Source organism: Barbus barbus, assembly GCF_936440315.1.
Source record: "Barbus barbus genome assembly, chromosome: 48".
Taxonomy (NCBI): domain Eukaryota; kingdom Metazoa; phylum Chordata; class Actinopteri; order Cypriniformes; family Cyprinidae; genus Barbus; species Barbus barbus.
The window spans coordinates 3,166,900-3,311,078 of record NC_136726.1 but is presented as its reverse complement, the minus strand read 5'-3'; the positions used below and the strand labels follow the sequence as shown (position 1 = coordinate 3,311,078).

General features: G+C 39.5%; 3 protein-coding genes and 1 pseudogene across 4 annotated transcripts; 2 read left to right on the top strand and 2 right to left on the bottom strand.

Moving 5' to 3' along the window:
* Positions 1-977: 977 nt before the first annotated feature.
* On the top strand, positions 978-6,354 carry LOC306866550 (transmembrane protein 178B-like). Its single transcript, XM_079411812.1, has 4 exons — positions 978-1,490; positions 2,786-2,899; positions 4,086-4,223; positions 4,470-6,354. The coding sequence occupies exons 1-4, from the start codon at positions 1,145-1,147 to the stop codon at positions 4,727-4,729; spliced, it is 858 nt and encodes a 285-aa protein (XP_079267938.1). The 5' UTR covers positions 978-1,144; the 3' UTR covers positions 4,730-6,354.
* A 21,519-nt stretch (positions 6,355-27,873) lies between these two features.
* On the bottom strand, positions 27,874-29,064 carry LOC306866464 (fin bud initiation factor-like). Its single transcript, XM_079411693.1, has one exon. The coding sequence runs from the start codon at positions 29,058-29,060 to the stop codon at positions 28,398-28,400; it is 663 nt and encodes a 220-aa protein (XP_079267819.1). The 5' UTR covers positions 29,061-29,064; the 3' UTR covers positions 27,874-28,397.
* Positions 29,065-32,231: 3,167 nt separating this feature from the next.
* On the top strand, positions 32,232-52,460 carry LOC306866574 (sodium-coupled monocarboxylate transporter 2-like; annotated as a pseudogene). The gene is made up of 13 exons: positions 32,232-32,645; positions 34,548-34,600; positions 38,830-38,984; positions 39,155-39,295; positions 43,872-44,001; positions 44,185-44,273; positions 45,162-45,289; positions 48,944-48,999; positions 49,086-49,172; positions 50,229-50,398; positions 50,699-50,802; positions 52,118-52,227; positions 52,300-52,460. The product of its transcript is annotated as a sodium-coupled monocarboxylate transporter 2-like (transcript).
* A 5,688-nt stretch (positions 52,461-58,148) lies between these two features.
* LOC306867119 (anoctamin-3-like) lies at positions 58,149-128,684 on the bottom strand (the record flags this gene model as incomplete). Its single annotated transcript, XM_079412650.1, has 25 exons — positions 58,149-59,479; positions 61,192-61,297; positions 61,400-61,486; positions 61,794-61,941; positions 62,194-62,346; positions 62,673-62,818; positions 71,112-71,209; positions 72,553-72,610; positions 72,828-72,939; positions 73,053-73,089; positions 73,901-74,065; positions 74,902-75,042; positions 79,210-79,292; positions 90,744-90,804; positions 95,729-95,825; positions 95,973-96,107; positions 109,694-109,815; positions 109,935-109,990; positions 118,691-118,797; positions 120,406-120,540; positions 120,929-120,973; positions 121,061-121,161; positions 122,767-122,922; positions 123,348-123,478; positions 128,489-128,684. 25 exons carry the CDS (start codon positions 128,682-128,684, stop codon positions 59,297-59,299), a joined length of 2,859 nt encoding a protein of 952 aa, XP_079268776.1. The 3' UTR covers positions 58,149-59,296.
* Between the last annotated feature and the right edge of the window lie 15,495 nt (positions 128,685-144,179).

Sequence of the window (144,179 nt, the reverse complement as noted above, 5' to 3'; positions counted from 1 at the left end):
ATATGGTGGGAATTAAGTTATATATTATCACTTTAAACAACAGAGAGTGAAAGTAAGATAGAGATTCAACAGAAAAGCGAAGCTACACCGAGCTACAATCACAAACCTCTCAGAAGCACGACAGACAGAAGCAATCGATCATCGATTCGAATCAACATTCAAGTTTCAAGTTTATTTGTATTGAATTCAAACGTAGTACTATAATAGGATGCCACATCTATATCATCTCAAAAACTGTGCTGCTGGAGCTTCAAATAATGGGTTCCAATAGCAGCTGCAGCCTTGTGCCAAGCATGGGATGGAGTGATTGGGGTCGCCCCCTTACTTCCAGTGAAGGGAAATCTTAATTCTTCAACATTTTACATTTTGGACAATTCTATACTTCCAACTTTGTGGGAATAGTTTGGGGAAGACCATTTTCAATTCCAGCATAACTGTTTACAAAGCAAGGTCCATAAGCACATTACTTTTGAGTTTGTAAATGTGTTTTATTTTTAAAATATCTTATATATATATATATATATATATATATATATATATATATTATTTTTTTATTATTATTATAATTTTTTATTATTATTAGTAAAACTGATTTTTTTTTATACTACGTACAACCACACCATCCATTAATAATAATAATAATAATAATAATAATATTAATAATAAAAACCTAGGTTTTTGAAAGCTTTAAACCAGAGATTACAAGCATTTATACCCCGGCAGGTATAAGATAATGTGACAACTTGTCTCCCACATCCCACATTATTTCCCATTACAATTAATTTTCACAAAAAAAAAGAAAAAACGTTTTAATGTCAAAAATCTCAAAGGTCCTACATTAGACTATCTTTTTGCATTTTTATGTATGAATGTATATATGTAAATTAGGTGTAATATCACCCGGACACGTTTATAAGATTCGACCGAATATCCTTTCTGGAAACAGCGGCATAACAGCTGCCTTCTGACGAATCAGCAGTCTCCAGTGTCGGCATTGGTCCTCCTTCATCCCGAGTCCAAGCGAGCAGCAGCAGACGCACAAACATGTCTGTCTAGAGCTCCAGCAGCATAATTATCGTCCTGTTATGTCGGGGTTAGGATGATATGGGCTCGGCGGAAGATGTGACAGTTGTCCGCGGGCATCATGAGGATATTAACAGCGTCCGGGCTCTTCCTGGCCTTCTGCTCCATCGGGCTCTTGACCATGGCCATCAGCACGGACTACTGGTACGAAACAGATGCGCGGAAACACCGGGACCGATGCAAAAAATACGCCAGCAAGAGAAATGACCCAGGATACATATACATCTCCAACCAGAACCTCCCACTCCGGATGCGACCTAAAGCGAGTCCTCTGCGGGAATCCCCGCACCCTGAGCCCGTCATGGAATCACGCTGCAGCCGCCGCTACAACTCAACCACGACCGGACTGTGGAGGAAATGCCACCGAGAAGGGTTCGATCTGGAGAACGAGGACCTGATTTTTAAAGGTGATGATGATGATGCTAAATGGAAGCTGAAGCTGATGGTGCACAGCTGTAGTTTGTTTATGTGTTTGTGAACATGTTTGAAGGAGTACTGAAGAGTGTTTGGCGCTATCCAGGGTGCTGATCTGTAACATCAACACCGACCACACGCTCAGGTTCACACATTCATCACATTTCAGCTCAAATACAGAAACAGATGGAGACTGTCAGGGCAATGCGATCCATTTGAGGTCTAAGAGACCATGAGGCCCTTTAATTAAGGGAAAACACACTTGACCCTCTCTGGTACAGTGTATTTGTTTCTTTTTTGAGTTCCTTTTGATCACTCTAATGACAAAAGCAGAAGTAGATTTTAAAAATGGTCCAAACATATTAATTTTCTTTGATGCACCGATGCATTTACAAGCTTCTAAAACATTTCTGCCCTTAATGTGATACATTATACAGTCTTTCAGGGCAATGAGATGCAGATTTAGGGTCTTAGCATAAGATAAATAGAGTTCATTAAAATTCAGTAGATTTTAAAGATTAATCCTCCTGTTCTGTTTGGGGTCTGAGAGAAAAATTATAATTATGTTTTAGAAAAATAATCAACTTGATGTCTAAGCTTTTCCACACATACAAAACATAAATCCAAATCAAATTTCTGACTGATGTAGTAGTACTCTCCTATCAGTGCAAAAGTATATATAAATTGTAAAAAATTATATATTTCTTCAGTGTGTTCCTGCTGGGATCAAATTGTAGCCAAATGGAAATATTTTCAAAATTTTTTTTAAATACAATAAAGATTCCAAAAGGTGATGGGTTCCCCAAAGAATATTTCTGTGAACAGCGAACATAATTTTTTCTTATTTTGGAGAAATTGATAATAATATAAAGAACCTTCTTCCATTATAAAGAAACTTTGTTTCCGTGGATTTTAAATGATCTTCATGGATACAAATCAAGAACCAAAAATTGAAATCATGAGAATCAAAATGATTATTATTCAGTTATAAATATTTTTACATATACACCACTGGGACCACAAACAGGAAGTGAAGTCAATCTCAGCAGGGCATGAGAATTGATCGACTTGTTTGATTGATTTTGTTTATGGTCCAGTTAGAACATTTAATGATCATAATTCAAATGAAAACATTGGAACCAAAGTTAAGGGCCTGAATATGTGTTTAGATTTTTATTTTGTGTGTGTGTGTGTGAAATGTGTCTAAATTGCTTCTCTACATAGATGTATCATCTGATCTTCACTATTATGGCTCAAGTTATCAGATTGTTTATGTGAATTTCTGCAGGTTTGCTTCAGCGTTGCACGCCGGTGAAGTATTACTATTCCTCAGTGAATATCCCACGGAATCTGCCAGTGAACATCACCAAGACTATAAAACAAGACGAATGGCACGCTCTCCGTAAGTCAGATTAACTGCGAGTGTATGTGTGTGTGGCTCAGTGTTTGGGCGGGTAACTGAACGTTTGTAGGTTTGCAAAAAGTTTTGGACATTCAAAAACTGAAATACTGAGCAGTAATGTCTAGCACACAACACACCTCCCTCTGCAATAACTAGTTTAGTGTATTCATTGTGATATTTATCCATTATTGCTTAAATATCTCATCATATTTGCTATTTTAAATGTACTACAATTCATGTATTGCCTGTTGTGGTAAATATACAGTGAATGCATGTATTTTCATTTAACTTTTCCCCATTTCTCCACAAATTAGGCATTGATATGTCATTATATAATCTGTCCAATATTATGTCATTCATTTGTTTGACTTATTTAAAAGAAATAAGTTTAATAATTTAATAGCTATGATGCTGTTTTTGAAATCAAATCTTTGCAAAAAACACCGCATCTAACAATGCTTTGGAAAAAACTGTTAATCTGTTCAACCCAAATACGAAATAATACAGTTATCATATAAGCATGTGTCTCCTTCTGTGTCCTAAACTCCTGAAACAGTGGTCTCTCATATTTTAGAGGCGTCAATGCAAAAGAAATCAATCAAATCTGTGTGTGTGTGTGAAAATATTCAGATATAACCCCATTTCATAAGTAACTGTAATTTAAATACAGTTTTATTATGTTATCATGTTTTTATTGTGTTAGTTAGCTGTATTTTTTAAAAGTTATTTATTAACCTAATCAAAATAACCCAACTGCCGATTGATTGAGATTAATTGGGATGCACAATGAAAAAACATGATTTTTGAAAATTGTTAAAAATTTAGTTTTTGGAAATTAACTCTTCATTTGTAGTTACACATTTGTGATAAAGACAATTCAATTTAGTAGATATACTATTGGTACTGTAAATGTAATGTTACATGCTTTACATGTGATTTACTAAAAAGTGTTTTTTTTTGTAAAGCACAAAAACAGATTATTAAAGCAATGATTCAACTAAAACCTAAAATCTGACATTCGTGCACTTTTAAAGAAACATAGACTGATATTTCACTAATTAAATATCATCTGCAAGTACATTTTTAAATAATATACTTTTAAGTACACAACAAGTGCACATTCAATACAATTAAGCGTGGTTCATTTTTGACGAGGGATCCTTCAGCGCTCTGTTTTCTCCTGCAGATTTGCAGCGGATGACGGCGGGGTTCATCGGCATGGCTGTGGCTATCATTCTGTTTGGCTGGATCGTTGGTGTGCTGGGCTGCTGGAAACACAATGAGCTGATGCAGTATGTGGCTGGACTGCTCTTCCTGATGGGAGGTGAGATGCACTCAGTACAAACGACCACTAGATGGCAGCTTATTACTGAGAAAAAAAAACAAAACAAAAACAGCATATTGCATATTTCTAAATAGCATATTGCTTTGAAAAAGTTTGTAACGGTATACTACTAGTGTGTACAGTGTTTCTGTATTTGTATTACCAATGCTTATCTTGACTTTCCGTTTAGTTCTTTTTGTGTTGTTATGAACTCACTGTTGTTTTGTTTGCGCTCGTGCTTCACAGGCACCTGCTGCATCATTTCCTTGTGCACATGTGTGGCTGGCATTAACTTCGAGCTCTCGCGGTACCCGCGCTACCTGTACGGCCTGCCGGAGGACATCGGTCACGGGTATGGCTGGTCCATGTTCAGTGCATGGGGCGGTCTGGGTCTGACGCTGCTGGCTGGGTTTCTGTGCACTCTGGCGCCGTCTCTGCACAGTCCCCAGATCAGCAGCAGCAGCGGCACACACAAACCGCGACGACAGGAGAACGGCATGGTGTGACTCTCGCACACTCCACACACCATACGCATAGATCCGCTAGCACAGACTCGTCACGCTGATATAGACAAGACCTTTACATGTCTGAGAGAAATGGCAAATAAACAGTCACACACACTGTGCAGATACACTGCTATAATACGATGGTGAGAACAAATCATGATCCAGAGTTCATCTGAGCTAAACATGCTGGAGCTGAAAAGAAACATGCACTGCGAAACATTGTCAATCAGCATGATTGCCTTGTTTTCCAGAAAAAAAGAACTATAATTATATGCAAGTACTGAATGTGCACTTGTAGTGTACTTCAAATCTTTAAAGTATATCAAAAACAACTGTACTCGCAGATAATGACATTAATATATAAAAAGACCACTTAAGTGTGTTGAACATAACTGTTCAACACACTTAAGCACTAAAAAGTGCACTTTCTAAAAATATCAGTTTAAAGGCTTTACTTTAAAGTTCATTTTAAATTATGTTTAAATAGTCTTTTGTCACGCAACACTTATTTTGTTGTGTTGACTAACATAAAACACATGTAAAGTATTTTTGATAATACACTGTAAATTAATCGATTTTAAATGACGGAAATAACAGATATATTTCCATGCATGCCGTACAAGTTTCAACAGAAATGGCATTAAAGTATATTTTAGTTTATCATAAATGCTTATCAGTACATTCGACAGCACACTTTAACCAAAGAGAATAAATTATATAAAGTAATTATGAAATTACATATAAATGTATACTTGAGACCTATAAGTGGCTCGGATGTACTGCATTGAATATAAATTTAAAGTATAATACATGTTCTTTTAATTATAATCATCATGCATTTGAGTATATTCTATATCATTTCCATTAAAAGTACTCTTTTTAAAAGTTTGCTAAACTGTACTTTCTTTTCACAAAGAATAGCTCCTCCATATGTGGACAACTAGCTCCGGTGTTACCTATTCTCGAAAATTTACACTAACTATATAGTGAACTCATATTGGTTTAAGTATATTTCGATATTTTTACTGGAAAACAAAACAAAAATGCTGATTAGACAAAACACAGACAGACAGAAAGACATGTTCTCTGGTTCTTAGCTGATATTTTACTGAAGATTTGCGTCTCTTATGGTGCTCTCTTTCTGTCTTTATCTTTGCCTGTCATTATGTTCATACCTTTTTCTGTCTTAATGACTGACCGTTTTTTTGCTTTTCTCTCCTCCTTTCTCCTGTTTATGTCTCTCAATGGATTTAATATGGAAATGTCTCCGAGAATGACAGATTAATCTTTCGTTCAATAAACTGTCCTGTGTTTTGGCTTTGCCTGCTACGTAGAAAAGAGAAAAAAAAAAAAAAAAAAACAGATCAAGGCACAACTATATAAATATTATTGCCTTCAGTGTCTTCCTATATATGTTTCCTTTCTTTTTTTTAGTTTTTACAATAAAACTGAACATGTCAAACAGCACAAGCAAAGTAAATTTGAAGGCAATATGTGAAAATGAACCTGTTGGTGCACAACCTCATTATCGAGGAATCTTCTGAATTGCAGTGTTATGAGAAATTAGACAGGACATTTGATTTATTGATTTATGATCTTTTCTAATAAAATGATCCTGATTCATCATTTTTGTTTCTGAATTTCTGAAACACTGTTCAGTCATTTTAGCAGTGAGGTTTGAGCGTTATGCTGATGGGTATTTTTATTCCAGCAGATTTTTGGCTGAGCTCATAAAACACTAAGAACTATTTAATGAGAGCACAAATGGAATATTACTTATTTCTGTATGTGGTTGTAATTTTCCACAGCCTTTAGACCTTTAAGAATGGTTTGTACTGAAATGTCATACTCATGAATGTTTCTAAAAATTTTCAAGAGGACCAGACATAAATATTCTGTAAAGAGCTGGACACACACACACACACACACATACACATGTTTCTAGCGTGGTAATGTATTTGGTCGTACAGACGCTGCTGCTGCTGTTATTGGTTATTGCTGTTGTTGTAGATTATTGCTGCTGCTGCAAATCAAGTACAGGAACCTGCTACTACCAATACATACACCCGATGCTTTGAGTATTTCAGACATACTGCTGCTGCACAAATAGCATATATAATAACCCGTAGCAGCAGATCTGTACAGGTGGAGCTGGGGAAGGTGGAGGGTTTCAGAGGAACTGAAACCCTGTTGTTGGCGCTAACAACGCTAAGGTCATGGGTTCGATTCCCAGGGAAAGCAAGAGCTGATAAAATGTAAAAACTGTAACTTGAATGCAATGTAAGTCGCTTTGGATAAAAGCCTCTGCTAAATGCAGAAATGGAGTTAATAAAGGACTTCTGAAGTGAATAAATTATTGAATTATATTTTCTGAATATGTCACCAAATGATTTAATGTTAATATACCAATCTACCTAAGCTACAAAAATATGTCTGGTGCTTTTAAATGTTCTGATTATTTTAACAGTATTTTACTCTGAATTAATAAATACAATATACACTCACCTAAAGGATTATTAGGAACACCTGTTCAATTTCTCATTAATGCAATTATCTAATCAACCAATCACATGGCAGTTGCTTCAATGCATTTAGGGGTGTGGTCCTGGTCAAGACAATCTCCTGAACTCCAAACTGAATGTCAGAATGGGAAAGAAAGGTGATTTAAGCAATTTTGAGCGTGGCATGGTTGTTGGTGCCAGACGGGCCGGTCTGAGTATTTCACAATCTGCTCAGTTACTGGGATTTTCACGCACAAGCATTTCTAGGGTTTACAAAGAATGGTGTGAAAAGGGAAAAACATCCAGTATGCGGCAGTCCTGTGGGCGAAAATGCCTTGTTGATGCTAGAGGTCAGAGGAGAATGGGCCGACTGATTCAAGCTGATAGAAGAACAACTTTGACTGAAATAACCACTCGTTACAACCGAGGTATGCAGCAAAGCATTTGTGAAGCCACAACACGCACAACCTTGAGGCGGATGGGCTACAACAGCAGAAGACCCCACCGGGTACCACTCATCTCCACTACAAATAGGAAAAAGAGGCTACAATTTGCACGAGATAACCAAAATTGGACGGTTGAAGACTGGAAAAATGTTGCCTGGTCTGATGAGTCTCGATTTCTGTTGAGACATTCAGATGGTAGAGTCAGAATGAGAACATGGATCCATCATGCCTTGTTACCACTGTGCAGGCTGGTGGTGGTGGTGTAATGGTGTGGGGGATGTTTTCTTGGCACACTTTAGGCCCCTTAGTGCCAATTGGGCATCGTTTAAATGCCACGGCCTACCTGAGCATTGTTTCTGACCATGTCCATCCCTTTATGACCACCATGTACCCATCCTCTGATGGCTACTTCCAGCAGGATAATGCACCATGTCACAAAGCTCGAATCATTTCAAATTGGTTTCTTGAACATGACAATGAGTTCACTGTACTAAAATGGCCCCCACAGTCACCAGATCTCAACCCAATAGAGCATCTTTGGGATGTGGTGGAACGGGAGCTTCGTGCCCTGGATGTGCATCCCACAAATCTCCATCAACTGCAAGATGCTATCCTATCAATATGGGCCAACATTTCTAAAGAATGCTTTCAGCACCTTGTTGAATCAATGCCACGTAGAATTAAGGCAGTTCTGAAGGCGAAAGGGGGTCAAACACAGTATTAGTATGGTGTTCCTAATAATCCTTTAGGTGAGTGTACATTTTTTACCAGAAATTATATGGCAATTCATAATTTATACTCCTATTTTGGTAAGACTTTAGGGACCAATTCTCACTTTTAACTAGTAGTTAGCATGCCTATTATTAACATATTGGCTGTTTATTAGTTCTTATAAAGCACATATTATACATGACCATATTCTACATCCCTAATCCTGCCCAATACCTAAAATTAACAACTACCTTAATGACTATTAATAAGCAGCAAATTAGGAGTTGATTGAAGCAAACGTCATAGTTAATGGTTGATTAATAGCAAGAATTGGACCTTAAAGTGTGAACTCTATTTTTTTATATATATAATTTACAGTAAGATTGTCTTTTAATTATAATATTTCCTATGTATAAGGTACAGTAACTTGTTTGCTAGTTTGCTTACAGTCTGAAGATTTCTGTACAAATTTTCAAAAACATTAGCCAAAGGGTTCCTGCAAGTATTGATAATGTTTATGATCGAATGCAAATCTATTTCGGGTGCCTGTGGGAACAGAAGTCATGAACTTTATTTTGGGCTCCTGAGATCTTCACTCGTCCAAACCACATCCACCATGATTTGGGCAGAAGATTTGCTTCATCCAAGCTAAGCATTCCTTGGATTCATACTAAACTAAAAACAGTTCATTCAAAGAATATTGTTTGACCAAGAACATTTTCAATATGTAGCGGTTCGGCAAAGTAAACCTGTGCAGTTTTCATGTGGCACAATAGTTCTCATTGAATGTTTTCAGTGTCAGAACCTCAGTATTTATTTTAATATATCAATGAAAGTGTTTATTTCACTTTTGCATATAGTGAATATATTTACAAAACATCTCCTTTATTTCAGTCGTCTGTGACTAAACTGTGGAAAATGTTGTCTGAAAAGTCATCTATGAGTCACTGTTTACATCTAGGTAGGCTAGATCTGTGCTTTTACTGTGCTAAACATTCAGATTTTCCAAATCAACTCTATCCGTATTTGTGTCAGAAACGTCATGAAACGACCATATTTTTAAGGAAAATCAGGACAATTTAGGAGTTTTCCTTTATTACCAGTGACAGAGTAATGGCTGTGAATGTTTTTTCAGGATCAGGAGGTGAGTATCTGTTTCAGTAAAACACAAGCATGCTTTGCGCTGGAATCTGAAACAGAAACAAGAGAGAATCCACATCTGTCTGTTTGCACAGATCTCTAACAATCTAACTTTATACGGATTTGAGAAACTCTATTTCTGCAGCTTTCTATAAATAGGTTATGAAATATTGCCTGAAGTACTTTTTGGTTGGTTTTTTTCAACAAAAATGTAGTAAAATGTTGTTTACTGTGGCCCACATGATGTTAAATTAAGCTATATTTGAGAAATATTTCCTTTTCTACTAATTTTTTATGTCATTTTTGCTGCCCTTTTACTAAAATGATTAGCTTGGAAAATATCTTGGCTTATATTATTTAACATTTATCTGCTTTGTTATTGAAACAGTTTGTTCGCTGTGTGCCGTATTTGTCCAATCACTGTTATTAACTTAAATATGCAAAGAAAAGTTAAGTCAAGTCTTTTTAGTTTTATTGTATTTAAGTCGAGGTCACTGGGGATATGTCCCCGGGGCTCATCCAGGTGTCCCGGCCTCCACCGACGATCAGGGAGATATCATCTCCCGGCGCCGATCCACCATCGGGAGAAACAGAATAAGCTGACTAACATGAATTAATTACTAATGCAGGATAATGTGTGAAATATGGTGTTAGGGTGTGAAATATGAAACAAAATAACTTATGTTTACACAGGGTAAAGAATGACCCTACCAACAATTTCAAGCATGAATTAATTCATTAGGATCCCAAAAAAGACTCCACTGATACTCAAAACTGAATGAGTCTGAAAGCACACGAGTGAAATCTCATTAAAGTGTTTGTTTATTCATAGCATTGGCAAGCAGTTCTTGTCAATGCTAAAGTTAATGGCATGACACTACATTGATTTGGGTGTTTGCCTGGGCATTGCTAGATGGTTTCTAGGGTACTCTAAGTGGTTGATAAGGTGTTGCTCACAGTCCCAATTCAAAAGAGCCTATTGTCAAGGTTCCTATATATACATTGAGGTATCATTCATGTCAGCATCACACACTGAAGAATTTCACACATTAAGACATTTTATAGTGAGCAGTGCTGCTCATAAAATTGCACTTATGCATTAAACTTTACATAAAAAGCTTCATTATCCATAAGCTGGATAATAAAGCTGTGGTGGCTGTGGTTTGGAGCTGGTGTGCAGAGCGGTTGGAGGCTGGATCAGACAGGGCCGGATGGGGAAGGCTTGTGTTTGGACTGGGGTCCCACAGGGGGAAAGGGACTCTGAGGCGAGACACACAGGATCAAATCTCTCTCAGCACGCCACACTTCAGACTGCTTTCTCTTTTTTCAGCCCTTCAAAGTCCTCACAGGAAATAAATATCACAAATGAGAATAATTGTTTCTGAGAATAAAATTGAGACTTTTGCTTAAAAAACAGTAATCAAAAGAAATCTCTTCAGTGCCTCAAAATGTGCTCAAATGTTACCACAGTCAGCAAGATCTCAGTATGAAGCCAAAAACTCACCTTTCTATTCTGATGCTTTATATAAAACTCTCAGAAACTGGGTGTCCGTGAAAAATGTGTTTAATCCCTATCAAAACACTCCGAAAATATCAGAGTAACTTTAGAGTTCAGCACTAAACACTACGCAGATGTGCTGTTTATATGATAATGACTGATGAAGATTATGAAAGAAAGAGAAACACACTTAACAGTTTAGCTAGAAATGGTTCTGTGTTGACATAGTGTGTGTGTGTGTGTGTGTGTGTGTGTAGTAGGTGTGGGGGTGCTATGATGAGCACCAGCTGCTGTTTGTTTACCGAGGGCAGATTCCAGGAAGGCACACACACACACACACACACACACAGGCCTTGAGAACTAATGATAGTCACTATATGCTAAAGCTAACGCTCACAAAAACCCGCTGACATCATTAGATTTATAGTAAAACATGATTTGGTTTTCAAATAGCAACAACCACATGACCTGGATGTTTTCAACAAGTTTCATCATTTTGAGCACATTTAGCCCTCACAAGCATAGCCAAATCTATAAACACGATATTAGTCATTACATGCACAAAATGAGTGAGATCATTTAAAACAAAAGGGTGTATAGCTATAGAGCTCCAGACATGTGATAAATTGAACTGAGTGAGAATGTAACAAATACAAACAAACTACACTGTTAAGAACCCAAACCATGGCTTTACTGAAAACCACACATGAACAAACTTTGACAAAACCTTTCATAAACTTTATAAACTTGTTATAGGAAACATTCAGTGCTCAACAACAGGTGAGGGAAATAGTTTATGAGAGTATTTATACAAAAATAACGAGTTGAGCTAGAAACACCTGCACTGCATTTAGAAAACGTGTTGAATTCAATGAACAACTTGTTGTATTCTGTTGGTATTTATGTGTGTCATGTAAATACCTTCACAGACATACTACTTCCATCCAAAACTACATGTTTTCCAACCAATAGCTCAGTCTTGCATATCTTCTTTAATCTGTTGACTCAACATTTGTGGTCTTATGGGGTAGCACATTGGCCACTGGTTACTCACTTCTGAATATGAGGTATTGTTCCTACTGTTTTCTGAATGCAGGGTTCATTAACATACGCTGGGTTCACACTGCATGATTTTCAAAGTCGTTGGATCGCTGCTCTTCTCACACTGCGAGATTGTCTGGGGTACAATCTAGTTGCTGTTGTGTGCACATTACGTGACAGAGTGTTGAGAAACTTTGGAGATGTAATAGGTTGCAGATTACAAGTTACCCTATTTAAAATGTAGTAAGTAGTGCAACTATTGCAATTACTTTATTAAAATGCAAAAAAAAAATTCTGTGTCCTAAACTCTTGAAACATTGGTGTCTCATATTTTAGAGCCGTCAATGCTATTTGGGAAAGAAATCAATTAAATCTGTTTGTGTTTGTGTTATATTCAGGTGCTTAACCGATAACTCTTATATTTCCTATATGGGTTTATGTATATGCTTTATTTTTTTTAAGATTAACTCTTTTTATCTAAGGCATTGTTAGATCCAGTGTTTCCTGTCATATGCAAAGATTTGATTTCATAGCTATTAAATAATTTCTTGTTATGATTTTAAATCTGTATTTAACCTCAGCATGATTTTAAAGTAGTGCTGTCAACTGCTTAAACAATTTAAACGCGTTAATCACAGTCATGGACTGTGATTAATCACGATTAATCGCAAATTAAAAATACTAGGATTTACCAGTAAATGTGTTGAAATAAAGAAAAGCATGACAAACTAGTTTAAGGAAAGAAAACCTTACTCCTCAAAGTATGAGACATAATCCTTATTATTCTTTTTTCAGCCATTATCAGCCTTTATGCTGGTAATAAAACGTTTACCAAGCCACATCGCTTCAATCCCAGTATACATTTACCCAACTATTATCAAAACTATTTCTAAATAAATACATCAAAACATTTTCTTGCGACCTTACATGAAGTATTATGAAAAAATGCATTATGAAGAAGAATTGGACATTAGAGCTAACATTAGCGTCATGCTACATAAGACATGCTACATAAGTTTATGAGATTGATAGTACACTTTTACTCAGAACTCACTTTAAACCACCATTGAGTGTTTGTAATAACTTCCTTTTGCGATCACATGTGAATACACTTTGGGCGGCCGTGGTACATTATAAAAGTAGCCCAAAAAAATCGCAACCCACAGCGCTGTCATTTTTCCCGCGACTGTATTTTCAAAATAGCCCAATAGTGCGGGAAAACCGCGACCCTGGCAACACTGGTTCGCTGTACCCTTATCACATATGAGTATACATATCTCCCGCGCACTGTCGCTCTCTCTCTCACTCTCTCGGACGGACACACTTGCTCTCTCTCTCCGCGTTTGCTTCACTTTTGTCTAGCCCAGCGGCTCATGATCACACAATCCCTGTGTCCCAATGTGCATACTATCCACCCTATCTGCCCTAAATAGTATTGAAAATTACTAATATCACATAGAATATAGGATGGATAGTGTGCACACTGGCACGCAGGCAATGATGACCTTCCGCGCTGCGATGACGGCAAGAAGTTGGGGTCAAACCTTATCAAACGATTAATTTGTGTTAAAAAAAATATTAACACGTTAAAATGTTTAGATTAATCGCATGCATTAACTCGTTAAAGTTGACAGCCCTATTTTAAAGTAAGTCTGATATTGTGGTGGCTGTGCTTCAAAGGGGACATCGGATGCCCATCTTCCACAAGTTGGTATGATTAATTAGGGTCTTCTTGAAATTGTCTCAGTGGTCGAGTAAAACAACACCCTTTTTACTTTGTCAAAAACAGCTCTGTTCACTGTGACTCGTTTCGGTGCATATCTCTTTACATGCTAATGAGCACTGCTCACCTTGCCCCTCTCTTCTGTGGAAGTGATCCATCCTTGAGTTTGAACTTTTTAACAAAACCTGCCTTGAATTGTCCCTCATTCAGAAAACAGTCTGGAGTAAAATGATTTGCGTGGCCAGGCATAAATTAATTTAGTGAAATGGAAGTGATGTGTGGCCAAGTATGGTAACCCATACTCGGAATTTGTGCTCTGCATTTAACCCATCCAAGTGTACACACACTGTGAACACACACCCGGAGCAGTGGGTATTGTGGTATTGAAGGTTGAAGAGAGCGCTGGTTATTCGCTCCAAAATCAAAATGGCTTGAAAATTGAGACTGTTGAGGTTTTGGGGGAATTAAAAAAGGAGTGAATTTTTATCATTGTAGCGTGGTTGTGTCCACAAACTGCAAACTGCTCATTTATATGCAAATGAAGGTATTTTTCATCCAATGTCTCATTTAAAACTAAAATATTATAATCTTAACTCAAGTGATGAAAGATTTCAAAAGTCTGACAGTAATCAGTGTTGAGTACTACTGTAAGGTTAAGCCTGCCTGGTTAACATGTTTGGAAATTATTAACAGTTGAAAACATTAGAAAATTTAGAAAAGTAATCAAAAAGTAATCAAATGTAATCAGTTACATTATTTTAATAAAGTAATTGAAAAGTTACACTACTTATTACATTTTAAGTAGGGTAACTTGTAATCTGTAACCTATTACATTTTCAAAGTAACCTTGCCAACACTGGATAAGAGCTCACTCAAATACTGAGGTGCCAAACCATTTAGGGCCTTATAGGTAATTAGCAAGATCTTAAAATGTATACAATGTTTAATAGGGAGCCAGTGCAGTGTTGACAGAACCGGGATAATGTGATCATACTTCCTGGTAAGAACTCTAGCTGCTGCATTTTGAACCAGCTGGAGTTTGTTTATTAAACGTGCAGAGCAACCAACCAATAAAGCATTACAATAATCAAGCCTTGATGTCATGAACGCGTGAATTAATGTTTCTGTATTTGACATTGAGAGCATAGGTCGTAATTTAGATATATTTTTAAGATGGAAAAATGCAGTTTTACAAATACCAGAAACATGTTTTTCGAAGGAAAGATTGCTATCAAAAAGTACGCCTAGGTTCCTAACTGATGACGAAGAATTTACAGAACAGCCATCAAGTATTAGACAGTGATTTAGGTTATTACATGAAAGTGAAAGTGAAAGTGAAGTGACATTCAGCCAAGTATGGTGACCCATACTCGGAATTCGTGCTCTGCATTTAACCCATCCAACGTGCACACACACAGCAGTGAACACACACACACACCGTGAACATACACCCGGAGCAGTGGGCAGCCATTTATGCTGCGGCGCCCGGGGAGCAGTTGGGGGTTCGGTGCCTTGCTCAAGGGCACCTCAGTCGTGGTATTGAGGGTGGAGAGAGCGCTGGACATTCACTCCCCCCACCTACAATTCCTGCCGGCCGGAGACTCGAACCCGCAACCTTCGGATTACAAGTCCGACTCTCTAACCATTAGGCCACGACTTCCCCACATGCAAAGGTTTTTGGTCCAATAATTAACATCTCTGCTTTTTCAGAGTTTAGCAGTAAGAAATTGCTAGTCATCCAGTTTTTGATATCAACTATACATTTGCAAATTGGTAAGTTTCATCAGGTCACGAAGAAATATAGAGCTGAGTATCATCAGCATAACAATGAAAGCTAACGCCATGTTTCCTAATGATATCTCACAAGGGTAACATGTAAAGCATGAAAAGTAAGGGGTCAAGTACTGAGCCTTGAGGTACTCCATAGTGCACTTGTGATTGGTATGATACCTCTTCATTTACTGCCACAAATTGATGGAGGACAGATAAGTACGATTTGAACCATGCCAGTACACTTCCTCTATTGGCAACATAATTCTCTAGTCTATTTAAAAGAATGTTGTGGTCGATGGTGTCAAACGCGGCGCTAAGATCCAGTAACACTAATAGAGAGATACAACCATGATCAGATGATATGAGCAGGTCATTTGTAACTCTAATGAGAGCAGTCTCAGTACTATGATATGGTCTAAAACCTGACTGAAAATCCTCACATTTATCACTTTTCTCTAAGAAGGAACATAGTTGTGATGATACTACCTTTTCTAATATCTTTGACAGAAAAGGGAGATTTGAGATCGGTCTGTAATTAATTCATTTTTTGGGGTCAAGTTTTTTTTTTTTTTTTTTTTTTTAATGAGAGGCTTAACAGCCAGTTTGAAGGTTTTTGGGACATATCCTAATGACAATGATGAGTTAATAATATTCAGAACAGGATCTATTACTTCTGGAAGCACCTCTTTTAGGAGCTTAGATGGAACAGGGTCTAACATACAGGTTGTTGGTTTAAATGATTTAACAAGTTTATACTATTCGTCATTTATAATAGAAGAGAATGAGTGGAATTGTTATTCAGGGGATCTATAGTCCACTATCTGATGTGATACTGTGGCTGACAGCTGCAAGGTTACAATTTTATCTCTAATAGTTTCGATCTTGGAAGTAAAGTAGTTCATAAAGTCATTACTACTGTGCTGCTGGGTAATGTCTGCACCTGCTGATGTAAATGTTTTGTTATTTCAGCCACTGTATTGAATAAATACTTGGGGTTGTCTTTGTATACAACGCTTTCCTGTAGGAGAGAGTATTTTCCCACCAAGCAATACGAAATACCTCTAATTTAGTTTTTCTCCAGCTACGCTCCATTTTTCGGGCTGCTCTCTTTAGGGCCTGAGTGTGCTCATTATACCACGGTGTTTGACTCTTTTACTTAATCTTCCTTAAGCATAAATTACAATTTGTAATTCCATTACATGTAACTAGTTATTCCCCAACACTGACGGCGGATTGGTGGCAGGTGGTCACATTACACTTTGAATCTCTGTCTTACTTTCACTCTCTGTTGTTTAAGTGGTAAAATATAACTTAATTCCCACCATATTTCTAATATTATCTATCAAACTAACCTGACTAATTTGATCATTCGCTTTTAATCTAAAACCACGAGTGCAGAGCGTGTTAGCATTTGTTAGCCGGTTAGCTTGTCATAAGTGTTTCTACTCGCGTCTATTACTGTTTTATTTTTTCTCGCTCCGTTTTATTTCTGTCTTGCTCCGTTTTTCACGAGTTCATCAAACAACAGTGGTAAGGGGTAAGTTAAGTCGGTATCATTCATCAATCACGGTGAGTAATGGCTTCTTCTCCTGCTATTGTTGTTTGCACTGTTTGCCACATGTATAGTTTATCTCTCTCTGTCGGCAACGAGGGATTCACATGTGATAAATGCAGGGAAATAGTTAGGCTGACAGAGAAGATTTCAGAATCAGAGACACACATCCAAGCTTTAGTTGAGGACAGTAAGAATGTGAGAGCTGTAGATACTGCTTTGGATGCGACTAGCTCAGGGAGTCCTGTACATTGTTCGGTTACGGTTGAGCCCGTGCAGCAGGGCAACTGGGTGACTGTGAGGTGGCCTAGTCGCGGGTCAAAACACCGCTCTTCTGTACCGATCAATACATCAAACAGGTTCTCCCCACTCAGTGATGCACCCACTGAGAAACATGATGAAAGTGCTCTAGTTATTGGCGATTCTATTGTACGGAATGTGAAAATAGAGACACCAGCCACCATAGTCCAATGTTTACCGGGAGCCAGAGCGCCTGACATCTTGACAAATTTAAAAGTGCTGGCTAATGCTAAATGTAAATTCAGTAAGATTGTTAACCATGTCGGCGCTAATGATGTTAAAAAGAGGTGTGTGAACTTGCAAGTACGATGTCAGACACTGTAATATGCTCTGGTCTCCTCCCTGCTTACCGGGGTGATAAGATTCATAACAGACTGTCGTCACTCAATGGCTGGATGTCTAAGTGGTGCCTGCAGAATAACATAGGTTTTATAGACAATTGGATGAGTTTTTGAGGCAGACCTGACCTGTTGAAAAGAGATGGTATTCATCCCTCCTGGGGTGGTGCCGCTCTTCTCTCTAGAAATATGGCACATAGTCTTAGAGTTCATACTTGACTAACTGGGGCCCAGGTCAGGAAGCAGACAGACTGGCTAAACCGACCGTCTTCTAGCTGCCTCGCGTCACATAAGTCAGTTCATTTTCAGCACATAGAGACTCTTTCACCTAGATATCACACCATAGAGACTGTGTCTGTTCCCCGAACTAGAAAATAATAAAAACGTCTAAAGCAATTTATGAGTAACAATTTAATTGATGTTCAACAAATGAATAAATGTATATAACACAGAGAAACAAATAAACAAATAAAGCTTGGCTTATTGAATATCAGGTCCCTTTCTACTAAAGCGCTTTTTGTAAATGATATGATCACTGATCATAAACTAGATGTGCTCTGTTTGACAGAAACCTGGCTAAAACCAGATGAATACATTATTTTAAACCAGTCTACCCCCAAGGTTACTGTTATAAAAATGAGCCGCGTCCAAAAGGCATAGGGGGAGGTGTTGCTACAATTTATGGCAATATTTTCAGTATTTCACAGAAGACAGGCTTTAAGTATAACTCCTTTGAAGTAATGGTGCTTCATATAACATTATTTAGAGAAAAAAGTATTGATGATAATTCCCCCGTGATGTTTGTACTGGCTACTGTATAAAGGCCACCAGGGCACCATAAAGACTTTATTAAAGAATTTGGTGATTTTCTATTGTCTGTTATTATCCGGTCAAAACCACAACTTGACCCCAAAGATCTAGTTAAGTTACAGACCGATCTCAAATCTCCCTATTCTGTCAAAGATACTATAAAAGGTAGTATCCTCACAATTATATTCCTTCTTACAGAAAAATTATATCTGTGAGGATTCAGGATTTAGAACATCCCATAGTACTGAGACTGCTCTCATTAGAGTTACAAATGACCTGCTCTTATCATCTGATCGTGGTTGCATCTCTGTATTAGTGCTACTGGATCTTAGTGCTGCGTTCGACACTATCGAGCACAACATTCTTTTGAATAGACTAGAAAACTTTGTTGGCATTAGTCAAAGTGCATTAGCATGGTTCAAATTGTACTTATCTGACCGCAACCAATTCGTAGCAGTGAATGAAGAGGTATCATATCGATCACAATTGCAGTATGGAGTACCTCAAGACTCAGTACTAGGGCCGCTACTTTTCATGATTTACATGTTACCCTTGGGAAATATCATCAGGAAACTCGGGGTTAGCTTTCGCTGTTATGCTGATGATACTCAGCTCTATATTTCTTCGCGGCCCGGTGAAACACACCAATTTGAGAAACTTATGGAATGCATAGTGGATATAAAAAACTGGATGACGAGTAATTTCTTGCGGCTAAATTCTGAAAAAATAGAGGTGTTAATTATCAGACCTAAAACCCCAAAATTGAATAACCTAGAACACTGTCTAACACTTGATGGCTGCTCTGTAAATTCTTCGTCATCAGCCAGGAACCTATGTGTGCTATTTGTTAACAATCTCTCCTTTGACAGCCACATTTCTAGCCTTTCTAAAACTGCTTTTTTTCATCTTAAAAATATATCTAAACTGAGACCTATGCTCTCAATGTCAAATGCAGAAATGTTAATTCATGTGTTTATGACCTCAAGGTTAGATTAATGTAATGCTTTATTGGGTGGTTGTTCTGCACACTTAATAAACAAACTACAGATGGTTCAAAATGCAGCAGCTAGAGTTCTTACTAGAACCAGAAAGTATGACCACATTAGCCTGGTTCTGTCAACACTGCACTGGCTCCCTATTAAACATCGTATAGATTTTAAAATCTTGTTAATTACTTATAAAGCCCTGAATGGTTTAGCTCCTCAGTACTTGAGCGAGCTCTTATCGCATTATAGTCCTCCACGTTTATTACGTTCTCAAAACTCTGGCCATTTGATAATACCTAGAATATCCAAATCAACTTCGGGGGGCAGATCCTTTTTCTATTTAGCACCCAAACTCTGGAACAATCTACCTAACACTCTTTGGGAGGTAGACACACTCTGTCAGTTTAAATCTAGATTAAAGACTCATCTATTTAATCTGGTGTACACATAACACACTAATACACTTCTAATATTCAAATCCGTTAAAGGATTGTTACGCTGCATTAACTAGGTCAACCGGAACCGGGAACACTTCCCATAACATACGATGTACTTGCTACATCATATGAAGATTGACATCTACGCTAATATTAGTCTGTTTCTCTCTTATTCCGAGGTCACTGTAGCCACTCGATCCGGTCCATATCAGCCCAGATGGTCACTGCAGTCACCAGATCCAGTTCAGATGGTGGATCAGCACCCAGAGACGACCTCTACAGTCCTGAACGTCAGCGGAGACCACGAGACCTAGATGAGCCCCAGAGACAGATCCCCGGTGAGGACCACTCCACTTAGACAGCCATCGGGAAAAGACCACTGGAACCAGTTGAGCCCTTACAATCTGACTTTACTGCAGCATGGAACAAACTGCTGGTTCGTTTGGCCAGAGGAGAACTGGCCCCCCGACTGAGTCTGGTTTCTCCCAATTTTTTTTTCTCCATTCTGTCACCGATGGAGTTTTGGTTCCTTGCCGCTGTCGCCTCTGGCTTGCTTAGTTGGGGACAATTAATTCCCAGCGATTTCGTCGACCTGATTGCACAGACACTATTTAAACTGAACTGAGCTGGATGATGACATCACTGAATTCAATAATGAAATGCCTTTAACTGATAATTGAGTGTTTAATCTTGTAATTTTACATTATTGACACATTATTTTCCTATTGTGATATTGTGCAGTTGCTTTGACACAATTTGCATTGTTAAAAGCGCTATATAAATAAAGGTGACTTGACTTGAATTTTCAGTTGGAAGAAACACAGACATATTTGTCTGGTCTACAAACTACATTTTACAACCAAACACACACAAGAATATATAGGGGAAATAAGAGGCGTGAGAATGGATTTATTCCTGTCAAAAACGGTGGCCCACAAAAAGCTTGAAATCCAAATTGTCTGTTCACTCATGTGCTGTGAAAAAATGAAAAATAAATAAAGAAGTATATGAAGGAGAGATTGGTTGCTTGCTGATGTTCTGTTGCAGATATGACTCCTCCCACTGAACTTTCCCTTGCCCTGTGTCGTGTTCTCTCATTGGCTGTAGGTCGTCGCAGATGCCATCTCCAGTCAAAACACATTTCACTCTGCAGGACTATGAGTCGCTGACAGGTCCACATATTTAGCATGCCAAATATCTCACGGCTGTGTCTGTCCTAACCCTAAGGCTGATGATACATGGGTCAACTTTTTTTGAGCAGTGTTGCTTAGAAATTTCTTACCCATTCCCAGTGGGAAAGTGTCTATCTGGATACCTTAGATCGGTTGTGGGCCCTGTGTCTCACCTGGCTGCTCACTGACGACAACATTAACAAAAGTTGCCCCGTGTATCATCAGCCTAACACTGGTATTTGCCCAGGTGTGGGCCACTTGAGGTCCGCTGTCCTGCAGAGGTTAACTCTAACACTAATCAAACACACGTCTGCAATTTTTGTCAAGTAATCTTGAATACTTCAGTTAGATTTCCAGGTGAGCTTTATTAGGGATGGAGTTAAACTTTGCAGGATGGTGGACCTAGAAGGCCAGAGAATAGAGAGTAATTTAGTAAAGCACTCTGGAGACAAACTTAGCATCCGAATACTATATAAAAGGCAAAAATCACTATAAGCAGTACTTTCAAATAGGCAGTATTCCTAAAAATAGGCAAAAAAATATTCACACGGGAGAAGGGTTGTTGTCACGAATCCTGTCCATGGACTTCCATCCACTTGCCACCAGAGGTCACTCTTCCGTTATTGACTCTCACACCACACAGACTGTTACACATTACCCTGGACTACATTTCCCATGTTCCTTTGCACTGATTGGACTCACCTGCAGGAAAACACACACACACTATATTACACCCACTCAGATCCTTTTCAAACTGCCGAGTATTGTCTGTGTTTATCGCTCTACTAGTGATAGCACTTTATGGAGCCAGTTTATTGTAGGAGTTTTGTCTAGTTCCTAGTTCTTTGCGCTAGTCCTGTCTAGTTACTTCTAGTTTTGCCTGATTGCCTTGTTTCTTGATCACCTGCCTGTCCTGGATTGCTCTCTGGTCTTATCCTTTGGACTCTGTTTGTACCATGCCTGGATTATCATCTGTCTATGGATTATTCGCTTGCCTCTTACTCTGGATTACGTTCGCCATCGATCGACCCATGCCTGTTTATTTGAGTACTCTTCTGTCTTGCCTCTGTCTATGTCTCTATATACCTGTTTGCCATTTGTCAGACCCTTGCTTGTGTTGACCATGTTTAATAATAAAGCTTTGCAAATGGATCCGTATGCCTCTCGACTCACTCCGTAACAGTCGTCCTATTTGTAAATGACAGGGATTAGCACGTCTACTTTATGGAACATATACGAAGTAGGACTAAGTCATCAAATGATAGTGAACGCACACTGACAGAATGCAATTTCGGGGTAGAATCTATGAACAAAGACGAGAAAAAGATAGGATTTTTCCTTTTAAAAGAAAAAGTAAGATTTTGAAATAAAAGATGATTAACATAAATGAAAACAAGAAAATACCTAAAAAACCATTGCCTTGGGAAATGATGGAATGAACCAATGAATCAAGAACAAATGTATTTTACAAAATCGATGACAAAAAATTTGCCCATATCTTTTGAATGTGATATTCTGTATTACACAGAATTCAGAAATGCAATAAATATTCAATACTCAATTTGTCAGAAATTGAGATTCATACAACATCTGAAAGCTGAACAAATAAGCTTTCCAATGATGTATGGTTTCTTAGGATAGGACAGTGGGTCTCATCCACTAATAAGTGCGTACATTTTTCGTATTTATACGCACATTTGAACTTCTCATGAAAACTTTCCGCCTAATTCACAACACGTGCGTACGCACATGAGCTTGTTCTTAAACTCGTTCTTCTGTTAGTGAATCTGGAGTCTTCTAAAAGAGCGCCCGCGTGCACAAGGTTAGTGATTAGCATAATACAAGCCCAAACCAGCTCCATATAAGGGCTTTCCGCAAAGCGGCACTCGTCTAGTGAAAGACAATTATGGCATCGAAACAAAAGACAAAGAAAAATAACTAACGATAATGAACGTGAGGTTTTGCTGTCGGAGGTGGAAGCCAGAAAAAATGTGTTATTTAAAAGCAACTGAACAGCCATTCGTCACTCTCAGCAAACATATCTATGCGCCAGAGCCGGACACTGGCGCCAGTGCACCTCCATCGGGGGGCATTTAAATTTCTGGGGGGGCACAAATCACATTTTGTGTGTGTGTGTGCGGGGGGGGGGGGGGGGGGGGGTGTATTCGTGAAGAGCGTGCTGACGCTCGCTAAAGCCTTCAATTGCTTTCTTATGTGCGCTGTTTTATCGGTACTTTCGCTTTCAAAATCGATCGCGTTCAATAAGGAGGGGAGAGGATGGAAAGTGGGGAGGCACAGTAACTCGTTTGGGGGCTCACGGCCCACGAGTGCCCCCCTTGGCACTGGCCCTGCTGTGCGCTCTCTAAAGACGCGCTCTCTCCTTAGAGCACGCGCCGCAATGTCTTCAAGCAGTACCAAGTGCGCCATGCCTCCAAACACAAGGTGAGAAACAATAATCACCGTTTATATAAGCATAGATCAGGTGATTTGTTGTTTGGACCTCTAATTTTATATATATATATATTTATATAATTGGACCTCTAATTATACTTTATTATCAATTTTAACGTCTAGTTACTTTTCACCCACCCTGTACATAACATATCTAATTATATGTGGGGTTCTTTATAGATGCTTATAAGGCCCTAGGCGTACATGATTATTGCGTACGTGTGGCATAAGTTGTTCTTGAATTTTTTCGTACATTTAGAATAAATTTTAGTACGAACGTTTTTGATGAATCATGATTTATTCGTGAAAACGTCCGTACGCACATTTCACGCAAAAATTTGTGCGTACGCATGTTTAGTGAATGAGACCCAGTATTTGGCCGAGATGCAACTTTTTGAAAATCTGGAATCTAAGGGTGCAAAACAAATTAAAATATTGAGAAAATCACCTTGAAATTTGTCCAAATTAAGTTCTCAGCAAACCATATTGCATATAAAAAATTTAATTTTGATATATTTACAGTAGGAAATTTACAAAATATCTTCATTATGAACATGATCTTTTCTTAATGTCCTAATGATTTTTGGCATAAAAAAAATCAATAATTTTGACTCTACAATGTATTTTTGGCTATTGCTACAAATATACCCCAGCGACTTAAGACTGGTTTTGTGGTCCAGGTTCACAAATTAAACAGTTAGAAGTACATAATTACTAACTTAGAACAATCATATTTTAAAGGGTAACAGAATGGCATCTCTTTCTTTAAGTTACACACACACTTTTAGATTTTCTAAAAACTTAATTCTGTATGGTTAATAAGCTTGTTTCCTCATGGGCCCAAAAAAAATTATAAAAAAAATCTTATTAAAAATTCAAATTCAAAGCTCAAATTCAAAATTCATCCCATAAATTCTAAATTTATAGGTATTATCCTTGAGGCCCCCATAATGTAGGTGTAACGGGGCGAACAAGACGTGAGACGTGCGGATCCAAGTGCAAGCTTTTATTTATAAACATAGTCAAGAAACAGGCAAGGCCAAACAACGGCAAATGGGTACGGGCAAGACACAGAGCAATCCTAGGGCTAGCGAGAGTCGACGATCGGCGAACAAAATCCAACAGGGCAAGGCAGAGAGATAATCCGGGTATACGAGCAGTAGTCCAAGAGAGGTGCAAACAGAGTCCAAACGCCAAGGCAAAGGATAAATCCAGGAAACACGGGCAAGAATTAAAACACTAGAAAAACACACAAGGCAAGACTATGACAACAAAGAGTGTTCCGTATCGCAGCTAAAACTAGGAGAGTTATAAATGCAGAACAATACTGGAGCTAAACACAGAATGGCTCAGTAAGGCAGCTAACACTAGGGGAGTGATAAACGCAATACAATACTCGGCCGAGAGGAAGAGGAAGTCCATGGTTTATGTAGGGTGTGTGATCAGTGCAATCAGCTGTGTGTCGTCAGTGCAATGGATGATGGGACTTGTAGTCTGAGGTGGCGTGCAACAGTTAGTGTGGTGCAAGAGTCCATGTGGTGAGCAAGTGATTTCTGGTGGTGAGTTAACGGAAGTTCATAAACCAGATTCTTGACAGTAGGGAATATTACACACACACACACACACACACACACACACACTTCCAGTGTGATTTAAAACAGTTGACACATGAAAGCTGAGATGAGCATCTGCAATCATTTTACTTTAAACACTAAGGATGTTCACTGGTAATCTAACAAAACCAATACATTAATCAAACCCCAGATATGGCTCTGGTTGTCAGATAAAGACAGCTTCTTTTAGTATCTTCCTTAAAATAACCATCAAGAATTCTTTGCTTTTTGTTGTTTATTCCTCTTTTTGCAACAAAACCACTGAAACTGGATCCATACAAGATGTTATTGAACAGGCTGAGATCTGGTAACACTAAACCATTAGTAAAAACATTCTTTCCTTGAGCTTTAACCTCCAGCAAGAATAAAACTCTGAATGGGAGGAAGAAAAATAAAACAGTCCCAGCCCGGGAAACTGTGGGTAGAAAATATCTATAAGCACTTCATTGTTCTGGTTAGAAATGAACATGCAGCAACAGCACAGTGCTTTTGGTGCAATGTTTTAGCTTATGAATGTGTGGTTTAGGATATGTTTTATGATTCAGTATAATTTTGGTCGTGATGGTCTACAGTTAAACTTTGAAACTGTTCACCAACAAATATCCCAGCATTCTCGTGGAGTTGGCAGTAGGAGTGGTAGATTGTGTTTCTTTGTATATTGCTGCAGAGTTTGATTATTATTCCACATGGCAGAAAGAGAAAGAGACGTTCTGTTCTAATGGCACAGGAAATGCCAAATCTCAACCAGCTTGTTTAACCACCACTCTCCCAGTTTCCTCAAACCTCAATCATCCAAAATGAATGTCAGCAGTCTACAGACAGCTGAGAAAGACCAGACTACTGAAGACTGATCACAGGAATAACAGATTTGGACATCAAAAAAATCTGTGTATGGAGTTCAGTCTGAGAGTGCCTAAAAAGTAAAACACAATGCTTTCACATTTTAAAAGAAGTTTATAGTCAGGTTAACTAAATATTAAACAATATTTCTGACTTGAATAAAACTGCGCACTTAGATATTACACCTCATGAAGCGTATTTACCCAGCAAAATGTCCAGTGTTCAAATCCTAGTGTTGAGGACTTTTAGAGTAAAGTGTTGAATTGTAGAAGATTAACAGCAGCTGGTGTAAACAGCACCCTCTGGTCGGAGTCACTCTTATTAACACTGCGGAGTGGGATTAGTCACATCCGGGACATTTGCTCGTGTGCGCGCCTGACCCATCTGAAATATTTTTCACGGGCGCCATTTTATTTGCGCAAGATGCGGATCATATGAGGACGGAAAACTGCGAAATTAAGTGTTTAATCTTCTCACAAAATGTGTTTTGTAATATCATATTGTTTCATAACAATATTTAACGTATTTGCTGTGTGCATAAACAACATTTCCTTTCACTCGTGATGCGGAACAGACGAGGACGTCGTTTCTTTTCTACAAGGGAAATCCGAAAATAAGTGTTTTTATCTCATTTAATATATGTATTTTATAAAATAATATGATTTAATAATGGTATTTGTATTCTGTGCGCGCCTAAACGATCCGAAATGTTTCTCACAGATGAAATTTGAATTGATGTCAAATCAAACCACAGTAAACTGGCCAAATCTGAAAAAACTATATCAGTAATTGTTTCTTGTGTCTACTGACCAAATTTTGTGATTATGTTGAGCAATAATTGAATGAGTTTTCATAATGTTGATGTGTCACTATATTGGATTTGAGTGATTTTTCCGTATATATTTCATATTTGTGTGTTTGTATTCTGGAAATAATATGTTCAGTTTGTTTCTCACCAGACCCTATCGTATATAAGTTACCCAGAACACTTTGAATATACGGCACGTGTCACATGGGAACACTCTGTGATACTTTTGCATGTGTTTTTTTAAAGCTTGATGTTAATGGCCATACTGCCATTATATGAAGAAGAACGTGTGGGACATAAACAAAAAAACTGAGAAGAAGGGCTCGGCATTAGAACAAGAAAAAAGGTAAATAAATGATGAAATCATCTTTATTTTTATCATCCCTTAAAACAAATTGTTCTCCCGAGCTGTTGTTTAAGCAGATAAATGCAAGCACTATAAACCCAATGACATTCAGGATACATATGGATCAAAAAAGAATATGTATTTTGTGCCTTTGCATTGATTTGCTGACATTACGTTTTAATTGTTGTAAAAACATGTATTGAAAACACTGAATGTGAAGATATTTTGGTGCAGGGAAAAAGATTTGCAATGTTTCAATTAAAATAAATAAATGTAGACATGCATTGTTTTGTGGATTTTTTATTTTTTGTACCTGAACACGGACCACACAATGAACAATGAACTCAATTCGACTCAAATTTAACACTACTGAAATATATATATGACTCCCTCCATTGTGGAGTTAAAATGAAATATGTACATTACTCACGGAGTACATTTTAACACCATAAGAGTTTAAATGTAATCTGTAAATAATGTATATATGCCACACTTTCGAAAGTGTTATTTTAACTCCACAATGGAGGGAGTCATATATACATTTCAGGAGTGTTAAATTAAGTCGAATTGAGTTAAATGTACACGGGCTTTTTTGCTTTGTAGGTTACCGTTTTATTTTTTACAGTCAATAAAATGAAAATTTCTCTTACTTGTGGCTATAACAATTTATTTATTTATGCATCTAATCAAAAAAGGCATACACATTCTTAACACAAATCTTGTTTGCATGCATGCCCAGAGACAAAGAAATGGAAACTGGTGTTATTCAGACAATCTTTTCTATATTAAAGAAGATTTTTTTTTTTTTTTTTGTGATTTACTCAGAAAATGTTTACATTGAAAGGTTTTTATAGGCTTTACATTTGACACTTTTTAAATAAAAATTCCTATAAGACTTTGTTGCACTTGTTTTTTAAAGCCAGAAACCACTGATGGAGCCTCAATAACTTTTTTTTTTTTTTTTATCTCCAAAGGAACATATAACAACTGTATGAAATCCAAAATGCTATTGAAAATCTTTATTTTTAAAGGAACCAGCGAAAAAAATAAAATAAATAATAATAATAAAAAATAAAAAACACCAAAGAGTTTCACAATTTGGGAAATTTGGGAGATCCGACGGTTAACATACTTGGGAAAAACAATCCAACTCGGACTGTAGTCTGTCCAGAAGGTCTGAGTCTACACATTCAGGTATTCATTTTTAAGCCGGCTTAACCTGGATCCATGACTCCGAATGATCAGAGAGATGAGCTCGTGCTTATCCTTGAGTCCGGAAGAGATGTCCAGAGTTTCCTGTAGAGTGTCCATCACATTATGCATGGGGTTGATGAAGTTATTGGTGAACTCATTCTCCTCTCTTTGCTCGGAATCCTGGCTTTGCTTGAATTTCGTCTCCAGCTCCAGAAGAGATTTCTCCACGTTTGTAAAAGCCTCGTTGATTTGCACAATCTCCCTCTTCAGGTATTTCCCATAACTGTCCTCGCCGTCCAGGTCGTAGGAAACGCTCTTCCCGAGGCTCTCCAGAACGCGCGCGGCGTCTTCTATCTGCTGTTTAATGATGATAAAATCCTCGCGAATGATCGAGTCCCGGTCTTCCTCCAGCGGACACGGTCTGCGGTCGAACCATTTAAAGAGCATCTGGCATTTCTCCGGGTCTTCGGTCTCCTCGTAATCGCCGTCCGGGACGAAGAAGTGGTGAAAAGTCCCGTTGGACATTTCAGGGAGCAAAGGTCCCTTGTAGATCGCAGCGCAGAGCGGCAGTAAAAACAGACCAAGGCCGAAAGGTAACATGATAGATTGCTTCTGTCCACTCGGAAGGTCTGTCAGGGACGATGTCCACATCTGGAGTCTCTAGTATGAATATGCGCACTAGGAGAGACGCTGAGGCTGTAATCTGAGTCCAGCGCGCTTTTACGCGCTCTCAAATTACAGCCGGCCGCGCGTCTCACTCACAACTCACTGCAGCGATTTTGCTTATCTGCGTCTCACTCTGTAATAACTCTAATCGATCAGCTAACATTGTAATATGTGACATTGAACCTGTCATAAGTAGCATGGGTATATTTGTAGCAATTGATAGCCAAAAATACATTGTATGGGTCAAAATGATCGAATTATCGTTTTTGACAAAAATCATTCCATGAAGATATTTTATATATTCCCTCGCGTAAATATATAAAAACCTAATTTCTGATTAGTAATATGCATTGCTAAGAACTTCATTCGGACAGTTAAAGGCATTGTATCTCGGCCAAATATTTTCCTATCCTAACAAACCATATTTATTTATTCAGCTTAAAGCTAATAAAGTGATGCATATGACCCTTATGACTGGTTTTGTGGTGCTGGGTCACATATACACTATAATTGAATGTAATAATGAAATACACACAAAAAAAAAAAAAATAATAATTTGTTCAACTAATCAGCATGAATTTAATCCTGAATCATATATTAAAAACAAAGCCATTAACAAATGGTCAGCATGTGTTGCACTTTATCATTTATTGATTCCCCCTAATTCTTATTTTTTCTTTTAAATTTCCCTTCCAAAAATCTTGCTGTGTTTCATAACATTTAGCTTTGACCATTGGCAATCACTTTTATCTTCTGAAAACCTGGATACTGCACATAGAATATTTATTGAGGAGCTAAAAATTTAAGGAATAAATATACAAAACTAGTCAGAAATAAGTCTAGAAAGAATAATTTACCATGGATTAATGAACAGGTATGGGTGTTTATGAAAAAGCGTGATATTCCCTTAAAAAAAGCTATAAAATCTGGTTTGCAACAAGATCAACTTATTTTTAAATAGTTTAAGAAATAAGGTAGTTAAGACATTACGGCAGGCTAAGGCACAATTTTTTGTTAATATTCTAAATGAGGCTAAAGGTAATAGTAAAAGGGTATGGCAAACTATTAATAAATTGATAAAGAAAGACATTAAATCATGTAATAAATGTTTAGAATTGGATTTTAAAGGAAGTATAATTGATAAATCTGACAAAACTGCTGATGCATTTAATAATTACTTTGTTGACTCAGTTCAAACTTTGAGTGATACATTTGAAAATTAAGACATAAAGAAATTAAATCAGTGAATTTAGAAAAATCTGCATTTCATTTGACAACAGTTACAGAGAGTATAATTCAGAATATTATAAAAGATTTAAAAAATTCTAATGCCAAAGATATAGATTGTTTAGACTGTAATTTGAAAAAATAATAGTGATATATTTTTAGCACCAATTACTCATTTCGTGAATTTATCAATTACACAAACTACATTCCCAAGTTGTTGGTTAGTTACCCGAGTTTTTAAGACAGGTGAGCCAACTAATGTGGTAAATTATAGGCCGATTTCAATTCTACCAGTAGTGTCTAAAATAGTAGAAAAAGTAGTAACTGATCAAATTGTGAATTTCGTAGATATACATAATTTATTGTGTCCTATGCAATTTGGGTTTCGTAAACAGCATTCGACAGAAACTGCTGTATGTTATTTTATTGAGCAAATTCGGTCAAAATTAGATAAGGGTGGGATTGTTGGCGCTGTGTTCCTTGATTTACAAAAGGCATTCGATACACTAAATCACAATATTTTATTATCTAAATTATCACATTTTAATTTTTCAGAAGATACAATAAAATGGATTGAGTCTTATCTTACATCAAGGAAACAGTGTACCCGGATTAATACATACATATCCTCTTTACGAGATTGTCCCACAGGGGTTCCTCAGGGGTCAACCCTAGGGCCATTACTCTTTAGTTTGTATCTGAATGATCTTCCAGATGTTTGTCCTGATGTGCATATTTGTTTGCATATATTTGCATATTTGCATATATATATCTGTTTTGTATTCTCCTGCCCAGGGACAGCAGATGAAATTTAGCTCTGTAGCTAATTCTGGGGCAGTTTTCGGACTTATTGTCCCTGTCAAATAAAGAATTAAATAAAATAAAAAAATTAATTACATAATTGTGGCATCCGTAATCGTGATTAGAAATTTGACTAAATGTGCAGCCCTAATTTAATTCATTATTAGCTTTTTATCAACTCACAAACCCACTGCAGTTCTTACATTAAGACCAGTTTGGAAAATTAACATTTTCATCATGTAATCTGTAATCAGTAATGGACTACATATTGTAAGTGATCCAGCCATCTTTGCATCGAATCATATGTTAAATAGCCATAATAAATGGGTTTCCACTTTTTCCTGTATTCACACTATAATATAATGTGATGGACTTCAATGCAAATGTATTTGAATCAATTTCCCAAGTTTATAATGTGATCGCATCTGCATAATTGTGATATTACCCTCTTTTTTTGTTTTTGCTCTGTTAAACCACTTTGTCAGCAGTGTGTGTATCAGGATTAACTAGAGTTTCACGGATGACAAAGTATCACAAACACCAATAAAGCACATCACCAGTTAATCATCATCAGTGAGAGTAATAATGAACAACATTATAACTTTACCACAACATTATAACTTTAACACTTTTTGACAGTCACCATTGCCATCCCTTATGTCCAATATAATACGCTATACTATACTATACTATAATATAATATACTATACTATACTATACTATACTATACTATACTATAATATAATATAGTATAATATAATATAATATAAAAACATCTGACAACCCCAGCAACTTCTTCCTCTCTTTGATGGTATGTTAGTAAGTAGGTATAGATAGATAGATAGATAGATAGATAGATAGATAGATAGATAGATAGATAGATAGATAGATAGATAGATAGATAGATAGATAGATAGATAGATAGATAGATAGATAGATCCCTGAGTGGAAATTCATGAGGACAGTCGTGAGTGATAAAATAACTAATATGACCCCTCGTCCCATGTCTTGACTCATAAGCATTTTTAACCTGTTAAAACCTCAATGATTAACATGATTAGCATGTGAAGTGTCTGAACTAGAGATACTGGAGCCACACTACCAGTTTGACCAGATTCTGCCTCAAGCATGGAGGACAAAAGTCACACAGTGGGGACCTTCCAGGTTGGGGACTATGTGGTGTCCGCCTTTCTGTTTGTGGTCTCCTCTGGTATCTGGGTTTTCTTCGCCATCAAAGAGAGGAAGAAAACTTGGTTTAAAGAGTTTCTGGTTGGGGGCCGTCAGATGTCCTGCGGGCCGGTGGCCCTTTCTCTCACTGCCATCTTCACATCGGGGCCCCATCAGATGTGTACAGATACGGGGCTTCGTATGTCATCTTTGGTGTCGCCTACACGTTCGTGGTGTTTTTAACCGCTGAGCTCTTCCTGCCTGTCTTCTACAGATCAGGCATCACCAGTACATACGAGGTACGGATACGTATATTTCAGATTTCAAGTTTCGCTAAATTATTGTATTATCATCATATCAAAATCATCAATATTGGTAAAGGCTACAAGGGATATGTATGGCGCTAATGGGCATGCACGCATCAATACAGCGTAATTTTTGTCACACTGCACAATAATAATTACTATTTTTTCATTATTGTAAGGGGTAGGTTTAGGGCTGGAGTAGGTTTAGACGTTAACAAAACACAAATGTTTCCGGTCGAAGCTGTATCCCTTCTAGCCACAGCCATCAATATATTTACTCCAGTGGACAGAAATGAAGTTTTGAGGTAGGATGAATTTGGCCAGATGTTGCTGGGCTTTTTTGAGGTCAAGACTCTAGTAATAAATCCCATAGGCCATGTCAGCTGTATTTATGTACAAAAAAATGTACACAAATAAGTGAATTGTATCATATGATTAATTTAAATACATGTTTAAATACACATAATTTAAATAAATGTAAGTGCATAATAGTTGAAGACACAATATAAATTGGGTCCTAATAATCTTTTGTTGTGTTTTAAAGAAGTACAATTATTTTGATGTTGACTAACATACTAAAGCAATTGATTAACGTATTGAAGCACTAATGTACTTGATTATAATTTAACTCTTTATTTGATATTATATTAAAAGTTAAACTTTAAATTGCAACATGTCAGTTGAATGTATGACACAAGTTTCAATAAATATGAAATTATTTCAGTATTTTTCAAGTACAGTGTGTTTTAGGCATTAGAAGTAATTCTGAAATTACACATAAAGATTAAGTTCTACTTAAGTGAGCCAAAAAGCACTCTAAAGTTCAGATAACTGCATTTAATATAAATGTAATCTCTTATACTAAATATTTTAATTTAATTGCAATTGACATAGAATTAATCGCCTGAAAACATTTCATAAGTGCACTCCAAAATATATTCTTTTAAAGTGTATTATTTCTGTATAAGTATGCTAAAGTGTGCTTCTTTTGGAGTCAGGAGCAGTATCTTATAACCCTGTATGCTGCCCATCTAGACAGTATTTTAGGGCATCAGAAGTATGTGAAAAAAAAAGATTTATGATGCCCTTTACACACTGGGAGATCACTCACATGTTCTACATGAATAACACCTGTCATGTGAACCACACAAGAGACTAATGTTCACAGCCGATGAAGGAATCAAATAGAGTGAAATGCCACATTTTATGATTAAATTACATTTCAATCATGACAACTCTCGGAAGATTTTAGCATTGTAATTGTTATGACAATGTTAATGTATTTGGTGTTAGCGGAAAAGATCTGCTACGCTACTGCTGCTGTTGGTAATTGCTGTTGTTGTAGATTATTGCTGCTGCTACAAGCATGTACGGGAACTTGCTACTGCCAATGCATTTGGCGTTACGGTGACGTGTGTATTTAAGACATACTGCTGCTGCACAAATAGCATATATAATAACCCGTAGCAGATCTATACAGGTGGAGCTGGGGAAGGTGCAGGGTTTCAGAGGAACTCTGAAGCGTGATGCAAATGCTCAAGTGAATGCTAACCAGCCATTTATGTAAAGTAGCAAGCTCAATTGCTGCGAATGCAACATGAACCAATCAGCTTGTGCAAAGACGCTTAACGCTGTGAATATCATCAGTTACGTTAATACCCATCAGCCTGCGCCATCTAGAGTTTCATGACTGAACAATACATTTATTCATGCAGCATATGTTTACAAAAACTGACCTACTGTCTCTTTTGAGTTTGTTCCCATGATTCAGGTTTCACTTGTTATTTCATATAAAAGTGCTTACTGTACAATTTCATTTTGACCATTTATTTAATAAACTTTAAAAACTGGATTTTGTTTAATTAGTTTAATTAGACTGTCTTTATTGTTACTGAGATGTAGATAAAAGTCAGATCTAAATATAAGAGTCGTTCACACACATAAACACAGATCTGTATTTTTTCGTCATCAGTGACAGGATTTGATCTTTGGGGATCCATTGTCTGCACTTTTTACTGTACATAGGTAAGTGATGCTGAATTCAGATCTGAACTGGTTTCAAACTAATTGTGAGTGTAATTATGATTATGATAAAAAATGATTATTATTTTGGTTATGATTGATTGTAATTCTGTTTTCTGTTAGGACACTTCTATTTAATCCTAAAATACATCGATAACACATTATTGAATTCTTATGTTGTTTAAAAATGCAAATGCTACATTTAATCAATATTCTTATTAACACATCTTGTTTCGTCGTGAAAAAAAAGTTACTAGCTTTAATGTTTACTATCTAGCTTGGAAGGATCTTCTGGGTGATTACAGAGCATTAATTGAGTCTTTTAATTAAATTAGCATTAATTGAGTAATTGAGTCAAGATCTTCTTATTTTTCTCAGACTATTGAAAACAACCAAGGAAACCCGAGACACTTGTTTCAAACTATAAATCGCCTGCTTCAAGTTGATGCTGTTTCTACCATGCCTGCTTCTCAGCAGTTATGTAATTCATTTCTTCAATTTTTCAATTCAAAAGTTGATAATGTCACAGAATAGCCCGTCTTCACCTTCACTGATCACTCGCACCTCGCAAGAGGGTCCCGTCCAGCCCACCTGAGTTCCCGCTGGTCCCGTCCAGCCCACCTGAGTTCCCGCTGGTCCCGCCCAGCACCGCGCTGCAAGAGCGCCCTCAGGTGTCCGCGCTACAAGAGAGCCCTCAGAATCCAGAATCCAGTTCTCAAGCCACGGCCAGGAGTGCCGATCCCGAAGCCCGAGAGTCCAGTTCTCAAACCACGGTCAGGAGTGCCGATCCCGAATCCCGAGAGTCCAGTTCTCAAGTCACGGCCAGGAGTGCCGATCCTGAACCCCGAGAATCCAGTTCTCTGACCACGGCCAGGAGAGCCGATCCCGAACCCCGAGAATCCAATTCTCAAGCCACGGCCAGAAGTGCCGATCCCGAATCCCGAGAATCCAGTTCTCTGACCACGGCCAGGAGTGCTGTTCCCGACCCTCACGCGTCCGTGCTGCAAGAGCGCCCTCAAGTGCCCGCTCCTCCAGAGCGCCCTCAAGTGCCCGCTCCTCCAGTGCGCCCCCTAGAGCCCGCTCCTTCTGAGCGCCCCACAGAGCCCGCTCCTCCAGTGAGACCCCTTGTGGGGAACATTCCCAGAGAAATTTTATAACCTGTAATCCTGGTAGCCATAGTGGCCTTGCTAGGGACATTGGTCAGGGCCACTATGGCTCAATCCTCATGGCCTCATGATTCCCTTTGGGCTCCCCTAAAAAGAATACGGCCAAGGCCGTCCAAGCTCCCTAATCTGCCATGGTGTCTCAAGGGTCCTGCTCCGCCATGGCCTCCCAAGTCTCCTGATCCACCATGGCCTCCCAAGGCTCCTGATCCACCACGGCCTCCTGAGTCTCCGGATCCGCCATAGTCTCCCGAGTCTCCAGTCCTGCCCTGGCCTCCTAAGGCTCCTGATCCACCCTGGAGGCTTCCCTGTACTGTCCTGGTTCTGCTCCAGCCTCCCCGGTATTATTGTTACGTTGCGGGACGCGCCGTCCGGGAGGGGGAGGTAATGTCACAGAATAGCCCGTCTTCACCTTCACTGATCACTTCCACCTGCACATCATTAATAATCATGCTCACCTGATCCTCGTCACCATCATCATTCTGAACTGGATAAAAGCACTCACCTCAGTCAACGCATTTGTCCGATCTTGACGTTACAGCACTGCAAAGTCTGTTGGGATTGCTACCTGGACCGTCTCCGCTCATCTAGAAGCTGAATATAGCTACCAGTTAATACTTAACCTGTTATTACTTACCTTCTGTCTTGTCATCCTCTTCTCCCGTTCCTGGTGTCCTGTGTGTACGCTCGTTCGTCTCTGCCACTCTGATGCTGCCGCTCTACTGGATCTGTCAAGATAGAGAGACGAACTGTTACTGTGACATTCACCTCACGTTAATCTCACGGATTGATACTCACCAAGTCTGAAGACTCTTCACTGCTCCTGTGTGCTGCTCACTTCATTAATAAACACTGTGTGATTTAACTTACCTTCTGTGTCCGACCAGTTCCGTTACAGATAATGTTCGTAAACAAATTTTTGTTTCACCTGTTTCTACTACCACCTGAGTTCACTGGTGTTTCTCTTATTAATTTCTCACAACTCGATACTGAGATTCTTAAACGGGAGGTTTCCAGCATGAAATCTACCACTTCCTTGCTTGACCCTATTCCCACTAGCTTATTTAAATCTTGCTTTGATGCTTTGTGTCCTACTGTTCTCAGTATTATAAATGATTCCTTACAGACTGAGGTTGTTCCAGCAGCATTAAAGATTGCTGCTGTAACACCTGTACCTAAAAAAGAAAACATTGCACTGGACGATTTCAACAATTTTCGTCCTATTTCAAATCTCCCATTTTTGGCAAAATTACTTGAGCGTATTGTTGCCTCTCATTTGTGTAATCATCTCAGTTAATAATCTTTTTGAACCCTTTCAGTCGGGTTTTCGTAAATTTCACAGTACTGAGACTGCCTTGGTCAAGGTCACCAATGATTTGTTGATGGCCTCTGACTCTGGTGCAACATCTGTTCTTATTCTTCTTGATCTAAGGGCCGTGTTTGATGCTGTGGATCACAGTCTATTACTTACTCGTCTTGAAAGAATGTTTGGTGTGTCTGGGACTGCCTTGAAGTGGTTGCGGTCTTATTTTAGTGACCGTTCCCAGTTTGTTTCTATGGGTGGTTATAGGTCCGAGATGAGCTCTGTCTCAACTGGTGTCCCTCAGGGGTCGGTTTTAGGCCCCTTACTTTTTAACATTTATTTGTCACCGTTAGGCCACCTTTTGAGATCGCTCGGCCTTCATTATCATTTGTATGCTGACGATACGCAGATTTATATACATTCAAATCCTCATGAGCGCCTTGACGTTGCTTATTTGTCTGACTGCATTACTGAGATTAAAACATGGATGGATAATAATTTCTTGAAGTCTTAAAACTGAAGTTATGCTTATAGGTTCTTGTCATCAAATATCTAAAGCCGGCCATCTGTCCTTGACTCTGGATGGCTCTGTTTTGGAAGTCCAGAGTCGAGTGAGGAACCTTGGAGTTATTTTTGATGCTAATCTGTCGTTTGATTCTTTTATCCAGAGCACTGTTAAAACCTCTTTTTTCCATCTCAGAAATATCGCAAGATTGCGCCCTATGTTAAATTTCACAGACGCGGAAATGCTGGTCAATTCCTTTGTTGTCTCACGGTTAGACTATTGTAACGCTCTTTTAGCCAGAGCTTCTAAATCTACACTTAATAAGATGCAATATGTAAAAAATTCAGCCACCAGGATTTTAACTGGGACTAGGATTGGCAGTCACATTACTCCAGTATTAGAATCTTTGCACTGGCTCCCGGTCAGGTTTAGAGTGGATTTTACAATTCTGATGCTTGCTTTTAAAGCGTTGCATGGCCTGGCACCTCATTACCTCACAGAATTGTTGCATCCATACACTCCTAGTCGTAGATTGCGCTGCTCTCTGTCAAACTTGTTGGTTGTTCCTCAAACACGTCTAAGATCTATGGGTGACAAGGCTTTCTCTTTCTATGCCGCTGTCCTTTGGAATTCTCTACCTCTAGAACTTAGGGGAGTTCAGAATTATGATGGATTTAAAGTTCAGCTTAAGACATATTTTTTTAAACTTGCATTTGTTTATTGATTTTGTTTTTTTGTATTTGATTACATTGTGTTCAGCGCTTTGAGAAGCTGCTTTTAAAGGCGCTTTATAAAATAAAGTTTATTATTATTATTATTATTATTACTATTTTTTTTTTGTGGCTTGGTTGTGGTCAATACAATAGATTAAGGACAACTTTGTATCCACAAGTGACTATATTGTCTATATATAATTATATAAATAAAAAATAGGAAAAGTAATAATTCCAATATCCTGTTTATATGAAAAAAGCAAAAACATAAAACCTCTTTATTTATGCATTCCTGGAGTGTCAGGTGAATCAACTACTTTTAAGACAAATTTGGGAAACAATTAGTAATTTTGATATTGTTCCATCTGGAAAGTTATTATGTGTTCCATGAGAAAACACAAAGTGTGTGAACAAACTGTTGAAATATTACTGTATATGTAATTTTGAGCTAAATGTTTAATGTTTTGTGAATGGACCGTTCTGATGGCCTCGGTGGCTGGTGATCAGACAGAAACAGTGCCAGTGTGTGTGTGTGTGTGTGTGATTAGGGTGGGCTGAAGGCTGTGGTCTGGACAGATGCCTTCCAGATGGTGGTGATTGTGGTGGGGTTTCTCATGGTGCTGATCCAGGGTACGAGTCATGCGGGAGGGATCGAGTCTGTCTGGAGCACAGCTCACACTGGAGACAGAATGGACGTCTTTGAGTATGTGTGTGCAGACATACACTTAATCTACTCACGACATACGTAACAAAAATCAAAGAAAGCCTATTTTATTAGAATAAATATTGATTTATACACCAGCTTCAGTGAAGAAATGTGAACACTGACACTCTCCGATACATCATGATACTTTTGTGCACCATTGTTTCCAGCTTTGACATTAATCCACTGAGGCGACACACGTTCTGGACGCTCACTGTAGGCGGCACCTTCACTTGGTTGGGCATCTATGGAGTAAACCAGTCAACCATCCAGAGATGCATCTCTTGCAAAACAGAAGGTCATGCACGCTGGTGAGCACTCAGTACATTTAATGATCCCTGTTAACGCATTTTGGTCAGATTGGAAAAAAAAACCAAACAAAACAAACTAATTAAACTAATTAAATTATTACTAATGCATGAGTTTATACAAATGCAATTATCTGGCGGTTTTGCATACCAGTGTTACATCATAAAAAGTGGTGTAAAGGACAGTGAGCAGTTGTAATTCCTTATAAAATGGAGGATTTTACTTTTGTATTTTTACTACTTCCATGGAAATATTTTCTTCTTTTTTTTTACTCCTTAAAATATTATTTATTTTTTCAAAGTACAAAAGTTTTACGGTAACACTTTATTTTAAGGGGTCATGCAAAATTAACTTTTCAAGTTGTTTGAACATAAATATATGTGTTGGAAGTGTACACATCCATCCTATAATGATAAAAATCCACCCAGTGTTTTTTTTAATCTCTGTTTTAAAATCCCCTTTCTTAAATCAGGCTGTTCTGAGAGCCCTGTCAGAATGACGTAGTTCTGTACAGACCCCCCCCCACGAGAGTTGATTGACAAGACCGTCTTAATTTAGACCCGCCCTGAGTGAGCTGAGGGCTGTCCGACCTCAGTGCAGGGGAAGACAAGAATGTCTTCGATTAAGTGATTGAAGTGTTTTGTTGTTGGATGTAATAATGAATATAGCAGTCATCGGTTACTCCCGACATCTGAGCCGCTGAAGGCAGAGGATTAACGTTACTTTCATTTAGAAGTGAATGCGCTGATATGTTCACTCGAATCATTCGTGATCCAGCTTTATCTAAAGAAGAAGTGAGTATGGGTTTTTATGAATCTTTGCACATCACCTTTCCTAATAATGTGTTAGTTAGCCAGTTTCGTGGCTGAAGTTTAGTAGCCATAGATATACACCTAGATTATCGACTCTTTCTATGGGCCACGATACGCAAGCCATCTGCCATTTTTGGAATGGTCTGCGAATCTTTGCGTGCATTGACTGTGTGCGTCTACAACAGAAAGTTATACGCTTGTATATCTTTGAATATTCATTGATTATTATTGTGAATGCGAGATGGCTGAGGCGTCAACGTATCTGGAGCGGTCGAATAGTGATCTACACATATCTATGGTCTGCTCGTCACTCCACAGAAGAGAGGAGCGGAGTCAGCAGAGCTCACTGGCATTTAAAGGAACATGTACTAGATCAGCGTGCTGAAAACAGAGCTGATTTTGACAGGGTAAAGAAGGTGTTTTTTACTTTACCATTGAGAATTTTTAACCATAGTATGTTACAGACCATTCATTAAAAATCATATCAACTTGTGTAAAATGGGCATCCGATGACCCCTTTAAGACCTCTATTTATAATCAATTATAAAGGGTTATTAAAGGGGTCATCGGATGCCCCCTTTGAAGTTGATTTTATTCTTAAGGTTTTTAATGTAACATACTATGGTTAAAATCTCTGTCTTCAGCACGCTAATCTAGTCCATGTCCCTTTAAATGCCAGTGAGCTCTGCTGACTCCGCCCCTCTCTTCCATGGAGTGACGAGCAGACCATAGATATGTGTAGATCCCTATTCGACCGCTCTAGATACATTGACACCTCAGCCATCTCGCATTCACCATAATAATCAATGAATATTCAAAGATATACAAGCGTATAACTTGCTGTTGTAGACACACACAGTCAATGCGCGCAAAGATTCGCAGACTGTTACAAAAATGACAGATGGCTTACGTTACCCATAGAAACAGTCAATAATGAGGCATCTAGGTATATACAGGTCCTTTTCAAAAAATTTGCATATTGTGATAAAGTTCATTATTTTCTGTAATGTACTGATAAACATTAGACTTTCATATATTTTAGATTCATTACAACACAACTGAAGTAGTTCAAGCCTTTTATTGTTTTAATATTGATGATTTTGGCATACAGCTCATGAAAACCCAAAATTCCTCTCAAAAAATTAGCATATTTCATCCGACCAATAAAAGAAAAGTGTTTTTAATACAAAAAAAGTCAACCTTCAAATAATTATGTTCAGTTATGCACTCAATACTTGGTCGGGAATCCTTTTGCAGAAATGACTGCTTCAGTGCGGCGTGGCATGGAGGCAATCAGCCTGTGGCACTGCTGAGGTGTTATGGAGGCCCAGGATGCTTCGATAGCGGCCTTAAGCTCATCCAGAGTGTTGGGTCTTGCGTCTCTCAACTTTCTCTTCACAATATCCCACAGATTCTCTATGGGGTTCAGGTCAGGAGAGTTGGCAGGCCAATTGAGCACAGTAATACCATGGTCAGTAAACCATTTACCAGTGGTTTTGGCACTGTGAGCAGGTGCCAGGTCGTGCTGAAAAATGAAATCTTCATCTCCATCTTTTCAGCAGATGGAAGCATGAAGTGCTCCAAAATCTCCTGATAGCTAGCTGCATTGACCCTGCCCTTGATAAAACACAGTGGACCAACACCAGCAGCTGACATGGCACCCCAGACCATCACTGACTGTGGGTACTTGACACTGGACTTCAGGCATTTTGGCATTTTCCTCTCCCCAGTCTTCCCCCAGACTCTGGCACCTTGATTTCCGAATGACATGCAAAATTAGCTTTCATCCGAAAAAAGTACTTTGGACCACTGAGCAACAGTCCAGTGCTGCTTCTCTGTAGCCCAGGTCAGGCGCTTCTGCCGCTGTTTCTGGTTCAAAAGTGGCTTGACCTGGGGAATGCGGCACCTGTAGCCCATTTCCTGCACACGCCTGTACACGGTGGCTCTGGATGTTTCTACTCCAGACTCAGTCCACTGCTTCCGCAGGTCCCCCAAGGTCTGGAATCGGTCCTTCTCCACAATCTTCCTCAGGGTCCGGTCACCTCTTCTCGTTGTGCTGCGTTTTCTGCCACACTTTTTCCTTCCCACAGACTTCCCACTGAGGTGCCTTGATACAGCACTCTGGGAACAGCCTATTCGTTCAGAAATTTCTTTCTGTGTCTTACCCTCTTGCTTGAGGGTGTCAATGATGGCCTTCTGGACAGCAGTCAGGACCGCAGTCTTACCCATGATTGCGGTTTTGAGTAATGAACCAGGCTGGGAGTTTTTAAAAGCCTCAGGAATCTTTTGCAGGTGTTTAGAGTTAATTAGTTGATTCAGATGATTAGGTTAATAGCTCGTTTAGAGAACCTTTTCATAATATGCTAATTTTTTGAGATAGGAATTTTGGGTTTTCATGAGCTGTATGCCAAAATCATCAATATTAAAACAATAAAAGGCTTGAACTACTTCAGTTGTGTTGTAATGAATCTAAAATATATGAAAGTCTAATGTTTATCAGTACATTACAGAAAATAATGAACTTTATCACAATATGCTAATTTTTTGAAAAAGACCTGTATATCTATGGAGCATACTAAACTTCAGTCACGAAACTGGCTAACTATCACATTATTAGGAAAGGCAATTTGCATAGATTCATAAAATCCCTTTTACTCACTTCTTCTGAAGATAAAGCTGGATCACGAATTATTCGGGTGAACATAGACGCATTTATGTAGATCGGGGATCGGCGCATTCACTTCAAAGCAAAAGTAACGTTAATCCTCTGCGTCCTCAGCGGCTCAGATGTCAGGAGTAAATGACGACTGATATATTCATTATTACATCCAACAACAAAACATTTAAATCGCTTAATCGGAGACATCTTGTCTTCCCCTGCACTGGAGGCAGACAGCTCTCAGCTCACTCAGGGCGGGTCTAAAGTAAGACCGTCTTGTCAATCAACTCTCGTGGGAGCGGTCTGTACAGAACTACGTCATTCTGACAGGGCTCTCAGAACAGCCTGATTTGAGAAAGGGATTTTAAAATAGGGATTTTAAAATTTTATCATTATAGGATGATAAACATGTAAACAACATGTAAAGTGAATTTTGCATCCGATGACCCCTTTAAAGTCCCCCTGTAGTCAGAAATGTTACCCCTTAAAACTCATCTTTGATAATCAAAATTACATATTTAAATGTTTTTTTCTTGTGAAAATTATTTTCTCATACCTTAAAATAGCTTGAATGTAACTCGCGGATCTACGCAGATCTATGAACATGCAAATTAGCCGCGCCTCCACTCATTCACACCAGCCAGGGCCTCCTGATCCACGGATAAAACTATGTTTTTAGTAGCGGACAACTACAGTGGATACTGTAACAGTCATTAAAGCCTTGAACACGCAGCCAAGTTTGTGATTCTTAATAGTGCAACAATAAACTGATAAGTGTTATAATATATTAATTAACTGTGGCTACAATTATTCATGAGATTGTACAGTGCATTATAGGGTGTATTGCAAGGCATTATTAATGAATTAAAGCTATTTTTATAATGCATTATACATAAAGGCTTTAAATAAAGTGTTACCAGTTTTATTTTTAAACTCCAGTAAAATGGCAGTCAACAGGTTTCAGGATACTGGTTTCTGGCCTGTCATCTTCTATAGCATCTGACCTAGTCAGGACATTGAGAAGGTTCTAAAATATTTGTATAAAACAAAACAAACAAACAACAAAAATAAAACGTTGCTTCACAGAGTTTCTTTCTTGTGTCTCAGGGCTCTGTATCTGAATCTGCTGGGTCTGTGGATCATTCTGTTCTGTGCTGTGGTATCTGGTCTGATCATGTACTCTTTCTACTCCCGCTGTGACCCCTAGTCGGCTGGATTGGTCTCTGCTCCAGATCAGGTGATGATCTCCATACATCTATAATCTCATATGATATTGTAATCGGAATCTAACATTGAAACATCCTCATGTCTCTGTCAGCGGTTCAGAGTAATTTGTTAGCAGTATTATTAGTGGTGCTCGCTAAGGTAACTATTACTGTTGCTCACACACCTATCATTAGCATATACATTTTTATCTCAGCTCATGCCATATTTTGTGATGGAAATTCTTGGTGCGTTTCCAGGACTGCCAGGCTTATTTGTCACGTGTGCTTTCAGTGGAACGCTGAGGTAAAGTTCATTTTGTCCCTCAGTGATTTTCAATTTATACATCAAAGTTCACAATAATATATGTGATAATAGAAACTAAATGTTGTAACAGAGTTTAATTTAAATCTAAAATTAATTTACTTAAATTTACGTAGACCCTGAATGCAGTGTTTAATTATGAAGACATTTTTTAGAATTTAGATTTACTGTAGCTATATACCACTGGTAATTGGGACTCATGTTATTTTAATTATTTATTACCTAAATTGGTGTTCCTGGTCATTATCATTATGCTATATTATCACCAAATCTTGGAATCTTTCAATTTGTCAGTTTCAACTTGTTTTCAGGTTTTGTATTTCTTTTTCGAAGTGATTGATCGTATGCCTCACTGAGTTGATCTTATGCACCGTTTTGAGTGACCAATCCATTCCAAAAAGAAACACAAAACGTGTGCTAATTGATGACAAAAACAAGTTGGCAAAAAGATTGAATCCAATATATGGTAATGGTATAGCATAAGACATCTTTTGTAAGCCAGACATTTTTGACTAGGAACACCACAAGTGCAACAACGTGAGGGAAACAAAATCAAATTTTTTAGGAAGTTGTTATACCCTGTGTGAGCAAAATCACTAAGATTTAGTCCAATTTGATAACTTTAACTAGCATTTTTGGGGGAAAGAATTACTGGAACACAACATGACTGTTAAACAGATTTCAGAAGACAGTCAAAGGTTGTATTATTTATTTCTGGAATTCAAAGAAATGTTCAGTATAGTTAGACAGTAAATAATGACAGAACTTTCATTTTTTAACTTTCCTTTAAGTGTTTTTTTCACGTATATTTATCTGAGCAAAACATATGACCTATAAAAGGAGACATTGTGTTCTGTTTCTGTTTTTCAGCACAGTTGCTGCCAGTATCAATGCTTTGGCCACGGTGACATATGAGGACTTTGTGAACCAGTGTTTTAGAGATCTGTCCAACCAAGCGGCCAACTGGATCAGCAAAGCTCTGTGTAAATACATCCAGTGTGTTCAAGACATTAAAAGAGGATACGCTCATAATCAGAATACTGATTCTCTCATATGGCGTGAGAGCAGATTTAATCACTAAAAGAGATTTGTCTTGGCGGATCAGTACATTATTATGAGTCACAGCGAGATTCTGCTCATTCTGCCTCTCTATATGGGCAGAAATGAAATCGCATCAGATCATTGGGTCTCCTGATTTTTCTAGGAAGGGTCTGATTCTTTTAACAGGCAGAAGTAGGTCAAACAAAAGGCGGAGTGAAGCAAAACAAAACCAAAAGCGGAGTAAACTGTATAAAGTTGGTGTAGAAAATGTAGAAGTTAAACACTTAGCATTTTGCCCAGCAAAGAATGATAACACCAATTCACCTTAAATGGATGACATTTACAGTTTTGATTGATCTTGGAGGCCAGACTTTAGCATACGTTTAAAAGAGTGCTTATTATGAAAATAATAAAAGATCGTACTTCAGTGCAAACTAAATTTAATGTTTTCAGACATTTAATCAGATGTTAACAGTAATTAAATGCAATTATATTATTAAATATATTTTAATTGCAATTAGTTGAATACATTTTTTTTTAACTTCCATAAGTATGACTTCAGAAAATCTTTATATGTAGTTTCATAATTCTATCGTCTTTACAAAACGTCTCTACAAAACAAGCCAATGAGACTTGGCTTGCGTGTTTCGCCACGCAGCAAACGCACATCAGTTTTTTTGCTGAGGAGCCTAGACTGTGTGCCCCGGCTGTACAGCGGTGGAACAGCAACTGTGGCAACAGGAAGTTAAGTCTCCGTTCAGTCAGTCAAGTTCGACGTAACGTCAAGTGACTGATGTTAACGGGATCCCTATGAAAACGCCACCATTGCTGACCCCCTCCAGTGCCCAGCAGAAGCCGGCAAGTCCCCCCACACCAGTTGGGACGGAAGATAGGATAGGGCTTAGACAGAGATGACAGCCACTGCTATTCCGTACAGTGGGTATGGATAACACTGGGAAAGCATACTCCAAGTAGGGGAACGCTACGGAAGCCACATCCTGCGTAAAGGAGGTACCATGTGGAGATTACACATATGGACTGGCCAAGGGCAGTACTACATATGGAAGTCTCTGGGGTAGACTCAACCAGCCTGGGGTGAGATCAATACACAGCAGAGATGGCAGAAGGTCTCTGCCAGGGAAAGACACGGACTCACCCGAAGGGGAATCACTACACATGGGCACCTAGCCCAGCAGAAGGGCTGACCTTGGGCAAACATACGAGTGCTGGACCTGGCGTCTGGCGCTCTGCCACGCCTGACTGCCGAGGGTGCGGGAGGAACTTCAACAGGGTTCACCAAGGGGAACTGAACTGAGAAGCAATGAAGCGCACGTTTCCGGTCCGTAGAGGGTAATGGCGCTGCAAGTGTGATTGACACCGAGCAGGTCCGGTGTTACTGGCCATCTGAGGCAAGTACACGGGCTCTACACGGAGATTATATAATCTCGCAAAAGTATTAGGTGTCACCCAGCCGGCAGCTCTACAAATGTCTGCTATCGAGGCGCCCCACGTCAATGCCCAAGAGGAAGCAACGCCTCTTGTAGAGTGTGCTCTTACACCGAGGGGGCACGGTAAGCACCGGGCCTGGTAGGCCATCACTACAGCCTCCACTATCCAGTGGGCAAGTCACTGTTTGGACACAGCCTTTTCCTTCTGCTGTCCTCCGAAGCAGACGAGGAGCTGGTTTGAGGTCCTGAAGCTCTGTGTGCGGTCCACGTAAACGCGCAAGGCGTGGACGGGACAGAGCAGAGCAATGGCTGGGTCTGCCTCCTCCCGGGGCAGCGCTTGCAAGTTCACCACCTGATCCCTAAAGGGCGTGGTGGGAACTTTGGGCACATATCCAGGCCGGGGTCTCAGGACAACGTTAAGAGTTACCCGGTCCGAATTCTAAGCACAAATTGTCGACCAAAAATGCTTGCAGGTCCCCTACTCACTTGACCAAGGCCAATGAAGTGAGGAGCACTGTCTTCAATGACAGAAATGTAAGCTCTACTGACTACAGAGGCTCGAAGGACTCCTCCTTCAAGGCCGTTAGCACCGAGGGGAGATCCCAAGAGGGTACCAGGTGAGGGCGTGGAAGATTTAACCTCCTCGCCCCTCTGAGAAACCTGATGACCAAGTCGTGCTTCCCTACAGACTTATCCGCTCCAGGTTGCCCGTCTCAGGGGTGTGCCGAAATGCCTCCGTCTGCTTCTGTGCGGCAGAGAACTGTGGGGCAAAGCCCACCACCGCTTCGCCGAATAGGCCGGCATGGGAGATCGGGGAGTCCAAGAAGCGATGCTTGTCAGCCTCCCTCATATCAGCCAAGGTCAGCCACAGGTGGTGCTCCTGGACCACTAACATGGACATCATTGCACTTAGGGCAGTTCCAGCATCACACCTGGGTCAGCACCACTCTCCTGCAACTGCTTTAACACCATGGCCTGGTGGACTTGCAGGAGGGCCATGGCGTGCAGGGCGGAAGTGGCCTGTCCAGCAGCACTGTAAGCCTTGGCCGTTAGAGCGGACGAGAATTTACAGGCCCTGGACGGAAGGCGTGGATTACCCCTCCATGCGGAGGTGCTTTGCGGGCAGAGCTGCATGGCAATAGTGATCTCGACTTGGGGGATCTCCACATACCCTTGGGCAGCCCCACCGTCAAGGGTGGTAAGGATGGAGGAGGCGCCAGGACTGTTTCGGGCAGAAAAAGGTGCCCTCCAAGACCTAATCACCTCCTCATGTAACTCCGGGAAGAATGGAACTGGAGGCGGATGCCGGCAATCGGTCTGCTAGTGGCAAAGAATGAGTTTGCATTTTCATTCAGACCAACGTGAAAAAAGCAACTAGTGGGCAGGCAATATGATGTTAACATGAAGCGCTTGGGATTCATTTTAAAAACGACTCGTTTCAATGATTCAGTCAACTCTTTCTTTTGAGATACAATAACTTTGTCTCTTGAGCTGTGTTACACATGCAATTTTCAAAAATCCATAATGGGGCACTTTAACTTTCACGTTGCTTTACATGTGCTTTTGTATGGTTGTCAAATGTATTTAAGTGTTTATAGTATAGAAATATAGTCATGAAAATGTACTCTATGTACACTTAAGTGGACTTTTATTTCATCAATATTGTCTGCAAATACATTTTTTTTAAATTGTACTTTGAAAATTTGAAGTATACTACAAATGTACATTCAATTAAATACATGTAAAATAAAAAAATAAATAATAAATCACAATGGGAGCTATATAAATATATATATATTATATATATATATATATATATATATATATATATATATATAGCTCCAAATCAAGAAATCAAGAGCTAATATAATACAAAATAAATAAATAAATAATAATAAAAAAAAAAACTCTGCATCAGTATGCCACTTATTATGGTCTTTAGATATTGCTTGAATTGTTTGAAAATTGGCTAATTGCTCCTTTAATTAACTAATTTTGGATATCGTTTATATCCACTGCACAAATGTTGTGTGATGTCCCTAAACTTAGGGCTACAGGTTTGTAAAGAATCCCTAACCCTAAATATAAAGAATTGCAATAGTGATGCTTGACTTGGAGAGAACTAAATATTACTAACACTGCTGACTGTGTGCTGATGCTCAGGTGTGGCCTGCACTACTATGGCTGTGGCTGCATCATATATGGGAGGAATTGTGCAGGTATCATGTGATTCTCATATGGGCTCAGATTATCTGTTCCTGCATAATTTCCTGTCACTGAGCGTCTTTCTCCTCTTGTGCCTCAGGCGGCCCTCAGTATCCACGGCATGTGCAGCGGCCCAATGCTGGGCCTGTTTTCTCTGGGAATCCTATTTCCTGTCACTAATCTAAAGGTTGATCTAACTTTCATACCAGAGTTGTCATGAATAACAAATTGTTGGACTGAACAATGGAATGTTTGGAATGTTTATTTTAATTTTTTTTTTTTTACAATTTTGTAGATTTTTTTTACCATATTTAATGTTTAATAAAGACTCATAATTTGACATTTTAAATATTATAGGTAATTATTAAATTAGTATTTTATAATACATTTTATATTAAAGCAATGAGTAACGCATATTAATTTACACAAAAAATATTTTGTAAAAATAAATACAATTAAAAAATTAACTTCTAAGCTGTTCACACACACAAAAATGTTTTTTGTTTGTTTTAAATATCTATCTATCTATCTATCTATCTATCTATCTATCTATCTATCTATCTATCTATCTATCTATCTATCTATCTATCTATCTATCTATCTATCTGATAGTCCACTTTAGACATTCTACTAACAGGAAGTAACTTTGTAACTACGTCAATTAGCAGTCATTAGAGTATTAGTAGACGGTCTGCTCAATATCTTCTAACACTTTATTTTGATGGGTCCATTGGAAACTTTGCAAGTATATGTCAACTTATTCTACTAACCCTAAACCTACCCTAAAGGTCTACTCTGAGAGTTAGTAGACCTGTAGTTGCACATTAATGAGAATTAGTTGACATGTTACAAAGTTCCTTATAGTTAGTAGAATGTCTAAAGTGGACTATCGAAATAAAGTGTAACCTAATTTTCTATACAGTATATGTAAATCAACATTTAACAAGTTTAGATTTTTTTTAAGACAAAAAGCTTTTACTTTCTAGCGCTTTTTTCATTTGTAAGTATTTTTTTTCTAATTACCTGAAGAATCCCCTTTAGAAAACATAAAAATAAAATAAAAATATAAGGGTATAAATAATGTCACTATTAGGAATACCAATATAAAATTTTGCTTGTGGACTATAATGTGTATAATATTCAAGATTAGACAAAAAAGTAAAAACATTAATACATTTTTAATTTGTTCATCCCCGATGTTAATATAGTTCACATCCTCTGTGATTTGTGGTTTTCTCTTAAGGGGGCAGTTGGGGGTCTTTTGTTCTGGGTTGGTGTGGGGGCTTTCATTTATCCAGCACCAAGCAATAACACACGTCCACTCGAACTGAACACTGCAGGATGTACCTTCAACCTCACTGCTGATGGATCCAACCAGACATCAGTCACCGCGAACGCTCTCACCTCTGACAGGTGCAATGTGCTTCTAGCATTCTCCTGGAGAATGCTAGAAGCACATTGTGTTTGTCAAACCATTTCATGGGGTACAAGAGTGCACTCAGTTATCCTAGAAAAAAGAATGGAAATTCTATAAAAGTTATCACAGATGAGTAAAAGTTTCCATTTTCTGACAGTCAGCACCCTTTCTTTTTTGCATAATATAATATACAAATCAACAGACAGTCCTATCTTTTGTTTTGTTTTTTGCAGGAAAAATGCAGTCATGCTGTAGTAATACTCCTTCATTACAAGGTGTCACTGTCTTGTGTTCAGGTATTGGCTGTCTGATTCATGGTACTCCATGTCCTATCTGTACTATAGTGCAGTGGGCTTTATTGGCACTGTAGCAGCAGGTCTACTCATCACACTGCTGACGGGTGAGAGCAACATTTCATTAGCTCACACTGACAGCAACAAAACACTTTGAGTTATAGACTGTCTAAGAATGAAAAGAACTGCTGGTCTCATTGAAAGGACAAAGAAGCTGATGAGAACTGTAATATCAAACAAAGTTATTCTAAAGGGGTCATACATTTATTCATACACATTATGTTAGTCAAGGTTTCTTGCACCAAAAACAGTTGCAAGTTCCGTCATCATTACTAACATAGGTCAACGATTCAGTGTTTCCCAAAACCATGGTTCCACTAAACATTCACAAAACGGCATGGCAAAAAAGTTGTGTGGTTGGAATTACAGCTTTTGACTTGTGGTTAGAAGCATAGTTTCTTCTTGGTATAACATAGATCATGTTCCCTATCAGTCAGTCACATTCGACGTTAAGTCAGCAGTGACTGACGTACTGGGATCCCTCCTTCAGGGAACGAGGGTTACACACGTAACCAAGATTCTCTTGAGCAAAATAAGCAAGCTAACATGCAGTATTTAGGCTAATAACGTTTGGGCAGAGTCTTGAAGTATTTTCAAGTGGAAGTGGGAGAATTCAAAGTTCTGTGTAGCAAACGTTTGGAGCACAGCAAACTTAATATAACCTTGCTTACTATTTAAGACACATACTGTACTATGTGAATAATGATACAGCTATATTAAGTCGCTCAACACTTTGGACAATCCTCTTAACGAATTCACCCTGACATCAGAAACATTAAAGAGTTACTACCTTTCGGTGCGTTGATCGTGGTAATATCCTTGATGTCTATGGAGGGTCAGAGAGCTCTCAAATTCTGAAGATGAACAAAGGTCTTACAGGTTTGGAACAACATGAGGGAGAGGAATTAATAACAGAATTTTAAAGTCGTGGCCTAATGGTTAGAGAGTCGGACTCGTAATCCAAAGGTTGTGGGTTCGAGTCTCCGGCCGGCAGGAATTGTAGGTGGGGGGAGTGAATGTCCAGCGCTCTCTCCACCCTCAATACCACGACTGAGGTGCCCTTGAGCAAGGCACCGAACCCCAAACTGCTCCCCGGGCGCTGCAGCATAAAATGGCTGCCCACTGCTCCGGGTGTGTGTTCACGGTGTGTGTGTGTTCACTGCTGTGTGTGTGCACGCGTGATGGGTTAAATGCAGAGCACGAATTCACTGAATGTCACTTCACTTCACTTAATTTTTGGGTCAACTAACCCTATAAGCTCTCTGGAGGAACTGGCTTTTGATTCAATAATTGGTCTTGTTGAACTGAGGGAGAATTCAATGTTGAGAAAGTATTGTAAAACTGTCATTCTGGTGTCTACAGGGCCAATGGATCCCAAAAAGGTAAAGCCAGGACGAACTCGATCAATGAAGGATGTCATCTGCTTCTGCTCAGAGAAATTCAGGCACACAGACTTTAGTGAAGACAAAGAGGTGAAGAGCATCATTTAGACTGTGGATTTGAGTAATTTGAATGCAAACTCAACCTTTCTCTGCCTCTCTTAGGATTTGGGAGACTTTGGCATGGCATGGGAGAAACAGCCAGACATGGAAGGTGTTATAAAATAGAGATGGTCAAGAGCGATAATGATAACCTGTGGAAAAATGGTTACACTTATGCCGCTTTTGACCTTAATGAAACTAGTCAAGTTCAAGCAAAGCTTTAACTTTTTGATGTCCAAACCTGTAAAAGCTTTGTTCGTCTTTGGAACACAATTTAAGATATTTTAGATGAAAACCGGGAGGCTTGTGACTGTCCCATTGACTGCCAAATAATTAACACTATCAAGGCCCAGAAAAGTGTGAAAAGCATCATCAGGATAGTTCATCTGCCATCAGTGGTTCAATCTGAATTTTATGAAGCGACCAGAATACTTTTTGTACGCAAAGAAAATAAAAACAGTGTTTTTTCAACAATTTCAATTTTCATTTTGGGGTGGAGTAACCCTTTAAAGACCATGATTAGCTGGTTCAGGTGTGTTTAATTAGGGCTGGAGCTAAACTCTGCTGGATTGTGTCCCTCCAGGAGCAGTATTGGACACCCCTGTCTTAACTCTATCAGTAAACCCAATTTTAAAATCGGTGGTACTCATTCCAGTTCCTGGATCTATCCTCCAGCAAAGTTTTTCTCGAATCCTAATCAACTGCACCTGAACCAACTACTTAGGATCTTCAGGAACACTTGATAATTGAAAACAGGTGTGCTGGGGAAGATTTGCTGAACTCTGAAGGAACATACATCTCCAGGAACAGGAATAAGAAGCTCTGCCTAAAACAACTCGAATTTCCCTCTTCTGACCAAGGGATCTCCGACGCTGCTGCTGGAGACCCACTGTCCTGCAGATTTCAGCTCCAGCCCCAATTAAGCACACCTGAACCAGCTAATCAAGGTGTTCATGATCACTTGATAATTACAAGCAGGTGTGTTGGATCAGGGTTGGAACTGAAGTCTGCAGGACAGTAGCTCTTAACCCTGCCCCTGACATCCTATCCTGAATCTAACCCAACAATAATCTGTAAGATTCAGTTTAACACTTAACTCCAATATCTATGTCTAATCTTGACTCTTAAAGGGTTACTTCACCCAAAAATGTAAATGCTGTCATTAAATAATTCAGTCCATAGTTTATTCAGAAAGTTTTAATAAAATTGTTATTTTTGTTTTCTTTGTGCACAAAAAGTATTCTCGTAGCTTCATAAAATTAAGGTTGAACCACTGATGTCACACAGACTATTTTACTGATGTCCTTACTACCTTTCTGGGCCGTGAACATGGTAGTTGTGTTGCAGTCTATATCAAAAATATCTTCATTTGTGTTCCGAAGATGAACGTTCTTACAGGTTTGGAACGACATGAGAGTGAGTAATTAATGACAGAAATTTTATTTTTGGGTGAAATTTATCTTCAGCTTTAAACGTTATTTCAAACTTTAATTCCCAATCTTTGCACCTGGCAATTCTCATCTTGCAACCCTCCCACACCTACTGCCAGTGGCCATAATCTAACCATAATATCAGAGAGAAATGATGAGCATGTTGCTCAAGCCCAGTGGTGTCCAGTCTGGCTCCTGGAAGGCCACTATCCTGCAGAGTTTAGCTCAAATTCTAATTAAATACACCAGGATTTCAGGATTAATCACAACTTCCAGGCAGGAGTGTTTTGGTAGGTTGGAGCTAAACTCTGCAGGCCCTCCAGAAACAGGACTGGACACTCCTGCTCCAGACCCAACCCCATCCCTGACTCTCTAAAATCTAAATAGTAAATGGGAATTTTGTTCTAGAACAGAGGTGACGAACGTCGGTCCTGGAGAGCCGCAGGCCTGCAGAGTTTTGCTTCAACCCTAAACACACCTGAACAAGCTAATCAAGGTCTGAAGGGTTACTAGGAAGCTACAGGCAGGTGAGTTTTTATTACTGTTGGAGCTGAACTCTGCAGGGCTGCGGCTCTCCAGGACCGGAGTTCGCCACCCCTGTTCTAGAACATGGGTCTCCAAATTTGATCCTGGCGGGCTGGTGTCCTACAGAGTTTAGCTCCAACCTGCCAAAACACACCTGCCTGTAAGTTTCTATCATGCCTAGTGAGACCTTGATTAGCTCGTTCAGGTGTGTTTAATTAGGGTTGGAGCTCCAGGACACCAGCCCTCCAGGACCGAATTTGGGGACCCCTGTCCTAGAACTATCATGATACTGGATCCAGGTACAGAATCCATGAATTGCACTTACAAGAGTGCTGTGGGATCTTCAGGACTTTATTCTCAGGTTTGGTTTCAGTATATTGCATAAATCCAAAAGGGAGTAATTCAGCCATATGCCAAACAAATGTTGTTTGTACCAACTAACATGTTGGAAATATGATATAAACACTTTAATGAATCTGAACATGTAGGTCAGAACAGCTTTACAAACTATTTGTACAAAAATTCATTCTGATTATGACTCATAATGAGGCCCATTGGCTCCACACACACCCACTAGTATCATTGTTATTTGCATACCATGCATATGTATTATGTAAACTGCAAAAACACAGAACTCTGAAATGGAATTTTAAATTCAAACCTAAGCAGGGACAGCAAAATAGCATCCAAAAACTCGAACTTTAACCATCCAACTTTAATAATACTAGCAATTACGTTGTATTGACTAATAACTGATGTTGCAGGAATCAAGTCATTATTCAAATAAAATGCAGTGAGTCTGCGTAAGATGTGTTAAGCACTGACTATAATGGTATAATACATGCTGTTGCTCATTATAAACATCTTTATTGTTTCATGTGCTCATGACAGGCATTTTCAATGAAGACATTTTATCCACAACCAAGTGTATCTGATAAAACCTGAATAACATTTGTTGTCCAATAGCCTATAAATTAATGTCAATGAGATCACCACAAGGCCATTAACAATTAATCATTCATGACGAAGAACCACTACAACATGTACTGATCTCAGGTCAGTCTTCTCCGTTTTAAGCAGATATAGGCCATGCACACTTCACAGTAAAAAGGGCACAAATACACAAAGGTTTGTCAAGAGCCCTAGATGGGCTGGGCTCCTCAACGAGGTCATGCATAGATTACAGTACACCAAGATAATGGTGTGTCATAGTAGAGACTACTTCCTGTTTCAGATAAGCCTCACATTTCCATTCTTCTGATGAAATTCTGTTCCTGCTTAACATCCATAACACATAAATCATCAAAGCACACTTTAGTTTCTAATACAGTGATTCTCAACAGTTTTTTTATTCAGGACCCAAATGGCGACCCAACACGGTAACAAAACTGTGTGCATTTTTTTATTTGCGTTTGTCATGTTTTTCCATGTTGCCAATAAACTTACCAGAACAGACTGGAGACCAATTTTGAGTGGCGACTGACAATTTGAGAACCACTGTTCTAATAAACTACACAGTACTATTTTTAACGTTTTTATTTTGAACGTGAATCCTAAATAGAGGTAACAGGGGAAAAAAATTACACTCCTAATGTGCTTACATGAAATTAACTAATTAAACTTTTATTCAATATAGTATCTATAAAGCGAGAACACGATCTAAGTTTTTGAGTGTATATCTGTACCCATAATGGTTCTTACCCATGCAAATGGAAAGTGCAAAAATATATACTTAAAAAAGCAACACTTGATTCAAGCTAAGAAAATATGATACAAATATTTAATCTGCAAACATTCAAAGGGCTGGAGGAGGACAGATGCATTGACTTTGTTCGAAATGGATTACTAATGTATTTCTTGAATACTAATTGCAGTACATACTGTACTGTGCCTACTATTTTTAAGTATGTTCTACTTAGTTATCTCTAATAAACACGCTTATATTGCACATTTTTTCAGTCTGATCAGACAATGACTTGAGAAAATCATGCTTGATATTACTTTCAGTGGATATGTCACACTGAAATGTAAGGTCAAGTTGAACACACTGCATTGTGGGACAGTATCTCAAACACTGTTCTGTAATGCAGATTATAACACATGTAGTAAGCCTTAAAAGGGTTAGTTTACCCCAAAAATTAAAATTCTGTCATTAATTACTTACCCTCATGTCCATCCAAACCTGTAAGACCTCTGTTCATCCTTGGAACACAAATTAAGATATTTTTGATGCATCCCGAGAGCTCTCTGACCCTCCCATAGACAGCAATGTAATTAACACGATCAAAGTCCAGAAACATAGCAAGGAGACTGGGAAAATAATCCATGTGACATCAGGGGTTCAACCGTAATTTTGCGAAGCTATAAGAATACGCGGATGAGAAAAATTGTTGAATAAAGTCATTCTTTTTTTTTCTTTGCACACAAAAAGTATTCTCGTAGCATCGTAAAATTACGCTTGAACCCCTGATGCCACATGGACTATTGTACCGATGTCCTTGCTCCGTTTCTGGACCTTGATCCTGTTAATTACATTGCTGTTTATGAGAGGATCAGAAAGCTCTTGGGATGCATCAAAAATATCTTAAAATGTGTTTTCCGAAGATGAACGGAGGTCTTACGGGTTTGGAACAACACAAGGGTGAGTAATTCATGACAGAATTTTCTTTTTTGGGTGAACTACCCCTTTAATATTCTATGCACACAAAATTCACATTCTTTGCATGCTATACATAATACATACTGAAAAAAAAATTGTATTAGCAGTTGGGTAGTATGCTATTTCGAACATAGTCATTGCCTTTTAAAAAACTGTGTAAGAATGAAATGCATGCTGGGAGCACTCACTTCATCAGCTTTACAAAATTCTCGCTCTCTCTCTCACAGACATGCAAACACACAGTTATGAACGCACATATTTTAGCATACACACATACACGCCCCCCCCAAAAAAGAAATCTACAGAAAATACAACATTTTACATTTATACAAAAAAAAAAAAAGCGAAATGTAAAATAACAACATTTAACAGCATTTGAACTGATAATGGTGGATAGACTTAATATTCTCTGATGTTTGATATTTTACAGTTGTTGACTATGTTTGGAGTGGAACCCTAGCTTACTGCTTACTGCATACTGCACAGTTTATGTATTCTGCATATTATATTTAATATGTCAAACAGCATCCATTATCCAACAATAAATGCTTCAAACAGTAGCATGCTACGTTATTGCTACATACTTTATTGATTCGGGAGTAAATGAAAATAAAAATGGTAAATCCACATTTTCATAATCAATTTTTGATGTTCCAATCAAATCAAGACTGGAAATAGAGTGCTACAGGGATGACATATTCTTGTAGGCCAAAGCTTGGAAAGGAGTATTTTAGCACTTCCAGTTCTATTATTCTGAACAAAAGTATTTCATCACTGCATCACTTTGTTGTACTGTAGGTTAAGTCAAAAGCATACTGCATTCCACACAGCTCACTCAGGTTGTATGCTTTTTTTTTTCGCAAACGTAATAATTAATTCAGGTGTTTTACACATACAGAAAATTCACAGCATACATACGATATATTGCAGAGATGCTAGTATGTTGCTCCAAAGATAGCCACTGTCTTGCGCATAGGCCGATGGGAACGTAAGAACACAAAACTAATGACAGCCGAGCAACAAACGCAGCTACACTCACACATCAATTCAGCTCACACGCTACAAAACCAGGCATATGAACAAAGGACATAGTCTTATAAAATAATGAAAAACAAAGAAACAACATGCAATTAAAAGCAAAAAAAACATGCATGTTACTTATATCACCATTTTGCCAATATTGGCTATTTGTTTTATTTATTTTGCCTTGACAAAATGACTTATTGTACTGAAAGACATATCTGCATATCTTTTCAAGGCGATGCAGTACATAAAAAACTGTTCATTTGCATAAACAAACTGATTTTTATTTGGTAACCTTTACCAGAAACCACTTTTGTAACAAGAATCACAATGTGAGATGCTGGCAAGCGAAGAGAGAGGGCGTAACAGTAAATATGTTCATAAGTAAACGTCGTCACGTTGCCTGGTCACCAGGTAGAGAACTGCTTCACAGCGGGATGATAGCTGCCACGCACAGAGACGCAGACAAGTAGGCAAGCAGAAAACAGGAACTCCGAAAGCCCTTCGTCTGCATAGTAAACAGTCCAACCGCACAAGTGCTCCATTCAGAACTACGACAAAACACAGATGAAAGAGCAGCGCCTCTGCAGGCCATGCTGGGAAGGATGCGTGTTCAATGAATGATATTTACCACCTACACACTGGATTTTACGGTGTGTCAGAAAACACTGTAATCCATTTATCTCAATGTTGAAGATGCTTCACATGGACAAAGTGGTGATTTGCAGAAGTGAAACTCCTTCATGTACTGCAGCTTACTGTGGCACAGGCGTTTGTTGACTATTAAGAAGGCAGGCGGATACAGATGTGCCTTCGGAAATCCAATTTATTTAATTCCCGCTTGATTTCATACTAATCCCATTCATTCCATACCCTTTAGACACATTTCTATCGCCCAATCATGACTGTCTTTAGTGCAGTGGTTCTCAAACTTCTTAATCCCAATCCGTAATTTTGCCATTTCACTGTCATAGCTACTTTAAGATAATGAGCCAAATGTGTATTACGTAGCCAATCATTAAAGTTTTAGAACTACTCAGCAGGATGAAAATGTAGGATAATCGGAGGTCTCAGGTAGGGATCATGTGATTGAGAAGAACCTCTTTGGTGCAGAGTACAGCTGCCAACTCCTGGCTCTAAAGGGCCACCCGGAGATCAGGTTTTGACCTCAAACACTGAATCCGCTCCCTGGTTTGTCACAGCAATGAAAATTGGGCAGCACATGCATGGAGTTAATAAAGCTAGCTGTCCAAGGTAGCAGAACGGTTGTACATGAATATCAGTGTTCACATATGTGCTGCAGGTGTTATGCACATATGTTGCAAGGATGCTTGTTTGCCGCTCTCAAGTCTGTATGTGCTTTTGTGGTTAGTGTATGTGGTTCTCCAGTGGGCATTTTATGAGTATTTATGGACAGGCATGGCTAAGGCCACTCATGGTGATAACGTTTGCCCTTCTTTTTCCGCTCTTTCTGTAGGTGCTCCAATTCCGCCTCATACACCATCTCCTGCATCAGGTATTTCTCCCTGCGCATGCGATCACACAGGTCTTTGGGCATGTCTGGAATCATGTGGGCTATGAAGGTTTTAATGCCAAACACCAGGTGCTATGGAGAATATAACAGACATTGGAAAAATCACAAACATGAAATAATCTTAGGTTGTATTGCAGTACTGAGAAGTAGCTTAATTAGCCTTGTGTGAAAGAAGACCAGTGCCATCATGGTCCCATGACAATGAGCACTTCAGAATCTCAGTAGTAATAGGTGATTTAGGTATTTTTTTGCATACTGTTTTAAGAATACTGCTTATTTGGACATTCTACTGATTTCCAAAATGAACATATTCTGATGTTTTTTTTGCCAGAATAAGTCTGTTTGCCAAAAGTCAAAATTCTGGCTCCCAAGATTTGATACATTGTGCTAGTGTTACCAATTCCTCTCTGCCCACTTCAAGCATGGCTTGAATAGATTATAGCTGGCATGGGAGTCAGGCATGTAAACAAGGATTCTAAAAACCACAACTTCTCGCATCAGTGGCTAATGCATCTCCTGAGGCCAGGAGAGTGATTTTACCTGCACACTGTAGTTATCACATACCAGTTAGACTCTGTTACACTCACCCTCCTAACCTCAGTCCTATCCGGGTCATGGCACCACTATATCACTCCAAGCGGAGTCTGAACAGCAATGGACGTCAGGCACGTTAACAAGGACTCTAAAGGCTGCAGCCTCTATTGCCAGTCATTATTGTGCTTCCTGAGGCCAGGGAAGTGAGGTTCATCCACATAGTCAGGCCTCCATTATACTAGAATGGAGGCCAGGGTTGGCCTTAGTTGGGGACACTTCATTTCCAGCGATATCGTCGACCTGATTGTAAAGACACTATTTAAACTAAACTGAGCTGGATGATGACATCACTGAATTTAATAATGAAATGCCTTTAACTGAAAATCTTTTTTTAATCTTTTCATTTTACATTATTGACACACTATTTTCCTTTTTTGATATTGTGCAGTTGCTTTGACACAATTTACATTGTTAAAAGCGTTATATAAATAAAGGTGACTTGACTTGACTAGAACAGGCGTCTCCAAACTCGGTCCAGGAGGGTCAGTGTCCTGCAGAGTTTAGCTCCAACTTGCCTCAACACATCTGCCTGGAAGTTTCTAGCATGCCTAGTAAGACCTAGCATGCCTAAGTGATTAACTCGTTCAGGTGTGTTTAATTAGGGTTGGGGCTAAACTCTGCAGCACACAGGCCCTCCAGGACCGAATTTGGAGACCCCTGCACTAGAACCTTTTAAGCTTTATCAAAGAGCAGGTTTACTTTAACTACTTAAAATCATAAATAGCTTGTAGCTTTGCAAGATAAAATTTCAAAGTAGCTTCTCCAAGCCAATAATTAAAGGTGAGGCCAATGTAGGCACAGTATGAACTTGAGGTACGGGCTCAACATGGCTTTGTCATCCTTATCTGAATAACCCCACTTGAATTCCATGATGGCCCTATCCGAATTATCCCGAGTATGGTCTCTAAATGGGGTTTTCCATGGGTTCCTTGTCAGTCTTGTCTGAATTAGCCCCAGTATGTGCTCTAAATGGGATTGTCCATGAGTTCCTTGTCAGTCTTGTCAGAATTAGCTCCAGTATGGACTTATTCAGATAGATCCGACATGGAACCTATGGACAAACCCATTAAGAGCCCACACCTCAAGTCCATTTTTGTGCTTACACTGTCTCCCATGAAATGTTGGCTGAGATAGTTAATGGTGTAAAGCATTACTTAGATAATATTGTTAAATTGTTAAATAGCACTGACCTCAAATACTATGATGAAGGCTAATCTGGCAGCCAAAACATGCCAGAACTGCAGCGTGAAATCGTAGGGTTCAGGACTCCATGGAGGCGCTCTGTAATCCCGATACCTGTAGGGGGAAACAAGACCAATTTACCTTTAGAAAAAGACAAAACCCAACTGAAGAACAAGCGTATAGCAACATGAAACTGTAGCATGAGTGTTGCCGGACCTGCAGTATCGAGGATGATAACTCCCATTTTTCAATTCACCCATATCAAAAACAGACAGGCTGTTGTTCAAGTATCCTCTTAGACATCTGTGTAAAGACACACAAAACGCAAATACACAGCATTAGCAACACAGATATTCACACAAATTCATAATGTCTAAATACAATCAGTCCAATTTGACTTGATGCAGATAATTTGAATAAAAATCTGTCAATTTATGATTTTCAAAATAGTTTCCCAGAAATGCACTGATAATTTAAAAGGTGAAGCCGAACCATCTTGGCAACCACCCATCACCTACAGAGGGGCTAACCAAATAAATCTGCTCAGCTTTACAATGCACTGGTGTGTTTGGCCCTGTAATTGCTGCTTGCAGCTATTTTGAAATCTTACTTCTCATGCCGGTAACCCTTGTCCACACAGGGCCCATATTTGAAAGCATAGACAAAGCGAGGGATGTAATCCGAAGTGATGGCAATGACGAAGGCATTTGTTATGACAGCCACGACTCCAATTCCCTCCAGGATACCATGCCAGATACCTAATTAAAAAAAAATTAATGGACAAATCAAAATATGTTGAAATTTACCAGAACAGATAACATAAATCTATAAAGTAATCTGCTACATTAAAGAATATTAAGAATTTATGTATCCTATTTATTGGGAATATTCATGCTAACAATCTATATTACAACAGACTAAATTATGTAATTACAACAAACGACCCTTGTGTTTCTTGCATTTAGATTGGAATAAACTGACACAGGCTAATTGAGGTGAAAAGGACCAACCAATGTCAGTGGCACGAGCGGGCATCGGTCTCCTCCACTGCGTGACAAACTTGTAGGCATCTAATCGGATCTCGATGATGTTGTTGAGCAGAGCAAGCAGAGGAGCCAGAGGAAATGCCGCCACAAAGATTGTAGTGAAACCAAACTGTAGAACTGTACAGAAAACATACGAAACTTGCTGCCTGTCAAGATTACAAGCAAACACTGACACAAACGCTTGCACAATGCATTGAAAGCATGCAGCGCTGATGAACATACTTGCTGTAATGTGTTTTTGTGTTACTGTGGTGGTAACAAATCTCAGTACTCAAGGGCAAAGCAGTTATCTTCAACCATCAGTTACATTATTTAGATGTATTATTATTAAGGCAGCTATTATCATGATGGTTTAACTAACTTAAACTGCGAAACTAACTTTTGCTTCACAAAATCACACACTACACAAGATCTCACAGTAGGTGCTGTCGAGCAGGACTCACCCATCTCCAGATACTCATCCACCAGGCCGTGTGCGTTCATGGGCTGCAGGTTCCAGTCTCTATCCCACTGCGGCAGCTGTTCTTTACTCTTATTCTGCTCTCCTGCTCGTTTCATCTTACGCCGGGACCACCAGTTCTGCAGCAGTCTGAGCAAGGAACAAAGGGGGGGGGGTGGCACTTCAAATTTGAATGTGATAAATGATGAAGAGTGAAGGTTGTATAATTATAAATAATAAATAATCAAGTGCCTGAGTAGTACATATGCTTTAGTATGTTAGTCAGCACATGAGTGTACTTCTTTTAAGCAAAACTAAATATTATTAAAACATTAAAAATAAACAAATAAATAATAAATAAATGATGATAATAATAATAATAATAATAATAATAAAAAAAATAAATATATATATATATATATATATATATATATTTAAAAAGTACTTTAATATAAAACATTTAATTTGATATTATTACAAAGTGTGTCTTTAAAAAGTGCACTGAAGTTTGAGGAGCACAGTCATACTATTTTAAACTGAAATTATATTTAATTTTTTAAATATTGAATTTTTTTTTTTAAATATTACTTTTTAAAATTAATATTATATTATCTGCAGCTCCAATTTGCTCGGGCAAATCCATCCTACCATCCATTAATAAATGAATGAATGAATGACCATTTATGAAACCAAAATAGTAACTTTTTATTTATTTATTTTTTAAATGTATTTTTATGTATTTTATTTGGTGTAGTTGTAGTGTTAGGAAACAGTCATGAAACATTGGTTAGGTAGCATTTTTGTGCTGTCAAACGATTAATCGCAATTAATCGCATCCAATACAGAATTACCAAATTTTGCCATAAATTAAATATATTAAGTTTCTGCAATATATAAATATATTGTGGAAACTTAATTTCCTGTAGAGCTGCTTTGCAACGATTTGTATCGTAAAAAGCGCTATACAAATAAACTTTAACTTGAATATTGTCACGTCTGGACTGAGAGGCATACACAAGAAGATCGACTCAGAGCTTCTTTATTAATACAAACTGAAGGAGGACATCAAATTAGGAGTTCAAAACGGCAACATAACTTAAGCTCATCAAACTGAAGAGTAACCGTCCTTTTCTTAATCCTTTTCAGAGAGATCCAGCAAGAGGCAGGAGACACAGAGTCACAGAGATCCAGACAGGTGGGTAGTAGCGTGAGAGAAGGCATGTAACCTTGAGACAAGGCGACGAGGGACTGAGGTGAGTTTGTAATCAGTAATCAGGTGACTGTGAATGGGTGTAGGTGGCTGGTGTGGCTGATGTGGTTGGTGAATCTGTGACAGTACCCCCTCCCCCACGGGCATCTCCGGGCGCCTGTGAGGACGACTCCGCCCCCTAGGAGCGGGATGATCTGGGTGCGATTGATGAAAGCCGGAGAGGAGTGACGGATACAGAACATCATCTCTGTCCACCCATGATCTTTCCTCGAGACCATACCCCTCCCAATTCACAAGATACTGGAGTCGGCTGCCCCGCCGTCGGGAGTCTAGGATCTCTTTGACTCAGTAGATGGTCTCGTTGGGGTCGACCTTGGGAGGAGGAGGTATCTCGTGCTCTGTGGAAGGAGGGAGAAGTGGATTAATGAATGGCCTTAACAAGGACACATGGAAGGTCGGGAGTTGGAGTTCATATGTGACCTCATTGATTTGCCTCGTAATAAGGAAAGGACCGACATAACAGGGACTCAGCTTCCTGCAGGGAAGTCGGACATGAATATCCCGAGTGGAGAGCCAGACTCGGTCACCAGGTTGGTATACGGGTGTTGTGGCATGATGGGCATCAGCATAGTCCTTATGTCTCCGTACTGGCCGCTGGAGATGGACATGTGCTGAGTCCCATACCCTCTCGCTCTCACGGAACCAGTGGTCAACCACAAGGACTTCTGAAGGCTTACCAGTCCAGGGAAAGAGTGGCGGTTGAAATCCGGCACTGAAACGGTGTTAGTCCCGTCATTTCTTGTCATTTACATTTAGACATTTTGCAGACGCTTTTATCCAAAGCGACTTACAATTGGGGAATGCATAAAGTGATTCATCTCGAAGAGGCAATCAGACAGACGAAGTGCTCGTAACACCAAGTCTCAGGCATTGTTCAAATAAGTACAAGCTCGCAAGGGAAGGAATAAATAACAAGAAAGATAGTGTTTTTTTGTTTGTTTTTTTACGTTTAGGATGAAGTCAAGTAATGTCAAAAGAGATGAGTTTTCAGTTGTTGAAGATTGACAGGGATCCAGCACTCCGGATAGGGGTGGGAAGATCATTCCACCAGCCAGGAATGGTGAACGAGAATGTTCTGGAGAGTGATGAACCTCTCTGTGATGGTACCATGAGGCGTCGCTCACTAGAGGATCTCAGACTTCTGGAGGGGATGTAGATTCATAATAGTGAGTGAAAGTAGGCGTGTGCTGAGCATGTGGTCATGTGTGAGAGCTGTGTGTCATCAGCGTAGCAATGGTAGGAGAATCCATGTGCCTGTATGATGGGACCCAGTGATGTAGTGTATGTGGAGAAGAGGAGGGGTACAAGAACCGATTCCTGAGGAACCCCAGTGACCAGTTGATGTGGTTTGGATACCTCTCCTCCCCAGGCCACCCTGAAAGACCTACCAGTGAGATAGGATTCAAATCAAATCAAGTGGAGTCCCAGTGATGCCCAGTGATGAGAGGGTGGACAGGAGGATCTGATGATTAACAGTGTCAAAAGCAGCAGATAGATCCAGCAGAATGAGGACTGGTGATTTTGAGTTGGCTTTTGCAATTCGCAGGGCTTCAGTGACCGAGAATAGCGCAATCTCAGTTGAATGGCCACTCCTGAAACCTGACTGTTTAGCGTCCAGTTTGTTGTTCTGTGAAAAACAATGAGACCTGGTTGAAGACAACTCGTTTGAGTGTTTGCTTCTGTGCTATGAACAGAAGGAGAGAGACAGGTCTGTAGTGTTCTGTAAGTGTTTAATGAAGGTTTTTTGAGCAGTGGGGTTACCCGAGCCTGCGTGAACGCAGTGGGGAAAATGCCTGTCAGGAAGGATGTGTTGATGTGTGTGAGTGCTGGTAAGAGTGTGGGAGAGATTGCTTGGAGAAGGTATGAGGGGATTGAGAGAGGAGAAGTTTGGATACTTCATCCTCAGTGAGGGGACAGAAGGAGAAGATGTGAGTTTTAGCAGTGGATGTGGTTGGTTGGAGGTCCTGTGTGTGTGGAGTTGAGAACTGACTACTGATTAATCTAGTTTTGTCTGTGAAAAAAAGTAGCAAAGTTGTCAGCTGTTATAGAAGTGGTGGGAGGTGGTGGAGGGGGACAGAGGAGAGAATTAAATGTTCTGAAGAGATTACGCATGTCTGGAGCACTGTTGATCTTGTTGTGGAAATGTGAGGATTTGGCAGAGTGGACTCCGGTCCGACGGATCGTTTGATTTGCAGCATTTTCTCTCTGCCGCTCTGAGTTTAGTGTCAGTGGCTGCATTCACATCCAGAGATGAGAAATGGGTAGGTGAGGGAAGAGATGAGGATACTACAGAGGAAAGATGGGAGGGAGAAAGGGAGCGTAGGTTTCGTCTAAAAGTAACCGGTAGTGGGGTTGGTGGCACATGGGTAGCAAAATGTAATGTAAATGTAATGAAGAAATGGTCAGAGATATGTAGTGGTTGTACCAGAATGTTTTCTGTAGTAAAATTGCGTGTTGGTTGCCTGATTTGTGCATGCTGGTAGTGATAAGGCATTTGAGATCAAATGAATCTAGGAGTGAATGGAAGTCTGTAGCATAAGGCTTGTCTAGATGAATGTTGAAATCGCCAAAGACTAAGAGTGGAGTGCCATCCTCCACGAAAGAGGACAGCAGCCTGTCCAGCTCCTCTAGGAAGGTTGCTAGCATTTGGCCAGGGGGATGGTAATTTACCACAATCTGGAGTTTTATAGGCTGTTACAGTAATCGCATGAGATTCAAATGAGTTGTAATTGCATAGGGGAGCGTAGGTTGAGTATTTCCAATTTTTTTTAAATGAGCAGACCAGTGCCCCCACCCCGCCCAACTTGACGTGGGGTGTGAGAGAGAGAGAAATTGTTAGAGAGAGTGGCCGGGGTTGCTGAGTCTTCTGGACGAATCCAGGTCTCAGTCAAGCCCAAGATGCTGAGTGTGGATTGTAAAGAAAAAGCAGAAATGAAGTCAGCTTTGTTGACAGCTGACTGACAATTCCAGAGACCCACAGGGAAAGAAAGAGGTATAGAGGAAGATGTAGAGATAGAGAGCAGGTTAGCAGGATTACGTTGCCATCTGCGTGTGATGTTAGCGCGTGGTTGAGAGAGAACCGGAATGGTTTGGAAACAAATGATAGAGGGGGAAGGAAAGAGGATAGGAAAGGAGATTGTGTGAGGGAAGATAAAAATTATACTGAAGTGTGTTGCTCAGTTGTGTTGCTTGGTTAAAGTCGTGCAGGAAAAATGGCTCAAATAGAAACTAACACTTTGCACTTAAGTGCACGAAAGGAGCAAAGCAAAAGATACAGGCTCCTTCTCAGCCCAGGGGCAATTATTATAATTACCAGTAAGTGCGATCAAAAATATAAACCACAATGAATAAACAGAATAGAAATAGGTAGGAAACAAAGCTTTGCTTCCTAGCAACAAGTAATTAATTTAAACAATAGCACTACGAACAAGTATTCCAACACTTACGCGCTGCCATCTGTCTCTTCTGGTGACTAATCAACTTTTCCCCAACGACTAATCGACTTTTGTCGCAACGAGTTCTGAGCGTATTCGGCCCAGGGAAGATACTGGCTTCAGCTGTCCTGGTGTTGGTGACAGTAAGCTTGGAGATACCGCCCGATCTCCTGGATCTTGCGTTCGGTCCGGCCATTGGTTTGAGGGTGATAACCTGAGGAAAGGCTGACAGACACTCCGAGCAGACGGAAGAAACCATGCCCGACCCTGGATATGAACTCTATCCGAAACGATATCTTCTGGGAGACCAAAGTTTCGAAAGACATGCTGGAAGAGAGCTTCGGCTGCCTCTAAGGCAGTGGGTAATCCACGTAAGGGGATTAGTTTGCAGGCCTTAGAGAATCTATCCACGATGACAAATATAGTAGTGAATCCATTGGAAGGTGGAAAATCTGTGGCAAAATCGATTCCGATATGGGACCATGTTCGGCGTGGAATCGGTAGGGGCACTAGTTTTCCCTCCGGTAAGCAGTGTGGAGTGGATGTGATGGCGTAGACTGAACAACCTCTGACGTAGCAGGCCACATCTCGAGCCATGCTGGGCCACCAGTATCTGTTCCGGAGGAGCGATAGGGTTTGTTGGCTGCATGGGTGACCAGATCCCGGTGAGGTGTGGATGGAGTCCAGAAGAATGAGTCGTAGAGTGGCAGGTACATACTGTTTCACTTCTGGACCTCCCGGTGGAGCGGGTTCTGTCAGAGTGGTGGCCCGAATTTGATCATTCCCATCCCACACAATAGGACATGTGAACACTGTGGGCGAGATAATGGGTTCTGGGTTATCAGGTGATGGATCTGGTTCGTGAAGATGGGATAGAGCATCTGCTTTGAGATTTTTATGACCAGGGGGGTAGGTGACAGTGAAGTTGAAGAGTGTGAAGAATAAGGCCCATCTGGCTTGTCGTGGATTGAGGCGCTTTGCTTCACGAAGGTATTGAAGATTTTTATGGTCGGTTATTACCTCGAAGGGGTGTTGAGCCCTTTCCAACCAGTGCCGCCACTCTTCCAGCGCGAGGTTGATGGCCAGTAACTCGCGGTTCCCGATGTCATAATTGTCATAATGTCATAATCCCGATGTACACTGATTGGCTTCATCACTGTCTCCTCTCCACCAGTAAGCTGGTGTGTGGTGGGCTTTCTGGCGCACTATGGCTGCCGTCGCATCATCCAGGTGGATGCTGCACACTGGTAATGGATGAGGAGACACCACCCCTCACAATGTACAGCGCTTTGAGTGCTTAGAAAAGCAGAAAAGCGCTATATAAATGTAATTAATTATTATTATTATTATAATTTTACTCCGCTGGAGACATCTTTTTGGAGAAGTACGCACATGGATGAGTACTGGGGGTTCACCCTTCCATTGAGACAATACTGCACCGACTGTAGAATCCACTTCCAGCACGAAACGACGGCTCGGATCAGGATGAGTCAGTGTAGGGGCGGTGCAGAAAGAGGATTTCAGTTGCTGGAAAGCCTGTGTGGCTTCAGGCATCCAGGTGAGGGTCTTTGGTTTACGGAGGAGAGAGGTAACTGGAGCCGATAGTTGACTGTAGTGGGCGATGAAGCGCCGATAGAAACTTGCAAATCCCAGAAATCTCTGTAGCTGCTTTATCGTGGTAGGTTGTGGCCAATTCCTTACGACATCCACCTTGTTCGGGTCCATTTGTACTCTCTCTGGTGTTATGATGTAGCCCAAGAATTGAATTTTCATTTGATGAAATTTCTCTAGTTTGAGGTATAGATGATGCTGGCGGAGACGTTGGAGTACCTGGGAGATGTGTTGTTGATGTTCTTCGAGATTGGATGAGTAAATGAGGATGTCATCGATGTAGATGATCACAAATTGGTTGAGCATGTCATGGAAGATTTCGTTCATGAAGTTCTGAAAGATGGATGGTGAGTTTGAAAGGCCATACGGCATAACCCAGGTGACTGCTGCAGGTGGCCGCCCCACCAGAGTAGATCGCAGGTTTGGCTATGGGACATGCTGACGCAGAGGTCATGATGGGAGGAGGTTGAAGAGACTCGTGGAGTGCTTGGACCAGTTCGGTGAAGGGATCAGGTGAGAGGGGATTCCGTGCCTCCATAGCTAGGTTCAATCTGTACAATATACACCTTGGGGCTGGTCTTCTGTCACGTCTGGACTGAGAGGCATACACAGGAAGATCGAATCAGAGCTTTTTTATTAATACAAACTGAAGGAGGACATCAAATTAGGAGTTCAAAACGGCAACATAACTTAAGTTCATCAAACTGAAGAGTAACCGTCCATCTTAATCCTTTTCAGGAAGATCCAGCAAGAGGCAGGAGACACAGAGTCACGGAGATCCAGACAGGTGGGTAGTAGTGAGAGAGAAGGCATTTAACCTTGAGACCAGTCGACCAGGGACTGAGATGAGTAGACTGATATAGTGCCAAGGTAAGTGGAATCAGGTGTTTGCAATCAGTAATCAGGTGACTGTGAACGGGTGTAGGTGGCTGGTGTGGCTGATGTGGTTGGTGAATCTGCAGTATGTTATAGACAAATATACAGTATGTGTGTATACTGTGGATATTTACTATGTATATATAAATACAAACACATACATGTATTTAAGAAAAATTTTATTTTTATATATTAAAAATTTATGTATGATATAAAATATAAGAATATACATATATAAATGTATATACTGTATGTGTGTGTATTTATATATGTAATAAATATACACAGTACACACATATATTATGTAAACAAAAACTTTTTTGTGTGGATGCGACAATTAATTAGTGCGAATTAATTGACAGCACTAATATATATATATATATGTATGTATATGTATATATATATATATGTATATATAACTTTTAAGATTTTTTTAAGTTTCACTACATCTGCACAATCAATCAACTATGTACACTTAGTTAGAAAATGACATGAATAAATCTGAATGACTACTGTGTAAGTTTAGGGGTTAAGGAAGAACCAATAAAATCCAACGAAATGCCATTTACACCAGGTCCATTCGAGAGGAAAATGAGTTTATAAAGAGTTTACTGGCCAAGTAAGAGCAAGCTGACATTCCACCTGTATTGTGATATACACAATTTACAATACTGTGTGATTTGAACATGACAGGAGAGACACTAAACAGAATTCCATCAGTTAAATCGACAATACAACATTTAGATTGTTAGCAAAATGTTTTATATTCTGAACATATGAACATAGAACAACATTTTCCCAGTCACTGCAATAGTTTAACAATTTTGTGGGAAGTTGTGGCCTAATGGTTAGAGAGTCAGACTCGTAATCCAAAGGTTGCGGGTTCGAGTCTCGGGCCGGCAGGGATTGTAGGTGGGGGGAGTGAATGTCCAGCACTCTCTCCACCCTCAATACCACGACTGAGGTGCCCTTGAGCAAGGCACCGAACCCCCAACTGCTCCCCGGGAGCTGCAGCATAAATGGCTGCCCACTGCTCCGGGTGTATGTTCATGGTGTGTGTGTGTTCACTGCTGTGTGTGTGCACATTGGATGGGTTAAATGCAGAGCATGAATTCCGAGTATGGGTCACCATACTTGGCAGTATGTCACTTCACTTCACTTGTGTGGGTGTTTTAAGTTTGAAGGGGGGCCCGATCATCATGCTTCATGGCCTCCCCAGGTCTGACGCCACTGTTTGTCTGCTGATACTCACGGGTAGCCCAGCTCCATGAAGTTATTCCAGATCTGTTTCAACACCATAATTACTCCCATCTGTAGGCACAAGTCAATCAGACAACCACTGGGATGACACTAAAAAAAACAAAACAAACAGAAACAAAAAAACAAACAAACAAAAAAAATACATATACATTTTGGTTACCTTTGTGAAATAGTAGTACACTTTAGCACATTTTATAAAGAGTACTTATTATGGAAATAAAATACTTTAAAAGAATAAACTTAAGTGTAAACTGAATGTAATGTTCTTTGACTGCATTTAATTGCAATTAAATGAAAATGTGTCATAGCTTTTTATATGCATTTAATATAAATTTAGAGTGTTTTGACCCACTTAAATAGGACTGTATATGGGCAGTACATTATTTTCAGTCCGGTTCCGCATGTACATAACATGTAGCTGTTATAGTAACTACAATAGCTAGGTAATAACTATATTATAACCCAGAACCTATCCCTAAGATCCCTGTAGTTACCTTACGTTACAGTACCTTTTATGTAAGTAAGCTTTTCATAATTACTTCTATTGTCTTTGAAATATGGTTAATGTTCTGCTGAATGTACTGACAGGAATTAAAATATAGTTTAATAGGTAAACTAAAATATATTACAATGTCATTTCCATTGACACTTATATGTGCAACATATGGTTACACGTTATTTTAAGGTGTCCTTGTTGCAGTGTAATTCTACATTTAATTACTGAGTAATATTAATTAACTACGTTACTGTATGGTTAGGGTTAGGATTAGGGTTACTTGCATGTAATTATGCATAATTAATTTTTATTTATTTAGCAAGTACATGTAACGTGTAACAAGGACACCTTAAAATAAAGTGTTACCTTACAAATTTGTAAAGGTAAAGTTATTGTAAAATATATTAACTTTTATTTGTAGTGCTGAATAACGCACAAAATTATAATCCGGTACGCTACATGTTTGTCAACACATCAAAATAAAAGTACTTCCTTAAAACACAACAAAAATTTGTAAAATAGTGATTTAAAATGTACTTTAAAGTAAAACTTTTAATTTGATTATAGCCCTTTTTTAAAGTAAGTGTAATTACACTTAAGTGGTGTTTTATTTCATGAAAAAGTCTGTATATTAAGATTTGTAAGTTTTGAAATTCAATACAATTAAGCGCATTTGCTTTTTTTTTGCATTTGCTTCTTGATTATATTACATGCTGTACACAGACTAGATCTAAAACAGTACACTAGTGTTATGAGCAACCACAGTTGTTGTGTTGAGGCAATTATGAGAGAGTCTGCACTGAATAATGACTGTTTTTATTGAAACCCCATGGCAGTTGCACAACTGAGGCAGATATTTGATAGGGGAATGTTGATCATGCTGAAGGGCAATAATAACCAAGTTTGAGAAAACTCATTACCGCCTCATCTCACCCACCTCCTCCATCCTCCACCGGTTAAACAGCTTATTATAGTCACCCGGCCTGCCAGCAAACCTGCGGAATACAAACACATGTGAAATTAGCTTTGAAATTCAATTAGCCATGCTATTGTGGGGGAGGCTTTTGTGTTAGCATGTGTGCTAGCGCCATGAAGTTCCTATGAGTTGATGGAAAACAGATTTCAAGTGGGATAATCTGAGCGAATGAAAGCAGCAAAAAACAAGTAAACCAAGTACTGAGCAATACATCGACAAGATCAAGAGCTGCCTACCTTCCTAAAAAGAAAGCGATGTAGAAGGTCGAGCTGTTGAGATTGACGAACTGGAAGAGGAACATCTTGAGGGCAAAGCTGTTTTCCCATTCTGACTCTGTCCGAGGATGTTCTAGATCACAAGTGAGCGATATTTTAGCCATGCACGGCATGTTACAGGCATGAGGAAAGTTTCTCACTGAGTGAAGACCAATCAATAGTAACCTTGACTGAATCCATACTTACCCAGGTTTGTAAGTAGGTAGGCCACTTTCTCATAGACCTGATGGGTAAAAGAAAATCGACTCAATACCATTACAAAGAAGGATAAAAAAAACAAAAAAAAAACATATACTTACAAACTATGCCATACATAATAAATTTAATACATGGTTTATAATTACCAGCAAGTTGTTAATACAACATACACTACCACTCAAAAGTTTGGGATCATTCATTAATGCTGTTTTAAGGATGCAGACAGAACGCTGTAAGTGTGAGATTACGTTTGCTAGCAATCACCTTATGTTTTATGTCTGGGAGCGACAGCATGTAATAGTAGTCAATCATTTTGATGATTTCATTTTGAGGCTCTGGCTTTTCAGAATATCCAGAGCATCATATGAGATGCTATGAAATAAGTAAAAAAAAAAAATACTTTTTTTTTTTATTGGCTGGTGCCATGAAAACAGCCATGCCGCTAAAAACACATTGGACCTCATGGATTAACAACACATAAATTATACTTAATATTGCTGTTATCATTATTATTAATACTAACAATATTATAAATATATAATTTCATGATATTCTTTATTTTATTCCCATTGTAGAGAGACAAAATATTAGTTGATATTTTCACAATAAGTTTTATTTTGCATTAAAGTTTTTATTTATTTTGTAATAATGGTTTTATTGCTTCAAAGCGTGTTTTGCTTTCATTTGATTTCTTGTGGAAAAGCCCTCCAAAAACGTTTTTCTCTTTTTGTGTGAAACTTTAGTGTAAACACTTGGACAATTTTTGTTCCAAGGGCATTTATTATTCTCTGCTGGTGTGAAGAAGAGGCCTTCGGGACTAGAGGAAAGACACTAACCACATTCAGAGACATGATGATCATGAAGTTGATGCAGACTCCAGTGCCTGAGGTGGCGAATTGCCAGTTCTTCTTCACAAACTCCCACTGGAAGGAAGCAAACTTCTCCATGGCAATGAGCCGGAACACCACCACGGCAAACACCGCTGTCAGGACCAGAGAGATCTGGAGGAAAGATGAAAAGACGTGAACGAGGTGTCAAACTTGAATATTATAAATAGATGGATATATATATATATATATATATATATATATATATATATATATATATATATATATATATATATATATATATATATATATATATATATATATATATATATATATATAACAGAATCTTATAAATAGATGGCTTCTTTAGTTATTTGTGTTGTGAACATTTGCAGCACGTGTGTTGTAAAATTGAGAAAGTTGTTTTCTTAATTTGCAAGCATTTTTTTTTTTTCTATTTGCAGTGCGTTTCTTTATTTGTTTTTGTTGTGAGCATTTGCAGCACGTGTGTTGTAAAATGGACAAAGTTGTTTTCTTAATTTGCAGGTGTTTTTTTCTATTTGCAGCACGTTGAGCTCTCTCGGCCACCGTAAATAACAGCAAATTATGAACAATTACAAGCATTTAACCAAAAACAAAACTTTTCCCTAACAATACAGTAAGTTAAAATGTTAATTAATTACATGCCATATAATTATCTGCCATATGGACATCAACTTGAGATCACCACTGATAAGCTATTACTAAATATAGCTGCTCACATAAGCTGATTTGCAATGATTTGCATCGTGAAAAGCGCTTTACAAATAAACTTGAATTGAATATGTATTTCTACAAGGACATGTCAAAATAAACCAGTGTTTATGAAATGTTAAGAAACAAAAATAAACATAATGGGAAGTGAAACCAGAATAGTTAAATTCCGCACAATTCTCATCCCAGTTTCCATGACAGGTGCTGATAAATCTGCTTGTTGTAGCTTTAGTAAAAAGTCGAACACAGAGTCCTACCATGAAGAAGATTCCCGAAACAGACACCATGAGTCGGCTGAGTTTATCTGTTAAGGGCTGGAAGGGCTCTGGTTTCCCTGAGATGGGGTTTACTCTCTCCTTCCGGGAGTATTTGGCTTCAAACTGGGGCCGGAGTTCCTCCTTTTTTTAAAAGAACACATCATATTACTCTTGAAAGACTTGCTTGAGGATCTTTTCACAGATCTCATGAATGATTCTCATCAAACACAGATGCTCAACATCATCATCTGTTTTGGTTGGACATGATGATGTCAGTCCAGAGTCTGTTTACATGAGCTGAATGAGTTATCATGAGACACTTCAATGCCTCAACATGAGATATATTTATTAGTACATTCCAAAGTATAATAGTTAAAAATAGAAGAGATTGTATACAGCAGCAGTTCTCAAACTTTTCATTCCAATTATCACATCTGATCAAATCACAGCATCAAAGTATCACCTAGTCACCAGCTTACTGTTCAGTGTCCCGCACTGCCAACTAAAATATAATAGGGTCCACTAAAAAATTAATATTCTGTCATTATTTACTCAACCATTTGTTTTTTCCAAACCCATATATCTTTCTTTATTTCATAGAGCACAAAAGAAGATATTTTCAAGACTGTTCATGCTGCTCTTTTCCATACAATGATCTGGCGCGGTTTTAAAATAAAAAAGAAGCACATAAAAGTAGTCCATACAAGTAGTGTGCTACATTCCAAGCCTACTGAAGAAACGTGATAGGCTTATGACCAAAGTCATTACTTGTTAAAAAAAACCCTTTTTGTAGTTCTCCAATTTAACCATTTGTGTGCCAAGAAGAAAGAAAGACAAGGACAAAGACAATGTTAGTAGGTAAATAAGGGCAGCACTTTTGTCTTTGAGTGAACTGATTAGAAATTAGAAACAAAATATATGGGGGAAGTGAAATAAAAAAATCTATTTAATTAAATTTGTGTCGCATACACATGCTGCCCCTTATTCAGCAGCGGTGCTGGTGCTAGTTCCCATTCCATTTCCACCACAGAAAGAAAAAATAAATAAATTCTGGTTCCACACTGGCCCTAAAATATTGTTGGTCTGGAAACAGGAAAAATTACTACCTTGTCTCATGGCGTAACCGTACCTGGGGGCAATTTTTAGCAAGGCGAGAAATACGTACCAATATGTACATATCACTGCAGTTTCCAAGAGAAATGAACACTAGAGGCAGTAAAACTCCGAAACCCTTTATTCCCTTTTCACACAAATTTACAGAGTTTCGATTAATAAACTGTAATTTTCGCACAATTACTTGAAGATTATCATGTTATGACTTCAAAACAATATTAAAATGTTGGGAGATTTGAAAACTGATGCTTTTGAACATTAGCATCACACATATTGAGCTTCATGTCTATGGGTTTTCATGGAGTACGGAGACATACTTGAGAGGTGAGGAGGTCCGAATCTCGTGTAACTACGGTTCGACAAAACAATTCAAATCTGCATATAACGAACTTCAAATAGCACGGTTGCATCAACAAATGCGTTTTTATATCAGTTTTGCATTTGTCAACACCATCGGGTAGGTTTAGGGTTGGGTTTGGTGTAGGGCATATTTCCAACACGATAGAGCATTCATTTTTAGTGACGGTCCCCGGATACTTGAATTCGGAATCGCCGCAATACGTACCTGAAGCAATGCAATAAAAACACAGCAATACATACCTATATCAACGTAATAAAAACGTGCCAGTGTTTATGTAGTGAACCCGTGTTTTAGCTCCACTCAGTGGACATTTCTCTTTGAAACTGCGGCGAAATGTGCAGTAAGGTACGTAAAAACGGTCTCGCTAAAAAGTGCCCCCAGGTACATTTATGCCATGAGACCAGTTTGAAAAATTACCAATTAAAACTTAGATAAAGTCTAAGCAATTAAGAAGGAGTACTTAAATGCACAATAAACTCATTAAATATATTTAATAACTGTGATATCAGCAATGAATATGTGTGCTGCATTTGAAATCGTCTTCTACGAATATCTAAGGGAAAATACAATGCCACAGTAATGATGTATTTTTGAATGGCAACCTAGAAGTTAGTTCCCTCAACAAAAACACAAATCTTATTTCACACATACTTTTTTACAAAAACCCGTTCAATAAACTTATTGACTTCAGGACAATGAAACCTGAAGTGCTAAAGTGCTAACTCGTTTACTGGTTTTGGCCTACAAAAGTACATCATCCCCACAAGAAAAGAGGTTTGTGTAGCGCTGTTAGTGCATGAACCACAGTTTGAGAACCACTGTTATACAGAAACTAGCAAGGGCAGAAATCTACAGGGCAACTAATGCAAACACCAGACGTTCAGCAGGTATCAGCCATACCTGCTCGCTTTGATCTCTGGATTATTTTGAGGTGTTTCCTCAAACGCATTACACATTCACACATCACACACACACACACACAAAAATAATAATAAAAAAATAAAAACACTCTGCACGTGCTGATGATATGTGGTTCACGAAGAGCTGTTCACACTGAGATTTTATCACGGGAAGTTGGAGGGTGAATGTACTTCTAGCCATACTATATATACCATTACTGGATGGCCAAACGTTATTGGTGTGCTGTGCAACGGGCCTTAGCTAGAAAATATATTATCAAATGTGTTTCAATTTTGACAACAAATAATACATATGAATAAAATAAATGATTATTAATTCATGAACTAAGCGCACTCAGAATGCAATTTAAGCCTCTTTCCACTACTGAATAAAAAACAAAAAAGATAATTGCGACTTTTCATCTGAATATTTTATTACATTCGTACTTTTTTCCTTGCAAATCTGACTATTTTCTCAGAATTACATCATAAAAATTTGCAATTGTGAGGTGCAAAGTCTGAATTTCATGATATAAACTCGCAATTGCAAGAAAAAGTCAGAATTACAAACTTTTAAGAAAGCAGTAAGTCTTTTTCCCCCTCAGAATGGGACTTTATAACTCACAATTATGGGTTTTTATCTCACAATTCTTAGAAAAGAAGTCAGAATTGCAAGAAAAAAGTTAGAATCACAAGACATAAATTCACAATTGTGAGAAAAAGTCTGAATTTTGAGATGTAAACTCATAAGATAAAAAGTCAGAATAAAAGTTGCAATTACTTTTTTTGTTTATTGTTTATGAAGTGGCAGAAATGGGCTTCCATATAATTCCAATTCACTGAATGTAGGCAAAGAAAAATCTATTTTTGCTCACAAAGAAACAACATAGGCACATTGGAAATATATTCCTCTACCTACATTTTTGTCAAAAACTTAACTATACATACAATTCACTATAGGTTCAAGCTGAAATTAACACTAGTGGCAGTAAAACACCAACAGCTTTTATTCCTTTTCATACAAAGTATGATTACAGGGACAGTTTATTAATTAATAAAGACTTATTTTCATATGGTTATTTGCACAATATAATGTTATAACCTCAAAACACTTTAAACATAGTGCATGACTTGTAAACTAATATATTTTGATGTTAGCATCACATAACCAGTTCAACATATTTTTCTGACACAGTAAACTTGCTCGATAGCTCACCCGGTGGAGCACTCGGAAACACCTTTCATAGCCTTTCATACAAGAGCTCAAAGCCCCAAGCAGATGTGTTTTTCATCCCACATTTACTTTTTGTCAACACTATACTGTAGGTTAGGCTTAGCATAAGGTGGTACGTTTTTTAGAGAATTAACCTTTAGCGACATTTACGGTACAACAACCAATGTAATATTTTTTTTTGCAAAATTCACGTTCATCTGTTTTGGAAAAACTGACATTTAACTTTGAACGTTTTACAAAATGTGCAAAAAGCAATGTAATATCATTCTGCAAAAAAGTTTTTCCAATGAGCCTGGGTTGCAGTAAAATTAATGCCTCTTAGGTCTGTTAAATATCCACAGGAGACATATATGCATGAACTTAAACTTTTCTCAACTCAACAATGGCACGCATCGACAGATGCTTTGTCAAAACTAATCGCAGTCAGTGTGAACACCCTTGAGTCGTTTTCACATTAGGAGCAAGGCATGCACAACACAACATGATACGGTAGGAGGCACACTCACAGAACACAGCATGACACAGGATTTATACTATAGGAAATACAACAGACAGCACATAGATTGGCGACACACCAGTTACAGTTGCTCATGAACTTAATGGTCATTTTAACAGGTCTCAAAAGTTTATGATATTTCGAAACAAACATAAAGCATTACAATTTCAGCTCAAAGTCGATTTAAACAGGAACGCAGGCTCACCTCTTCTTCCTCCCAGTCAATCAAATCCCAGTCGTAGGTTAGCTCCGCCCTTCTCCTCTTCCAGAACTCAAGGAATACTGTGGCTGTGACAGCACAAGAGGAAAGAGGAAGTGTTAAGACATCAACACAACAAGAGCTTTCAGATATTTAAAGTTACCAGGCTCACCTCAGTAAGGTGACTAAAGAAGGTCATCTTAGGCCAAAACATACTCAATGCACATACATGAAAACAAGCGCTTTAACTATGCAAGCTCAATTTCAGGCATCATTAGGATCATAAATCTCCTTGCCGAAAGGAACGCTGTTGTGGGCATTTGTATAATCTTTTTCTAGGTCAATTACTGTGAATAACAACTGGCAAGGACGTCTGTTGAAGTTCAACATGTTTATAGCCCATTTAATCCCATTTGTGTCCAAAGTTTCGAAAGGTCTAATAGATGTTGATGTATTTTACATATACTTGTCAACTAAACATAAATAGGCTGACTGCTTATAAATGCATGTGAAAAAATTGTACTAAAATGGTTTTCTGTAGTGTGTTTTGGGACATATTCCATTAGGATTTATTGGCTTTAACAAGCCAGCAATAGAAGGTTACCAATTACCAGTAGAGACCCACACGGTCCATTACAGTTTCCATTAAAACCAATACAGGTCCCATTATAACCAATAAAACCATTACAAATTTTGTGATGGTGTCTATTGTTTTTTTCAACATTGCATGTTATTACACATGCCTGCAAAGGGAGCCAAAGGCCTGGTCATTGCTGCTGTTACACTTACAGGATGATCATATCCTTGTTTAATAGGCTATTGACCAAACATTTAATTCAAATATCCAGTAATCTGGTAGACATTGAGGTTCTGTGTAGCTTGTAGAATGTTATCAGCTAGCTTATTCAGAAGCATTATTGTTTTTAGAGCATCACAGGGACCGATTTAGGCACTAAAAGGGAATGCTAAATAAATCTAAGTAAAAATAAGATAAGTTCTGTGAGGTTTTCATGTTAAATTTAACTGTTGAAAAAAAGAGAAAAACATCTGGGCTCTCTGAGTTCACATGCCCCTCGTTTCTACCAAAGGACTGTGTGACCCACTTTTGTTGAAAGCAAAAGAGCTGCAACAGAGAGAGAGAGACCAAGAAGAGAGACAATGTTTAATTTTTAAAGCCCAGTCTTCTTGCTGAAAGTTGTCTTCACATTTGAGCTCTCAGGATTTCAACTTGCACATCCATCAGTGTCTCTCTGGCAGGAACAGTACGCTCCCCGTCAGAGTGTTCTAATAATACATTAATATGACTTTTGTCAACATTCCCCAAAGTAGTGGACTCTTTGAAGGAATGCACCAGATTCAACATTTCTGTATTTAAAGATGAACTGAGGTTTCCTGTATTTTTCATGCACATTGTTTAATAAACAATCTTTGCAGTGGGGAAAAATAATGTAATATGTAATACAATTTAATCAATTTCACAAGAAGAAATCAACTGCCATTCATTAGCCAAAAATGCTAACAGAAATACTAATGGTCAGCTTTCTGCAGGTATTACCACCCTCCTTGAACTTGAACACCAGCTACCCAGCATTTTTAAAAAGCCAAGTAAAATATTTACTCCACAAACATGGAAAACAGCAATAATAATGGCATTTACCTGTTGTCTGCAGGGTTTTGTTAGTTTCTTTTTTTGTTAACAACTGTTTATTGAATTTAATTCTGTGGAAGAGTAGTACAAAACAAAAAGCAGCTGTACAAATTTAGAACCCACCCCAACACATCCCCTGGTAGACTTAAAAATAAATAAATAAAATAAAATAAATAATAATAATACAAAATATATTAATTAATATTCATAGATAAACAAATAACAACAAAATAAAATAATTTTTACAAAGATTTTAGAAAAGAACATTAAACATTAAAAGATGAATACCATGAATTAACAGTTTTCACGTTAGATCCATGAATACGAGAAGCAGAGAGTTCCATCGAGATAATGTCCAACAAATACACCGTCCAGGTTCGTCTGTCTATTGTGTGAGGAGGACTCCAACGGTTGACTAGCTATTTTTTTGCTGCTGTGAGAGCAGCTAACAGTAAAGATCTTTGTTGGACGGACAAGGTGAAATCCCAAAAGTCATTCATGAAAAAAATGGCGCGGAGTCAAACATATCTCAGTACCTAACAAATATGATAGGTCCAGTGAGAGCGGAGTACGAAAAGGTGAGAGAGAGAGAGGAGGTGCCTGGCAGATTATATTGAGTTAAGATTCTGAAAGGATTTTAAACCATTATCATCATAGATATCTCCCAGAGTGTTTACTTTACTATGAGTCCATTGCGGATAATGAAATGGAGTACTGCCTGACAAAAGGTTATTATTGTGGAAAATAGGCGAATATCATTTTGTAACTAGTTGTGAACGTCTTTCAACATCCCTCCATGTGGAGAGGAGATGGGTTACAATGGGACCAAACTGAGATTTACGCTGCCTAAGCAGAACTCCCGAAAAAACAAGATGCTTCAGTTTATAGGGATAAACAATAGATTCCTCAATTGCTCTCCAAGACACAGAAGCGTCAGGATCAAACCAAACTGCTAAAGGGCAGAGGGAAAAGGCTTGAGCATACAGTCTACAATTAGGGAAAGAAAGACCTCTAGAAAGGACCTTCATGTAATCTACATCGTTGTAAGGTAGTCAGTTTAATACGAGGACGTTCCCCATCCCATATATACCGTGAAACACATGCATCTAGTTTATTCCAGTAGCCAACCGGTGGAGCGAGAGGAATCATGGAAGAAAAGAAATTGATACGTAGGAGAACATTCATTTTAATCACCGATATACGGGCCTGAAAAGAAGTAGGAAGACGAGACCAATTTTCCAAATCTGAGGATACTTTGTCTAGAATACCATTATAGTTGTTTTAAACGATTTCCTGCAGGGAAGGAGAAACATCTATCCCCAAGTACTTAAAGTTTTGAACCAATGGAATAGATATAGAAAGGGACATGGAATCAATATTAGAATTGAGGGGAAGTAAACATGACTTACTCCAATTAATTTTAAGCCCAGGGAGAGATCCAAAATGGTCAAATAAATTCAGCACACGAGGAACAGAATGTGACGACTTCTCCAAAAACAATAAAATATCATCAGCAAACAAAGAAATATGATGATGAGTATTCTGTATATTTATGGGAGAAATAGTTTCAGATTGTCGGACTGCTTGAGCAAAGGGTTCCAAGGATAGGGCAAATAACAGAGACGACAGCGGGCAACCCTGACGAGTACCTCGATGTATAAAGAATGGGTTAGAGCGAACAGCACCTTTGAGAACAGTGCCTGCTGGATTGGCATACAGAACATTTATCATATTTATGAGACTCGATCCCAGACCCAGATGCTGTAGAACCGCCCATAAATAGTTCCATTCTAGCTGGTCGAAAGCTTTCATCGCATCTAGAGATAATACTGCGCAAGGAGAGGACAAACTGTTATTTGAATTAATAATATGATATAACCTGCGTAAGTTATCCAAAGCTGAGCAAGATTTAATGAATCCTGTTTGGTCATGATGAACTAGTCTATTCATAAATTTCTCTAGATGACGAGATAGTACTTTAGCATATAATTTAACATCAGTCCCTATCAAAGAAAGTGGCCGGTAACTAGAACAGGAAGTCGGATCTTTATCTTTTTTTAACAAGTGAGAAATAACAGCTATATTAATGGATGGGTGAAATGAGCCTTGAGTAACTGAAAAATTTATTATATCTAACATGAGGGGGCCTAAATCCGACCAAAAAGTAGTATACAATTCGATTGGAATGCCATCTATGCCTGGGGATTTCCCCTTGTTCATAGATCGAACTGCTGACTCCAGCTCCTGAAGAGAGATCGGTTCAGCCCGGTATTCTGAATCTGAATCTGACAGCCTCGGTAAATCAAGGTTGGACAGAAAAGATGCAAAAGAGTCAGGGTCACCATCAGCAGAAGAAGTATAGAGGTTAGAGTAAAAAGAGTGAAAGGTGATATTATTGTCTTTTGGGTCTGTCATAATGAGCCCAGATTGGGATTTCACTGCTGAAATATTAGCAAAACTTTTCATTGTTGCGTAATCTTAGGGCTAAAAGGTGGCTTGGTCTACTCTCTTGAAAATAATAATTCTGCCTGGATCTTTGAATCAGGAATTCTGTCCTGGATCTCAGTAATGAATTGAGTTCGGACCTAACCTCCATGATTTTGCTGAGTGAACTGTCTGAGAAACAACGCTGATTATCTCTAGTCAGATTCTGGAGCTGTGATTCCAGTTCAACTATCTTTTTGTGTCGGTTTTTCTGAAGGAAAGAGGCATATGAAATTGAGTTATTCCTTATAAATCCTTTAACTGCATTCCAAAGTGTTCGAGGATCATCCACTGAACCTTGGTTAATTTCAATAAACTCAGCAAATTTATTTATGAATTGACTGCAAAAGTTTTCATCCTGTAACAATTTAGGGTTAAATCGCCATCTAGTGGCACGAGATAGCCGAGGGATCAAAGATAATCTGCACAAATTTCCATCATGATCCGACAGAGATAAGGAACAGATATCGGCATCACGAACAGATGAAGATAAAGAAGTAGAAATGAAAATATAGTCAATTCGCGAATAGGATTTATGAGTAGCAGAAAAGAAAGTGAAAGACTTAGCAGAAGGGTTTAATAAATGCCAACGAGGATGAGGTTACACATTGCCGAAGTTTGTCAGGACACAAAGCTTGAGAGTGTGATTCCTTTGGACCAGATCTATCTAGGATATGCCACATTACAGAATTCATATCTGCACCCAATACTGTTTCAAAATCTGAAAACTTCAAGAGATAGGTTGACAAAACAGAGAAAAAAGTAGGGTCATGAGTACAAGGGGTATAAACTGAGAGAAATACAATATTCCTATTCTCCACTATTGTTTTTATGTGTTATTCTACCATTTGTATCACAACCTTTCTCGAAAATAGTAATATTTAAAGTCTTCCGCACCAATATTAGGACACCCTTGGTTTTGGTATCTGAAGATGAGTGAGATACCACTTCATAAAACTTATTATTACACCTGTGTATATCCTCCTCTTTCAGATGGGATTCTTGAACTAACACTATATCAATCTTTCTTCTTCGCAAAAAATCCAGAAACCTGTACGTTTGTGGGGGCCATTTAGGCCATTAATATTACAACTCAGAATATTAAGGTCAGTAGGTATCGAACAGAATTACTGCATAATAAGACAAAAAACAAGTTTGAAAATAAAACCAGTTGAGTCTATCATTAACCCCACCCCCACCCCGTTACCATTAAAAAAAAAAAAACACATTCCCATGAACTATGGCAGGTCAAACCAAGAACAAACCTTGATCTGCCAGCACCCCTTAACATGGTCCGTGGTGTCAACTAAAACCTGCACATTACTGTAGCACCAACATTGGCCGCAGAGTCACATACTGACTAGGTAGTGTCTCTATTTAAAAAATAAAAATAAATAAAATAGAAAATAAAATAAAAATAAAGAAAAGATACAGAATACAACTAAAACAAATAAAATATAATCAGTAAGCGATACTGTATGCACGATGAACTAGTGAACAGTGAAAGACACAGTCACCTAACCATTTAGAGCATCTCTTCTCCGATTAAACCGCAAATGACCAGTTGAAGTTCACTGAGAGTTGGTGGATGACAGGGATCTGAGAAAAACTCTTGCTGCTTCTGGGGAGTGTAGCATTTTAGGTTCACCTTGATTGAGAATGACCTTCAGCGTTGCAGGATAAAGGAGAAAATTCTGGATGCCAGCGTCTCTCATTTCCTTCCTAATTGGCGCAAATGCACTTCTTTTTGCATTGACCGGAGAAAAATCTGGAAAGAAAGACAGCGTTGCTCCGTCGGAAGTTTTCACCGGGGCATGAAGTCTGGCGGCCCGCAGAATGAGCTCCTTGTCTGTGTACCGCAGCAGTTTAAAGATGAAAACCTGTGGTTTAGCTTGATCTGATGAGAGCCTTGTGTACACGCGATGCGCTCGCTCCACTTCAATCTCTTTGCCTGCCAGAGACGGGAGCCAGCCACGTCGGTAGCGATCTTTTCAAAAAGACCATAGGGTCATCCTTTTCAGAACCTTAAGGCAATCCAACCAGACACAGATTGCTGCGCCTATTGTGATCCTGTAAGTCAACAACCTGCTGCTTGAGCGCGGCTACTTGCCTATCGTGATCTGCTACAACTTTCTTTTGTTCTCTCATCTCCCCTGTAAGAAGATCCAGTTTAGAGCATAGCGACTGAACAACTGACATGTGAGAAGCGAACTCGTTCCGCATCGCTGTCAACTCCGTTCTTAGAATGTCCTCAAAGTGTGTAACAGTGTTCGCCAGAACATTCTCGTTCACCATTCCTGGCTGGTGGAATAATCTTCCCACCCCTATCCGGAACGCCGGATCCCTGGCAACCTTCAAGCAACAACTGAAAACTCATCTCTTTCGGCAGTACTTGACTTCATCCTAAACTCAAAAAAAAAAAAACTTTCCCTCTATCTTTCTCTCCACCTACTAGCTTGTACTTATTTGAACAATGACTGAGACTTGGTGTTACGAACACTTCCTCTGTCTGACTGCCTCTTCAAGATGAATCACTTTTTGTATTCCCCAATTGTAAGTCGCTTTGGATAAAAGCGTCTGCCAAATGACTAAATGTAAATGTAAATCTTGTCCATCATATCCCTCGTGGTCAGTGGCTTGGATTTCTTCTTAATTGGAGAAGCCGATGGAGACAACTCCTGCTGTTTACGACTGCATGCCCTCAGGTAAAGCACCACAAATGAATAAAACTTAAAAAAAATAAAAAATCAGCAAAAAGAAGCCAAATGTACGGAGCTCTACTCGAGTGCGACTAGGTTCATGAGCACGTCACGTGACTCCCCAGTGTTTTGTTCTTTTCTCAGTTTCAATGATATGAACACTGCAAGTTGTCATAGGACATATAGTAATATTTTCATCCTCTTTCAATCGTGTAATTTTTGCATTTACATTCCATTTCCGTTATCACGAAACATGACACACAACAAAAATAGCTCAGATCACAGCGTCCTCTATTCACCGGTTGTTGATATCTGTAATGCCGCGAATGAAGACGTCGCTGTTGGCCATTTCAGAATTCCTGCTGCTCGTGTGAATGCAACCAGGAAAAAGGCTCGAGAGTGAAATTGGTTCTCTAGAAACCACCATGCTGGGGTGCGTTTCCAGTACAATTATGTATCTCGCTGATTAACCACCATAGTGTGATGCATTGTTGTGGAAACAAACTTTCTAGTCACCACTGAACCATATTCTTCAGACATACAGTTTCAAGATGCTGACCCTCCAGCTAAGACCATCTGTCTCAAGTGCAGGGGATGATCTACCACCCTAAGCCAGAGATTTGGAAACCTTCGGTCTGGCCCTTGAGGGGTACCAGCTCATAGATTTTGGTCTCCCAACCAAGGTTGCTGAAACAATTCTTGCTGTTCCATAGCTATCGAGGAGGTCTTAAGTCCTGAAATGGGGACTCTTTGCCTCATGGTGCGAGCAGCACCATCTGAACCCAGTCAACTGCCCTATTGGTTCAGTGATGGAGTTCCTTCAGGATTGCCTGTCAACAGGTTTGACCCCTGCTACGCTAAATGTCTTTGTGACTGCAATTTCAGCTTCACCTGTAAGGGATTACAGCCCACACCACTAGGAATGTTGCATCTTGCAAGACTCTTGGCAGGTAGGGATGGGCAATATGGGCTTAAAAATATATTTATTTATTTGTATTTATTTATTTAGTCATTTAGCAGACACTTTTATCCAAAGCGACTTACAAATGAGGACATTAGAAGCAATCAAAACCAACAAAAGAACAACAACATGCAAGTGCTATTACAAGTCTTTGTTAGCCAAACAGTACACATAAAAATGTTTTTTTTTTTCCTTTTCAGTTAAAGAATAAATATGCAATTGATAGAAGGTCAAATGTGTTTTTATAAAATTAGAATAGAGAGTGCTAGAGTTAGAGGGTCAAATAAATTATCACAATATTTCTAGTATTGTGATAACGTTATCAATGATGATAATTCAGAGAATCTGGTTTCTTTAATAATATCCATATCCATAGCAGAAGTAATACTACTGACGACGCTCCAGGAAATATGAACAAAGATATCCAGTTATCACTGAATAAAATGCACAACAGAGATAAATCAATTTTAACTGCTGAAACTTGAAGACAATAAACATACTGTTGCACAAAAAATTATTTTTGTCGCACTATACAGCCCTGAGTCCTCCTCAATTTCACGTCCGCCTTCTCTTTGCACACATACATTATAGTATGGACTCGATTTCATCCCCAGGGTCAAGCCCTTGTGCTATTCACAGCCTTGCTGAGCCTAGCCTATTCCGTGACATGGTGGAGTTGGTATTGATGTTCCCATTGCATCAAAACAATGACACAGCGTTGAGTTTGATCAAAAGGGAACATCTCAGGTTATTTATTTATCCCAGTTCCCCAAGAGAAGAATGAGATGCAACATCACACAGCCAAAGGGGCGCCACTACGGTTTCCTGGCCCCCTGGACAGCATATTCACTCGGGCCCTGCTTTCCTTGGTTTATCGTGTTCTGGGGGTTTCCCCCTCGGGGGCTCCCCCCCCTCCATCGTCAGGCCATTGGAATCATTCAAAAGATTTTGAAGCATGCAAGCACAAGATGTGAAAGAACTCAACTGAGTACTCAAGTGCTGTGTTCGGCACACACCCAGAGAGCCGTGTCTCACAGACAACGTGCAAACACTGAACCGAGCTCTCCTTTGTGTCCTCCTGCACCTGAACAAACAAATATACTTAGCTAGTTTAAACATACAAACACAAAGATGCAAAAAGCTTAATTCAGTGCCCACGCGCTGTGTTCTGTGTGCACCGAGAGCCGCGTCTCTCAGCCATTGAACACCGAATTGAGTTTGGACTCTTCTTGCTTTTGAACCAACAAATACATACAAAATAATGTCGGAATACCTGCCTTGGCGAGTATCCTTGAAAAGACTGTCAGTTAGGTTATGTCTTAAATGAACGTAAATAGTTGAGAAAGAAATCAGATGTGTATCATTACATCGGATTTATTGTCTCTTAAAGTGACTGCTTCTAATTTACTACTTGCTGTCCAAGAAATTAAATGAGAGAAAATCACTCACAGCTGAATTACTTTGTAGTTTTAACAAGAATTAATCTGTTTAATGTAAGCATTGAAGACTATGCAATGATATTTTACAATTGATTATTATCAGTTTCTGTACCTGGACATCTACAAACTTGAAAAAAAGCATTTGCTTAATTGGTATCTTTGTTCTATTTATTAATTTGTGATATTTACACAATTTCAAACAGGGCCCAAGGGTACAACCTGCACCAGGACCCTGCAAACGCCAGCAATGGCCCTGACTACAGTCAGTAATAATTCTGAGGTAAAAGTGCCAATGAGTTATTCTAGCATGAGTCTTTATGAAAAGAAAGAGTCTGTCAAGAGATACAAGAGAAATATATAATATTATTATTATTTATATATATATATATATATATTAATTTGCCCCGCAATAATTAACGCATAACTGACGTGCTGCAAGGATAAGGTTAGGCTATATTTACTCCTCAATTCAAATGTTTTTTTTTTTTAAATGTCTTTTAAAACAGGTCTATTAGGCTATAGGCAATGAATTATAGTCCTATAATTAAATTATTAACACTCATTAAAAATGTATGAAATAAAAAGCTTTTATTTCAAGCACCGGCTTTCAAAAAACCTGTTGAACACGAAATACGTTTCTTTTTTTTTCAGTAGTATGTATGGACCACAAGAGAAAAATAAAGGGAATAAATGAAAACAGCTATAGGCTATACTGTTATCAGCATGTTGAAGTAGATTTGTCTCTCGTCGTCTCTGAGAGAATAAGTTTGGGAAGATAACTTGGGATTTCTTCTGCAGATAAATGAGTTTGACACACCCAAAAGTCTGCAATAAGGACATATATTTAATTGGTGTTTGAGGTTAGTATACATTTATGCACATTCTGTTCAATTCTAAGCTTCTAGAATGCTGTTGGCAGATTTATGACATGTTAATGAGTGGTCAACCTTGTACAGCTTTTGCCTGAACTATAATTTGTTTCTGAGATGCCTGAGGGAGACTGGGCATATATCCTGGTTTCTCTTGACAACAGCACTTCATCCTAACTAAAGCCATCCTTTTGACCAGTTCATGAATCCCATGCGTTAGATAGCTTTAAAAGCAATTTAACAATTAAAGCATCAGAATCCCAATTTACTTATTTTCACTGTTTACAATTATTTTTCGATCAATTAAGGGGATAATTGTAATTAGTAGCCTATAATTTCATGCTATGCCCAATTTAGCTACCCTATTTTGCAGTTTTAATAGAATATGTGTCATGCATTTTTTTATAGCTATTTTCCAGCAGATAAAAACATGGCTGTGACTAATCTGTTGCTTATTTAGATCCCACACATGTCACCTAGAGTTCTGCACCTGAAGAAAACCTGCACAGTATACGACTATGAAAACAAAGGTTCATTCACGACATATCGCAATTACCGTAATTACGAGATACCAACTTGTAAAAAGCATTCACGTCCTCGTAGAACTCGTAATTTCAACTTGTGAACTGGGAGCTTTCTGAAAGCTACGGCTTGTACGGTAATTACGATATGGCGTGAACGCAGCACAAGTATATCAATTTGTTAATGCAAACACTTCTACCGTAGATATTCTATTTCAGTTTCCTTCTGGAATGCACAATTATTAGCATTGCAACAAAAAGCATTAGTGCAAACTTTCATAGTTTGGTTTTTCTTTCAGGTCGGCTGCTTTCAGCAACATTTTTGAAGATAATTTTTCTGAGCTAGTTAAACAGCCAACATATTTGTAGCTAGCTATTGTACTTTGGTTTAATAGCACATTTGAAGGTAAACATCTACAGCCCTTAGAGAACCAGCCGTAGAGTCTCCTGCTCACAGTACTTTCCTCTAAATTCACTCTAGGAAAGTGTTTGGCTTCAGCCAGTCAATTAGACTTTATAATGTGCCCACAATTATCACTTACTCACCTGTGATCGCTGCTAGCAATCCTACAACACTTATCTATTTTTCCCTCCCTCTTTGTGCTCAGAGCAGTAAACTGAAGTTTAAGCACTTTTGAAATATTTAAATGTTTGGGCTGTAAGTGAGGTCTACTGTGACCTGATTGGATCATTTGCTGTTATGTGGGACAAAACGGTGATTGATTACAGCTGCTTCTCTTGGGCTTTTGAGTCAATCCTATTATAGCAGACCACAGACTGCTAGATTCTTATTCTGTCCTTGTCCGCTGAAGGAAGCCTCTTTTATAATTACCTAATTTGTTCTTTAAAACAAATGCTGATCTGTCTGTCTTTCTGCTGGTGAAAGAGCACTGATTAAATTGAAAAGATTCAGACTCACCCCATATTGCCATGAAGATAGCAAAGAAGACTGTGCCTCCATTATCAAAAAGATGGGTCACCTGGTGGGCAAAAAAGAGGCAATGCATTTAAGAACGTATGTTTAGAAAATTAGTTAAATCTGCATGAACTGAGTATACCTCAAATGCAATGTAAATATTTTTTGGGGACAAAAGCATTTTCCAAATATGTAAATATCAATGTGTTAGTACAGCTACCTCCTGGTTAGGTTTAGGTGTGGAGTAATGGGTGCAAGTTCATGCTTTTTTAAAATTACAAATAGTTTGTTTTCCAACAAATCACAGCATACACATTTGTCATCAGCCCCTCATTGCAGAACAAAGATCCAGGGGGCGTGGTTGGATCTACATCTAGGGGGTGGAGATTGGTAGGTTTAGGGGTGGAGATGGGTGGGTTTAGGGATCAGGGGGTGGAGACGGGTAGGTTTAGGTAAATGTAAGGTGGGAGGAGTTGGACCTAGATCCAACCACACCCCCTGGATCTTGTGTTCTGCAGTGAGGACCATCTCACATTTGTAGGAAATTGCAACCAGGTTAATATTCATAACCCAAGATGTTCCCTTCCAAGGGAACTATACGCTGCGTCATGATGTCATGACACTATGGGAACTGCCCCAGCCTGACATGAGAATGACGCAGCATCTCGCTCCCTTTCAGAGAATCAGGGTTATATTCATAACCCTAAACATTCTCTCCTGAGATTGAGTTGAACACAGGTTGTTGCTGCAATAGATTCCACTTGTGTAAACAGTTCCCTCTGACCATTCTGGCAATAGCTGGTGTAAGAGTTGTGTACAGTTACAAGGATACTGAAGACCACAGTCTCTAGTATCAGTCACTAGTGTGCAACTTGAGGCTTTACTAAAATGAAGTTCATTTGGAGTTTGTTTCAGAAGTTCAAAACAGCTCACCAAAGTGAACTTTTTGAAAAATTAAACACCTTCAAATTATCATTGGTTCATGGTGAATACGTGGTAAGTAGGTTTGCTCTGTGGCCTGGCCTTCTTCAACATCAGAAAGAAGAAGAAGAATCAGAAAGAGCTTTATTGCCAAGTGTGTTTGCACACACAAGGAATTTGTCTTGGTGTTATAAGCTTCCAGTACAGAAAGTACAAACATAGTGCAGACAACATATAATTAAGGTGATAAAGAACACTAATGAAGAGAATATACAATAATTAAGAATAACAATAGTAATAAAAATAAAAATATACAGAAAAGAGACATGACCATAGACAGAACTGTGAATGTGCATGTGTCCTATGTGCAGATGAAGGTTTGATGGGTTATTTACAGATGTACAGTACCGGGGTGTGTTATGTGTTGTTCAGGTGGGATACGGCCTGGGGGAAAAAACTGTTCTTGTGTCTGGCTGTTCTGGTGCTCAGTGATCTGTAGCGCCGGCCAGAGGGCAACAGTACAAAGAGAGAGTGAGCTGGGTGTGAGGGGTCCAGAGTGACTTTCTTAGCCCTTTTCCTCACTCTGGAGGTGTAAAGTTCTTGGAGGCTGGGCAGAGGGGCACCGATAATTCTCTCAACATGGAACTGTTCTTCAGTTATTTTCTTCTGTTCAATCGGTATATTGTGTAAAGTGCTATGTAAATAAGAGTAATGTGACTTGAATGGAGTACCAAATTGTAGAGCTTGTGCAAACATATCCATATAGGTATACATTAATTTTTTTTGTGTGACAGCAAAGTGTCCAGCACATAATTACATATTCACCTAAACGTGCTCCCAGCAGCGTGGGCAGTATCAGGAGAAACAGTATACCTCTTTCAGTATACCCTGCTCATGTATTTCAAACTTACTTTTAAGGAAAAAGACCTTCGCCATGAGTATATCCAAGCCTTTAGGCTTTTAGGGGTATTCATTCTGATATCAATTTGCAGCAGTGAAGCGGCCAATGTATGCAATTTAATGAGAATTGCCATTTTGTGGTAACAAAAGCAACAGAAAGCATTAGCACAGAAAGACCACCTACTCACAAAAGCCTTAAGCCAAAAGACAAACTTTGCCAGCTACATAATTTGGAAAAGCCCAAACAGATGCACTCACAAGACTTCACAGAATGTATGATGCGCCTGACAACAAAATGCAATTACACAGTGACACAGTAAATAAGTAAGCAATGAATGCAAGTACAAAATCAGAGACCTCAGGATGAGACCCCAGTGTTCAGTGCAAGGAATTCGCAATAGAGTTTCTTGAGTTCTCTTGAGAAAAACGTAAACAGATTTGGCAAAAAGTGTAATCAGATGGTGTGCTTTCCATGACTGGATGCTCGATCTTGAATTGAGATTGAGCTTTTAGATATCTCCCATTATTTAAAGACTATATAGGACTATAGAGTTATACATGTGGGCCTAAAGGTGGAGATAGGCAGGAGGTGGGATGCTGAACAAATATCATGGGAGAGAAGTAAACAAAGCTACTGCTTATATACCCAGGATAAGGTTAATAAGCTTCTTCTGAGCTTACACTATGAACTTCCTTAAGAAGCAGGTGATGAGACAAAAGAAAGATTGTGGTCACCAGAACTCCAGTAGTGGGATGCAGAGAACTTAATTGGCATGTGTCAAATGACTCTCCACTGTGATACACCTTTAGAGTAGAGAGCCAAACTGATCCGTTGCTCTGACTTCCCAGTGGGAGCTTTGTTTATCGAGGAGGTGGAGATTTTGGCAGAGGAAATCTGTGCTGTAAGTAGTGAGGAGCATCTGAGGGCTTGGCAGGAGGTTTTATGTACAGCACATATAATTGTTTATTTAACCTGCGTGGAAAGAGTATTTGACATTTAATCCTTTTGGATATGGGAGGAATGGCAAGACTTGAATAGGGATTTTTTCAGCAGAACTCCTGTTGAGTGAATTTTGAAGCGAGTTTGAAGAACCGTGGCAGATGTTTTTGAAAGCAGAAGAGTAGCAGGCAGGTATTAAATCCCTTCTAAACTGAGGAATCAGTGGTGGGTTGTAAAAAAAAATGTTCAGAGGTAAAGATTTTCCCAAAATGTGACAGTTGTTTCTCTGGATGTGGGTGGGACCAGTAGGAAAGAATTACTGAAAGGTGTAAGCAAGGCCGTGTTATCCTAATGGGTTGCAGCCCAGGGCCCCCGAGGCAATTGTCATTAAATTGCATACATTTTGCATTTTATACGACCTCTACAGCCCTGAACGTCAGCGGAGACCAGGACACCAAGATGAGCGCCAGAGACAGATCCCCAGTGAGGACCCCACCACTTAGACAGCCATCGGGAAAGACCACTGGAACCAGTTGAGCCCTCACAATCTGACTTTGCTGCAGTTGGAACTGAACTGCTGGTTCATTTGATTAGATTAAAGACACATCTCTTTAGCCAAGCATTCACATAATGCATCTTATAATCTTGTACTGCAGTTATATCTGATCAAATGTACATTATTATTATTCTTTAGCTTGGGTTGAACAAATCATTTTTGCTTCGATGGAACAGCATCGCTAATTATGTCTCTATTTGTTTCTCTGTTTCTGTCACTGGATTAACATCCCGTGGTAGCTAGGAATTACAGAAGCTTCAGTCTGGATCCAACCCTTAAATGATCTGAGATGACTGAACACCTGAGAAAAGATAATGCCAACCCCTCAGAGGACCTCAGAGGATGCCAATGCTCAGACAACATACAGAATTACCAAATTTTGCCATAAGTTAAATATATAAATATATTGTGGAAACTTAATTTCCTGTAGAGCTGCTTTGCAACGATTTGCATCGTAAAAAGTGCTATACAAATAAACTTGAAATAGAGAAACAAAATTATAGGCTACATTTTTAAAATGTCGATACCTTCTAGCACATTCTAAAAAGAGCAGGAAGAAGCCCTTAGTAGTGAGTGATATTTAATTTTATCTGCTGGGCTGTTGCTGATTTGTAAGATTATTACTGGGTAATATGGCTGAATTTTTGTACATATTTTTTTTTGCCTCCTATGGGGTTATGATGTGCGCATGGAGTTTGTTTTTATTTCACGAGTATATTGTACGTGTTTTTATACAGTGTTTGATTGCATTTTTTATTTTGATTGCAGTGTAAAAGAGGGGGGGTTGATGGGGGTTAGGGAGGCCCCCAAAGCTAGCCCAGGGCCCTGCAAAAGCTTAAAGAGGCACTGGATGTAAGGACAGTAGCTCACCGCTGGCCTAAGTCCAGGCTCATGACAGTAGTTGGTTGCCAAGAAAGAACTGTGACAACATTGTCTTCTGAGCTATAAAAGAGCAATCTTCAAGCAATAAAACTCTTCTGGGCAGGAACCAATGTGTGTTTTATTAAAATATTAGCCTCTCTCAGGCATGTCACCACCATGTTCCCACAACACAAAACCATCTTTTAGTCCTTAGTACTGGCTGCACAGCTTGGGGAATCTGTCTTTGGTTTGCATGTTGAAAATCCAGGACGAAACACTAATTTAAAACATATGAATATCTTTGACTTCAGACAAAGCAGGCTTTTCTAAAGTCTAGAATAATAATAATAATAATAAAAATGATTAAATAAAAAAACAGACATTCCGTAATCAAAGCTGCAGTGTAAACTAAAACATCGAATAGAAACATCTTTTCAGCAAAACAAATTGTATTTGGATTAGAATGTCTACAGGAAAATAAACTTTATTTATCAATACCTAAACAAGATGTATTGTTTTCTTGACTTTCATGTAGTTTGTCTCGTTTTTCTTGACTTTTCATGTTCCCACATTTCAGAATCATGAACTTATTACAAGGAAAGATGCCAAGACGCAAACTAGCTCAAACTGAATCGATGACATTATCTGGAACAAAAATCGAGGTGGGACACTATGTTTGACGAGGGCCATTTCAGTGACTGGCTTACATTAAACGAAAAAGATTTTAAAATCTGTCAGTTTTACTGATCCTCTAAAATTGTCTAAGGGTTCTTATGTTGTTTATGCCAGTAGAAGGTGGATGTACGGTACCTTTGCATAGACACAGCTGTCACTCAGCGCCCAAGAGCTGCAGTTGCCTTCACACATGGGGCACATGATGGTTGTGTTGGCCTCACATATCTCTTTACTGAAACAAATTTGAATCAGTGCTTTATTAGGGAAACAATGAACACTGGTGAATGAAAATGGCATCATTACAGGTAAACTACTGGGACCTGGTCCAGGCATACTGGGGCTTATTCTGCAATAACTAAACAAACCTGCAGGGACTAACCTTACTTGGCTGGAGTCCATAGTGAAAAGCCCATAGAGGAAGACAAAGAGGCCGACTAGAGCAGCAGGGATCAGCATACCTGTATACCATCCCAACCAGGCAAAATACAGCCCAATCTTCTCCCCAAAGTACCGCCTATGAAACATTAGAAAGAAACAACATTCATTAGGGCTCCATTCATTTTATAGGATTTATTAATGTTGATTAACATTAATGTATACAGCGGTGGCCAAAATTGTTAGGCCACTTGGCATATTTAAGAGGTTTCAGTTATTTATGTTGAACTGGCTGTTACAATACCCATAAAATGAACTATTGCCGGATCTACCTGTAAATGGAACCTGCTGGAACATTGAAAATGATGGACTGGCCCCTCAAAGTCCAGACCTCAACCCCATCGAGGAAATTTGGGGCGAGTTGTAAAATAAACTGGACAGATCTATTGTACATTCAAAGGAAAGGCTTTGGCTTGATTGGCAGAAGGCATGGGATAACATTAGTGTTGAAGTTTTCAGGAAATATATTGACACTATGCCAGAGAGATGTGCTGCTGTAATTGCTGTAAAAGGTGGACATACCAAATATTAAAGTTAAAAGTGGATAAAAACAGTATTAATCACTTCATCTGATATTTGTTTTGTGCTCAGAGCAACCATCTGCATATTTCATGAATGTTTTATGAAATGAAATCATGTTTTGAGGGCAAAAAAGTAAATATTTTCAGATCTGTCAGGTGTTGACTCCAGCTAAGATGGCGCCGCTGATGGCAGCTATTGTGCGTTGCTCTCCAGTGTTTGTACTGTTTTTGTTTGTTTTTCCTGTTTTTTGTTTTTCAAATACGATCAGTTTTACCAGGGATGACCTGCTGAACATCAGAACAGCAGAACACACCACAAAATATTTTACCGGATTTAGATTTTTCGGACGTTTTGCTGGACATTGTAGTTGGCGGAGCCATAGCTCTGGTCAAACGCTACTGGAGGCGCAGACGGGGAAAGCGAGCCGGCGTGCACGTGAAGCTTAGACAGTGCGGATTTCGAATGCCGTTGCCTAGCATCCATCTGGTGAATCTCCGCTCTCTACCCAACAAAACAGATGAACTCCTTCTGCTCTCCCGGACAAACAAGGATTTTTCTAATTCTGCTGCACTGTGTTTCACGGAAACTTGGCTAAATGGCGACATACCAGACACGGGGCGATTCATCTGCCTAACTTCACGCTGATCAGAGCAGATTGGGACGCGGAATCAACGGGGAAATCGTGTGGCGGCGGGACGTGCTTTTACATCAATGAGAGGTGGTGTACAGATGTAACTGTGTTAAAGATGATGTGCTGTTTAGATCTAGAAACGCTCTTCATTAACTGCAAGCCGTTCTATTCGCCGCGGGAGTTCTGCTCGTTCATTCTCGTGAGTGTCTACATTCCACCGCAAGCGCACGTGAGCACAGCTTTACAGAAACTCGCTGATCTGATCACAGAGAGTGAGCAACAACACCCGGACTCTGTTTTAATCATTCTCGGGGACTTTAATAAAGCAAATCTCTCCCGCGAACTGCCAGAATACAGACAGCACATCACATGCTGCTGCCACCGATCTGGACAAGCTCACAGAGACTGTAGATTAGATTAGATTAGATTAGATTAGATTAGATTCAACTTTATTGTCATTTATGCAGAGTACAAGTACAGAGCTAATGAAATGCAGTTAGCATCTAACCAGAAGTGCAAGAATATAGTGTTTTATATACATATAAGTGCAGAGTAAATGAAGTAAATGATTTACAGAATGTACAGTGGAATTGCTATATACAGTATTGAGCAGAGTATATACAGAATATAAATAGGAATGCAATGTAGGGATTGTATGTACATTATGAACAGAGCAATGTGGGATTATATATACATATTATGAACAGCAGAAACGTGAGAACAGTGGTAATAAATAAATAAATACAGCTGGATGAGTGTGTGCAAGTATTGATAGAACAATGTATTCTATGCAAAATAACAGTAGTGCAATATTATAGAAATAGTTTACTGGGCTTTGTACAGTAACAACTTTAGACAGTTTATATTGTAATAACTTTGACAATGTGCAGTCTGTGCAAAATATGAATAGTGCAAATGCATGTGTGTAAAGTACTGTGACCAGTGCAGTAATAAGCAGGTGCAGGAGTTAGATTAGTGGTGTGGCGTTCAGAAGTGTCACAGCCTCGGGGAAGAAGCTCTTCCTGAGCCTACTAGTGCGAGAGCGTAGGCACCTGTAACGCCTGCCGGATGGAAGGAGGGTGAAAAGTCCATGGTTAGGGTGAGAGGCATCCTTGATGATGTTTCTTGCCCTGCCCAGACAGCGCTTATGATAAATGTTCTCAATGGAAGTTAACTGGGTGCCGGTGATCCGTTGAGCAGTTTTCACCACCCGCTGGAGTGCTTTGCGGTCAGATGCGGAGCAATTGCTGTACCATACTGAGATGCAGTTCGTGAGTATGCTCTCAATGGTACAGCGGTAGAATTCCACAAGGATCCTGGGATTCAGGTGAACTTTCTTAAGGCCCCTTAAGAAGTAAAGGCGCTGCTGTGCCTTTTTGACCAGAGTGGAGGTGTTATGGGACCAGGTGAGGTCATCAGAGATGTGGATGCCAAGGAACTTGAAACTCGACACACGCTCCACTACAGCTCCGTTGATGTAGATGGGTGTGTGTGCATGACTCCTAGTCCGGCTGAAGTCCACAATGATCTCCTTTGTCTTCTGGGTGTTTAGTTCTAGATTGTTGGAGGCACACCACACAGCCAGGTGCTGCACCTCATCCCTGTAGGCTGATTCATCGTCATCCTTGATCAGACCTACCACCGTGGTGTCATCTGCAAATTTGATTATGGTGTTGGAGCTATAAACAGGAACACAGTCATGGGTGAAGAGGGAGTACAGGAGAGGGCTCAGTACGCAGCCCTGTGGCACGCCGGTGTTCAGGGTGATGATGGAGGAGGAGAGGTTATCTAACTTAACAGACTGAGGTCTGTTAGTCAGAAAATCTAGAATCCAATTGCAGATGGGTGTGCTGATTCCAAGCTGGCTGAGCTTGGAGATCAGCTTGGAGGGGATTACAGTATTGAATGCAGAACTGAAATCTATGAACAGCATTCTCACATGTGTGTTTTGACTGTCCAGGTGGGTGAGGGCAGAGTGAAGTGCTGTTGAGATGGCGTCCTCTGTTGACCTATTGTGGCGATAGGCAAATTGGAATGGGTCCAGTGTAGCAGGGAGACAGGATTTTAAGTGGGATGCAACCAGTTTCTCAAAACACTTGGCAATGATGGGGGTGAGTGCAACAGGACGGAAGTCGTTAGGGACCGAGGCAGTGGAGTGTTTCGGTACTGGTACGATGGTGGAGGTTTTGAAGATAGTGGGGACAGATGTTTGGGCCAGGGACAGATTGAAAATGTCCGTGAAGACCTCAGCTAGCTGCTCCGCACAGGCTTTAAGCACACGACCAGGTATTCCGTCAGGGCCAGCTGCCTTCTGTGCATTCACCTTACGCAGAGTGGAGTAGACATCTGATGTGGAGAGTATGAGAGGCAGTTCACTGGGTTGATGCTCAGCTTTGAGTGAGATCTCCTTATTATTTTGATCAAAACGAGCATAAAAGTGGTTGAGCTCGTCTGGGAGGGAGGCAGAGCTGGAGGGGGGCACAGAGTTAGGTGGTTTGTAATCTGTGATAGATTGTATGCCTTGCCACATACGCCGGGGGTCTGAAGAATTGAAGTGATCTTCAATCTTCTGTTTGTGTGTGAGTTTGGCCTGGCGGATACCCTTCCTCAGGTTGGCTCTGGCTGAGCTGTAAGCCTCCTGGTCTCCAGACCTGAAGGCTGCATCTCTTGCTTTGAGCAGGAGGCGAACCTCTCTGTTCATCCAGGGCTTCTGATTGGGGAAAATTTTTATTTTTTTGTGTGTGGTCACTCTGCTCACACAGCTGTTGATGTGCGCCATGACAGAGTTGGTATAAATGTCAATGTTAATCTGAGAGTTTGTGGTGGCCTGGGCAGCAAACTCACTCCATTCTGTGTGCTGGAATTGATGTTGAAGAGTGGAGTCAGCACCTTCCAGCCAGATTTTAACAGTCCTTATTGTAGGTTTCACACGTTTGATGACTGGGGTATACTTGGGGAGCAGGAACAAAGAGAGGTGATCAGACTGACCCAGGTGGGGGAGGGGTGTGACTTTGTAGGCATCACTCACATTAGTGTAAACGTGGTCCAATGTTTTATGTCCCCTTGTAGTGCAGGAGACATTTTGATGAAATTTAGGGAGAACAGATCTAAAAGTGCAGTGATTGAAGTCCCCAGCAACAATAAAGGCTCCATCCGGGTGCAGGGTTTGTAATTTGCTAATAGCAGCACAGAGTTCTTTCATAGCCACGTTAGCATTAGCGTCCGGAGGTACATAAACTGCAGCAGCAACAATGCAAGTGAACTCACGTGGTAGATAGGATGGCCTGCACTTGATAATCAGGAACTCCAGCTCAGCAGAGCAGTAGGTATCAACAATGACAGAGTCTTTACACCATGATTTATTTACATAAATGCATACTCCACCGCCCTTGTTTTTACCAGAGGTTGCTGCTACTCTGTCAGCCCTGAAGAGAGAGCGTCCATCCATATGCACCACGCTGTTTGGGACATCGTTGCAGAGCCATGTTTCAGTGAAAAACATAACATTACAGTCCATAAGCCATTTCTGTGTGAGGGTCCAGATTTTTAGTTCGTCCATCTTGTTCATCAGAGACCGTACATTGGCAAGGAAGATGCTGGGCAGAGCTGGTCGATGTGGGTTTAGCCTTAGCTCAGCACGCAGCCCTCCACGCTTTCCCCGTCTTTGTTTACGGTCTCGACGCCGACGCCGAGCACTTCCGGTCGGTACGAGTGATCCGCCTGTCCGCGGTGATCTCAGTAGCTCCGGCGGGAGTTCGCTGAAGTCGAAAGGATGATCTAAAACTATGTTGGAACACTGTTTGTTGATGTCCAAAAGTGACTGTTTAGTGTAGCTGTAGTTCGCATAACTGAATCGCGCGAACACGAGTGAAATAACCAGGTAAATTAACACTATTTTCCTAAATCTGGTAAGACGCTGAGCCTCGCGATGTGTTCGCGCCGCCATCTTGGTCGAGGTAACATCTTATATCAGTTTCTGTGAGGATATGTGCATTCCTAAAAGGACTCATCTAATCTACAATAATGAAAAACCACGGTTCACTGCAAAACTCACTGCAAAGAAGATGCTTACAGAAAGGGGGATAAAGTCTTCTACAAATAGGCCAAATACACACTGGAAAAGGAGATCAGAGTGGCAAAGAGGAATTATTCTGACAAGCTAAGGAACAAATTATCTTCCAGTGATCCTGCTTCAGTGTGGAAAGGCATGAAGGCTATCACCAGTTACAAGACACCATCCCCCAGCGCTCTGGAGAATCAACACCTGGCAGGTGACTTGAACGAGTTTTATTGTCGTTTTGAAAAATATATACATGCATACATACTTGCATACATAAATAAATAAATAAAAAATTGTGTTGCCTATATCGATAGAAAGAGAAAAATAGAAAGATAGAAGAGATCTGCTATGCTGCTGCTGCAGAGCAAGTACCGAGACTTGCTACTGCCAATATATTTACAACATGCTGCTGTGAGCATGTAAGAAATACCGCTACTGCACATATCAAATATTTTAAATAACCCCCATACAGTATATGTCATACATGAAAACCGTCTCAGGTTACTTATGTAACCGTGGTTCCCTGAGAGGGAACGAGACACTGCGTCCTCTAGAGGTCGCTATGGGGAACTCCATCTACGTGACCCGTGTCTGAAGCATATATACAAAAACACCAAATATTGGCCGGCGACAGCCTATGACGTCACTCCCGGTGCGCCCCAGTATAAAAGGGCGCCGGGAGAAAGCATCATCCACTTCTTCGTCTGAAGCTGCATCCGAAGCATGGCCTAAAGTCTAGAGGACGCAGTGTCTTGTTCCCTCTCAGGGAACCACGGTTACATAAGTAACCTGAGACGTTCCCTATCAAGGGAACTTCGAACTGCGTCCCCAAGAGGTCGCTATGGGGAACGATATACCCACGCCGCCATGCTGAGGGAAGTGCATGCCATTCCAAAGGCGAGCACTAAGCATCAACTCTTATCAACGATAAAGGAGTTGTCCCTGGGATGAATTGACGGCTGTCAGTGACATTATCCCCTTCGGCCAAAGGCCTGAGTTTCATACCCCGGAACTTACTTGATAGAGGCCGGACCTCGTGGACCTAGGGTAAAACTCAAGGCTTGGAATCAGAAAGAAGGATTCCTTTAAGGGGATACGACCAAGCGCTTAGGATAGTAACTAAGCCTGGCCTGTCACCCAGGGGCTACTGCTTGCTCCTACAAGAGCTCGCTGAAGGAACTGTATCAACAGATCCTTAGTAGTAGCCCCCGTACAAATAGTATCACTGGGGATACATAGGTAGAGTGGGGCCCAAGGCGACCGGGGCCTAACCGACTCAAAGAATGGGACGAAGCCTCAGTGCGTAACCCATACCATACAGGATTTTTAGAAAGGACCACAAAACACTCGGTGTGCGATCTTACCACAGCGTGGCTTTCAGAAAGTGCACAAAGACTAGCGTGCGCACTTGCCATAACATGGATTTATAAACATCGTTCTTTTCATATGCTCTGGAGGGAGCAGCAAGCTCATAGATAACCCTCTATAGTGAGGGGAGCAGTGCCGGCTCGACCAACAAGGAGAGCTCGTGAGGGAGCAGCATGCTCAAAAGTAACCCTCTATAGCGAGGGGAGCAATGCCAGCTCTACCAAGACAGAGCTCCAGAGAGCGGAGAACTTAACTCTCAGTTCATGAGCGGATACTAGCACATACATGAGTAGAGTGGGGCCCAAGGAGACCGGGGCCTAACCAACTCAAAGAATGGGACGAAGCCTCAGCGCGTAACCCATACCATACAGGATTTTTAGAAAAGACCACAAGACACTCGGTGTGCGATCTTACCACAGCGTGGATTTCAGAAAGTGCACAAAGACTAGCGTGCGCACTTACCATAATCATGGATTTGAAAATTATATTCTCCAAATGCTCTAGAGGGAGCAGCATGCTCATAAGTGACCCCCAAAATGAGGGGAGCGATGCTAACTCTACCAAGGCATAGCTCTGAAGAGCGAAGAACTCAACCCTCAACGTAAGAGGGGACTCAGACGCTCGTAAGGGAGCGGCATGCTCATAAGTGATCCTCTATAGAGAGGAGAGAAATGCCAGCTCGACCCACAAGAAGAGCAGCATGCTCGTAGGTGACCCTCTATAATGAGGGGAAGCCATGCTAGTTCAACCAAGGCAGAGCTCTAGATAGCGGAGAACTCAATTCTCAGCATGAGAGGATACTCAGCACATACATAAGTAGAGTGGGGCGTAAGGTAAAAACCGAGGCCTAACCAACTCAAAGAATGGTACGAAGTCTCAGCGCGTAACCCATACCATAAAGGATTTTAGAAAAGACCGCAAAACACTTGGTGTGCGATCTTACCACAGCGTGGTTTTTAGAAAAGTGCACAGAGACTAGCGTGCACACTTACCAAATATGGATTTTAGAAACCGTATTGTCAGATGACAAGGAGGCCTAAAGAAAGGCCTGACGTGCTGAAATTTCTGAATAACGGAGCTCTGAGAGCGGAGACTCGACTCTCATAAGAGGGGAAACTCAGACGCTCATCAAGGAGCGGCATGCTCATAGGCAACCCTCTAACGAGGGGAGCAATGCTAGCTCTACCAAAAACAGAGCTCTAGAGAGCGGAGAACTTAACTCTCAGTTCATGAGAGGATACTAGTACATACATGAGTAGAGTGGGGCCCAAGGTGAAAACCGAGGCCTAACCAACTCAAAGAATGGGACGAAGCCTCAGCACGTAACCCATATCATACAGGATTTTTAGAAAAGACCACAAGACACTCGGTGTGCGATCTTACCACAGCGTGGATTTCAGAAAATGCACAAAGACTAGCGTGTGCACTTACCATAATCATGGATTTGAAATTTCTATTCTCCAAATGCTCTAGCTTTAAATAACGTTACTCTCTATCAGATGCTCTCTGGAGGTCAAAGTGACCCTCTAAGAGAGGGGAGCAATGCTATCTCGACCAAGACAGAGAGGATACTCAGCACATATATAAGTAGAGTGGGGCCCAAGGAGAAAACGGGCCTAACCAACTCAAAGAATGGGCACGAAGCCGCAGCGCGTAACCCATACCATACAGGATTTTAGAAAAGACCGCAAAACACTTGGTGTGCGATCTTACCACAGCATGGTTTTTTAGAAAAGTGCACAGAGACTAGTGTGCGCACTTACCAAATATGGATTTTAGAAACCGTATTGTCAGATGCTCTCTGGAGGGAAGCATGTTCATAGATGACCCTCTAAATGAGGGCAACAATGCTAACTCTACCAAGAAAGAGCTCTGGAGAGCGGAGAACTCAACTCTCAACATGAGAGGGAACTCAGACACTCAGAAGGGAGCGACACGCTCATAAGAGACCCTCTAAATAAGGGGAGCGATGCCAGCTCACCCAACAAAGAGAGCTCAGAAAGGGAGCAATCATGCTCATAAATAACCCTCTAAAGTGAGGAGAGCAATGCTAGCTCGACCAAGTATGAGAGCAACCTGACAAGGAGGCCTAGAGACAGGCCTGACATGCTGAGGTTTCTGAATAACGGAGCTCTGAGAGCGGAGACTCGACTCTCATATGAGAGGAAACTCGGACGCTCAGCAGGGAGCGGCATGCTCATAGGCAACCCTCTAAGTGAGGGGAGCAGTGCCAGCTCGACCAACAGGGTAGAGCTCGGAGGGGTACAGCAGCAACCAGGATCAGGTTGTTAAGTAACAAAGCTCTGGGAGCAAAAACTCTACTTACAGCAAAAGAGTTTCAAACACTCAGGAGGGAGCGGCATGCTCATAAATAACCCTCCACATTCTAGGCGAGGGGAGCAAAGCTAGCTCGACCTACAAACAGAGGGATACCTAACAACCCGAACAAGCTGCTGGAAATAGTATCAGGGTAATAGGTAGCCGAACAGAAGGCAACAAGGGGTCAGGGAAAACTGCTACTTAAAACCCTAATAAGGGTGAGCAGTTCTAACCTAAACCTCTATGCACCTATCATGGCCTCGTTTGAAGAACAAAAGGGCCAGACCAGAAAATGCTGCTCCTCAGAGCCAAAGCATTGTAATAAAGTTGCTCAGCACTACACCTGATACCAGCCTGTAGTACTGGTTTATTTTAGGTTAGTTCGAATGGTATAAAACACACATACCAGCGAATCTGATAAAATTGGATCGTACTCACCCATCCATGGATCCCGCGCAGAAGAACGGTCCAGCTTTTTTTCTTTGCTACCTCTCTTTGACCCGCGCCACCCTGAAGCCCTACCCGCAGGCGGGGAAGGGCGCGAGTCGCGACACTAGCCTTCTGTGCCCATTTCTGATCCTCAGATCGGGATGGGCCAGGACCCCTGCGCTGTTTGAGCTCAGACCTGGACCTTCTCGTTTAAATGAAGGTTTAAAAAGCCGCTGAACGCGCCTTCGCCTCCCTAAACCTTTCAACCACCGACTCGACGGAGATACCAAAAAGTACGGAAGGCGAAACCGGAGCACTGAGAAGAAAGCCCCTCTCTCTCCCTTCTCAATATCTGCCAGGTTCACCCACAGATGTCTCTCCATTACCACCATGGCCGCCATAGAACTGCCCATAGCAGAGGCGGCCTGCTTAATGGCTCAAAGAGCTAAATCAGTGGTGCGGCACAGCTCAGCAACCTCGTCAGGTAAAAAATTACTATTATTATTTTTTTTTTTACAAACCCTGACTTTTATCCAGGTCTTTCAACAGATCAGCCTGATATGCCTGAAACACTGCCATAGTGTGTAATGAGGCGACAGCCTGACCTGCTGCTGCGTATGTATCACATTCCAGCGTTTTTCTTTTTCTCAGATGACGTCAGCGAAATCGCGTCATTGTCATCCAACAGCTCGCCCTCGCTCGCGGCTGACGAGCGCGAGAAGGAAAATCCCTTCTATAACTCATTGGCGAGAGCCACCTGCAAACCCCATGAGCTCATTTTCCTCCGTGCTTCAGCAGCGGAGGGTCCTGAACCGCGGGAAGCAGACGGCTGCCCCTCTTTCCTCGAAAAGAGAGACAGACGAGAGCGGAGCTTTTAGAAAAACGCTCGCAGTACATGCAGCGCGCAAACCAAAGACGCAAAGATCATGTGAGTCATCAAGCATCCGATAACGTGGACACGGATGCACACATCTCTCAAACGCCTTGCTAGTGCTCGCCATTACAAAAGTAAAGCATACTTACCTCGTAAGATGCACGCTTCAAACAAAACAGTCATTGAAGACGAAGAAGAGGATGATGCTTTCTCCCGGCGCCCTTTTATACTGGGGCGCACCGGGAGTGACGTCATAGGCTGTCGCCAGCCAATATTTGGTGTTTTTGTATATATGCTTCAGACACGGGTCACGTAGATGGAGTTCCCCATAGCGACCTCTAGAGGACGCAGTTCGAAGTTCCCTTGATAGGGAACCAGTAGCATATCTATACAGGTGGAGCTGGGGATGGAGGAGGATTTCTGAAGTGCGTTGTAACTTCTTCAGCAATGCACTATCCAAGTATTTGAATGTTGAGCAGTGAGATCATTGGCTGCTAATACAAAAAGAACCAATCATCTGTGCCATGTGATGATGTCATTAAGTCAGATTGAGTTAGACCTATCAGACTGCGCCATCTAGAGTTCCATGCCAGAACTTTGTATTCCTTTTCTGCTGATGTCAACTTCTCCCTATAGGCTAAATAGATAGTCTTAGCCAATCTAAGCAAACTTGATTTAAATCATTGCATTGTAAAAGTGTTTTTAATGAATAGATCGGGACACACACACACACACACACACACACACACACACACACACACACTGACCCTATGCCCCAGATACATAGGACATACTGTAGATTAACAGCAGGAAAGACTCAGGGTCACTTAAAACATACCAGGTCAGGACGGTTACATTATTCTGAAAATGGAGGGTGCCTCTCAAACTGATGAACAGCTACCAGCAGAGAGATGCTGAGTCTGCAGATCACCATTGAAATTATTTTTCTGTCTCCACTTTAAGAGCTGAGTGATCTAATTCAGCTTCAATATACGTTTGTTATGAGCCTGGGACTGCATTTTCTCTTGCATATTTGATTACAGCTGAGATTTACACTAGAAAGTCGCAGTCAGCCACACCAATACAGTTCTGCACATATGAATGAGTTAGTGAGATTAAAGATGTTCTCACACAGCAATTATTTCCTTTCAGGATTTGACTGCCTTTCTAGTCTCCAAGAGCTTTTCAGAAACAAAGACTTTTGAGAAAGGCTCAAACAAACAGATTGAAAGCTGTTGTGAAGACTAGGCTTTCTAGGCTTTATTCACAAGGTACTTAATTATGTTATCAAAATTAATACAAAAATCATATGCATAGTAAACATAGTAAATATCTGGCTCAGATAAACACATAGCTGTGTTTTGTGCCCACTGGCAGTTTTAGTTTCATATTTCAAAATTGATTTAAAAACAGTAATATCCATTTATTTTCAATATTTATGCAATATTGAATCAAATATTTCTTCCTAAAGCTACTTTTGTTATGTTTTTCAATGCTTTTCTCATCTAACACAATAATCTCGTTAAATTACAGGACCAGATGGCATCACAGGTCGGGTTCTGAAGGCCTGCGCTGACCAGCTAGCACCGGTGTTCACTGAGATCTTCAACCTCTCCCTGGAACAGTCCATAGTCCCCTCATGCTTTAAGCAGTCCACCATTGTTCCTGTCCCCAAGAAACCCCAGCCCACCTGCCTAAACGACTATCGCCCTGTAGCCCTCACATCAGTGGTGATGAAGTGCTTTGAGAGACTGGTCAGAGACTTCATCATTGCATCACTACCAGACACACTGGATCCACTACAGTTTGCATACAGGCATAACCGCTCCACGGAGGATGCCATCTCACACCTCCTCCACACCACAACAAGTCACCTGGACTGCAGAAAAGGGAATTATGTAAAAATGCTGTTTGTGGACTACAGTTCAGCGTTTAACACCATAATTCCCTCCACACTCACCTCCAAGTTGGAGGTCCTTGGTCTCAGCACATACTTGTGCCAATGGATCTCCAGCTTCCTGAAGGACAGACAGCAAGCCGTACGGATGGGTAAACACACCTCATCCTCCATCACCCTAAGTACTGGAGCCCCTCAAGGTTGTGTTCTGAGCCCCCTGCTGTACTCACTGTACACTTATGACTGTGTGGCCACTTCCAACTCCACCACCATCATCAAGTTTGCTGATGACACTGTTGTGTTGGGCCTGATCTCAGACAACGACGAGACGGCCTACATACAGGAGATTAAGAACCTGGAGAGTTGGTGCCAGGTGAATAGTCTACACCTGAACATCAGCAAAACTAAGGAGCTGATAGTGGACTTCAGTACGAAGCAGGAGCCAGCCGATCACTATCAACGGGACTCCAGTGGAGAGAGTGGACAGCTTCAGATACCTGGGTGTTCACAACACGCAGGACTTGACTTGGTCCTGTCATACCAGCACCCTGGTGAAGATGGCCAGGCAGCGTCTGTACCATCTGAGACGCTTAAGGGACTTTAGACTTCCCTCTAGGGTGCTTAAGACTTTTTACACCTGCACCATCGAGAGCGTCCTGACGGGCAGCATCACTTCCTGGTTCGGGAACTGCACTATGCAGGACAGACGAGCCCTCCAGAGGGTGGTGCGTTCAGCGGAACGTACCATTCACACCGAGCTCCCTGACCTGCAGGAGATCTACAGCAAGCGGTGCCTGACCAGGGCCAGGAAGATAGTGAAGGACCTCAGCCATCCCAACAATGGACTCTTTTCTCTGCTGCGTTCAGGGAGACGCTTCCGCTCCATGAAGGCGAACACAGAGAGAATGAGGAGGAGCTTCTTCCCGCAGGCCATTCGGAGTCTTAACCTCTCTCCACTCTAAGCACATCACCCCACACTTCCACTTTGCACACTTTCAATACAATCTGCACTAATTTGTAGAAGGTTACGTAAGGATAAATGAGTGGGACTTACATACCATTTGTCTTTTGTCTTTAGTATTCCTTTTACTCACTTATACACTTTACTGCACTGCACAGCACAGCACACGGACACTTTATCACTGACATACACTTTACTTTTTATAGAATCTATATAGAATCATATTCTATTTTATTCTTCATATCTATTTTATTCTCATATCTATTTTTTATTTTATTTTATTGCTAGTTTATTTCTGTATATATGTTTACTGTACTTTTTCTATTTGTATTTTTGTAAACTTGAGGTTTTTCTTAATTTTGTTGGACAATTTGTTGGACAGTCGTACAATACATTTCACTACATGTCGTACTATGTATGTATATGTATGTGACAAATAAAATTTGAATTTTAATTTGAATTTGAAATTATATTTCTGAGGGGTAATTTCTCTATCGCCAATTAGATATTAAGGATTAAATGAATATGAATAGATGTGTCCAAAAGTGTCCGTATACTTCTATATTATACTGTGTTTTTTTACTCTGCTGTGTGTGTTTCTTACCGTATGAGGTCTAGAGGCTGGTATTTGTACCAGATCCCCCAGCGTGCCCATCTCTCGTACAGAAGGTGTCTGTGGTTTTGAGCCCCATGGGTTTTAATCGGATGTCTGCTTTTATAACTTCCCTAGAAATACAATAGCAGCGTTTTCCATATCGTACACGACCACTTCAACAGTAACAAAAAATAATGGTGTAAAAAAAAACAACAACTTCGTGACTGGTAATAAATTTCACTAATTTTACCTCATGCGGAGGAAACGCTGCCTCATATGTGCTGTTGCCAAGTAACCGATTAATACCTGCAAAATAGATGGAAACAGAGTAAACACAAGCATTTTTCGAACCTTTTCTTTTTGCCATCTCAGTGCCCACAATTACAATAACAGTTGTGATGACTAACTGTCTGATGATTCTACATTCCCAGGAAACAACTGAAGGATTTGATGATTAATCGAGACACACACACACACACAAAACTTTCATAAACACAACATATAATTTCATATTAAACATTGATCACAAACAGCACAGATGGGAGGAAATAACAGACAATAATGAAAAAAAAAATGCAACACATAAAAACAATAAAATCCAAATGGATACATCATGATGTTTCATCTTTTAAAACTGTACACAACACACATTTTGATTACAGAAACAGATGGGTTAGTTAGGGAGAGGTTGGGAAATTAATTTTGCCCACCAACCAGAGCGACTAGTGAATGCCCAATTTTACCAGTCTTTTAACCAGCCAAGTTATTTATGAATTAAATATAAATAAAGCACACTACATATTTATAGGAAGAGCCTCAGTTAACATATTTATACCTATCCTGCAGAGGGTATCCTCTCTACTAGATTTACAGTGTTATATATATATATATATATATATATATATATATATACATAGTTTACACAGTTAATATATTCTGATATACTATATGCTGTGTGTTTTATATAGCAAATGCAGAACTTAAAAAAAAAAAAAATGTTTTGACAGCATTCATGTTATGGCACAGTTAATATATTAACAAATAAAATCACACTGCTTTTAAATTACTTCTAGCAGGGTGCATCCGACTGCTTTTATTTTGTGATTTTATTGCTTGATTAACTTGCAGCTAACATGACATCCATGCCCCTGCATGTTTGGCTTCTGGCAGGAGACTCATTTACAGACAGATAACAGCAGAAGTTAAATTGGCCTGCTGATGGCAGAGATGAAAGTACAGCAAAGGGAGATGCTCGGGGAAAAAAAAATACTGACTGAGAACAAATCATTTTCAATAAATTGGAATTGAGCGCAGGCACAATCCTGTAAATAGTGGCGGAGCTTGCCTTTTCAATATGTGGGTGCAAGTGAGCGCCTGGCTTGGGTGTGAGCTTCAGCAATTGGATTAAGCCTATATCAGACAGCTGCAGGAGGAAACTGATGGAAAAGGGCTCAACGTTGTCATGATATATTTATTTAGCTAAAGGTATTTTATGAGGAATATGCAAAATACCAAGATCGTCCCAAGCGGACAATAAAATAGCAATAAAAAAGTAACAATACCACTCCAGTATTTCTGTAGCTTCTGTAACAGTGGCGGACACTGAGATTTTATGTTGTTGACATCTAAGACAGTTTGAGTTTATAGTGGAGGAGTATGTTTTTTTTCATGAGAACGAATTTGGAGAAACGCAGCATTATTTCGCTTGCTCGTGAACTGGCTTGAAGTTAAAAACATCTCAGTGATGGATTTGTTTCTTAAAAGCAAACAGCTTTTGTCAGTTACACTTTATTTTGATAGTCCACATTCTATTTAAGTAACTTAGCAACTACATGTCAATTAATTCTCATTAATTTGAACCTACATGTCTACTAACTCTCAGAGTAGACTGTTAGGGTAGGTTTAGGGTTAGTAGAATAAGTTGACATATCCTTACATAGTTTCTTATAGTCAGTATGTTGTATGTTGTGGACCCATCAAAATAAAGTGTTAGAAGATATTAAGCAGACAGTCTACTAATACTCTAATGACTGCTAGTTGACATGTAGTTGCAAAGTTACTTACTGTTAGTTGAATGTCTAAAGGGGTCTATCAAAATAAAGTGTTACCCTTTTATCTTCAGAAGACGTTAATTGAGGAACTGGAGTGTTGTGGATGTTTTTTATCAGCTGTTTCTCGTTCTGACGGCACCCATTCACTGCAAAGGATCCATTGGTGAGCAAGTGATGCAATCTTATTCTGATTAATCTTATTCTGTTTAAGATCTTATCAAATAAGATACTAAGCAATAGTTTTTTTTTTTTGTCAAATGCCAGTCTAGGGCACTACAGTGGCTGGCATATATGTCAAAATAACCTCTGTGGTAGGGTGCAGGTGTTAATTTCCCAGTGTGGTTTAAGTGCAAAAAGCATACATATAAAAACAGAAGAAAAAAATCTTGCTGCAATATCAATGTATTATTTAGCATTTGTCTCATATTGCCTATTTAGGTTTCTATACTGTGTCATTATTAAAACATTTACAACACGCAAAATGGATGAATCTCACAAAACAGCCCAGAGCACTTCTTGGTCTTATTCAGATATTTAAAAGAATGTGTTTAAATCTTGATGGACCAAAAAAGTACATATATACTTTTTTAGTCATACAATTTTATTCAGAAAGGACAATGCATGAAATTAATAAAAAGTGACTGTAAAGACTTGATATTCAAAAATTATATACAGTGCCCTCCAAAAGTATTGTAACAGTGAGGCTAATTCCTTTATTTTTGCTGTAGACTGAAAACATTTGGGTTTGACATCAAAAGATGAATATGCGATGAGAGAACATTTCAGCTTTTATTTACAGGTATTTTCATCTGGATCTGATACACAACTTAGAAGATAGCACCTTTTGTTTGAACCCACCCATTTTTCATGTTACCAAAAGTATTGGAACAGATAGAATTAACAGATTAAAGTGAAAAAGACTTAATATTTAGTTGCAAATCCTTTGCTTTCAATAACTGCATCAAGCCTGTGACCCACTGACATCACCAAACTTTTGCATTCTTCTTTTGTGATGATTTTCCAGGCTTTCACCGCAGCCTCTTTCAGTTTTGGGGGGTTACTCCCTTCAGTCTCTTCTTTAGCAGGTATAATGTATACTCTACAGGGTTTAAGTGTGGAGATTGACTTGGCCGGTCTAAAACCTTCCACTTCTGCCCCTGATGAACTCCTTTGTTGTTGTGGCACTATGTTTTGGGTCATTATCTTGCTGCATGATGAAGGATCTCCCAATCAGTTTGGTTGCATCTTTCTGTAAATTGTCAGACAAAATATTTCTGTAGACTTCTGAGTTAATTTTGCTGCAGCCATCATGTGTTACATCTTTAATGAAGATTAATGAGCCTGTCCCAGAAGCAGCGATGAAAGCCCAAGACATTACATTACTTGTGTAATGTGTACTATAATGTACACCTGTGTACACTGTGTTTCAGATGAGCTTGTATGTTTGGGATCATGAGCAGATCCTTTCTTTCTCCAAACTTTAGCCTTTCCATCACTTTGGTCCATAAAATCAGTCCATAAAACCTTGTCCCAGAATTTTTGAGGCTCGTCTCCTATGCTTCTTGCTAATGAGTGATTTGCATCTTCTGGTGTAGCCTCTGTACTTTTGTTCATGAAGTCTTCTGCGAACAGTAGATTGTGATACCTTCACTCATGCCCTCTGGAGGTTGTTGCTGATGTCACTAACAGTTGTTTTAGGGTCTTTCTTTACAGCGGTCACAATGTTTCTGTCATCAACTGCAGATGTTTTCCTTGATCTACCCGTTTGAGGTGTTACTCAGTACACCAGTGGTTTCTTTCTTCCTCAGGAGATTCCTAATGGTTGTACTTACTATTGCTAGTGTTTGTGCAATGGTCTGATTGATTTTTCATCTTCTCTCAGCTTCACAATTGCATGTTTTTCACCCATAGACACCTCTCTGGTTTTCATGTTGGTTACACGTCTAACTAACTATAAATGCAGTCTGCACGGATCTGAAACTGAGCACAGACATTCAGTGTTAGTTATTGTTTGAATAATCAATTAATAGGACAACAGCAGGGCAACAAAACACCTGTCAGTCACACGTTCCAATACTTCTGGTAACATGAAAAATGGGGGTTCAAACAAAAGGTGCTATCTTCTAAGTTGTGTATCAGATCCAGATGAAAATACCTGTAAATAAAAGCTGAAATGTTAATCTCTCATCTCATATTCATCTTTTGATGTCAAACCCAAATGTTTACAGTCTACAGCAAAAATAATTGACCAAAAATAATTAAAGGAATTGACCTTACTGTTCCAATACTTTTGGAGGGCACTGTATCTAATAAACAACGTTCTTTTGAAAATTAATCAAGAATCCAGAAAATCATTGTTTCTACAAAACTAAGCAGCATATTTCATAAATGACATATTAATTTATAGAAATTTACCAGATAGAAAAGTAATTTTAAATTTATTTGCATAGTGGTGAAGAAAACAAAAAACAAAAAACACTGGACATTTACAATTTGTGAGATCCAACCAAAAAAAAAAGCACACTCTGTCTTGCTGATGCTACTTTGAGAGGTGTGATGATATTTGGGCGTCCTTGTGTGCCCGTACAACAGAGACTGTACAGCACTGTACGCACCTTCCCATGAACTCCCTGACTGGCCCATGAGGAGCCGCTCGTGATGCCCATAATAATTAAGCAGAGACAGACAACACAACGGTGGCGCTGCAGAGAGACGGAGACTGTGTGACCAGCAGAGCTCACAAGCTCACACATGGGACCATGAGAGACACTGACAGACGGGGCCCGTTTCAGTTCTGTGATGTTTATAATGCGATTACTGCTGGTCCTAATGATGCAGTTTCAAGGCTTAATGGGTGTGTGGTGAAGGACTGGGATTAGAGCCCTGCACAGGCCTAAAATTTAGGCCCTAGCCCGGCCCTGGCCCGAGACGCTCAGGCCCTAGCCCAGCCCACGTCCGACAGCTTATCAGAATTACCGGCCCGAGTCCGACCCGAGCCCGTCTTTTGTTGCCCCTTCTCCTAAAACAGTTTATACAAAACTGAACTATTTTAATAGCCGAAACAGTAGTGTAATGGCAAAATTATTATATTTTGTTTTGTTTTTTTATTAAGTTCATTTAGAAAAACGTTGGGAGCATTTTTGTTCGTTAACTAGCCTATAAGTTTTTGTTTTTTTAAAGTAACGACCAAGCAGTCAGCTGCATGAGCTGATCATAGCCTATGTTTGATCAATTTAGCCTTCTCATATCATCACGACTTGCCTAAAATAACATCTATAGATATACTAAAACAGTTCAAGTATATAACAATGTTTAAACGTTAAACCTGCGCTATAATAATAATGTGCGCTAGCCTATATCGACGGCGAGTTAGGATCAGCAACTTCATCCTTGCGACACAGACTCTATTAGTAAATCATTCAAATATCTCCTTACTGTTTCCCGCAGACACATTCATGGTTATGTTTGCTGGGGTTTTTCCAGCAAGCTTTAGCCTATTGCGTGCATCTGAAAGCAGAACTCTTCAGCTGCTGCTGCTGCGGGACACTAAACACCGTCGAGCTGCTCTCAGTCGTGGCACGGTCTCGTGTTGTTTCCACCAGCTCGGCAATTTTTTTCATCACTAATCAATGGATGTCAATAAAAAAATCGATGGATGGACTAATCGATGGATGATGGACTAATGACAATATAAAAATAAGGAGAAACCCAAAACAGGCCCGAGGCCCGGCCCGCATCTGAACTATGACGTGGAAATTGACCCGAAGCCCAGCCCTAGAGGCGTAGAAAAGTCGGGGCCTGTCGGGCCCGGGCCGGAATGCAGGGCTCTAACTGGGATACTAAAAAAAAAAAAAAAAATCTACAAACAAACCCTAGTGAAGAAAAAACTAAAATGAATTTGAAAAATATTAATTTTTTCATTTACATATTTACTGTATATGCTTACTAAAAATACTCTGCAGTTATACTTTTGGTACTGGTATACTTATGCTAATTTGGAACAACTAATTTTGTGCTGAATGCACTTTAATCGTCTGGAAGTAGTGCTAAAGTCCAACTACAGATATACTGAAGTGTATTTGATTGTGCTAAAGTGGAACTATTGTGAGTATACTTCAGGTACTGGTACACTTTAAAGACTGGTATTATACAGAGAACATACAATCCTTATTAATTAAACACATTTTAGGAAAAAATGTGCATTGTGCTAAAAAGAAATACTCCAAATAAAGTTTCATCATATATCTATGTTATATCGATAAGTCTTAACTGATGTCAATAAATATGTTAATGGATTTGAAGTATATTTAGTATGAAATAAATGTATTTTAAACAAATTATGGCATAGGTTTATTTACTAGGGTATGGATGAACAAATGTCTGTCTTTGTTTTGGTCTGTGTAACCCGTCCACTGCCAGTTTACCCAATTGTATTTCGGCATCCTGGATGGCATTTGGTGGAAAACACAACATATTTCATTTCATTCATCGTCATGTGCGCTCGTTCCTGTTGGAGTTGTTAATCTGGCAACCTGTGTGTGCCAAGTCGGGTGAAAAAAACCCTCTCCAATATTTGAAATACCTAGTTCAATCCTACATACAGCACCTTTAATCTACAAGACTGAATTTATGAATTAACTACATGTAGTTCTAGAAAACTCATATTGAGGACATTGAGGTATGTTTAGGTTTAGGATTAAAGGTTAGAGCAGGGGTCACCAGACTCAGTCCTGAGGGGCCAGTGTCCTGAAGAGTTTAGCTCCAATCCTAATTAAACACACCTGAAGCCGCTAATCAAGGTCTTACTAGGTATACTAGAAACTTGCAGGCAATTGTGTTGAGGCAAGTTGGAGCTAAACTCTGCAGGACACTGGCCCTCCAGGATCAAGTTTGGTGACCCCTGGGTTAGAGATTTGGGCTAAGCGCAGTGTAACTAAATAAATGCAAGTACTTTAAATGCAATTACAATTTACCAATATCTATGTTCATAATAAGTATACTGTATCAAACTACCCAGGCTCACTGGAAATATGTGCCTCTTACATACATTTCTGCACATACATACCTATATATAGGAATTGCTGCAGTTTCCAGTCGAAATGCACTAGAGGCAGTAAAACTCACAACTTTTATTCCTTTCCACACAACATATGATTTACAGGGCAAGAGTTTAGATTAAGAAAGCCTAATTTTTGCACAATTCCTTATGTATTATTATATTATATAATATTATTATAATAATATTATGTTATAACTTTAAAACAATTTGAATTGAGATTTGAAAACTGATACTTTTGATCATTAGCATCACATATGCAGCTTCATATGAGTGGGTTTTCTATCACAGTAGGTTTGCATTTTAACGCCACTCACTAGACATTTCACTCCAAACCTTGCACTAACATACGGAGTATCGTATAATAGTTTTTTCTGGTGGACAAATTACAAATACAGGTCACATGAAAATTATTCTCAGTGCAAAAGTTAAAGTTTATACATTTCTTTGTTCTAATTTTCTAGGAAAATGAGGCATCACAGAAAAAAATGAAATTGGAAATACGTGACTTTGCCCACATTTCTGCAAAAATGCAAAAAGTACCTTCAGTATACATTTCACTGCAGTTTCCTGTTGAAATAGACATTTCACTTTAAAACTAGCTGTGAAACATGCTACGTACTACAAATACTAAAATTGCATTTTGCAACTTATTTATTTATTTATTTGTTTGTTTTTCACAAAACTGGGCTGTTTAGTAAATCTGCATCTGCACTGGAGAAAAAAAAAAGATATGACTTATAGTGTTTCTTGTTTATGTGTCACCTGAAAAGTACAGAGCAACATATTTCAGGTTTTGCAGAAATGTTGAGACACGTAGAGGCAGAGTCCCATATTTCCAATAAGCCTGGATTGGGATTTACACAGAAAAAGGTTACTTTCTTTGCACATTTTACGTAAAAACACATTGTGAGGTTCAAGTCTTTTATAAGTGTGCATTATTGACTGTTGCCAAGAGCTATTTGATAAAAAAAAACTTTAATAGTCAGGTTTGTAAACCATGTCTCATTTTCTGCAGATGTTTTGAGTTCACTAGTAGGACATTGAGCTGAGCTGCAGTGGCACGACTGAGCGCAGGGATTTATGGGGGATTTAGAGTTCTTCTCCCAATCTGATCTGGTCGGAGCGAGAGGGCGGTCACTGGTATTCATTTATTAACATGAAAATCCCAATTGCAAAGCCAGCTTTAATCAGCAGAAAACCACAAGAGCAGGCAGACAAGAAAGCCAAATAAGAAGGGCACGAGTGTGACATTAAAATAAGAGGACTAACAGAGAGATTAGAGAAAAAGGCGGCATTCAATTAAAAAGGTCAGAGGGATATTGTAGGTCGTTGCAGATAAAACTATATCACAGCACTTCACATATTTACTGACAGATATGTATTGACAACGGGCGAATTTCATGAAAACAGCTGTCTATTATTTACATTCTCTTAACATTTCGAATAAGCTTTAACTTATATCTTCAGTTTTCTGTTATGTGCTTTTGTTTTTAATATTTAACATTTGTAAAGTTTTTAAGTTTTTTTTTAAGTTTGTCATCTAATATTCATATTTTATCCAGCTTTATTTCAATTAACCAAAATAATTTTTTTTAATAGTTTGAATTTTAGTTAAACTAACAACCCTGAAACATTTTCTTTGGGGGTAATGTGTGACCTCGATATTTTTAGATTCAACCAATTTTGTAAACTTCTTAATAACCATTACTGAAAAAAAGATTATATATGTGAGATTGGTATGAGCAAGAGAAATGGTATATTAATAACGAGTGAGAGAAATGGTATCATTGTGTGTATGATAAAGATAGATCGTAGTGACTGCGGAGTGAGAAAGGAGTGTGTGTGTGTGTGTGACATTTGATGAAGATGTTTGGAGGGGTTTAGCTGTCTTCTTACCCATCTTAGACTTCCCGTCCTCGTACTTTGTGCGCTGTAGTACATGATGTACTATCCTGCTTCTGGTTGAGTTGGAGAAAAATGTCTGTCTGTTGTTGATGGTAAAACTTCAAGAAAACAAAGTACTTTGTTTTAATACACAAATTTGTTAAGAGTTGCATGTACTAAACTGAATACAGTAAATATACAGTAAGCACACCACAGCAGCCTAGAGATCAGTACTCATAGCTTTAGTATGTCAGTGTAAATATTAATTTAGAGAGGATCACATCTGACCCAACACATAAAGCTCAGAGCAGATTGTGTGGCTTACAGCCATCTCAGCATACAGACATATTTATACATTAAAGATGGGCTTCCTTCCTGGATGAAATGAATCTCACAGAACCCGTCAAGAACATGCTGCAGGTCATATTTCACCTAAAATTTTCCTTATAGAATTTGCCTATAGAATATATTTTGCACTATGACACTGCTTTCATGAGAGATGATTCTAATTAGATTGTCATTACTGTAATACAATCGGTTATTTAACATATTAAAAACAAATGAAATGTAATTTTAATAATTTTAATTTTGTTAACAAATTAAGTAAATTGAAGTGCCCTAATTATTTGTCATGAATCTGGCCTATGAACTTCCGTTAACTCGCCACCAGAGGTCACTCACTCACCACAGGGACTCTTGCACCACACTAACTGTTGCACGCCACCTCAGACTACAATTCCCATCATCCATTGCACTGACGACACACAGCTGATTGCACTGATCACACACCCTACATAAACCATGGACTTCCTCTTCCTCTCTGCTGAGTATTGTTTAGCATATATCCTAGCGATAGCTACTCTACAGAGCCCTCTCAGTTGTTATAGTTTTGCCTTGTTAGTTCTCTCGTGTTTGATACCTGCCCGTGTTTCCTGGATTACCCCTTTGCCTTGCCGACTTTGTTTGCACCTCGTTTGGATTATTGCTGTGTACCTGGATTATCTCTTTTGCCTTGCCCCTGTTGGATATTGTTCGCTGATCGAAGACCCACGCTTGCCCTAGGACTACTCTTTGTCTTGCCTTTTATATACCTGTTTGCCAATGTTTGACCCATGTCTGTTTGATGACCTTGCCTTTGAATAAAGCTTGCAAATGGATCTGCACGTCTCACGTCTTGTTCGCCCCGTAACATTATTATTTTTTATTTCTTTAGAAAATTACCTTTTTGAAAATGAGTAAATTTAGACGTTTGTAAACAGTCGTTATGAAGCTGAAAGTGCAAAGGAGGGGTTTGGAAAGATGAATCTTCAAAGAAATCATTTGAATGCATTTCCACTGATCTCTGATCTGTAAAGTGGATGTCAGCAACCAAGGACTCAAACATTCACAAATAGTCATCAGGTTCAAGTACATCAAGTACATGGTCTGAAAGTGCCTCCATCATAAAATCTGCTCTAAAAGGGTCAGCTGAGGCTATAATCTGTGGTGGACACTATACATCCCTTGAGATCATGGGTGGATGAAGGTTGCCGGATTGTGGTTTCAGCTTCAGTTATCAAACCATGGCTGAAATGTATATGAGGCCATGGATATTTAATTGCAGTATCATATTCACAGAAAGCAAAAGGGGCCATACAATGACTTTTTTTCTGTATACATAAAATATACAAGTTTTTCTGAGAAGACATGAGATTTGGTTATAACAAGGTCATGGATGAGGGACGTACTGGTGCATTCTGGCCCTGCTGAAGGGGGCGGTGTAGCAGTCACTTTCCTCCAGGTCTGGTAACGCCTCTTTATCCAGTTTCATGGGGTTTCTGGGCAGCCAGCTCTTCAACTGACGAAATCTCAACTGAAATTGACTGTAGACATCCGTTTGCATTAGCATTTCTCAAAAGTAAAATATTATCTCCAACGAGCAGACTAAAAAAATGACAGAGCAGAGTTATTAATGGTAGTTTCTGCATTTCACACTCACAGTCACTTCCAGAATTGAATTCTTTTCTGATGCAAATTAAATCAAGCTTGATTAACTCAGAGGTGATTTCGTCCCCTGAGACGCACAACAAATATTGGGCTAATAAACTCTATAAAATGTTTATCCCCACAGCTAAAGTCTGACTCAAAAATTAAATTTCAAGAAAATGAACAAAATTGAGGCACTGAAGAGGCTTTTGACTTTAATGCAGTTAAAATGAAATAATTAAATATCAGCCAAATATGTGTAAACACAGAACAGTAATATCCTACCTGCCCATAGTTTTTTTCTTCCAGTCTGTGAAGTAACACTTTTTCCTATAAAAATATAAATCCCGCGGTCACAATGCATTCACATACAGTACAGTATGAAGTGTAGTACAGTATGGGGACAGTGCTCTCTACCTGAAGGGCATTCTAATGTTCATCTGCTCAGCATATTTACACAGCGTGTCCCACGGCGCATGAATCTTCACAAACATGATATCACCGTTTGTTAATGAGGGCTGTCAAAGAGAAAAGAAGTCAATATCGGCATTTCACAGACATAATCAGTTGTATTGGTTTTATAATATTGGGAATTGAGGTTTTTGAGAAGACTGTTTTCCAAATAATCATACAAATAAAATTTAGATTATATCTAAATATATATATTTTTTAAATGTATCCGTATACATTGTTCATTTTATGAGGTTTGCCTTTTTACAACTCGAAATGTCTAAATACATTTCAGATTTTTTTAGCAATAAACATTTAAAACAATTACAATTATAATTAAAACTAATAATTTAAACAAGCAATTGTTGTGAGTTACAGGCTATAAACTTCTCATAGAAGTCTGATCTCATGTTATTTAGAATGAGAACTATTCAATTTGTGATCTAAAATATTAAAGATAAAATTAGCCTCATGCAAAAAGTAGCTAGTTTTGTGTACAACCTTGTTACAACATGATTTCTCCTGTTAAAACAGATGCAAGATACAAAGGTATTATCTCATTTGGGCTCATTCTAGCAAGAATTAAATTTGCATTAGAAATATGACTCAAACACAAATATGATTCTAATAAAAACTCCACATATGGTTCTAAACTATCCCCTACTACATGATCATTCAGTCTACAACCACTTGTTATTCATTCAAGTGTGGGAACAACGTTCTGAGCCTTTTTTAATGAGAACATCAATGTAAATGTAATATACACTTAATAAATGAATAAACAAACAAATAAAAGCATGCGTTATTTAGTTTAAGATTTATTGGTTAAGCATCTTATTTCATTGATACCCTATTAAAAAAACCAAAAAAACAGTTTTGTTAAATTTTTTAAGTATCAAAACTCAAAATATCTGTGTAAAGTAGCAGAACTAGAAAAAGCTGATGTTGTTACCAAGCTTGGAAAAAGGTGAAACTTATTATACTGTATGCTTAGACATGACAAACACCTCCAGAAGAGCTGTAGAGGTAAAAAATAGCATGACTAATGTTGTGCTGGAGTTGTGCTGCAGTATAAAAATGGTATGACAGATCTGGGAGAAGAAAAGAAGGCTTGATAAAGTAGAGTTCAGGTGTTCAGCGACCAACATAGAACATTAAGAGTTACCTAAGAAAACCACATAAGACTCTTAACTGACATTAGGGCTGTGCTAAAACTTATCAGCATAAGTCGTGACATATCAAACACTGTTTCTGGGTTAAAGCCACTACTTGTTTCAGTTGAGAATACTTTTTTGTATGTATTTTTGTAAGTAGTTAGCATAGTAGCATGCTAACATCAGACTCTATATGAATCAATTGTGAGTGAAGTCTCCTGACTTTCCGTCACATTAGAAGTGCTATTTTTATGCTGTGCAGAGTTGTCTATGAAGAGTTTTACTTCTGAGGTTTCATTTCAGACAGGATGCATTAGAAGGCAGTGGCCTGTAGACAGCAGACAGCAAGTCAGCTCACTTTGGAACAGAGCTAGTGTCTATTTTCTGCTGGCATTCAAAAGCTGCCAAAATAACCCTGATCGTTCTATTCTGTGATCTTTCCTTAAGGGCAAAATAATCAATCCAAGCAAATGGCCGTTAAAATACCACTGTCATCTAGTGAAACATTTTGTTCTGTACCTCCTTCTCCAGCATTAGCCCTTCCGCCCGCAGGTTCCTCTCAAACGTGCACCTCTTCTCCACCTGAGGGCTGGATTTCTTATAGACTAATATATAGTCAATGCGCTTCTTCCCATCTCTAAACATCAATCCTGAAGGATTTTCTAGATTGTTCCCCTGAAAACGAATCAGAGCAATGCATTAGATTTTATTAGAAAATATGAAACAATAATTCTGTTAAGTTTTAGTCCTAAAACATTTAAGCCGTGGATGCCCTCAGGATTGTCAAAATCCACTTTTGAGTTATGATTGTAATTTATGTTGTCAAACGAAACTTAGTTTCGTTTAGTACTTTTTTTAACAACCCCATTCGAATTTCCTGAGGGAATTTTTCAGTGTTGGCTTGCAAATTGACATCACTGAACATCTTGATATGTTGCTGAAACATTTCATTGTGAGAAAGAAAACCAAAAACAAGGCACTTATAAAAGGGCTACTCAAGGTAACAAAGACTACTCAAGATCTGATTTAATTCAACATCAAACATAGATCTTGAAGCTGGGTTGGCAGTACATCAGCAGGTAAGAGGACAGATGTAGTACCTGTTTGGAGTCTGTGCGGGCCTCTAGCTTTGCTCTGGACACAGGCTTCTGCTGGACGAGGAACGTTTGATCCGTTTTAGGCTCAAACTCCCCCACCTCCTTCTCTTCCATGTAGACATCCTGACTAGTGTCTGTCCAAGAGAGAAACACTGGGTTTTATGAGATTAACTCTTTACATGGTGATGAATATGGATGTGCAGATTTTCTCATTTATTCCTAGTCTTAGTCTTGTGTACAATGCCTGATATAGTATTAATCAAGTTTACTTAACCATAATTAGTCGCATGGGATTCATAGCCTCATACTTCTAGAGGCATACAGCACTTATGAAACTGTCAGTGAGATTGAGAAAAGCTTTCTTCAGGTATTATAGACCTAATTGGATTTGACAGGTTGGGTTTCGCTTGACAAAGGGCTTTGAATTTAAGCAACGAGCCTTTAAATTTCTGCTAAAACTTAGTGCTTTCATCAACAATATTTGTCCACTTTTATGTTCTGTGTTCTGAGATTACTGCTGACTACTGCAGCCAGTAACCCTCATTAGCTCTACAGGTGTTTAGACAAGACAGCTTGTTCCAACTGCTGCACAAGGTTCTTAGTGAAGATGCTGGAAGCATTTCCAAGTGCTGACAATGCGGGACTCCTCTAAGAAAAGCATTACATACCACCCACTAATGGCCATCATTTTGATACAACACTCCTGCCAGGAGATCTTTTAGCAAAAGCACCTGACCTGGCTTCGGTCCACATGCATACAGAGAAAATTAAGGTCAAGTCACCTTTATTCATAAAGAGCTTTATACAATACAGAGTGTGTCAAAGCAGCTTTACAGTCTTAAATAGGAAAATAGTGTGTCAATAACGTAGGAAGACAATAGTAAACGGTCAATTTTGTCAGTTAAAGTCAGTTCATTGTAGATTCAGTTAAGTTATCGTCCAGTTCAGTTTGATTCTCTTCAAAAAGTATCTGTGCAATCAAGTCAACAATATTGCCAGAAATTAAGTGTCCCCAACTAAGTAAGCCAAAGGCGACAGTGGCAAGGAACCAAAACTCCAATGGTGACAGAAATGGCGAAAAAACAAACAAACAAACAAAAAAAAAACCTTGGGAGAACCCAAGCTCAGTCGGGTGGGGGATTAGTTCTCCTCTGGCCATATGAAACCAGCATGGTGTGGTCTGCCTTTTGTAATGACAGTTCTAAGAACAACAGTAGAACTAAACAATTACCTGAGTGACAATAGTTCATGGTTTATAAAACCTGTAGAAAACATCCCACTTCATCTCACTGGCTGTGGTACTCTGCTAATGTATGAAGTATGTGACCTGCATACTGTCATCTTTGTTCATGGGTACTCAGTTGTGGAAACATTTATCTTGTGGCACTCTTAAACTATTAGTTAAATATTTGATTACAGCATTGGAACGCATATGAGTCATTCTATATTTAGGGGTACCTTTCAGGTCAGCCAAGAAGTCAGAAAAGGAGTATTCTTTTTTGATAAATAAACTAGGTGGTTGAATAATATATCCCCTTAATGTGCTAAATTAATTATTTGGCAAGCTTAAGCTCTAAGGACTTTTTAAATATGTTAATGAAAATTAACGTTTTATTCATTATTTTGTCAACTGTGTTACGGACAAATTCTGTGTCAAATGAAACATGATTGAAGTATCACATGTTTGAGAACACATTTGAAGGTTTTTGAGTCTATTCACCAGTTTTTGATGTTATCTGTCTAACTGATTTGAAAATCGGTGGTATCATAATGGGTGTTTTGTGAGATGCTATCATGAAGGATAAAACTTTCTTCAACATAAATCCAAAGTATGCTGAAGTTAGCGTTATTCACCATCCTTACCAAAGACATCCATCTCCAGAGATATCCACATCTTTTTGCCTGACGGTTTAGTTCACATTTAAAAGATTTATAACATAAAAACCACACATAACACAGTTGACAGGTATGAACTTAGTATCCATAAAGCAATTAAACACACAGACATTATAATAACATATATTATAAAGTTAATGACTACATTACATTATGACATCATGACACTTCAAGTTGTAAGGTCTTGTTCAATAACATCATAACACTTTATCAGTCATGAGTACGCAGAAATTAGGGTGACCATACATGCCATTCTTCCCGGACATGTCCTGGCCAGGATTTCTATATTGCTTTGATTCAAAGTACCTCGAGAGCGTTTAGAAAACATAAGGAACCGAAGTCATACACCACACGCAAACAAAGCCAAAACCTAGATATTTTAGGCAATGTAGAAATCCTGTCCAGTATGTGTCCGGGAAAAATGGCACGTATGGTCACCCTACAGAAACAGATATATGCCAAATCTATAATATTATATAGGTTTAAGTCAATCATGAGGAATTCTGAATGCTTTATCACCCTTGACAAATATGAATATAATGTGCATATAATATTATGAATAGGCCTACTGAGTTCATAGAAAGTGTGGCCGTGATTAATTCAGTTAAGTTTATCCATTGTAATGCAAATCATGGTATTTAGGCAATTCCTATGTAATTTCCGTGTAATGACAATAGTTTGTGAATTTTTTTTATCAACAGCACTCAGTGGGAGCATAAATTGACCCACAAAAGTTGTTTGCACCGCGCTCTTTCGTCGCTTGATCTTTCGTTTAGGTTTGTTGATCCATTAAATCACTTATTATACAAAACCATGATCCGGACTCACATGAAATAGTCTTTTCTTTTTGTTTTATTCTACATTTTATCACCAATAGGACAAGGACACATACGTTTTGGCTCAAAGGCCTTCTTCAGTGTGTATAAATTGCATAAATTGACCCTGAATTGCCAGCAATGTCAACCGTGTTAATCCTTGTCAACTGTGTTACAGCTGATGGGTAACACAGTTGACATTTCGGCCATTTTAGGGCCTTGTGCAAACTGCTGACCTTGGACTAGTTAGTACATGACCTTGATTAACTTACGTTTTTATATTCTTTCTCTACATATATATAAATATAACATGTGACGCAAGTTCACCAGAACATGTTGATAACACAGTTGACGGTCAATTAATCTACTCTATGTGCAGACAATAATATAGATAAAATATTGAAGAGGAGAAGTTATAACTTTCCACAATTCTTCAAATCTTCAAACTTCCCTCCAAAAAAGGAAAATACATCAAGTGATGTTGGACATGTGACTTTGGAACAAACCATTGCTTTATAGGGCGTTTTATAGTGAGTAACACAGTTGACACTGATTTCTCAGACGTACACAAAATGGATGATTTAATATAGATGCATGAGCAAAATATTGTTTAAAACACCTTTCTCATAATTTAATGATTATTTTGCACAAATAATTATAAGAAATATATACAGAAAAAATAATTTTAGAGCTAATCTGAAGAGCAAAACCTCACATTTACCAAATCGGACAGCACAAAAACAGCAACTTCCAGTATAGAATAAGCCATTTTTGCAAGATAAAAGATGGATACCTGTTGGATTTTTGTATTAAATTAATTAGAAATGTCCCCTGATATAAAAGTGATCATTGTTTGAAGTGAAAAGTTAATGAAACATTAGTAAAATTGATAATAGAGTCCATGGACATGACATGTACCCCTAATTATAGAATCAATCATATAGTTTCTGTCTCAAGACGCAGCAGTTCCCTGCAGGTCTCTAGCCGTGTGGCATCCAGCCCCTCTTTGAAGGGTACCTTACCAGTGATGTCACATCTGGTATGACAAGTATGGTGATATTGTGCTCTGCATTTAACCCACCCAGTGCACATACTGTACACAGCAGTTGGAGGTTATGTTCCTTGCTCAAGGCTCTCACCTCAGTTGTGGTATTGAGGGTGGAAGAGCACCCTTTGGGTTATAAGTCCGACTCTCTAAACATTAAGCCATGACTGCCCCTGTACCAGAGTACAAGAGGTTTTTAGGGCTCATTGCTCGTTCTCTGCTATTAAGTCACTCACCCCGCATATCTCAAGCTCTGCCTCATGTCAGTCAGGTAGACCTCAGGTAGGCAAGTCTTTGATACCTTTGATCATTCGACAGCATGGTGACAAGGAAGACAGTCCTAACAACCTCTTGTGCATCCAGTACCCTCCGAGTAGGGGGCAGACACTACGCTCCAGCAGCGGTGCTGTGCAGAGAACTCATTGGGAACTACTACCTCTCCAAAACACAGAATGTGGCGGGTTTAACAAGATAGCCCCTTGAGGGCATTGAGGAAGAAAGAGCACACAATGTTGTGGTGTGACACACTTTTCCCTGAGGGGGCTTGCCCTCAGAACCCTGAACGCCTCGGCATTAGGGCTGATCTTATCTGACAGACCAGGAGGTCAAGCTCTCAACTGGATTGCTGAGCTAGGTTTAACCACAGGTGCAGCTTCATGGCAGCTGCTTTTGCTTTGAGGTCAGCGGCCTGACAAAGTTCAGATGGAATGTTGGTGTACTGTGATGCCCCAGCCAATCATAATAGATGTAACTTTACATGTTCTGCAGGGTAATGATGGTCCTCTTCAGGACAAGCTAATTCCCATGCTCTGTCAGTCCCATGATAGATTAACAATTAGACATCATGGGTTGACAAAGCGAGTCGAATAAGGCTGCTCCCAGGACCTCAATAACTTGTAGTGGAGATCCTGTAAGAAAGAAAGCTGCCTACGAGGAGGATGCATGCTTTGACCTGATAGAAAACATTTGTTTAAAATAATGTGGGACACTTTCAGTTCTTCCGCATTCCAATTCTAACTGAGTTTGTCTACAGCACGAGTTAACACATCAGTTAACTCCTCATAGACAATGGAGTGAGGGACTGTGTGTGTCTTCAATCTCTATGTGTGGAAACATCACCCTGTTCAACATTTAACTCCACAGATCAAGATGCAGCCAGTATCATGTCGTCATGCAGACCAAAGAAATCACAGAGTGAACTTACCATATGTAAAATACTTATGCATAGTCATGGGATTGTGTTGGTATTACCATATCTCACAATGAAAGGCCAAAGGGTTCATATGATTACTGGATTTCATAAGGCATGCTTTCTTATCAGGTTAATAGGTCGGTTTGCTAACTACAAGCATATTAAAACACAAAGACAAACGTTTGCTTGTGCTTACCTGAGGGAGGAGGTGTGATGTGTGTGCAGGAGGCACTGACGCTGTGAGAGTATTTTTTGGGTTCAGGACTCAGAGGCACAGAGAGGAAGTGATTGAGGTTCTGAGGATGTGTCTGGCTCTGAGCCAGACACGGCAAACTGCGGCGAGACGATTTTAGCGTTTTCTCCTTCAAAATCTCACTGATACTGGTGTGCATACCTGCTGGGAGAGAAACAGAGAAACACATGAGAAATCAAATTAAAAATATGAATATTTCCACTTTGAAAATACAAGAATATGACATTAGATTATCTTTAAAAAAGGCATTTCCAGTTCTGTTGTCCATGTCTCAAGAGTCAGTGTCATCTGTATTTGAGACAAATACTCTGTAATGCAATATAGTACAAGTAAAGCTCACTTACATTATCAAAAGCTAAGCTATAATGATCACATAACCAGTGTATTACATTTACGTAATTAAATAACACCTGGAAGCACAGTCAGTATTTATTGACTCACAAGGATAAAGGATTTACTAACTACGTTTCAAAACCACGTGGGCCAGATGCTGTTTGATGGTTTTGCAATAGTCACAGAAAGCAGATTCAGAAGAAGCAGTTTTGGTATAAATAATGATTTCCATTAAATAGGCCATAAACTAGCTGATACGGAAACATTTATAAAACTTTATAATAAGGTTTAATTTGTAACATAAAATGTTACAGTTTATCATTATTAATGTTAGTTAATTAAAATACAATTGTTTATTCATTAATTGTTAATTCACAGTGCATTAAATAATGAATGAATGAATGAATGAATAAGAAGGATTGGCATGGTAATTGCAATGTTAATGAGTTTGGTCTTGGTGGAACAGATCTGCTACACTGCTGCTGCAGAGCAAGAACTGAGACTTGCTACTGCCAATATATCCACAACGTGCTGCTGTAATAAATACTGCTACTGCACACATAACATATGTGAATAACCCCCATAGCATACATGATCAACCTGTAACAGATCTATACAGGTGGAGCTGGGGAAGGTGGAGGGTTTCTGAAGTGCACTGCGACTGCTACAGCAAGCACTAGCCAAGTATTTGAATGTTGAGCAGCGAGCTCATTGGCTACCGATACAGGAGAGAAGCAATCAGCTGTACCATGTCATGTCATCATGTCAGATTGAGTTAGACCAATCGGACTGCGCCATCTAGAGATTCATGCCAGAACTTTGGATTTATTTATTGTTAGTTAAAATATTGTTTATTGATAATTAATTCATTAACTATAATGAAAAAAACAAAAAAACAAAAAAAAAACAACAACCTTATTTTAAAGTGGTTCTGAAAATCCACATTTTAACAAATTTTGAACCCAAAGATATCATTTTTAAAAGCATATAAACGTCACTGACCAGAAACACACGCACATCATTTTAAAATCTATGTCTCATTTTAATATACAAAATTATGGTGAATTCATTTGAAATACCCTATATTCATTTTGCAGCTGCATTTTATATACTAATATGCATGGAAAAATGATAGTGATGATAGTGTTGCATAATAGGGTGAAGTCAACAAACATTTCTTATTCGTTACTTGTATGTAGGCTTGCAAACAATAAATAAATAAATAAACATACACTGTACTTTTTAGTACAAGTTAGACATATTGAAACTATTGATGTTATGACATTGTGCTTCTTCAGTCGTTGCCATATTGAACCTAACAACAAGCCGAAATTCATGCTTTCACATACTACTTTAAAAATGTGGGTGGGACAAGCAGGTTAAGTTGACAACATATTTAAGGTATTTACCTTAAAGTGAACTTTACACCGGAGAAGTAATGTCAAGATTTGATTGCTAGGACAATGTTTTACAGCTGCCATTATACTAACAGTGGACAGCAATGCTGACGAAGGCACTTGGGAGCAATTTTCAGTCTATGAATGTAGTAATATGAGAGGGCTATTCTCAGTTTATACACAGAATGACCCATATGGCCCCTTTAATAAGCCTTTAACACACCTAGTCTCATGCATAACCAATTCAAATATAGAAATTAATTTACATTCCGATAAAACATGGAAATATTTTTTAATATACAAAAAATAATAATGATAATAATGAATATTTTTAAGTTAATATACACTCTGCTGGTTCCCATTAAGATATCTACTGCATAGCATGAATGAATTGAAATAATGTGCCGAAACTCACCTTAAAAAACGTACTCTGTTACTAACGTAACCTAGGTTCCCTGAGATACGGGAACGAGCAATGCGTCGCTAGACGCTATGGGGAAAAACTCCTTTTTCTCCGAGGACTGAAGACTTTTTCAAATACGCAGTGTGAATGCACGGCCATTGGTTCGTGCAGTAAATAAAAACGAACCAATGGCTCATCAGCGGCGCTGCACGAGCCTATGGCAGCAAAGCCCGCCAGAGCCCGCCAGAAAGGGCAGGGCCATCTGGCTATATAAGCGGGCGCTTCGCCATAGGAAATCAGGCCAATTCGACTGAAGCGACGACCTGAGTCATGCAGCTGAATGGCATGCCACGGTACGCAGTACTCGTTCTTGTATCTCAGGGGTTTGTTCCCTATCGATACTTCACTCATACTGCGTCGCTAGATGCTATGGGGAACAAATACAATCCTGTCATGCCATGAAGAGAAACGACCAACATAAACTGGCCTTGAGCAATAAGGCTTAGAGGGACCAATTATGAGCAGGAAGAATCCTGCAGGAGGCATGAGGACCGAGTTCCTAGAGGTCAGTCCAGCCCAGATATCATTTTAACGGTCATAAGTACAGCCTCAGCACCAGGAATGGGGCCAAGAGCGTTCTTGAAGAATCAGGCAATGCCTGAAGGGACCGCTTAAGATAGGTGTGTGCCCTTTAAGCAGAGAGAACCCGAGTCTGTAAGGCCAGGACATTCAAGTTATAGAACCTGGCAAACGTGGACGGCGAGGCCCAGCCGGCCGCTGCACAAATGTCTGCCATGGACACACCACTAGACCACGACCAGGAAGAGGCCACGCCTCTAGTGGAATGGGGTCTCACTCCAATGGGGCTCTGGAGGCCCAGGGAGGAGTATGCTAGTGCAATAGCGTCAACTAACCATCGAGATATCCTGTGCTTTGCGACCGGAGACCCTTTGGTGCGGCCGCCAAAGCAGACAAAGAGTTGTTCCAATTGCCTAAAGGGTGCGGAACGCTCGATGTAAGTTCTCAATGCCCTGACCGGGCAGAGAAGGTTGAACTCCTGGTCCTCCTCAGAAGGGGGGAGCACAGAGAGTGTAATAACCTGGGCCCTAAACGGCGTGTAGAGCGCCTTTGGGACATAGCCATGTCTTGGCTTTAGGACGACCTTAGAGTCTTTAGGCCCAAACTCAAGACAGGCAGGGTTTACAGAGAGAGCTTGCAAGTCACCTATTCGCTTCACCGATGCTAGCGCCAGCAGCAGAGCGGTCTGGAGTGACAGTGTTTTTAAGCTTGCAGCTTGTAGTGGCTCAAAGGGGGCGCCTTTGAGGGCTCTCAGAACCGTGGGCAAGTCCCATGCAGGAACTGTGAGAGGTCGGGGCGGATGGAGCCTCCTAGAACCCCTCAAGTAACGGACAACCAGGTTGTTCCGGCCCACCGACTGTCCGGCTATAGGAGCGTGAGAAGCTGCTATAGCTGCCACATAGACTCTGAGTGTGGAAGGGCTCTAGCCTGTTCACTGGTATTGAGGACATTCTCAGGGAGATCTATTGATAGATTGATAGCTGGGGGTGCCAGATCGTTCTGTTTGCCTGAGAGAGGAGGTCTCGTCTCAGGGGACTGGGCCACGGAGCCGCTATTAGCAGCTGAGCTAGCTCTGAGATCCAATGATGGTTCTTCCAGAGTGGGGCCACTAGAAGTACTTTGTGTTTGTGTTCCCTGATTCGCCTGATTACTTGAGGAATCAGAGCAATCGGGGGAAAAGCATACAGAAGGAGTTTGGGCCATTCTTGGGCCAACGCGTCCTCGCTCTTCGAAAAATAAATTTGGCAGTGAGAGTTGCCTTTGGAGGCAAAGAGGTCGACCTCTGCCCTGCCAAAGATTCGCCAGAATTCTTGAACCGTCTGTGGGTTGAGCATCCACTCCTCGGAGGGGACGTTTTTCCGGGAGAGCATATCCGCTCCTTGGTTCAAGCACGCCGGGCATATGAGCTGCTTTCAGTGAACGCAGGTTGAGATGTGCCCATACTAAGAGGCGCTCCACCATCTCGAAAAGGCGTTTCGAGGTGAGCCCTCCCTGGCGGTTTATGTATGACACCACTGTCATGCTGTCTGAACGGACTAGCACATGGTGTCCCTTCAGGACTGGCAGGAATAACTGAAGAGCTCGACATACTGCCGTCATTTCGAGGCAGTTGATGTGTAGCTGTCCTTCCGTGTTCATCCAGGAGCTGAAGGTCGGTTTGCCATTGTGTTGGAGGCATCCGTCGTAACAACCTTCCTTCTGTAAACCACACCCATTGTCATGCCCTGTTCGAACCACCATAGGTCCTTCCAGGGGGCCAGGGCTGACACAAACACATTGCCGTCGACACGCCGAGCTAAACGGGTTGTTCGGAGGCGTGACAGAGGCCGTTTCGGGGCGCTAGACTCAATGCTTCCATCAGGAGAGCAGTCAACCCCCCGTGGGCGTGGTCTAGAGTCTGAAGCTGACAGAGATAATCATAATGACAGCCTTTTCTATTGATCTGCCTAAAAAGATCAAACCACTCATTAGAAGAGGGGTGCTGATGATCTTTGTGTGTGAACACCCTGGCAGATCAAAAACTGATGTGCACATCCCCTCAAATCCGTTCTTAGCAGACGAGGGGAGGCAGGGCAAGACACAGACTGTCACGCTGTCAGATCAAAGCTGTATGAAGAGTGAAACACGGGGCTTTGGCCAGCATAAATTCACTAAAGGCCGAACGCTCAAACCTGCGATTTGATATTTTTTCTCCGAGGTAACTGGAAGAGGAGAAACAGGAGAGGCGGGGCCAACCTCGTTGAAGTAGGATAACCGCGAGCGCAGCAAGGACAGCTTAATAGTGAAAGTAGCGCTAGCAGGTCAAAGAGCTGCGAGAGGCGCTAATCCTTAGTGTAAACACACCGGCAGATCAAAGCGCGGTGTGCAGAGTGAAACATGCGCGGCTATCACTCGAGTCTGACCGCTCAGCCCCGCAATCTCTCAGTTTCCAGAGAGTGAGAGCGGGGAAGGTGGGGCCAACCAGCGCAGTATTGTAAGATCTGTATAGAAGGATTGTGCCACTCAGTGCGAAGAGGGGCGCTGATCCTCACATGTTAACACTCTAGCAGATTAAAGTGAGCACACGAGATAAACCGGCGTGCAATCACTCAAGCCTGATCGCTCCGCTCCGCGAGTTAAGTGTTCCTTCCTCCCAGGTGCCTAGGAGAAGAGGAACATGAAAGCGAGGAAAGCATTGGGCGCCTTATAGCAAGCGAATCAGGGGCGGCTTTCAACGAAAGCAGTCTGTTTCGGAACTGCCTTCATAGAAGGCCAGCGAGTGGAGAAGAGCGAGACTCATACTCGAGTGAGCATTCTGTCTCAGTGAACGCGCAGTCTGTGTGGGCAAAACCGCCCTTCTGCATCGTGCAGAATTCCATGCGCGAGCCACACTTGCAGTGTGACATTTGCAACAACGTCGCTTGAAATTTGCTCTTTCAGAGAAATTTTATTTTAGACTCACCGGATGGCCGCAGGGGACGAGGCTGGCATCTGCACAGGTCGCTGGAGTAGGCAGAACAGCGAGAGGACGCAGAGGAAAAGGCAGCTTCTATCCGCAGCGAGGCGTTTCTACGGCGAGCGTCTTCAGTCCCGAGTGTCAGCGAAGGGATGATCGTCGTCCCTGAAGGAGAATTGATCTGATTTCCTATGGCGAAGCGATATAGCCAGATGGCCCCACCCTTTCTGGCGGGCTCTGGCGGACTTTGCCGCCATAGGCTCGTGCAGCGCCGCTGATGAGCCATTGGTTCGTTTTTATTTACTGCACGAACCAATGGCCATGCAGTCACACTGCGTGATTGAAAAAGTCTTCAGCCCTCTGAGAAAAGGGAGTTTTTCCCCATAGCGTCTAGCGACACAGTATGAGTGAAGTATCGATAGGGAACACCCTTGAATACAACAATATCAAACGCTACTGTCAAATCTGGATAAATGACTCCACATAACCATTTAATTAAAAACCATTCCACAATGTGATGCAACAGCATGAACGTCCGATTCAAGGTCACACTGACATACATCCAGTGAAAAGCTCATTTGTGAGCCGGTGCTGGAGAGAACGCAGGCTGGGAATGTGTCTGGTCTTCCCCACACGACTGCATAGAGATAGAGCTGATGTGGAATTCCTCTCATAGTAACCTTGTCATGACGGCTGCATCAATCTAACTCACTCATAACCCACGGCTGGCCTTTTAAATAGAGCTAACATGAAACAAGAAGCCATGATTCAGAGTGTAAAACTCAAAGCGCACAGAGAGAGAGACACAGAAAGTTCAAACACAAACACATGCAGGACTGAATTAAGATTCTCTCACATCTTAAGTACTCAAAATTCAGCACAAGGCTCTTGACTTTCAAATGCTCAGCCCTAAAATATCTTCTTCCTGTAGCATCTTGGGATCGAGACTCAAGAGAGAAATACTTTGGGAAAAAATCTGCTTGTAACCCATTTTGTGCATAAAAAAGTAGATATTTACTTTCATTTGAAGATGATGTGAATGCTGCTTGCATGCGAACAACTCTCAACCACCAAGATTGGGTGTTATCAGTGGTTATTTTCCATGTTTTGTTATGCGGTTCCTAGAGTGTTGTGTTTGGTTTCTGTACAAGATGCTTAACCACCATTGCACGATGCTTTATTAGAAAAAATATCTAGCTAGTCATGGCTGTTTCTCAAAACTAATGTAACATGTTCGCACTGCCATCGTTTCAACCACATTAATACAGAACTGTCATTAAAGACATCATGCACAGGTGCTGCAGTAATAACTTCAGGGTTTATAGTTCATTTACATGAAACAATAGAAATGAATTTCACTTTTTTGTTTATCACTTTGACACATTTGGCAGTTCCCATATTTTAGTCAGTCAGCAGCTTTCTCCGATACACTCAGAACTCTGAAACACTGCTGTAACAACACTGGAATCTGAGGATTGCCTCAATATTTTTGATCCTTGTTGTTTTGTTGGGAACTCAACCATGGTTAGCTCACCGTTTAGGTCCCTCCTCCTGTAAATCTATGGACTTCTTTCTTATTTTACTGTCCATAAGTCCTGAGAATAGAAATGCAAAAGCACACAGCATGATACGAGGCATCATTCACTTCTGTATCGCAAACGGTGTAGGTAAACATTTACACACGTACAGTAGTAGGCAAAAACACAATAAAATGCCTCTTTTCAAGACACATCTGACTCACCTTTTCCCTAAGAGAGAAAGAGAGCTTGATGAATTTTTTAAACAGTGCTATTACCACACAAAAAAAAAACCCAACTCAAAATGTAATTAATCCTGGGTTGCCAGATTTTGAGAATTCACACTGAACATAAACTGAACACAGCATGAAAGTTTCTGAGATTGTACAAAATACATGAATATTTAATGAGGTGAGCACTGAAGCACTTTATGATTGATTGTCTTTTGCAAAACAACAACATAGCATTCTAGCACTGCAATGTAAGTGTCTGCCATATCAATAACATAAAGTAAATGTAAAGTTCGAGGCTTCTAAGGCTCATAAACTATTTTTAGACATATTCACAACACATCTGTATACTTCATAACTGAAGGTTTTAATCAGACAGGCTTGTGTGGATGCACATTTCCTTCATAAATGCCTTGTGGGTACAAGTGTTGCGTAGTAAAAATCTAGATTGCTCGATTACACACACTTTCGGGGTGGTGATGGCGCAGTGGATAAGACACATGCCTTTGGTGTGAGAGACCCGGGTTCGAATCCACTGTGAGACACCAATGTGTCCCTGAGCAAGACACTTAACCCCCTAGTTGCTCCAGAGGCGTGCGACCTCTGACATATATAGCAATTGTAAGTCGCTTTGGATAAAAGCGTCAGCTAAATGAATAAATGTAAATGTAAATGTAAATGTTCTGTTGAAATGGCTAAGATGACCCTTGTGTGTCTCTCTCTCATAAAAATCTGTGTAATATCTCCATATTGTCTGTAGAGATGCATCCACACTGCCCAGATTCATTACGCTCCACAAAAACCGCAGCTCCCGACAGGCAGAGAGAATAAGACATAGCCATACCATTAAATAATTATCTCCGCTTGATCTCGGTTTGGAGATTTCTGTGCAGAAGAGCAGATGGTGCTATGGGCAGCATGTGATGATATCACATAAAAACACCGATTAAACTCATTCCCAATGTTATAGTGTAGATCATTTCCTAATACTGACCTTGAGAATAAAGATGCATTTTATAGATGCCGATGAATGACAAGTGATAAGTTAATACACTTCGATGAAAGAATGCAAAGATATTATTTAGAATAACATCAGGCATAATTGTCCACAAAATTAATGAAAAAACAAACAAAAGGTTTTGATTTTCATGTTGGCATGTAGCTGAGATAGACATCCTACATGTCTGCACATGCTGTTGTAGGAGCAGGTGGTTCTGGTTAACTCGTTGTGTAGGTTTCAATAAATATATAAAGCCTATTTGATCCAGATTTTAATCTAGCTCTGAGCTCATACTGGTTTGTCAGGAAGAGAAACATAAGCCTATTCTTTATATGAAAGTTAAAGTGAAGAATTAAATAAAAATGAGAGTGCAACACAACAATTTCAATGTGCAACACTATACAAAAATCTTCCAGAAAGGCAGTAATGCAGAGGAATGGAGGAAGAGAGATTGACTGTGAAGTTTATATTGGTTGGATTCAGTCCAGTCTGTTAGCGCTGCAGTTCTGTGTAATCTTATCAAGCACATCTCCACCACCAATTGAAAACGTGACAAAAAGAAGTGACATAATAAATGTTCCCATAGAAAACAAACACTGCTGTTCGTGCAGCGCCATACTTGCTGTGCCAGGGGCAAAAATCTGCAATCCTGGATTTATCCAGGGAGGCAAAGCCAATAGGTCCTTGTGATTGAGTGAGATTATCTGTGTGTGTGTGTGTGTGTGTGTGTGTGTGTGTGTGTGTGTGCTCCTGCTGCACGCTCACACACATGTCCCACCTGGGCAATTCAATTCTCAACCTCAAACCTGCAATTCACCACAATAATAAAGATAAAGAGGTACTCTAAACAGATCACGAGTCTCGTTGCATGTAATCCCAGTACAGCTGTGTGCGGTTCACGTTTTTATACAACACACTGTCAAATGCTACATAGTGTATTCCTGCAGCTATGTATGTATTTATATAAAAATATATATACAGTATATATATATATATATATATATATAAACACTACAACATTTAAAGTAAAAAAAGTAATGTTTAAAGTAATGTTAAAGACTTAATTAAAGACTAAAATCCATTTAACATTTTTGATGTTGATTTACTTTTCACAAGCTGTGTATGTATTGTATTGCAAAACCCTTTTGCTGCTATTGAGGTGGGATATGGGTAACGTTAGGGACTGGTTTGGTGGTTTGGGTAGGTTTAAGGGTGGGTTAAGTTAGTAAAGTAAAGTAAAGTCGTGACGTATTGTCAAGTATGGTGACCCATACTCGAAATTGGTGCTCTGCGTTTAACCCATCCAAGCGCACACACACAGCAGTGAGTAGTGAACAAATGCACACACACACACACACACACACACACCGTGAACACACACCCGGAGCAGTGGGCAGCCATGCTGCAGCGCCCGGGGAGCAGTTGGGGGTTCAGTGCCTTGCTCAAGGGCACCTCAGTCGTGGTATTGAGGGTGGAGAGAGCGCTGGACATTCACTCCCCCCACCTACAATTCCTGCCGGCCGGGGGCTCGAACTCGCAACCTTTCGATTACGAGCCAAATGTCATGTGAGGACAGCAGTTGAACAAATTGAATGCAGATGGATTAGTGTTGATATAATGCATGTAGGGCTGAGTTAAGAGCTACAATATGGCTAGACTACGATTGAGGGCATTATTTTTATTCCAATGTCACCAAAAAAGGAAAAAGAAAGCTGCACTGCTCTGAAAAGTAATGGAGAGGTACAGAACAAAAGAAGTATTTAGGAAAAAAGTTAAAAAAAATATATATATATATACAAGTTGAAATAAAACTGCTTTTCTTGCTTGAGGGAAACGAGAGAGTGAATAGAGTGAAGGAAATGAGGTCAGTGGGTTTGCCCGTCTTCCCTATCTGAAATCCTTGCATAATTCATCTTTGGTTCCCCACCACTCTCGGCACACAGGAGTTTTGCATCGCCCTGCCCCACTAACAGATGCTTTTTATGGATCAGATAGGCAGAGTGAGCTGGGTAACTCTACACTCCTCTCAGAGCCAGTCTTTACGGGACGTTAAGGGGCTGCTGGCTGGTGATCAGATGCGGCTGGATTTAGAGGAGCTCGACTGAGGCTTTTTCAGATGCACGTGATTTACAGCCGCTAGACTGATTCTGGGATATTGTTAGCAAAGTGCAATGCAGCCTAAATGAATTATTTGTGTGTTTAATCAATTCGATTTCCATCAGTCTGGACTGCAACTTTGGTCTCAACACAATGCAAAATCACTAGAGTGGGTGGCATGAGCAAATTTATATCTTTGTAATGGTAAATCACAATATAAAGTTATTTATATTGTTTATATTGTGAAAATAAATAAATAAATAAATAAATACATAAATAATAATATTAAAAAATAACCTTATACACATGTCATTAACTATATATTCTAGTACGTAATGAATTTAATTAATTAAGTAATGGAATAATTACCGGAATAGTTCACCTAAAAATGAATATTTGCTGAGAATTTACTCACCCTCAGGCCATCCTAGATGTAGATGAGTACCATTGCAAAGTAGCATTGCATCACTTGCTCGCCAATGGATCCTCTGCAGTGAATGGGTGCCGTCAGAATAAGAGTCTGAACAGCTGATAAAACCATCACAATCATTCAGAAGTAAGTGAATTTCTGTTTGGACTCTCATTCTGACGGCACCCATTCACTGCAGATGATCCATTGGTGAGTAAGTGATGTAATGCTACATTTCTCCAAATCTGATGAAGGAACGAACTCATCTATATCTTGGATGGACTGAGGATGAGTATGTTTTCAATTAATTTTAATTTCTAGGTCAACTATTCCTTTAAAAGTTGTGACAAACTACCAAAATACGATTTTTTCATGTGAGTGTTGTTTTCATCATCTCCAGAACTGAAATCCCGCACCGGGCCTTAAGTTAGTGTGTAGTTTAACTGTGAGAGCTTAACTGTGTTCAGCACAGAATTACACAAGCCGTGCTGAAACATACAGAATCCATCACTCTCCTCTATTTCTTTTCAGTCCTAACAATATCATTGTCTCCCCTGTACATAAACATATGCAAACCTAATGTCTACTCATGTGTATTCTCTTGCCATCATATAACAATATGTTACTGTCTTGCTAAAGCTTATAGTCAATAATTAAAATAATAATTAATTGCACCTGGAATAAGTGATATTATTTTATTACAAATGCTGTCAAAGTGTGTGACTGTTTGTTGGTTCTATGAAATACTGAATCTTACATAAAGCCTGGCCTAAGGTTATCTGGTCTGCTAAGTGTAAAAAGTGGTAACCAACACTTAAAGAGCTATTTCTACCTGATTAATCCATAGAACTGTGTTTTGTTGGTATAAATTAATATACTTAGACACACAACTTTTATGTTTTATGACCCTGAACCACAAAATTAGTCATAAGGGTCATTTTTTTTTAAATTGATATTTATGCATCATCTGAATAGATCAGCTTTCCATTGATGTATGGTTTGTTATGATCGGACAATATTTGGCCGAGATACAACTATTTGAAAATCTAGAATCCGAGGGTGCAAAAAAATTAATAATTTAGAAAATCACCTTTAAAGTTGTCCAAATGAAGTTCTTACCAATGCACATTACTAATCAAAAATTAAGTTTTGATATATTTATGATAGGAAATTTTCAAAATATCTTCATGGAACATGATCTTTATTAACATCCTAATGATTCTTGGCATAAAAGTTTTTGACCCATACAATGTATTGTTGGCTATTGCTACAATGACTGGTTTTATGCTCCAGGGTTACATATAAAAGATTTCCTTTAGAGCTTAAGTTTAAATACTTTTAAATCCCCTGGATACAAATATAAATATATATATATATATAGCAAGCAAATCCCATGGCATTTATAGTGGATTGAGTTCACAATGAGGAATTCCTGGTCTTATTAGGAACCATAATTTTCCATTTTAATAATTTCCATTAATTTGTCAGTCAGTTATGCATTTTTTAAAATTATTATTATTATTATTGTCCCAATGATTATGAGAACTAATTACGGTATTTATTCATTCATTCATACATTCATTTTTTGACCACATTTTTGACAATCATAGGTCACAGGCTGTTGTTTTAAATAATCAATCTATTGGTCTGTCTGGTGTCCGTGATCTACGGCGAAACTCTTCCCCATCTGTGCGTTATGTAACATGACAGGTGGCAAGTCTGTGGCTCATGGGATGTTGTGCCGTACACACACACCCTTGCTTTGACACAGAAAAAGATAAATTCACAGCTCCCTGTGGAGAAAGCCATGTCCCTCTGAAAGTGGGCCCTCTCTTTTTAGCAACCTATACCTAGTATAAAAATGCACCTGTCCTATCTATTACATCTAGCATATAGCTTGAGCATATATACAGTCACGAGAGCCAGAGCTGAATGTGGTACCAAGCACATAGACATTGATATCGTCAGCCTCCTACTAACTCTTAGTTGCTGGAGAGTGGCCCATGTGGCAGGAAGTCCGTGTGTCTGGCCAATCTGTTTGTGCTACACTGCAATAGATCAGAACAGACAAAATCCTGTGTTAACTAACTGCTTGCTTTTCGATCACAAATCTCTGGACCAAAATCATCTAGGAGTTTATCCATATGGCGTGGTTGCTTTAACAGTGAAATCTTTATTATGGCTTCCAGTTTTTGTTTCTAAAGAGGATTCTGGTGCTTGTTGCCCGTCTTCTGTAGTGAGGCGTATAAATGATCACCGCCGCTGAGGCATATATCAGTTTATTGCTTTGGGTTATTGTGCTGGTTGGAATTGATTATGGTGCTCCACTGTGTCTTCAATGGTTAGTATTATACATCTCATGGCAGCAGCTGAGAAATGTTGGTTATTTGGCATGGGTTGGTACTAGATCTTATCACATTCCTCATGTGGCTCTTCTTGAATGAAACTGTGCTGGTCTCTAGTTCTGGCTGTTTTATGGTCATATACTTGCAAAGTTTCTCATAGTCAGTATATATGTTGTAGACCCATCAAAATAAAGTGTTAGACAGCCTACTAATGACTGCTAGTTGACATGTAGTTACAAAGTTACTTACTGTTAGTAGAATATCTAAAGTGGACTATCAAAATAAAGTGTTACCCACATTTGTATCAGTCCACTGGGAAACTAAGGGCGTTTGTACCAGTATATTGATCACTGAATTAAAACGTTACAATCAGTGTTGGGGGTAAAGCATTGCAAGTAATGTGAGTTATGTAATCAGATAACTTTTTTTCAAGAAACTAGTCAAATAACACATTATTTCTTCATTTACAAGAAAATATCTGAGCTACTTTTTCAAATAAGTTACTTTGTTTTCCCACTGTCTGCATGTGGAGCAAGTGCAGAGGCGTTGAGTGCTGTGTGAACATGATGTTCTTGTAGTTCTAGACTAAATGTGAACATGTATTTACAGAATCTCTCAAAATGAATAAAAACAGTGAAATATAAACTCAAACGCAAACCTGAAACTATAGTGAAGTACACAAATATCCTTGGTGTATTTAAATCCATTTTAATAACCATTTTAAACTTTGTTGCTGATCTTCGATGATCCAATTCGACCATACTAAAAATGAGTGTCCTATTCTTCATGCAATCCCGAATGGCAGCACAGCTGTGAATTTACATTTCATTCAGCCTGAGGCTTATTCATTTCACTTTTGGTGTGAAAGGTCTTTTATATTTGCTTTTTATATTAAAAACAAACAGCCTAGCGCAGAGAAAAAGTAACACAAGAGTAACATAACCCTGTACTTTCCATTAAAAGTAACACAATTAGTTACTTTTTAGGGAGTAACGCAATATTGCAACGCATTACGTTTAAAAGTAACTTTCTCCAAACACTGCAAATATGTATATATCTCTTTGCTTTTCAATGCGATAATTAATGTGCTCACCCACAAAACAGACACTGTTGACTTTTACATAATGCATTTCCCATTATGAATTATGATACAGGTTGGTTTGCTGATCTGTAGGCTTGGATTGTTTTTTTTCACCACAATCGAACTGCTCCAGAGTTTGTCGTGCTGAGAACACTTCATTCAGGCAATCTCAGACCGATTGTTTTGGTGCAGACACACGCGATTGCTGTGCTCACATATGCCTAAATGAACCAAACTAATGGTGTACTTACACTAGGCGTGCCCGAATGCGTTTGACCCCCAAAGCCCGGTTTGTTTGACTAGTGTGAGCTCTCCGTGCTCAGGCGCGGTTGGTTTAGCCATCCCTGGCCCGGTTCGGTTGGGCTCGGGTGGAACAGATACTATTTTGTGTGCGCTTCTGTCATCATTACGACCGCAAACATATTCTATTACTACTAATACACTACACTTTTTAATTCAATCAAGTATATTTAGGCTTATAATGGCTCTGGTTCTCACCTTATTGATGAACAGGAAATGTAGTTTGTAAGTAAAGCTGCAAATTATTTCATTAACGTCAGCTAAAAATTATAAATTAATTATCATTAATTCTTCGGCAGAATATTAGCGAAAGTGGTTTTCTCCGTTATCTTGTACATGATGTAAGCGTGCTCCGGTCCAGAAAGTTTATTGCAAGTGTGAGTGCAGCCCAGCGGGGGAGTGGGTATGTAATGACGGTGAATTTAACAGTAAAAGTCTATAAAAATGTTAAATGGTTAACAGTAGTTTTCTGGTCTTTTATTTTGCTATTTTGCCTTGTTTCATGTTCCTGTCATGTGTTCTTTGCCCCTCATGTGATCATGTCATGTGCTACACTTGTCTGTGTGTATATTAGGTGCGTTCGACTTGAAGCAGGGCTACAGACAGCGATCAACAAGAGTAGCCGTTTGTAGTCAGGGGCGGAGTTGAAAAGGGATATGTTAAGCCGGACACTTTCTGCTCCTGTTAGTGACACTCACGCGCTGTTTGCATACTCTATCACAGATAAAGTGAATAAAATGCAATAATTATCAAATATACAGACATTTCAGAAACGTTTTCATGAGCAACAGAAACACTTTTTATATGCTGCTTAATACAGCGCCATCTGCTCAAGAATAAAGATGAACGTCAACTATTTAAATACTAATAAAGTGAGGTATATATGCTTTCATCAGTGTTTTATGATAAACGTGACTCAATATAACATTGCGACTACAGTAAAAAAGCTTTTATTGTTCTAAAAACAGATTTGTGAGCTGTATTGGATTTGAAGACGTTAGAAACACA

What these genes read in the sequence shown, in the direction of transcription:
- LOC306866550 (XM_079411812.1), top strand. Translation starts at nt 1,145, where the DNA reads ATGAGGATATTAACAGCGTCCGGGCTCTTCCTGGCCTTCTGCTCCATC. An exon ending in AGACGAATGGCACGCTCTCC is followed by an intron (nt 2,900 to 4,085) that starts GTAAGTCAGATT and finishes TTTCTCCTGCAG; the next exon opens with ATTTGCAGCGGATGACGGCG. An exon ending in ACTGCTCTTCCTGATGGGAG is followed by an intron (nt 4,224 to 4,469) that starts GTGAGATGCACT and finishes CGTGCTTCACAG; the next exon opens with GCACCTGCTGCATCATTTCC.
- LOC306866464 (XM_079411693.1), bottom strand. Translation starts at nt 29,060, where the DNA reads ATGTGGACATCGTCCCTGACAGACCTTCCGAGTGGACAGAAGCAATCT.